This window comes from Labrus bergylta, chromosome 3 (genome assembly GCF_963930695.1).
Source record: "Labrus bergylta chromosome 3, fLabBer1.1, whole genome shotgun sequence".
Lineage (NCBI taxonomy): Eukaryota > Metazoa > Chordata > Actinopteri > Labriformes > Labridae > Labrus > Labrus bergylta.
In genome coordinates, this window is record NC_089197.1 from 24,495,594 (window position 1) to 24,617,489 (window position 121,896).

Below are 121,896 nucleotides of genomic sequence, written 5' to 3' on the forward strand. Positions count from 1 at the left end.
TTATGCATGGTAGTTTTTGCTGCTAGTGGGTGAAACACTTGCTCTACTTTGGCACTGATGTGCACTTCAATCTTTGTGTATTTTTCCCCCTATTTAGCCTAAAGGTAACATCGTATATTTACTCTCAACACCTTGGGGTGACACTGCTGTGCTTGCTGCCTGGAATTTAAGCCTTGCTCCATACCAAAGAGCTGCTCTACAGCCCTCTCAGACGCCGCCTGTGTCAATTTGTTTTCCCACAAGCAAAGTAAACACAACACTTGTTAAAGGACCCTCATTCACCATATATTTAAAAGGAATTCTGTCTCCACCCCACCTCATCCTCCCCCTTTAAGTAATGTTTTTTATCTTCTTATTTTACCCCCTTATCGTTCTCAGAATAAATATCCTTGAAATGTATCAAAGACGTGTCCACATTCAAGACATCTCAACCTCAAAATGGGAAACATCTTGAACAGAGCAGAGAAAAAAAGATCCCAAAACAAGACAAGTTACAATAATTCAAGGATACTGCCCCCTTATTTATAGGAGTCCCTGTTTCCCCAGTGCAGGGGGCCTAGTGGAGATCCGATCCAGGGATCTTGCTTTCTCCAAAGTAAGCTTGACAATCTGCAAATCAGAAATTAGCCTTAACAAGGCCAAGTTGAAACAAAAATGTGTTTTCCCCCCCTGTAATCTGATGTTGTATCGACCATGAGGCCGAGGTCAAGGTTCACTCAGCAACCATGTACTAAACTCGTCTACATTAACCAGTGAAAAGGCTAATCAGAGGTATATGATTTCACCTTCTTTACAGTTAACAGGACCGTTTGATGTTGGCAACCATGTAACATCTGCTTTTAAGTTGGATGGATTGTGGGAGCCCCATTCTTTTTTTTCTCCAAGAGTAGATCCTCCACAGTCTTCCAAGGTGAAAGTTATGAAAAACCTTTGTTCAGACCTACCGATGGAGCTTGGATTAAAAAAGAAAGAAAAAAAGAAGCAGAATAAGAAGGAAATGAAATAGGCATGTGAAATGATGTGGCTGAAATTTAGTGAAGGAAAAAGTATAACATGTTGCTTTATTCTGGATTGTATTAGCGTGATTCTGTCTTTCCTGTGAAGAATACAGCTTTTTATTGATTCCACTGTAAGATTAGAACATGCCAGGGAGATTTTCTTTAGATGCAATATTCTCATATCACTGGAGAATTTTGGCAAAAAATGATAATTGTTGCTGCTTTTGTTCTCAATTTTTTAAATTTGAAATTAGAGTCTTGAAAAGGGGGAATAAGCTCTTCTCATACTGTAACACTGTTTGGCTTGTGTGTGTTGAAACCAAACCCATTAATGTTTCAGGATAAAGAGTAATGTCAGGATTTTGTCCACAGACATGAAGATACCAGTATTAGCTCTGCAGTCTGACACAATGTGCCTGCAAAGGAGCTGAAGACAAAGACCAATGTTGCAGAAAAAAATATATTTTTAGCCGCATCTGGATCTATTTGGGAGTGGGCCATGCAGGGACCTCCACTGGTTGAGCAGCAAATGAGGAACAGAGGGCCGGAGCGATTGAACTGTCATTGGTAGAATTGTGATTTCCATCCTATCAGGGGCTCTGGCTGAGAGTCAGAGGCCTGCCTGGGTATCCATACAGCCTACAAAAACGATCTGTCTGGTACTAGTTAGAGCTGAGCTCGTACACTTACCTGAACATGAAATCAATCAGGCCAATTTTCTCAGACCTGCAGCAAAAAACGAGCTAAGTGATGATGACTACCAATTGGTCGCTGTGTCTATTTTACCAGAGTGTACAATCAAACAAAAAATGAGCCCACTGTAATGGAATATACTTTTTCATTTTTCTCTTTCATCATTGTAATACAAGCCCAACTTTGCTTTTCCCTTCCTTTACCTTGACCTACAATCACAAAATCAAAGTGGATATGTGAGGGCTTTAGGAAGAGAGACATTTTGCTTTCATTTCTTTGGGCCTCCTGAACTTACAGTTGAACTTTTAACATGTGTTGAGCGCTACATTGATGTTATTGAAATTGACACTGCTATGCTAAGAGGGAAGAGAGGGAGCAGCTGCGATTTCTCCATCATCAAACGTCCATGTTCTATGCACACTCTCACATGCACGACCTACTGAAAAAGTTCACAGTCCAAACTGACTGCCAGGAACGGAGCAGAAAAATCCAAAACAATCTTCTTCTTTTTTTTCTATTCTTAAAGAAGAGTAAATCTAACTGTCAGCTCAGCAAGGATTATTCCACCACGGCTGGCTCCCCAACTTCCCCATCGTAATCCACCCAAAAAACTCTTGGTGAAGCCTTTCAAAACAATTTATGCAAACAAACATCAAGCACAGCTATTTGTATTGGCACCACTTTGCAGTAAACCAGACTGAACCAGGACCAGATGGGACTGGGCCTTCTCTGTCTCCCTGCAGTGCAACACTAGAGGCAGCTCAGCAGACACGCTTGACGCAGAGCGATGTCTTCTGTAACGGAGAGTGTTTCAATATTTAGACCACTTATCATCACGTTTGCCACCTCTGAGCAAAGCTGTGTATATGTGTGGTTGATTGTCACAAGGACACATAAAACCGCTGGGTGAATTTTGCAGAATTCAGTTAAGTGTTGTCAATTCTTTACAAAAATGTGTACTTTTTTTTCCGGTATGTATCCTTAAAGTAGACCATCTACACTGTTGTGCTTGTCCTTCACATCTCATATGTAGCAAGCTCTCTGATCACTTCCTGCTCTACTGGAGTCTTGACCCTCCTGTAATGTTGAATTTATGCACGTAGATTATATAAAATGTTGAAAAGGAGTGGCTTGTAGCTCAAAGCTCTGCAGGATAAGATACAAGTTCCTCTGCCTTGAAAATCTGGCTTTACATGAGAGCAAAGATGCCGATACATATCATGACCTGTCTGGTGTTGACAGCGGTGGCTGTGCTGTGGCCGGTAATTGGACTGACAGTAATAGGAACTGTCTTTCTGCCTCCGCGAGCCCTAGAGAAGGGCTACAATGCTGCCGTGGATTTAGCAGCTGCAGTCAGATGGAAACCATGTAACTGCAATTTTCCTTTTCTTTCTTTTTTTCTTCTCCCTCCTCCGTTTGAACACTGACATGATCATTTATGAGCTGAGTGAATTTCATGACCCTCGGGCCCTTGAAACCTGGTCTACCGCCAACATGCGATTTCAGAAATACATGGTTGTCAATGAGCAAACGGGCCCTCCATTCGTCATCGCAGAGGAACTTGTTGTTTTGCAGATACATGTATTTACCCGACAGCAGCGTTTTAGCTGCTGCTGCTGCTGGCCCTCAGCCTTGAGGGAAACTTGGGTTTGAAGCCGGCATCCGTCTCGGCAAAGACCACACATACACAAACAGGGGGGCAGCCGGTACAGACTCCTTATTACCGAGGAGTGAAAATACATATTTGATCACATTCAGGTCCAAATTTGAACATTAATTCACAAGGAGACACAGATCTCTGCAAAGCCACCGCAGCCGCTCTGACACACCCAGAATAGACATGTACACACACCACTCGCCGGCAAGAACACACATAGACAAAGAGCCTAAGGCCCCGAGATGAAAGACGCACACATGGATCGACCCACAACCTACCCGTCCAAAAAAACACACACACGAACACACACATACATACATCTCCAGACACCCCGGGGAGAAAATAGACGCACATTCCTCCCACTTGTTCTGCATCTCTCTATCTCTCGCACACACCTTCACTCACACAGGCTGTGCGAGCCAGGCTTTCTCTCGATACGCAGTTATTTCCCAGAGTCACTGCCAGCACTCGCTCACTCGCTCAGTGACAAGCTACAAATCCCTGACACCACCACTGATGATAGCTTTACAGTAGAGCCTCAAGGGGACTCTGCCAGCCAGCTAGCACACACAAACAACACACACATGCCTCTCGTTCTCCCCGCTGTCTGTTTCCCCCTTTCTCTCTCTCTCTCTCTCCCAGGAGCCCCAGGGGCCTCTGGGATATGTGCCTCCCAACACAAAATGCCTAGGGTTTGTTTGAGTTAAACATCAGACTACAAGCAATCAAAGTGGCGAGGTTATAAAGGAAACACCAATTATGCCTGTCCATAAAAGTGGAGATTTGTGTTTCAATTGTGGAAAACAAAAGCCAATGGATATGTGTGTGATTATGTTCTTTTTAAAAATAAATACACATTGTCTATCTTTAATCAAAGCACACTGCAGCGCCGTGGCATGACTCGTACAGCATTCAAACTTTTAATTAATCACAACAGTTATCATCCAGTTCTTCTCTGCAGCAGATTGATTAATTAAGACAGACGTCATGATGTCATACTCACCCTATTTCTTTCTCTCTGTTTAAAGAAGCTTTAATGACTCCCTCCGCGTGCTGTCATTATTCTACAGGCCTGGAGATATTTGTTTTCGGTGTAAACCGACCACAGCCGTGACCATATCCGCCATTATTTCTCATTACAATATTTATTACTGTTCTTTCCATTTTGGATAATTTTGCTGTGTTATTAATGCTCATCATGGGGGGAAATTTGTGTGTATGCAGTGCATGTGTGCATGTGTAATAATTCCAGATCACAAGTGCCTTGGATTTATTGGCATATACCAATTTGGCTTTAATGAGATCACACACCTCCGGGTAGGTGCAGCTTCATCCCCTGCTCAGCTCGGGCTTTCTCCCTCTGTCTCTTCGTCTGTCTGCCCTTATTACCATTTCATACAACCCACACCCCCCCTCCACCCACCCCAACCCTTCCATTGCTGCCACCCCCCATCTGATGAAAAACCAGAAAGGCTTTGTGTGGTTCATTAAGTCAGCATAGGAAATGTATTAAGTAGGAGAATAGGGCTGTGAGCTATTGAGTGTTGACTTAACCTTTCCAGGTTTTTTTTTCTTTTTCCACCCAGTGATGCTTCTAATGGAGGATGCGTGCATAACTGCGTCTCATTAGTAACCACAGGGATCCGTTAGAACAAGATATACTGGAGGTTTCGACTTGCTTATTTTCAAATAACGTGACTGAATGTACTGTAGGGGGGAATGCTTTTGTCTGCTAGTGGTTAAATGTTATAGTACATGAGCAGTTATAAGTCAACTGGTTTGTCTACTATTTCCAGCTTTTACAGTTTGTTGCTGTCTGATTTAAGTTAAGTCTTGTTCAGTGCAATAAGTATTCTCAAGTTCAGCTGAAGCTTCATTCAGGCCTTAGCAGTCTGAGTTAATAACAAGCAGCTTCCTCAGTTGAAGACTATTTGGACGCTCTTTCACTCTGTGTTTTGATCTGTTTGTCTGAAGTGATTCTGTATTTAGGTGCATGCTTTCTTTCAACTATCTCAACTTTTTATCACCATTTTTATTGTATTTTTTTTTACATAAACAGACATACTGAATAGAGGAGCGTCTAAACCAAACAATATAGAAAATCATAGAACTACAAGACCGCAAAAGAAGAAAGAAAATGAAAAATGCCAGTTCACACAGTAGTAGTATCTAGACAAAAACATTGTTTTTCATGAGTTAAGCCACAGACTTTCCACATAACAAATAAAAGGCTGTCAAACTTAAACAAACTCCCTACTCGATCCCCACGGTGTGCATCTTATCTTTTTCATTTTGAGAAATTGCATGACCTCACAAATCAACCTGCCAAAAGAGAGTGGGCGGTCACTGTTCCAATTCAAAAGACTGAGACTCCTTGCCAGAAGGCTCGAGTAGGCCACGCTACTTCAGTTAGATTATTACAGAGTAAGATCCTTTGATAGTCCACCAAAAAGACCAATAAAAGAGCAGGTTCAATGGTCCCGCCTATGATCCCTGAGTATGCATCAAATATTGTAGACATTATCTTAACTTTTTGCTCACTTTCAAAATCAACAAGGAGACAAGAAAAGAAACCTTCTGTTCTCTCTTTTTTTTTTGAACACAGCCCAGACTTGATATACACTCTATCTGATTTAAAGCCAAATTGTGCATGTGATCAAGCACTTGGATTCCAACAGGACCCAGCACTTTAAGGATTACTACTACATCATCCTGCTGCTTAAAAAGTTGTTCTTTCTGATGCAATATTGTTTCCATATGATTCATATCAAATAATCCTTTTAAATGTCAAAGGAGGCAAACTTTGCTAAAGCAATTCTACTCACAAAGAAAAAAAACATCTGAGAAAGAGGACTCACTAATTGCCATTGTCAGCTATTTAGCTTCTAAAAAAACAAAACCTTGTTACAATGTGATCACTAAGTAATCCAGACAAAACACTGTAAGGAAAAAAAGTGTCTCACTGTGGGGTTGTCACACATTTTAGAGGGAAGGGCACTGTGGTCAGCCTGCCAGTACAATTAGTGCTCATTTGGGCCAGATTCTGGGAGATCTATGCTGACTGCTGGACATACATTATGCATGAGTCTGTCCATATGCACTTGGCCATCATGCATGCCCTTGTAGAAATGCATCGACCACCGGCATGCAATTACATTTAGCTTGTTTCAACCTTCTCTATGTGCACATTCTCCTATGAAATAAACTTTTAGGCAAGTTAGCAGCCTTCAGATAAACTCTTCTGGTACCTGTCATCAAGAGTTAATGAAATGTTTAGAATGTTAACCGTGCTTATCGTTTACTTCTTTGTTATTCCCTTTTAATTTGACTGGGTTAAAACTATGTATGACTTAATTTGGGGATCTTGAATTTTCAGATAAACTAGAGGATTAAGTGTTGGTAAGGGGCTGACAAAATTCTCCTACTTCTTAAGATCCATAAACAACTTAAAAACCCTCTGGATAATCTCAAATTACATGTTCACAAATCCGAAAACAGGGCTGTTTTTACTGTCCCTTGAGAAGAAATTGTTTTGGAGACACATTGTTTTGCTCATTCAGACATTTGAGCGCAAACAACAAATGACCAACAAATATTACAGTCCCTTTATTTTGTAACCCTTTGTCTTCACTTACTCTATTCCATGTTTTTTTCTGATATCACAATCATATATTTCTTTATCAAGGCGACATTCCCCTTTCATTTGAAGATAGAATGATTATTTATATTTTGTCAGGTTTTTTTTACTTAAAAAATGATGGGTGCAGATTCAGCCTGGCTAAGCCAAAGTGAGATGTAAAATAAAGAAGAAGAGGAAATTAAAACAACATATAAATTGGTCAATTAGAAGTTAAAGGTTTGTTTTATTCCAAGTATAACTTCACCGCTTTAAAGGATGATATAGTTTGGTAACTTGGGGAATAAAGCTTTATGTTGAAGATGTGTAGCTCATAGTTGCCTGTCAGCAGAAATCAGCAGAACCAAAGACTTTGTGTGTGAGAGAGTTTCTATTGCCTGTGTGTGTTTATTTCCCAGGATCTTTCCGGAGTCTGGACCATGACCAGAGGCTCTGTCCACTGCATCTCTGTGGACAATCTTTCGACGAGAGATCATCATCTCCTGCGCGCGGCTCTTTAGCGCCCCTCGGAGAGAAAGCCCATAATCGCAGACAAGTCTCTGAGGTAAGAAGAGCCATACATCAGAGATGAAGGGCAGGGCACCGGGAAATGTGGCACGAGGTATCTGTCGTGACAAGGGAAACTTTACACAGCCATAGAATCAGAAACAGGCAGATCATGTGACTCGGTGGGACTCCTCATCTCTGTCACTGTAAATAAAAATATTGTTTGTATAGGGGGAAGTTATACACCCCTCCCTCCCTTTCCCAGCTCAGCATCACGGGGGGGGGGGGGGGGGGGAGGGGGGGGGGTAGCTTGTTTATGTTTATGTGAGTGCGCGCGAGATGCTGATGCTTTAGCTGCTGATCTAATAAGGCTTAAAATTATTTCTCGTTTCATTCACTGTGAGGCAGCATCATTCCTTACCCATCTTTCAAGTGAGCATCATTCAATTAAAATGCAATTCTCGTCGCCCCCATCCACTGATATTTAATTAGACTGGAGAGCAGGGCTTCCACTGTCTTTTTTTATCCACAACAGCTCTTCGGATTTCACCTCTAAGGCATATTTTCACTCTGTTACTCGTTGGTTAAACAAGGGCATGTATCCATTTGTTAATTGATACAATTACGCATTACGCGTAATGGTCACGTAGGTCTCCAGGCGCGCATCAATCACTGGTCTATTGACCTGCCAAAAAGCCCTCTAACCGCTGCTGCTGGGACTACCCTTCTCTCTAATAGAGAAAGATAGAAACATCATCGTCATTAACTCCGGGATGGACCTCTGGCCACAGAGCCAGAGGCGAACAGAGGTCGGGATTAAAAAAGGGGAGGGAAAAAAAGTCAAAAAAAAAGTGTTGATTCCGTCAGATTTAACAGATTTAATTGTGACAGATTGCAAATACAAAAAAATATTTAAAAATACACAATTATAATAGAAAATAAATTAAAAAAACACTTTACATTTTTGTGAAGTAAATAAATATCGTAAATGAATACATGCCTGGTAAAGAAAAAAAAAAGATAACCTCTCCAATGAATGTATGTCAGCTATAACTCTTTGAAATATTTCTTCACTCTTTCTTTTTCCCTTATTCATTTAACCTCACAAAGTGTTTCCAAGCGTTGCCATGCTACAATTCAATAATGATGAACAATAAAAACAATTTCCCGAGCCTTTATCGCAGCAAATCGGTGAAGAATTCTATTACAAACGCTGTACAACACTGTGTACAGTGCACCTCAAGAAAAGCCTGCGTTGGACGTGATTGGCAAAGACATTATTCCATCCTTGGTACCCTGCCGTTCCGGGATTACAGTGACGTCACGCTGATACCCTTGCATGGATGAATGCTAAAGAACTATAGAGCCACAAATAATAGCACAAGCAGAGTCCATATCTTGCAAGTCTTACGTTATCCTTTAAGCCTCCTTCAGCTAACACAACAACACTTTTTTTGCACTTAATGACGCTTAATTTCATTTCTTATCGGGTCCTCGGGGGGGATTATTCATTCATATAAAACAATCTGCAGCTGGTGCCAGCCTAAAGTCTCCCTCCTATGAGTGAAGTCATCTATTATTGAGCGAAAGGCCGTGCGTGGAAATGTGTGGAAGACGGTGGATTTGAAGTAGAATTGGTTGCAATCGATCAAGGGTGAAGAATATTGCTGATGGTAACAAAAGAAGCAGCTATGTCTTTCTCGCAATTTGGATACCCTTACAATGCAACTTCACAGGTAAGAGGCTCTTTTTTATTTCTCTTAACTTTAGTGTACACACACATTCAAATAGCTTTTTTCATCTTGTACATTTTCTTCAATTCCGGTAAAGTCATAGCACTTTTCTATAGAAACATCCTGAATGAGTGAATGCTTTGGCGGTATTGACAGCTATTTTCGGGTGCTGCGTTTGTTGTTGATCCAAATATCGATATACACGCACCCGTGTCCAATTACACTGAATTATGAATGAACTCACGTGTTTTTCTGATGACAATAGAGATGAATGTCACCTATTGCTCACTATACGAGGTGTAATTGCACCGTGCTGCGTGCGGCTCTTACTTTCTCATCAAATAACTGAGACAAACAGAACGTTAGACACATTTCATCACCCTGGGAGATTTTGTAGACTTGATTAAAGTTGTTTATTTACATTTTGATAAGTTCATTTTGCGCCTAATGTCAAGTTCAGGGAAGTTCAAGTCGATCATGGGACAAAAGTTACTCATGGAAAAGTTGTCACCCAACTTCATTATTTTTCAAAGTTTGGCTGATTTGATATGATACCAAAAGCGTGTGCATTTAGATTATAGGGGAAATTCAGCTAACATTGAAAACTTCAGATTTTTCCCATCCCAAATTTAACTACAAATGTTAAAGCCGATGATGAACTGGAGGAGATCACTTGTACACACAGATAACGCACATCTCTTTCCATCTTCCACTAAAATACACCATATTGATCACAAATATATTGACATGCAGCATTTCATTCTCATTTTGATTTAAAAAATGAGAATAAAAGGATGTCAAGCTGGCTATTACACTTGATCACAGTGTGAGCTACTTTTTCTCGTTATCACAATCTTCTGTAGTGACTTACCTTAAATAAAGGCAGGTCACTCGCGAGGATAAAAACACGTGATTGATGAAAGTGAACCGATGTGAACAAAAACAAACGAAACACGCTCACACGTTCTTTCTTCGGGTTTAACATTCAGACTAAGCACACGATTGATCAACTAAACTTCGACTTCTATATGCAGTGCCGTCACTTCAGAGTTAGCATAGTCATCATCCAGATAAGAGCAGACACAGCCAATGACCATTTCTATCCACGGTTCTCTTCATGCAGTTTTTCGTGTCGGCAAACCCCAGTACGACTTGCTGCGATTCGATTTCCAGGTCGGTCTCTGACGGGACAGGCGGCTCCCAGACCGCCGCTGCCGCCGCCTCCTTCTGCTGTCCGTCCTACGAGAACCGACTCCTGGCGAGCAGCCGGACGGAGCTGAACGCAGCGCTGGGCATGTACAGCTCTCCATACGCAGCAGCGGCAGCAGCCAGCCAGAACTACGCCAACTACTTCCCCTACAGCACCGACCCATCCGCGATCTACTCCACTCTGGTGGGTTCATTTGATGCGTTAAACGTGGGGAGGGGGGCTCTCAACATGATCGATTAGATCAACGAGGTTTTGTTAATCAATTTTATCGGTCACTTCCATCATGATCTGAGCGGGCATGTCGCTTAATCCAGCATCCAGTCTGCACAAAGTCAGAAACCTGTCATACAGGATGAAGGGAAGTAGTGCAGAAGTTAGTTTAGCTTGTGACACTGAATTCAACTTATTATATAAAAATATATCTTCCTCTTTGAAAATGAAAAATAATATTGGAATGTTAAATATAACTCCACTGTCAGAATTCACCACTGTGGAAGAGTACGATTTTTGAGTGGATGAAGGACTAAATTACTTGTCAAACTAACATTTGGCAGTGTTACTAAAACTTTATTTCTTATTTCTATCTTATTCCAATACCTGATGTGAGCAAAAAAAAAGAAATCTCCATGTCAACATTACACTTGTTTAGAAAAAAAAACGTTTTTAAAAATGCAGGAAACCTAAAGAAAGAAAGTATTTCTTAAAATGATTATCCTATAAGAGTGTTTAACCTTTTCTAGTCAAGCAAACTGATGTGTTGAATGGGAATGATTTATTTGCTTGCATTACTCATGTTAAGAGTTATTCATTATTTTGAACAGCACAAAGACAAGTTAAGTCTGTTATATATAAGAATATTGTCAATATAAACTTTGAAAGGATGTCAGAATGTTGCATACTTAAAAGCACCTTATTGTCTTTTACAGAATCCACAGTACGACATCAAGGACAGCACAGGCACTTTACACTCTGGCATCACTCAAACGGCTGCGTATTACCCGTATGACCATTCACTGGGACAGTATCAGTATGACAGGTGAGTTCATTTCTCTACACTTTGTGTTATATGAGCAATGACATAGACGTTTTCCATCTCTGTACATTAAAAGCAGCCGTTCACAGGGGGAAATAGATAAAAGGTCAGAGTGTGACTCCATGCTTATACCTTCACTGATCTGTTTAATATTTCAAACAACGCAGGTGTCTGAGTGAATCGTAAATTAACTTCACTAACTCCCAACTGTCTGTGTTTCTCAATTTCCAGATACGGGACAGTAGATTTTAACAGCACAGCCAGAAGAAAGAACGCGACCCGTGAAACCACCAGCACCCTGAAAACATGGCTGTATGAGCACCGTAAGAACCCCTACCCCACCAAGGGCGAGAAGATCATGCTGGCCATCATCACCAAAATGACCCTCACCCAGGTGTCCACTTGGTTCGCCAACGCCAGGAGGAGGCTAAAGAAGGAGAACAAGATGACCTGGTCCCCAAAGAATAAGGCCGGCGATGACAGGAAGGATGACCTCAACAAGAGCGAACAGGACTGTGTCACCAAAGGTAAATCATTTGTGAGCTTTATGATGGCACTTCATTAGTGTCAGAGTTAGAATATGGTAATCAACACCAAATTTAGATAGAAACTGTTCCTTAAAGGTAAAAGCTAAAATAAAAGAAGTAGGTCCTGTGATAAAAAAAGTTTCCTGAAAGGTAAAAGTTCAAATAAAAGAAGTAGGTCCCATGAAAAAAACCTGTTTTTTTTAAACTTCATTTTTGTATATAGATTTAAACTGGGCAACATTATAATCAGCGTTTCCTAAAAACACTTTCTTCCATGCAGATTCTAGCGATTGCAAGGAGGAGAAGGATCTGCACCTGAGTGATCTGGACGATATGGACGAGGATGACTGTGATAAGCTGGACAGTGACTGTGAGAAGGCGGCAGCAGAAGAGCAGGAACTCCACAGGGCCATGGCTGTGTCTGCAAACCCACAAAAGAGAGACTGCAGCTCAGATTTGCACCTGAGTTTAACCAACAGTTTCCACACGTTTCCCTGCGCCATCAAAAGCATAACCGCCCTCCCTCCTCTCCCATCTGACTTCCTGGACCCGGTAGTGTCCAAGGCAGCCTCCTCGGCTGGCCTCACAGGAACAGTGTCCTTGTCCCACTTCGAGGCATCCGATAAGCCGAGGATTTGGTCTCTGGCTCGCACGGCGGCTTCTGGGGTCATACTGAGCCCTCAGCAGCAGAACTCTGAGCAGCTGAGGGCAGGAAACTCGAGCGGGGACTGCCAGCTTCAGAGCTCCAGGCTTAGTGGAGCTCCTGCTGGACAGTGTGGTGGCATCAGGGGCCTCCATGAATCTAGCAATGTGACCAACACTGAGAGCCCCTTTCCCGAGGGCTCGTCCTTGCACTCAAAGGTCTACGGCACAGGCAGCTATAGCCACAAAGACCTCCAACTCCACTGCTCATCCTATGCCGCACTCCCAGAAACATGCCAGTACTCTACTATTGAAGGTATGTCCTCCTATACATGCAACGTTTTACATATTTAAAGGATTTTACTGATCTTAAATCTCCCAGCTTAGAGGTTTTCTGTTGGTGACAGACTGATGTAGTGACAGGAAATATCATTGCCTAGCTGTATTGCAAAAAAAAAAAAAGAAAATCAAAGTGTTTTCAGACACAAAATAGGCTATTTTAAAGTCTCCCATCTTACATCTAAAGCAACTTTCTGTGTTTTTTTTTTTGTGTGTGGTGTGTTCAGGATTCTCTGGTGGCAAAGTAGAGACACAGCCATCTGACCTCAGTGAAGCCTGCGGGACCGTGCAGGATGACAAGGTCACTGCGTTCAGACCAGTGATGAAGAGGTGAAGCAGGTGAGGGTTTGCACTGAACTGGAAGAAATCAGTGAAGTTACCACACACACACACGCACACACACACACATATCCCAACACACAAACACATACACGAGACACAAAGTAACACCATACACCAACACTTACATGTGAACAAGGGCGATCGTATCAACCTTTATTCACTATTATTTTGTTAAATATGTGTGGCTAAATTGTATTTTATTGACCTATTGCGATTGCAAATTTGTACAACACTAAATGTACAAGTGAGTACTTATACGCAATAACAGCCATCAAAATACAAGTATTGATATTTCTATTGCAGTTAACACACATGAGCTATAAACCTTTATTTTATTTTTCTTAATTAAATACCTTTAAATGGCAGCTTAATCCTTCCTATTTGGGGCCTTTTTTTTAATTCTTCATGTCTTTTTTCTCCTAGATTGCTGCAGTCTGCACCACCATAAAAAAGGGACATGTTTTATGCACTTAAGGACACACTGGCCATGCAGTGGACTCTAAATGGGAGCTACCTGGCGCTGCTGCAGCAGTGGGAGCTGTGAAACTGAACGTGGCTATCATTTTGCACAACTTTGTTTCCTACAGTGTTAAAGACTTTATGCAAAAATTCTAGATGCAAAGGGATGAGGTTGGCCAAGATTTCAAAAAATAAAACGGCCAAATTTGTGTCAGGCAATCCTGTAGTGTTCAGCAACCCTATTTATTTTGTGTGTATTTATTATTATTTGGTTATGTTGTCTGTTCGTTGGTTATTTAATGTGTTTGATCTTCTTTACGTGGTTCGTTACATGTTGCTTTTTACTGTGGCTCTGTGTCATTTTGCCTGATGTAAAAGAGAAATTGTCGTTGACCATATAAGGAGTGGATCCTCCTGTGTTGCGCGTGGACCTGAACAGTTTTTTTTTTTGTTGTCATTGTGTTTCAGTGTAAGCTTCTTCCGTGTGTGTGTGTGTGTGTGTGTGTTTATTTTTTGCTATTCATGACATTTTTTCTAAGAATACACTTTTTTCCAAGAGCTCTCCTTTTTCTCTGTTTCGTGGTTATTTTTAGAGCCAATTAAAAGCTTTGCAGATGTGCATTTGATCAAAGTTTCTCATCTTGACTCGACACGGCGCTGATGGAGGGTCATAACTCACAGGAGGACGTGAGTGAAATCCACAAGTTGTGGAAGAAAGGGGACATCATCTCTCCATTGTCAGCGTCTAATCACAAGTGGCATCAAACACTTATGCCTCTGTTACTGTTCAGACCGAGCAACGAGGCAGAAACACAGGATGAATGCTGCTTTGTCCCCTGTGTAGCGAGCCGCTGCACTAACTTAACATTGTGTTCATTAAAAGGTCATTTGTAGGATCAAACCCGGCAGGGAAATTCACATGGTCCATCAAAGTCTCTTTGATTCGCTTGTTTTGCCCTTAGTCCATCTCATTAAAGGCTAACTTTGGTGAATCTTCTGCAGACATCTGTAATAAGATGATCACTGTACAGATGCCTCCTGACAGTCTGAAAACTTTTGATCCTCACATTTCTAACTTCTCAAATCAAATAGTTTAGTTGAAAACAATTTAAGGAGGCAGCTTGAACTAATTGCGGTTGGAATATTGATTTTGACGCACAATTCCGCTACACAATCCGCCGGACATATCAAGCTTCATAAATCCACCACATCTTGTTCCTTTACAAAGATTTTGAATTGCCAAAACAAAAGAGAGACAGGCTTTTACATGTACGTAATATCATTGTTATTGTTTTGTAATATTGCATTGAGTTATTTGCTCCTTCTTCTTCTTTTGTGTTTTATACTAGAGTCACTTATTATTACTAACGCCAGAGGATTTACTTCAACATCAGCACTGCAGGCTTTAAGATTTAAATTTTATTATTCAATACCTGCAAACAGTCAACAACCTCTCTTAAGTCATTTGAGGTCGTGTTATTGGGATTACGCTTGTAATAAAAGTCTTTTGCGCAATTCAGGCTCAGTCGAGAGGCGCCTGGTCCACTCTGTGCGTCCTTGGCCAAAGGCAGAGCTGTCCGTGATGCACGGAGCTGCTAAATCCGGTCAAATACACGACGAGGATGAGGAAGGTCAGAAATAATAACTTAGGCCTATTTAGATTTTTTTTTTTTTTTTTTTTTTACTGGTTCAATTTTATCCCCTCTTATTATCTGAGACCTAATAAAAGATTTGCGTGACACTGATGGCAGGAACGAAACACAAAACATGTTTTAATCTGGTTTATAAAATGCAAAATAAAACTGTTTTGAGAATCTTCACCTCTCATTTGATGCATTTCATTTTCATAAAAACTAAAAAAAAGGACACATATAGCTGGTAGCATCCTGGGCTGTTGATGACATATTTCTTTAATCAGAAAGGACCTATAGGAGAGTCAATGTGGTAATTTAGGAAGTGAAGCAAGTCCTAATAAAAGTAGTCCTTAATTATGAATAAAAATTATGTTTAGCTTAATATATTAAGGATAAAAGGTTCACTCCCCCTAAAATGAATCTAAATTCAAAGATTTTACTTATACAGATGCAGTAGCTGTCCGTCTGTTAATGACGCGCTGCTAACAGGGAGCCTCTCTCTTCCTCCTCCTCCTCCTCCTCCTCCTTCTCCTCAGCAGTAATCAGTCCTGACGCCTGACGAGCTGCTCTTTACATGAAAATATAGGGTATATGTGTGCATCAAATATTTACAACTAAATTTAATTAAATCTTCAGCTGTAAAGAAAAAAAAAACTGCCTTATGCTGTTGAAGGTAATGATGCATGCGCAATGGGATTAGCACCGTGGAGACGTGGGCTACCTGGGGGAAAGCAGAGATAATGGCCATGATGGGCTCATATAGCAGCTAACAGGTCAATTAGTCTGTCCCACACACAGCAGAGACAATCAAGACACACATCAGCAGCTGCCACACATTAGAAACTACACTAATGCTATTCACAGATACTATAATACAAGGAGACAACCAAGATTTACTCCGAAGTGAGGAAGGAGGGATAATAAATAGATTTCATTTGGGTGTTTTTGGTGTTGGAGGACACAGCAGGAGGGGGCAAACACAATACTTTTTTTGTTTGTCTGACATTCTTAATCTGAGGCGAGACATGAAATCTGTTGCAAAGTACAATGTTAGGGAATAATAATTTCCATAGGTAGCCTATATTATGCGCAACTTAATCTCCCTAATACACACCCTTCTCCTTGTAAATTACATTTTTGTGTTGGGGGGGGGGGCTCGATGATGGGTGCGCCTACAAGCCATGTTTGCATAATCCAAAACAGATTTTAGATAAGCTGTGACTGAGGCCCAGATATTCAAAAAAGAAAAGAAAAACAAGCTGTGATAAACATGAATCCTTAAAGAGGTTTGACATCTTTAATCTTTGAGTGTCTCCTGTATTCAATCAGAGGGTGTCTTTATACTCATATGTCTGTCATTAACAAACACCTCCAGAAGTGCACATTCAGTGGACCCCCCTCCTCCTCCTCTATTGTCAGGGGTCATTGCTCTTTTCTGGACTAAGTCGCTGCTACCATCCTCTGCTCTTTTCAAGTCAACAGGTCAGCCGACTGTCAGGAGTGGGGTACCATTGTATTGTAATCACAGAGGTGAAAAAATCTCAACATATGAAGTGTCGGTCTGCTATTTTTTTCAGTCTATCCCAAAAAGGTGGGACATTCAATGTTCAGAATAGCAGTAGTAAAAAGTAAAGATGAAGTATTGTAACTTATAGCTTTAAAATAAGTTTGAAGTTAACACGTTCTCTAACAAGTCATGTTAAAGTTTGTCTGTACATGCTCTCAGTTTTAAAATATATATATATATATATGTATATATATATATATATATATATGCAGAGGTAGTAAAGGGTTAATAGAAACTACAATCACACCTTTACTTGGGCAAGGAGTGATGTTCTAAGAATCTAGTCATGTAACCATCACCCTATTACAATACAAAATTAACAAATTCACAACACTCATCTTTTCTTTAGTAAAGGGACTTTTATGGACTGCAGAGAACTATTAGGCTTTATGTGTACATTCTAGAAATTCTGAGACAATTTCTTTGCCAGTACTGTAAAATCATTCATCTGAGTTTAATTTCACTTGAGCTGAAATGTCTGGGTGAAGTGCATGCAGTGATCCCAGTTATGTAGAGCTCCACGTGTTTCTTCCTTTTTCTTTTTTGCTCGACATCTTGAAGACATGTGTCGGCTTAATGCCAACATGTAACTGAAATATGAAATATACAGCACACTTAAAAATAATAGTGGGATTGAATAATCCCGTCCCTAATATGAGTCATAGGTAAGCCTGCCCTGTTTGAGTGACACTGAAGTGAAGCATATGAGCATGACATGGCCTTGTTTCAAACATTTGTTGTTTTTGTTGCTTTTACTCTTAACCATGGTCTTAAAGGCGCTGACACTGTTACAGTGGTATTTGGTAGGATATAATACTAAAGGTCAATGAGAGGTTAACCTCTGTCAGGAGCATCCATCACATGTGCACTTTACATCTAGGCCCCCTCTTAATGAGCATGTGCCTCTGATGTAGTATAATATGAATTATTCTGACACGATAGCGAGGGCCCCTTCATATAAATAGGAGCCATAACAACAACAACAACAACAACAACAACTCAAACAATAATTTGCCCTCTGGTCTGACTAAAGAAGCAGCATGGAGGTGCCATTTGATGTGTCCCACGCTGGGCAGCCCGGGCTCATAAAACAAAGTCTTTGTCGCAGTGGCTCAGGGTTCAGTTGAGGGGGACCATACACACACTTCATTACATTTTGTCAAAAGGCGCAATGAAATGTGTGTGGGACATTGTTTCTGTGCATGTCTCCCTCCATGGAATTTCTGATTGCCGATGTTGCTACAAGGTCTCCGCTAATGAGTTTTGTCAAAGACAATTATGGACTTGGTGGGATGGCCAGAGAGTGGATGAAAAGCTGGCTTTGTGTGGTTTAGGTAGATGTTGCATTGTGACCCCTGAGTCTTTCCATAACCCGTGTTTGACCTGAGCTGTTCGTGTCCGGAAGAATCCAGGCCTCTACTCCATCACCCGGGCTGTAGTCCAGGCGGAGTGATCTGCTCCAGCGCCTTTGCCCTCTCAGTTGTGTCCCTGACTAGATCCAGGCTGTAGCACAAATTGATGCTAGTGCTGCCATTTCCCAGGACCTTGATTCTTTTGTAGACCTTGATCTCTTTAGAGGGAATTGAGCCTTGAGTCTTCCCTAGTCTGTTAAATTGGAAATAATCAAGATTTCTAACCAAATGTTGAGTTTTTTTTAATCACCTCTCATCTCAATTGTTTCACTGTTCTATCATTAAAGACGTGGTTAGCCCCATACAAGTGATGATAAAACACTAAGGTAAGAGTCACCTGATAACATAGCATTACATCTGTGCTTTCATGATTTCTACTAATAAACAAATGATTCTCCCCCAGTGTCAATTACTAAGCTGCTAAACCAAAGGCAAGGTGAATCTCAATCTCAATCTTGGACCATCTGTAAATACTGACAAATGGTACTCAGAGGATAATATGAGCAAAGATCACTGTGTTTACTTTAAACACATACAGATGTAAGCAGGTCAATCCCTCTATAAAGGCTAAATAACAAGGATGCACAATGAAATAACTTCTTACAGAATGCCAGTACGAGAGCCGCTTTCATGTGCAGCCTGAGTGTGCTAAACTGTGTGCGCTCTTCTTCTTGTTATCTTGTTTTTGTCTTTTATGTTTGTCTGCTGGACTGGCAGTTTTCTTTTGGTGACCTTACACTGGTGTCACCAGTGTATACACACCAGAATAATCTTCTGTGTCATGCCCTTTGATAATCCCCTGCATCTCATTTTTAATCTCGCTCTCTCCTTCTGTTTTTCTTCCCCTTTATGTTGGGCATCTGTTGGCCTTTTATGCCTGCTGTTGAGTCTGAGTTTGACTTTAAAAGGCTTTATCGTGTCACAACATGAAAACAAAATAGGTGTAAATCCCAATTTTGACTGTGAAAGAAGAGGTAGGGTCATGTGACTAAATGATGGTGTCTTTTAGTTCATTATATGGCTGCACTGTCCCAAATTTGGATTGGTTGCGTCTAAGGTGCCTAATCAACGTCTTCAGCCTTATAAACACAATTTATGAAACATAAAGAAAAGTAAGTGAGTTGCTCTTAACACAGAGAAGCAATAACAGACTTTCACTTGTTCTTTATCATACACTGGTGGAGACCAACAATGAGCTAAAAGTAAAGCGAATATTGGACTAAGTAATAGAATCAACTGTTGCATCATGTCCAATTATCTTGGAAGTACAGTAGGTAACTTGATAGTTTGAGGCCATGGGGATGGTTGTGTAGTTGTGAATTCATTGTGTTTTTCTTGCCATTTAATGTTTAATTAAAGTGCAGCTTTAAACCAGCTTCAATCAAACTGTTTTAATTTCATGTTTGCTTACTTTGATGCAACTTGAACCTTAACTTGAAACTGAGTTGTTGCCAAATGTTAAACATGTAATTTGATAGACGTGTTATACAATATAGTGGATAAGTTAAGGACACCAAAGGCCAACCATAATGGGATTATGGGATATGTTTCTGTAAAGTAACACTAATAGAATTAGTAAAGGCACACTTAGAGAAACACTGGAAACATGTTGTACCCCCTGAAAAAAGTGATCTCACTTTATATGCTATTTCTATCAAGATTTTTGGATGAAAATATATGGGGTTTTTTTCTATCCTGAATCTTTATGTATATAAAAAAAGTCTCAATACATACACAATAACTGGTATTAACTTACACATTACATGTACATTCATCATACTCAAGCTCAAACTTTTGGCTTGGTTTGGTTTGGTTTGGTGAGATGAGCTGAACTAATATATTTGGATATTGCAATAACACAAAAACAAAAACAGTATAGGTAAATCTAAAAAGGAATAGATAAGAACCATAAAATAAAAATGAAATAGGAGGTATATACAGGTTGCACAACTCCTTACAAAGGAGAGGATGGAATAGTGCAATTTGATGAGGTATAGCATAAGGTTCAATATACGAGTTTCACAAGAGATTCAGGATGATTTGGAGAAACTCTGTGTCACATTAAGTTTATTTTTGTGAGGCTGTATGGGTGACACCCCTCGGAGCAGTTCATTGTGACTGCAGACAGCAACAATGTTCAGCAACAGTGCTCTGCAAAGCAGCAGCTGCACTATCAATTCTCCTCAATTTATGTCTCCAATTTCCTGAGTTCAGCCTGTGCCAACAGCGCCGCAGATTTGACAGATGAAGTCCAGCATGTGAAGCCAGCAGCTTGTCTCTCTTGGAGACTCCACACCTGTCTGTTTTTTCTCCCTTCTTCACAGATATGCGGCACAATGAGATGCTGTAGCAGCACCACCTATAATGAACAGCCACCTCCGTCTGAACACAGACTATTTCCACTACATTACTTTCATTGGCATCATGAGGGCAGGAGGAAAACTCACAGCGGGGCTGTGTAACAGTATGGTGTCGACAGCACTCTTCTCCACTGGGCTCTGCTTGGGGGCCTGCCTCTCTGTGTGAAGCTCCTGTGTAGGATTAGATACTGGTGAGCAAGTCAAATGGATGCTAGCTCTAATGGAGTTTCCACACCTGCCTGATGTCTACATCAGCTCTGCTTACTGTTACTCATGGCTCTCATGTATCACGCAGACACACCAAGGAATGTGGAGGCATTTCCAAGAACAGTATCTCCATGATTATGGAACCTATCATTAAAATGACAATGTTGACCTCAAAACCAAACACAGTCAAAGAGACTCAAAGTTGCAAAAGTGCTCTTTTAAGCAACCATGTAATGTAGAATAACTAAAGAAGACTCTTGGGGAATAATAAATGTAAGGTCTGCAAAGTGCCTTTTTTGCACTGTAAATCAAATTAAATCTGTTAAATGGATTATATGGGTGACCTGAAAGGTGCAAAATGGCTTGGTTTATCGCAAACAAACAGAATAAAGACTTGCATCAAGCAGCATCGATGCATAGGCCATACATTGACCCATAACAAGCAAGCTGCTGACAACAAGGCCTTGTTGTTCTGGTGGCATGCGAGTTGTGACGGTGCTTTCATACAGTGAGAGGCATCAAAGAGGGGCAGTTGAAACACGCTCCACATTCTATAGCAGAAAGGTAAACAGCTGAGGGGAGGAGGTAGAAGAGGAGGGGGGAGCAGAGGAGGGAGGTGACACACAGACCACACATTTTCAAAGTTCATCCTTAAACACAGCATGCTCATAAAAGCACGGGTCCCATTATTCACGGGTGGGATTTTTTCTTACAGCATGCAGGCAAACAGCCTGAACCCCCCGAGCTGTGTCAAATGATGGAGCATCATAATTACGCCCGTTTTATTGGCCATCTTATTCCAGCTATATGACTGATGCGGCTCCCAACCCCTAAGTGTTTCCATTTGCACTTTCATGTGGCAAAAACGAGCAGAGAAGCCATGGCTCGCCTGCCTTTCAAAGGTGGGCTGACAAATATTTATGGCCTGACGTGAAGTCACTTATAATCAGAGCTGGTGACCTGTTCCTGAGGAATCTGGTCGCAGCAACACGCTTATCTCCTCCATAATAAATGAGCCTTCAAAGGCCCTCACTGTGCTTGCATTATGCGATTGTCTAAAAATAATAACTGACACATTTTTTCAGAATCACTCATAATCAAGAAGCCAGAGGAGGCGGATGTTGATCCCTGCTGTTGCATGGCAGAAATAAATCAGTGTCCTCCCTCTACTGGTCAGAGGCCAAACTACAGGGGAGTGAATTACAAGCCCTCTGACTGCTGACTGTCTGCTGTAACGCCCCCAAGAAAAATGCAAACAAGGAGTCAGTGATTATAAAAAAAAACGAGTTTCAACATAAAAAAAAAATAAATGTCTTATTTTAGTTTTTGGATAACAACATCCTTAAGACATCAAGTTAGTTTCATGCGTCCTCTCAAAAACAAATTTGAATTGTGAAAAATTAGACCCACACACAGAAACAAAAAAGTATTTTGAATTTAAAAGGAACAAATTAAACATACACTGTAAATTATTGCATTACCTAGAATCACTCAACAGTAAAGAAGAAGTCCTAATCATTTTAAAATGTGTTGTAAATCCTCTAACTATTACTGTGGGCAGTTGAAATGGTGATGGATGACAAAGGAAGCCAAGAGGAGATCTGTTGATGAAGCATCATTAATAGAAATCACCTCAAACTTCCAGACTTTATGTCCAAGCCAAGATGTTCTGTAAACCTTTACTTTGGTTTAACGTTCTCACTATTGTTCGCGTCTCGAATCCAACATGAAGTTTTATGCAGTCTCATTAGAAGTCCAGATTTATGACACCTATATGTTCTTTTCCACTCTTTAACAGCCTGTAAGGCACTATGGGAGGGCTCCCTTAGTAAAAGCAGATATTTCCCTCCATATAAGGAGTTATGGGCAGAGTCTTCACTAAAAATGAAAGCCATAAATCACTTTCCTGCTGTGATTATGCCATTAACAGGAGCATGGTTTTGTCGTTTAGGTCATGCTAATAGTTTGGGCTTGAGGTTTTGTCCGTGGTGAAGGAGCCCGGAGCAAATGCATGTTCCCCTTTTGATAGTAAGAGGGAGGGTTGGCTGAGTTTGTCTTGGTGGTCTTGTGTTAATGCTTTAGCTTTTTTAGCCTCTTCACTGCGGACGTTATCTGCATCTGCTCTGGATTTTGTCTTTTCTTCAAACCCCCTGCTCATCAGTTGGAGTTTCTACATTGGGCCTGGTTGTGGTCTTCTAGAGACACCCCTCGACAAACTATTGAGGCATTTTTGCACTCTACAAAAGGCACCGGATGCCAGCAGAGTACATATTAAATTTGTTACTAATTTTAAACTTGGCATGATGGACCACGTAGCTGCCACTAGCTTGCTGCAAGCAGGCGGGTTCTGCCCCACTGCGACCACAACCACAATACAAACAAAGCATATGGAACAGCAGCTCCCACTGTACTACTGACAGTAAATGTTTAGAAAAGGAACTTTAAAAATAACCCAGTGTAATAGAATTAGTGGGAACGAGGCGCCTGGCAGCATGTTTTTCCCCACTCTTCTGACTCCTGTACCCGATTAAAATAATAGTTTGGGTAGCATAAGAAAACTAAAGAGAGGATGAGGCTGCTTTTGTGATTTTATGATCATTCCTGTGAGCTGCCTGTGGCTGGAAAAGGCCTCTTATACTTTATTCATGTTCAAAACCTTTCCTAGAGACACTTCAAATTATTCAGACTACAATAAAATAGCTAATTTAGCTACGTGCACGCTGTGGTGCAGCAGTGAATGCCTTTAAATCAGGTGTTCTGTACAGTTACATGAGGTAGGGAATAAAGCATTTAAGATAAAAAAAAAAGTATCAATTTATAAAAAAGTAAGAAAAGTAAAAATATTTACCCCTCACCATGCAGAATCATAACCATTGTCAGAATAATATACATTTTATTTTTGTATTAGAATTATTGCTATATTAATGTAACTTATATGCAAATGCTGGCCAACGTAAGCGGCTATTTAAACAGCCTAAGATTTAATTATATGCTACAAAATATTCTGTATAAATATTCTGAATATGGAAAAAAACAAAGCAAAGGGAGTGCAGTAAAAAGTTCTTTTTCGCCTCCAAAATACATGGGAAAGTAGCGTTGAATGTACGCTTTTATAGTACAAGTATGGGGTGAGATATACACCAGAGGGATGGGGACTTGCTTGATAGATATCATTTCCTTCCTCATACAGTAGCAGACATGTTAGCTGTAGCCATGGAGGTTCCAGTGGAGGTGTGAAATCACTCTTATTAGCACTTAATGCAGCTTCATGCTGATTTGGATCTGCAGCTTTTGCTGACAAGGTAGCAAAGTGGGTTTCATGTGTGTCTGTCTATTCTTTGTGTTTGATATTTTCTGGGTTCTTTCAGTGTTTTCCTCTTCCCTTCAGTCCATGCCTTTTGTCTAAGTGGCTATATTAAACAGGATGTTGTGTCTGGCCTCAGCTGCATCTGTCACCCATGGAACTGCAGTGACCTCTAGAGACAGCTCTCCCCACATACAGTGTGCAGGCAATCAGAGGGGTTTAGGCACAGATCAGGTAATGTGGAAGAGTGTGTGTGTGTGTGTGTGTGTGTGTGTGTGTGTGTGTGTGTGTGTGTGTGTGTGTGTGTGTGTGTGTGTGTGTGTGTGTGTGTGCGTGTGTGTGCATGCATGTGTGATCAGAGGCAAGTCAGAACAGCGGATTGCTCCAAGGCCAAGCATGAATGCATCGTTAAATGAATCTGCAGCGACAGACACAAACATAAGAGCAGAACCACACACGTACACGTACACGTACACGTACACACACACACACACACACACACACACACACACACACACACACACACACACACACACACACACACACACACACACACACACACACACACAGATGCAAATCACACTCTTAACATGAACACATGTCATTAAAAGTGCATTCCAGCACTCACACATTTAAACAAGCACAAACAGATGAGACACGGGGCCACCCTGCAGATCAGCATGATCAGCGTGTGAGCGGTGTCCTCTCTGATCTAATATGTTTAGCAAACATTCATTTATTCACCCCAATCAATAACACAACACACCAGGTGTTTATGATTCTGCCTCTGCACACTCAGTTCACGTGCAGTTCATCGAAACTTTAACACTGTTCTACCACCAAGCCCTTATCTCTTTTTCATACCAACAACATCTCTGTTTATCTCTCTTGATATCAATTCCTCTCATACACACCTAGATACACATCTAATTATCTGCATTGTTTAAACTTAAATTAAAACCAAGATATCTGGAGGCAAGTTGGTATAGGTTATCATGGACAAAAGACAATTCAGTATTATTTTCACATAATACATACAGTGTGTCTGCCTAAAGCAAGAAGTTCAAATTGTTAACATGCCACTGCATGAGGAGAGGGACCACATTTTAATATATGTATTTCAAGGTTTCTCTCAGCAAATAAAAAGGTTTTGATTCATAAGAAAATGGAATTATACTGAATTTCACCTCGCTTTTGATGCACAAAAGCACCACATAGAGAGAGAGAGAGAGGGTGTTACCTGTAGTTGCACTATGAAAGTAGAAGGACTCTAGCTTAATAAAAAAACATAATACCAAATCTTCAAACATGCTGAATGATTCGCCATGGAGCCTTTACACCCAAATTCCCAAGGTAGAAAATTATCCAGAATAAAATGTTCCAAAACATATCCAGGAATCAATATCAGATGCAGGCCTGCAGGAGTTTCATGTGAAGGGAAACGCGTGCTTGCTTTAACTCTCTACTTGGGAACGCAGAGAGTAGAGCTCAGTTATACTCCCTAGTGCAGTAAAGGTATTTTATATGGGTAGTTATTATTGTTATCATAATTATCCTTCTGCGTGTACCATAAAAGTGGATGATGGAGGATATATGGGTGGCTGAGGCTGTAAATAATGGTTGTGGTGGTTGGCTGTAAAGCTGTCCCCTCTCTTCTGTGGCAGAATAAATAACACGTGTGCACATGCTCAGTGCAGAATTACCCTCGTCTGAGATCTGCTTTGTTCTGGTACTTTGATGCTAACTAAGCAGAAGACATGTAGGCACATTTCCGATTGCTTAAAGTCAGATTTTTTTAACAGTGTCTAAGTGAACAGGAGGTGTGTGAATGCAGCAAAAAACTGACAGAAAAGTGCATGGATAGACAAATCGGAGGTGTCCATACTCCATATGTGTGTATGCATTTACAGTAAGGTATGTGCCTCCCATTAGCCATGTACAGTACAGGGGCTGATGCACAGATGCCCTGAGTGGTGCCATACGGCCGATGGCTCATTAGAGCTCAGATGGAAGACATGAATCAAAGGAGGAGAGGAGAGGAAACAATCAATCTGCCTAATGGGAATTCCCTGTGAGGAGCGTGGGCCAGCCGTCCCAGTGCAGCTGTAGCCATTTTTACATGTGACCTCCCAGCTTAAACCCACCAGAAATGTCCCTGTATGTTCATTGCCACCAACACTGGAGAACACAGGACGCACCAAAAAAGACACCAAAGTACCACAACAAGCTATTAGCGCCGGAGCCTCCCATAGAGTATGTGGGCAGCGTGTGGCTTCTAAAGCCTGGGAGAGCCTGCAGGATCCCGCACATGTGTCATCCATATCCTCCGTATGAGGGAATGACACCAGGCGTAATGTGAAGGGCTATCAAAAAAAAAAGCAGCCGAGACTGGATTTATAGCATGGAGGGCGCCTGTGTGCTGGAAGGCATTCAGAAACGGTGTGTTTACTGTCAGCGTGTGAGGTTGTGGCCAAGGTTAAGACATTATTGTTGTGGTGAGGGGTAACTAGCACTTCATGAGGTCAAGGTTAGGTTTCCTCCAATAGTTTACCTGAACTTTCTCCCCTCCCACTTTAGTCTTCAGACAGCTTTCATCAGCTTTGATCTGCTTCACTGGCTGATCTCCGCCTGCAGACGACTACTTATCTATTCAGCGTGGGATAGCCGGCAGCGCTTTAAGAATCGAGTTATGCTAAACAGAGGTTGATTTAAACCAGAGGTTGGCCTCTGACCTGGGCTTAGAGGATAATGTCCCAGGCAAGGAGAGCAAAGTCCTGTTACCGTCCATGAATCAGGCCCCCACCGACATTATTTCAAAATTGCTTAGTTGCATGGAACTCCCTTTAGTGCTGAACGGACTTTCATAAAATTGATTTTCTGAGTACACCCTTTTAGCAGCTATAAGCTTGAAATATGAACCCTTCATTGCTGAAAGCATTTCATTTTTTTGCCCCTGTGACTAATGATCCAGGGAAGAAGTGTGTTTGAAATTCTCCTCGGCAGCCATTTCCATAATTAAACACTGCTAATTATAGAGCTTTGGCTGGCTTTAAACAAACAGGCATGGTTGCCGAGCATGCTTTCACGCCTTCCATTTGGAAATTTATGCAAATTGTATCTGTATCATGTGTTTTCTTCGATGAAACTCGTAATGTTTAAACACATTGCTCATGCTAACAAAGATCAGAAAGTGATGTTGGGAGTAATGCAGAGGAGATACTGACAGGCCATTGGAGGGAAAAACCCTGAACAGGTGGGATATTTGGTACCATGAGGATCAAGCTTGCATTGCAAAAATATCAGATGATTGAATGTGTTCATACACATGTGTGTGTGTACATGAATATGCATTGCTTAATTTCCATGAGTGCCCTATGGTAGAAAAAGAGCCCCTGTCTTGGCCAACAAACACTTCTGCATTGTTGATTCCAGTGCTATGATACTGCTTGTCAATTTATCAGCCTTTGACAGCAAGCCACTAGAAACCATTATATCAGACAAATGAAAATTATATATGAAGATTAACATCAAGTCATTTGTTAGGGAGAAAATAACACTGCTTGGAAATAAACAGGGCACAGAGCTGAGAGCTATGCTGCCAGTAATTCACATATCAACAGCATTTAAATTATTAAAAAGATTGGAAATCATAATTGGCCATATATTTTTCCCATTCTTCTCCACACAAATGGCTCGCCTGGGGTACTTGACATTCACCAGTGGTTTGTAATGTAAATTACTGAACGTATTTTCTTCCATATCTTAACAGCACACAAGAGTGATTGACTACTGAATATAAGCAAGCTACAGGTGGGGGTCAATTATCATTTGAATAATCGAGCATCAGTGGCTGCCTGACTTTGGCTGTGAAGTGTGACACATTTTTATCTCTATGCATTTCAATGAAGTCAGACTGGTACATAAAAGGTTATCACCTAGGAAACATATTTGCCTAGCCGCAAGTTAAACAGGCAAGTGAGATCAGCATAGATATTCAATTTAACCAGTCAACCCTGACCTATAAATATTTTAACAAAACCCAATGAGGTTCTTGGATCGTTCTTTGATCCAATTCCATTTCAGCAGCAGGAGATACGAGGGAGGAGAGGGATGAAGGACGGGTGGGGGGGGGGGGGGGGGGGGGGGGGGGTTAGAGACAGAGAGAGAGGGGAGGGTATGAGAAAAAGAAAGTCAAGCGTATTGTAGCTTATCTGTTAAGTGAATTGTTGAATGCATCTGCCATCTTTTGCCCAAGGGACAAGTGCCGAGAGAGAGGGGAGAGAGGGGACAGATTTACACTACAGGGCACCGGTGGCTCCAAAGTTGAGGAGGAGTCGTAGACTAATCTATAGTTGTGAGCTGACAAATCTGGCCTGACATGATGCTCTGTAGCAGGGTAGACTCAGGAGATGGGCATTAATCACAGCGTGTGCTCAGCGCAGGCACAGGCACACTGGGGACACCTCAAAGTGAGCTGGAGGTTATACAGGCGAGGGGATTAATCAATACAGTCCCATAATAACAGCCGACTGCCAGCACTTAAAACCCCACTGGTACTGAGGCACAACGCATCCAACCCAGCCGACTCACTCAGAGACTCACTAACAGATACATGGAAGCGGAAGCTGTCACGCACTGTGTGTTTCCCATTCAAGGCTGTGTAAAAGGCCGGAACAGGTAGACACCTTGGGCAAAAGGGAGGCACAGATTATAATACAAATGTCCTGTCTTTTGTAAGAGAGAGATGAGTATAGGCTGAGAAAACAAAAGTAAACCTGTAAACTGACTGCTACTGCCTTAATAATTTTTCTCTTTGTCATGAATAGAAATAAAGCTGGTCAGGAAGAAATAACTGATTTATCTCAGTGAGGAGGGCATTCAGGACTCAAGAGTGGGGCTACCAGGTCAGAGATACAGGACAGCACAACTCAGATTAACAGTCTGCAGAACAGATTCTTCCCAAGAGCCTCCATTACACCTCCCTGCAAACACACGCCTTCAGAGAGCTGCTGAGAATTGACTGTAAATGATGCACTTTGTTTGCACTTTACATTGGACAATAATCTGCCCGATGGATGATGTGATTATGCACTATAAATCTGCTTCTGATGCATCATTTAAATTTATATATTTATTTTAACACACATTATCATCATTTATTATTGCTGTTTTGTCACAGTTTTATCAGGATATTGCTTTAAGCCACTTTGTTTCGTTCTAATTTAGCCTTTAAGGTTATGTTTTTATGTATGTGATGCTGTTTGCCTGAAAAGTCACAAAACCAAATTTTGACTATACCTACAATGACAATAAGGGTCCTATACCTTGAATCTGTCAATGTCAATAAAGTCATACTGATATAATAATATAATAATGCATCAAACAGTAGACCCTTTTGAGGCAGAATGTGAGATAACTGTAGTAACCGGTGAGCAAAGAGAAACTAGCTCAAATGTTCTGTCAATGGCCAGCGCCGCCCAGCCCCTCCCTCTTTGTAGAAGCCTGCCACCCACAGAGACCTCAAATCAGCAACCCCCCCAAACCCCCGACAGCAGATCTGTCCACCCTCCCGCCTCCCTCACTTCATACAGTCAGCCAGGGCTGGTTTAGCAGGAAGCAGACAGTGTAGCAGGAGGTGAAAACTCCAGCTATTTGTCAACGTGGCGCCCGTGTCAAAATGTCAGGCACGGGGACATTCCCCGTGCAGCTGGGCTGTTAGCTAAGGAGACAGGCCGTATGGTCGGAGCAGGAGCATGCTGCCACTAAGCAGTCAAACTGCCTGAGACCAGCAATCAAGAAGCTCCTTCCCTCGCTCACCCTCCCTCTGTATCTATCACAATTGCTCCACGCACTACTCCTATCCATCTGCGGCGTTTTCCCCCCTGACTCTCTCAATCTCTAGGCCCGTTCATGCTCACTCAGTCATCTTCACTTTCTCAATTTTAACATCTAAATCTTTCCATCCTGCACATTTTCCTCCTGTTCATAATTCATCAACTGATCTATCTGCCCTTCTTTATCATTCCCTTAACCAAAATGGAATCAGAAATAGCTTTTTAATATTCACATTTCACAATCAGACTTTTGGATTGTATCTCTTCAGTGTTGTATTATTGTTAGAGTTTTGAACGTCCAACGGATGTTGGAGAAAATCAGGGTGAGAAAAACAGCTGCCAGAGGACTTGCCAGATTCTGGGTAAACAAGAATTATGTCTAGCTTGGTATTGTGTTGCCGAAATATTTTTCTTAAAAATGGGGAAATCTGTTGCTTGTAGCAGCTTGATAGTCTGTCAAAAACAACTTTTCTGGTTAAAATATTTTCTATCCAAGCAGTAAACATCTTACTGTTTGCTCAAAGAGCCAACATGTGTTAAGTCATCGTCCATCAAACGGGCTAAGACGCACTCACCCCGGAGAGTTCCAATCCCAGAAGATTAAGCGCTAAAATAACAATAACAGAAAATCAAATCAAGCAACATATGACATGTGAAAAAACAACATTAACTGTATTCATGAGCCACAAATTCAATGCTCTATCTTTTCTTAAGCTCCTTTGACTTGGAATTTACCAGGAGAGGGTTGGGGATTTACTGTGTCAAAATGCAAACAGGGTATTTATGGGTCAAACACAGCCTAGCTGGCTTTATGGCAGATTATGCCTTTTTTACCAGAGGAAACACAAATTCAGTTTGATAGCGCTTTGAGAACATTTTATAGCATTTAATACTGATTCTTATTAGGTCATATAGTTAGAGTTGTACACGATTTAGACAAGGCAGGGGGAGGGGAGGGTTGGCTGGTCTTTCATGACAATTTCACAACGTTGTAATTGTTTGTGTGGATATGTATGTGTATTGTCTCTTCTGGGCCTTCCCTTCCTCCTCCTTTCTGTCCATTTTGTTTTTTCCTATGTTAACAGCCCTCTCAGAGTCCATCTGGTACCTTTGCTCCCCTTCAGAACGAGGGCCGGTGGAATTCCCAGGCCTAATTAATGAGCAGACACTCACAGACGGCCAAAGACTCACATGTCTGTCTTTGTGCACAACCTTGCCTCAGGAGGCCCTTTATTGAAAAGGGAAATAAATTAGATCAACTGGACAGAATGTACCAGCAAACAGCATGAGGTGTCACACAGTCTTTTGACCAACACAGGTTTTTGGAAGGTAATACAATGCTCTTAGACTGAAGCTGATTTTGTTTAATGTTTTGTGATGGTTGTTAAAAGTTGAACTATTTTCATTTCAATAGGAGCAAGGTATATGTATTTCATTCTTCAAATATGAAATAGCCTTAAAAGGTCAGTTTGTGCATGATTCCGTTATTGCAGTTAACTCACAAGTTAAAGGGGAGGAGCTTCAATTGTTTCTATTTCTGCAAAGTGTGGACAAAGTGGTACCTTTTCTTTCCTGTTTGTATCCTGTAAGTGTTGATTTGAACAACAAAAAAAATCTCATCCCTGTTACTTTTAAAAGTCAAGTGTATAACCAAGAATATTTGCTATGGACAATTCAAATAAAAGTCTATTGCTGTTATTTTCACTTCATCTGCCACCGACCTACCCAGCGATGGAAGTTTCAGGCATTAGATATATCTATATAGAATTAGCCAACCATTATGCTGATGGTCTTGTTTGCTAATAAAGAACTGACAGCTCTATGCCTCTTGGAACAATTACTGTAATTCTGGTGTAGCCAGCGCTTCAAAGTGATTTCCAGCCATTTTTTGGTTCATTGGTTCATTTCGTGGAGTAGCACCCATTCATCTGTTTCTGGTAGGTCTCAGTAACACTGAACATAGTAAGTTACGTAGAGACTGCACTCTAGCTTACCTCAATGTATGAACCCAGCAAGAAACTGTTTTTCTAGTGATTTAATTAAATAGAACAGATTGTAAATTTGCTGAAATATTAACATCATCATGATGCAGATGAGTATAAATGAAACTTAGTCAGGTCTGAGAGTAGAAGAAAACTGTCATCATTTCTGATACATTCTGGATGGAACAGATAGGTAGCTGCACATGCATGCAGACGTCTGTTTATACAGCTAAATCAGTAATCCTCAGATTAACACTGATGGGAGCGACTGTTTTTCTTCCCTACGTCAAAGCCTGCTGATCGTCAATATTAGCTGGACTACAAATGTACTACAAACGGAAACCAGAACACTTCTCAGACCAAGGTCTAGTCGGGCCTGTACGGATTCTACATCCGAATCTTTAAATAGATGGTTTGCCCTTCAACATGCCAAAGACAAACCTTCACTTCATATCCAATAGGTGTGTTATAGATGTAAGTTGGACTGTGTTTATCTGTTCAAGTGTGTAAGCCTGGAAATTCTTTATATATTCTATTTCATATGTTTGTATGTTCCTACATACAACTGAAAAAATATATCTGAGAGTGGTAGAAAGGCAGCATGAGGGCCACAGTAGCCTCCAGGCCACCCAGTCAGCCATGCCGGGATCAAATCATATTATCAATGTTTAACTTTCTCCCTCGCTCTTCCCAAGTCCCAAACTACTCCTGGAGAGCGCACAAGACAAAAAAAGACCCGCCAAAGAGAGACACTGGCAAAGTGAAATCGAACAAGAAATGATTCGATTGAAGATACTTGTCTATTTCTTGTCTCCTTTTGAGTTGTGACATTATCAGTCATGTGGGACATCAATCATGCAGTGAGTTAATGACACTTCCAGCCCATGAATCTTGCAGCTCCTTTCCCCAAGACTCACCATGGCATGCTGGGGCTGTTCCTGCTCAGCAGCTGCTGGAGCGAGGCAGTGCTGGAGCCCAGGCGGTTTTGCCAGCTCTGGTACTTTGATCTCAGCTTGTGGAACAGATAGCTGTGTGGCTGGGCCGGGACTCTGGATGCTGTGCTGCATGATTTCGCATACACAGTGGCTCTGATCCCACAGGCCCTCATATCCTGTTCCTTACACCTGGGAACCTGCATGTGACCAAAAACTTCCATTGAAATACACAGTATTTATACAAACTTTCAAGAAGCTTTTATTTTGCCTTTATTCTGCTTTGACTCTATGTTTTTAATTTCTGATTTTGACAAGAAAGAGTCTTTTACTTGACGTCATGACAAAATGAAAGGTCAGTGAGTGAAATGTTTCATGTCCTAGCATCCCCGAAGAGACAAAATGTAAGATTCTTTGTGAAATAATGTCATTTTTAGATACGGCTTGTATTTAAAATAAGTTTTGAACTAAAAGAACTCCTGCTAACTGACTGACAGTTTAATTTTGCTTTATTTGACATATTATCCAATCATTGTATGTAAAACCAGCTCTTGATCATTTTATAGCTATGCCCTGCATTCCTTTAAACCATTTGAAATACAGTTTAAATACAAAAAATGTGTCACAATCTGACTTAATTTAACCCCATTAACCACCATATATCTATATTAATTAGGGATTTTTTTTCATGGTTTTGTTATAAACTTTACAGCCATACTTCCCATCTTTTTTGGTTCCAGAGGAACCACAATTCAGGAACAGCCTGCTCCATTCACACTCCCTGGGCAGCTCCACTGACATACTTTCCCTGCTAATGGGGCCACCTGCAGGTCTGAGCGGGGCCCCGTCAGGACAGTGTCAGAGGGGAATGCAGACAGAGCAGGCAGTGAGGTAGGCGGGTGGTAGTGCTGGGCATCTGTGACTGGCATCAGCATAAGAGGTCTTTCATTTCCCTCTGTTCTGCTGACTGCCACGGGCACACACACAGAGCCGGGCACGGGTACAGGCTAGGGCACCAACACATGTCAGGAAATACTTTCTCTGTGATCTGAGAGAGCACAGCCAAACTTATGCTCCCCAGACATTTGAACTGCAATGTAGAATTTGCGGAGATCGCACAAGTGGAAAAGGATCATACAGAAATTTTAGGGTGAGTGCGCTTATATTACACCTAAACAATTTATTAGAAAAAAAAAACCCACAACGTTTCGGTCCCTCTGGACTTTTGTCAAGTGCGCTCTGAGAGGTCTGGTTTGGCCTAGAGTAATGTGAATGCAGGCCAGCATAGGACTGGGGAGGGAGGACAATCGTGCTTCAGCATGGTGGGGCAACTGGGCCTATAGTGTAAGTGCGCCCACATTATGGACAAAGTGCCAAGTGCCTAACGTTAGTTGTGTTTGTTAGTTAACTGATGTAATTTTTTCCCTTACATACAATACAATACAACATGAGGTTTCCCTCTGAAGCAGCTTAAAATAAATCTCTTATTTTACACACTTTTTAGTGATTTAGTTTAGTTGCAGTTAAGTCATATTTAGCACTGAGTCATTTAACTGGTATATTTTTTTTGAATGAACAACTCAACCAATCAGGCTTACAATGCAGAATTCTGAGTTTTCTCACCGAGTATGAAAGCTGTATTTTAAAGCATAGGATAAGACGATGATTCTGTGTTCCTGACTACAGACAGCTCAGACGATAATTGTGCATTCATTTATGTATTTAAAGCAGTAATTACAAAAACAAAGCTCATAGTAGGAAACATTGGACAACAGTGATAAAAAGGCCATTCAATTAAAGTCTGGGAGTGTCTGCTACCTAGGGTGTAATTTCCTTAAACACCATCCTTGGCAGTTAAAGACGGGTGCTAAAGAGAAAACACCATGCAGTCCTGACACACTAGGCCCTGCCTGGAGGCGTCTGTGCAAATTTATGGGTGTACTTTGCTCATTACACCAGAGAATATTCAGTCTGTTAAAACAAACCTATAATTTTCTGGGCCCCTGAAGTCCATAAGTCTATTCATATCATCTGCAGCTCAGCCTGTTGTTAATTTCAAACAAGAATACCTCCACAGTACATCAGTAAGTTTGTGATCTTCGAGCTATTCATGTATTACAGCTGCGTGTATGTAGTACTAATCACACAATTGTAGTATATTATAGTATTCTTTCTTGGTATTTGCAATTCATATGAACATAACGGTATATGGAATCTTTTGAATCCACAATCTAATCTTTAGTCTAAAATCAAAATGTTCTCTATACATCTGTTTTAACTGATGAACTGACCTGGCTAAATATAGGGTCAATAGAAATTTAAAAAGATAATGAGTGTGAAGTTTTGGTCTTTCTTTAACAAAGTAGGTAATGCCTGGCATGATAAGGTTGACTGACGACACAAGATTTAATTTAATATTCTCTATTTCTGTTCCACAGATCACTCTTACATTTTATTTATTCAAACTTTCACTACATGTATCCACATTTGTATTCTTCATTTCATTTTTTTATTTATTTCATACATGCAAACTTATTTTCATGTTTTTCATCCATTCCATATGCTCACTCCCATGGATTATACAAATGCCCAGACTATTAGTATTTCAATGTCTTCGCAGCAATAACTTACTTTAAAAAATATCTCATCTAAGAGCCAAAACTTCTTGTCAATTGGCCGTTGCATACTTGCACACAACTTTACAGTTCAGCAAACACTCCATTACTGACGGCAGAAACCTGACCCTCCTTTCAGAACAAAGTGAAAAACTCAGGCCGAGTTAAGAGAGAATCAAAAGGAGAACGATTTAGAAATTCAAGGGGATCAGATGGTAGCTTTATTAGAAGCTGAAGCCGCAGGGCCAACTGGAATGAAAGCCTGGTTTGTGCTGGGCCTAACCGGCCAGGTCAGGCGAGACACCCAGTGAGAGAGAGTACTCAGGCCTGGAGGAGCCTTCACACCGTCAACCAAATCCTCAGGGGTCATCCCACCCTCTTTCTTTAGCATACCACTGCACTTATGTCTTTCTCAACAGGTACAGTGAGCAGGGGGGCAGCCGGGTAACCCAACGCTGATGGGATCACTCAGCCTTTCTGCAGGCAGAGTGGTAATTTTTTGTCCTCATCATGTTAGAACAGTTGCCTGTGAGGAGGCAAGCTTTTAAGTGAATGGGCTAAATGAATGGGAAAAAGCAATGCCCTGAGCAGCGCATGCAGGTGACGACAATTCAGGTCAAAGATAATCTCGCGTCTTGCAGGGGTGTGTGGAACAAATCCAATTTTTGCAACAGGGACAGAAAGTAAAGCAGGCCAAAGAGGATATCATTCATAATTACAAGGCTTAGCAAAAGCCAATGCTCTCCCACAGAGAAGTGCAACAATGGCCTTAATTACATTTTTTCCCCCTCCAACCCCACCTCAAAGTAAAACCATGTATGACAAATTTGGCATTGAGATTCCAGCTCATGGCTACCCTCTGCGCCAATTTCACTTTTTTGCTTGTTGCCAAGACAAATCATATTAACACGATACTAAAGAATACTAAAACCTTTTGGCTACACACCAGCTCACTGGTGCCAGTATACTTCATTAAGGTGAAAAATGCTTTTAGGAAACCTTTTCTCAGTTCCAATTATAAATAAGTTCCTTCATTGAGCCTCCCATCATGGGTGGGCTAGCAGCCCAGGGGCCACTGCCGTGCAGACAACTGATCACTAGCCTGAATAGAGAGCAAGCCCAGGGAGCCAGCTCAAGTAACTGCTTTGTTAGTGAATAAATGTCGCCAGCAACAAAGTTTACAAAGGGCCATTTGTCAACATGTTTATGCAATAAAGGTTTATTACTATGGAGACGAAAGCCAAGAAAAAAAAAGTGTCTGTGGCCATCAGGGAGAGGAAGGTAGCCTGTTCTGACATAACACTCAATAGCCTTGGTGGCGACTGGCTAATAGTGCTTGGATTGAAGAGCACAAAAGACTCAGTGCTTGATCCAATGTGAATGTGTAAGGTGAGACGCCTGGAGCTTCTTAGTCCTACAATACAGGAGACTCTTACATATTCCCGCCAAAGTCCTCTGTCTCAGCCTGCTGTAATTACTCATAAAAACAAAACTCTCCCTGAGTGGCCTCCTCTAATTAAATCTAACTGAAACACCTTATTTAATCTGGCAGTGCTCACGATGTTCAGCCTCCTTATAGAGCCCAAGGGTATGGACAGGCAAATAAAAACACATCAGTTTAGTCATACATTTCATTATCTAAGATTCCACTTATCTGGTTAAGAAGCAAGCTCAGATCTGGACAACCTGCATGTTTTGCACGCTTGCAAAGAAGCAACCTACTGAGACTGAAGTGGAGAAGTAATGTTCCAAGTTTTGCAAACAAATACGATGAGTAGGTTATTTCAGATTGAAGTGGACAGGAGGACTCAAATCAACCTAAATAAATTGGAGCGCATTTCATTATTTGACTGGAAACACTTAAATTAAACAGATTGTGACATCTCAGAAATGTTGCCTTCTGGGAGTTTTCGTACAGTACCTCTGTCAAAGTTAAATAAAAGACTCCCTTATGAATGTAATTTGTCTTCAATAGGCCCTTACATGGTATGAAAGTAAAAAAAAGCATGACAGAGAACTGTTCAACAAATGAAATGTATTTATAGTTGACTGAATGTTGAGAAAAAAATGGGTACAGTCATTTCTCATGTTCTTGTGTTTCCACTTTTCCAAAATGGTTCAGCAAAACACTTAAAAAAGACAAGCAGCAGGAGAGGAGCTGTGTGTTTCAAACTGTTCTATTCATGTTCTCATTCGATGATAAGAGCTGCTGAGTGTTGAGATCCACTGACTACCTATTAGGACCTTTTCTTCTTCAGCTGTCCCACTGAAATTGCCCAAGACAGGTCCATGAATGAAGGAACTGTTCAAACAGGGCAACGAAAGGCAGTCCACTCCCCCCTTCCCACTCCATCATTCAGTGACCCCTCAACAGGACACACCACACCAATCAGCAGAGAGGCCTTTAGAAAATCACCCTACCTGTCCCAGGCGATCCGGTCGGTTAGCGGACCCCTCCCTGAGATGCAGGGCTGGGGTAACTGGAGGAAAGAGAGGCCATTAATCTTCCTTCCATTCACTTTCTGACACCTGAACCGGACCCTCTTAGGAGCGTCACAACACATTCTGCTCTGGTCTCAACAAGATCTGGTCAGGGCGACCTTCTGAGAACCAACACTGCTATCTCCAAACACATGTATGAACACACACAAGTACCATGTAAAAAACCCAAATACTTGAGAAACTGACGCACAAACATGCACTTTTCTAAGCTCACAAACAGGAAACCATGTGAGACTGACAGTGACAGTGAGCTGATCCCTTCCCCTCATCTCTCCCACAAACACATCTCTCCCAGACAATTTCTTTCATTGTAGTCTGACACCAAACAGAAGTGAGTTGAGGGGTTTTAGAGATGATTTTCTGCACTCAGTGCAGAGGCAGAGCCTTAAAGATTCTCTTGAGGATGGGGGGGTTTGCCTAAATGCATATTTGTTTGAACACACACAGGTGCACTCACACCCAGATGTGATTTCTGTGTTACTGACATAAAAATGATGTTTGTCACTGAAACCCCTGATACTGATGCCTCCTCATGAACCGGGTGGATGATGCGATGACGTTAAGTTCAGAGGATGCCAATGATGCGCAGTGATACGACAGCTTACAGCTGTGATACCTGTTTAGACAAACCGTCTGACAACAAGACGTGTCACTAAGCAAGGCTTTAGCACAGCCGATTCCCTCATAACAAGATGCGGATTTGCTTGTCTTAGAAGCGTGGAGACTCGTCTGGAAGCCTCTCTTATGATGGTTAGTGCTAAGCCACAATGTTTACACAGCCCCTCTGGGCTATTTCACTTTCCAGCACCAAAATAGCAGTCATCTCCCAAATCTTCCTGTGAGAGGAGAAAGTCTCAATGATGAGGATAAGAGGAGAAAGGGACAAGACAAGCTTGGGGATTAGAGGCCTCTAAACTCCTGCACACTCCAGCGTCTGGTTCTGTGCACTGAGCTGTCTTGACGGGGTGGGGGTGTGTATAGCATATGAGGAGGTTAGCTGGGGCCATGGAGTGCTGCGCAGCGGGGATTAGGAGGCGTGTGGCCCCCTTCACTTTTAATCAAACCCCTCCAATCAGGTCAGATTACAATGGGATAAGCAGCCCCAGCACATTGTGTGGTTATTACTATTCTCTTGACAGGTCCTCCTTGCAACTAGAAGGACTCAATTAAGAGAACGTAAATATTTTTCATAACTACTCTGAACTACAAGTTGTTTCGCCAGAAAAAAAAGACAATGTTTCTACGGAGACTTCATTTTGCATGATTTTTCCATCAGTTTAGAGAACCTGTCTTAAGTCCTTTGCTCTTTTTGTTGAATGGAGTCCCTCAGGGCAATTGCTCTGTTCTTTAATGCTGACCCTGTATCGCCCTTTTGATGACATTTATAATAACTTTGTATCAGGTTGGTCATTCACAACTTTTTCTTATATGCTGTTCATAAAAACAAATAAAAAAAAGGTTCTGGAGATGTTCACTGAAAGCTTCATTCGGTAAATAAAATAAAATTGTATAACGTCTTTGATGAGTGCAGCTTCTGGTTTGATTCACGCAGACTTCATTAAAGATCCACGTCAGGCAGATCACAGCAGGGTTTTGTCACAGCTGACTGTTTTACTAGTTGTTTCAACTCTGCAGAGCTTTTCTGAAGAGTTAGGTAAACAGTGTTAACAAGGTAGAGGTTTTCATGGTCTGACTGAACAAAAGCCAGAGATGAGGCATTTAGCCTGCTCTACCATGCAGCACGATCTCTATCCTTAATCTGGGAGTCAGGCTGCATACCTTCTGATTCCTCTGTTACAACATGGAGAGAAGAGTGGTCCGTGGAACTTCAAAGCATGCAGGGAGACACACATGGCTGCTAATTTTTCAGCCTGGGCATATGTGGCGGAGAGCTCGGATTTGAGGCTCTCCTCTCACTTCAAAGCCTGGCGCCTTAAAAGGTCTGGCTGTGTTTTGACGTGGATCTGCAGAGGTGAATGAGAATCAAGCACCCGCTGCAGACCCTTCAGAAGTCAGGCTCACTCTGTTTAACCCCCCCCCCCCCCCCCCCTCCTCGATTCTCCCTGTGCACACACTCTCTCCTCCCTGCCTTGACAAAGAGAAGAAAAAAAAACAAGAAAATTCAATAATGCCTTTGAGAGGCAGGATTACCTGAGGAGACGCCTGCGCTGCTACGCCGCGAGTGAAATCTCATGTGCCCTCCTCTCCGTCTGCTCTCACCACACCCCTCCCTCTCTTTTCACTCCTCTCTACCTTCACCGTAAAACTTGGCTAAAGACAGCCCTCAAAAAGCACATCAAAACTCTCCTTTGATGTCATGGCAGGCAATTAACCCCTAGAGTCCAGAATTACAGATTGCTGGGGATGTGACACATTTTGGATGGGTTGGGTGGCAAGTGTGCCTGTGCCTGCTTAGCGGGGTGAGAGATTTAGGGTGGGTGGGTGCATTGTTTGTTTGTTATAAAGCGGGCTACTTCTTTAATGAATTGATGCCGTGGCAGATTTGAGACAACCCATTTCTGTCAGTTTGAAAAGTAAAGTAGGGTAAACCTCTAGAGAAAGGGCTAGCTTCACCGGAGGAAGTGTTTGCACTCCATTATTTGTACTCCTGCTCACTTCTGATGAACAATGCTGCATTACAGAGGAAACAAAGGAGCCAGGCTCCTTGCGAATTATAATTAAGTCGTGGGTGCAGCCAAACAATGATGAGGTCTATCCCAATTGCAACTATGTTTTTGTGTCACTCGCTCCTCTTGTTTTGCTTTGCATAAAATAATAATTAGGGTTGGGTTGGAGCAGCAACAGTGGATGTGGATGGCAGATAAATCCCTGTGCTCCCTAGACTGGTGTAGGTGATGAAGTACAAAATATGTCACTGGGTATTAACACACATTTCAAACCAGGTGCAGGTTTGTCTAAACGATTTACAAAATGACTATTTTGGAGACTTGTCCTTTGCAGGGCAAGTGAGTAACAAGTCAAGGCAAATCATGCAATGACACTTTTGTAGAGGTGTGACAAGCACTACACAATGTGACAAGAACAGCCAAGTGTGAGCCCAGTCATCATGTGTACAGTGACTGGTGACCCCTGGAAACACAAGCTGTCTGTCTGATAGAGTGCTGTGGCTGTTTCTGTCCAAAACTGACATTAAACACATCACATCACCTGAGACATTTAGTCACTGCAGTCTTCACGGCAGAATAAACTGCTTCTGTTAAAGCTGAAATTTGACTGATAGACACATAGATTCACACACTAAAACACTGCTTTACTGTCATGCCTTTAGAAACTAGTCTTTGTATGTGTGTGTGAATGTATGTCTGGTCTTTAGCAGGAATAGGTCAGGGGACTATAAGACGTGCAAGGCCGTTTTATATGAATGCGTTTTAAACTTTAGATTTGTCTAAAGGAAGTCATCTGTATTTTGTTTTTATTGTTTGTGTATGATTGTATCTTCTTTAAAGCACATTGCGTTTTGCTTTTGTATGAAATGTGCTCTACAAATTGAATTTGAGCATGGACCTAATACAGCTTTCCCCATCAGTATGGTTGATGGCTTGCACCCTCTTGCACCTGCTAGCTTAGAAGTAAATGATTCTGTCAATGTCCTCAAAAAGGTTTCACATACGAGGCCTCCGAGTGGTTTACTGTGCTCTGACAGCCACTCAAACCCACATTACTAAAGTTCAAACAGCCAGCACTCTGATCTCAACAATAATCACGTATATCAACATACATCCTTTTTCTCACCAAGCCTTTTTATCCTACCAGATACATGCACACGCTTCTGATCTCCTCAAGACATTGTTTTTACCGAGGGCTTTTGCGCCGCCCTCCCCTGGCAGACAGTGAGATTACACAGTGATTATAAGCAACTCAATATTGTATGACAGCCTTCTCCACGTGAGGGACTTACAATCATGTTTCATTAATTCAGCTTGAATGAAGCCTCATTTCAAGCATAGAGGAGCTTAAGATTTATGTGAAATTAATAACATAACAGATGTCTTCAGAATATCCGATCTCTGGTATAAATAAGGAAATTAAGGGAAATTCATTAATAACTAAATAAAAACTTTAGACATGCAGACAATAAGGCTTACAGGGGTGGCACCTATTAGCTGAAGAGCTCTTGGCTGACATCATGTATTGTGAGCTACCAGAGGGGGTGTCAAGTGACAGATTTGTATCAAATGGCCTTATTTAACACTGCCTCTCGGCTTTAATACTAGCAAGCCATAGCAAGCATCGTTTTGGTTATTTCAATAGGACATAATCACCAGGGGATCTTGTGGAAACATGGTATGCATCAGAGCTTTTTTTAATTTTTATGAGTTGCCATTACTTCTCATCTAGTCTTTTCTTCTGTAACAAAATGCATCTGTGTTTTGAAAATGTCTCATGCACTTTGTTCAAGCTCTGGGAGCCCTACACAAGATAGCCTCAGGCCAGAATCGCTGTACTCCCTTTCCCTTTTGTATGCACTGTCTCTCTGCATAGACTAAGTATGGGGACAAGAGCTTCACAGCCTCCTGTCTTGCATGTTGCTGCCCTCCCCAGGTACTCCACCAGCGCAGCTCAAACATAGGCAGCGGGGAGACAGCGTTTCTCGCTTCAAAGAGGGGAAAAAGATAAATCATTCAGGTTGGGCTTTTGTTCCAATATGCCACGGAGCTGCGATCACAATCCCTTTTTCCACTCTCTTTGTTTTAGAAAGTAAAGCGTCTGGATGTGACAGTGAATCTGACTTCCTCTGCAGGTTGTTTATGCAGCTCAATCACTATAATTCTTCAAATTTGAAATGACACTTCTGACGTGCTTGCTTTGTGGAAAGTGGAGCTGTGAGATCATGTTGTGCAAAGACTGCTGGCCTATTGTCATTTAAAACGCAAACATGTATATTACAAAACACATTCAAATATAGAGAATTATATATGCTGCAAATAGACTATTTGAATCTGTTAAATAAAGGCAATAGATTGACTTACAATAAGTGCAAGCGTTAAGATGAAATGTGATTAAAATATGATTAAAAGGAGCTGAACTGACAGACTGACAATGATCACAGTTACTTTTGAAGCTATTCTAGCTGACACAGATATTGATTCACTCTGTAATTAGTTTAATCACATTTATTCAGCTCCTCTAAGTCAGATGAAACATGAATTCAACTTTTTGTTCTCCTTGCTGTAGAGGGCCTGTATTTATTCATGCTCTCAGTCATTGATATGAGCCCCGAACAGAACTTCCATCTACTTCAGCCTGCCATGGAGCCTGGTTCAGTCGTTTAAAGGAATACAATGCAAACAGAAAAAACAATAAAGGGAAATCTGAGTTATTAAATTGGATATTGCGGTAATGCATAATCTAACTTCATCTCAATGGATCTGATGGAAATTCTTTGTTTAGCCAGAGAGAGCTGAGGCACTCTAATAATTGAAAAACCAATTCAGATTTATATGAGAGCTGAGTCTATGCAAAAAGTGGGCGGATGGAAGAATGAGGTGTAGGGGTGCATTTATCTTTATAACATTATTATTTTTTCCTTCATTTCCAGGATAACAATTGTCTGCTGTATAATAGGATCAAAGTGAGTTTGCTAATAATGTCTGAAGAAGAAGGGGATTACAGTGTGTCAGTCAAACCCTTTCTAATGGTGTCTAATTCAGGCTGAACTCTGCAACCCTTTGCATCGCTCGCTTTGCTTTACACATCAATCGGCACATTGGCCCTCTGGCTCCTGCCGAGAACACAGTGGGGCAGAATAAAACATGGCATTGTGCTAAACTGTCTTTAATCTACTCACTGTTCGGGCTAATGTTCAGTGTTTTGGTTTTTTAATAACATTCAGGCAACATCCAGTACAACTTTTAACACTAATTGTGCATTCATGCTAGATGGAAGTCAAACGGAGAAAACGTATCATAAAATAACCATTCTTCATGCTGGTATAATTCAGATTTTTCTGTGATTGACACCCAGACACTGCAGGTCACAGAGGTGAGTTGGGAGATTCAGGGCAGGTGGTGGGGGGTTGAGTGTGCATCAATTTGACATGGTGTTAATTTACTAATAAATACAGAATGGGGGGGGGTGAAAAGGGGGGGGGGGCGGGGGGGGACCAGAAGACGAACAGTGCTCCTGCTCATGGCCCCATGGGGTGATCTGAGGAGAGACGTGGCGGCCAGAAGCTCTGGCCACATGCCAGCGCTAACTGTACATCACCCGCTCCTCCCCGCCGAGAGAACATCCATCTCCCTCCTCTGGCCTGACACTCCGTTTATTCACACATTCATTTGTCATGTCCCCAATCAGCTGGATGAATAGAAATGCTGTGACCATGATGGATGGAGATTGTAATTAAGTCGAAATAAAAAAAGAAAGAGATCTAAACTTGAGGGGCTATACTCCCTTTTTATTTACTCTATCTTTTTTAAAAGTGGAACCCCCTCATCTGTTTGGACTTAACAGTCACTGTCAGTTAGCTGTAGGTCATCTGACAGCACAGAGAGTGGGAGAGAGAGAGAGAGAGAGAGAGAGAGAGAGAGAGAGAGAGAGAGAGAGAGAGAGAGAGAGAGAGAATCTAGAGTGGGGGTTAGCTCAAGTAACTCTGGACCCAGGACGCTTTTGTTTGTTTGTTTGGCGTGTTTAAAACAAAGAGCGCATGGCATTGAGAATTCCATCTGAAGGAACTCCCCTCAGAGATTAGTTATTCAAAGGCATGCAAATGACATTGCCATGTGCTGGTTTACAAGGGGGTTGTGTTCATTTTGGATCTGCTTAATTGCTTCATTTCTAAAATAACTTCTCTGTTGTTTACCAGCACAATACAGATAAAGGCTGTGAACAGGAGTGCAGTGGTTCATTTGATGCAGTTTTTTTTTTTTTTGCATTGTGTGTGTATAATACAGTGTGATTATTGGAAATTCAGAGGGTGCTTTTTAAAATACAGTATAATGAGTAAGGTTCTTTTGACGGCAATATTGGAAGCATAACAAATAAATAAGTAGAAATAAATAATCACAAACATATCTCTTCATTCAGATTAAAAAGTTGTGCCATCCATCATTAAGTGCATTCACTGCTAGGCATTAAAGATAGTATAAAAGAAAAGTACATTTAAAAAATGTATTTTCTGTTGACAAATATGTTTTGTTTTTTTATTGTGCTTTTATTGAATGTTTTAAAAGAATGAATATACACTCTATTTAGTTTCCAAGGAAAAAAGGATAAAATGTATTTCTAGTAGTCTGTCTACAACATTCTACTCCATGCAAGCAACCAAAATGATTTGTTATTAATTTATAGATAGTGTTAAAACATGAGACTAGATGAATTTTGCTGAAGTTAAAGCCATTACAGCAGCTGCTAAAGTTAAGATAGTTACTTTAAACAGGATAAGTATTAGGATGAATTCCATCAGAAGATGTAGCCTATAGTTCCTCATTTAGTTATGTGGGAATAGCTCAGTGTACAATCAAAATATCTGCTCTATAAAATATGCTTATTTTATTTTACACGCAAAAAATAAATGATTTAATGTATTTTTTTAGGCTGGCTGAGGCTATTCCACTTGCTAGCTATCACTGGATTTAGTTCTCGCGCTTCCATTGTGTTGTTGCCGCGTCTTTGTGGCAGATAGCAAAATATGCAATAGGTAATATAGCCCAGAGAAAATAGATTGGTGGAAGAGCAAGACTTTTAGGTGGAATTGTGCTGTTTAGTTTTATATTGCATCTTTAAAAAAAGCTTCAACCACAGGTATTATACACTTATACAGGAGTTTTGTACAGTAAACATCCCAGGAAGTCATATTCATTTGAAAATGTATAATAATAAAACGGAGTCACTGTCTTGCCTCGGTAGAGCATTGCTGTCAGTTAACTACAAAATAAGAAAAAAAATCATGCTCTATGTAATGTAAAGAACGAGAGCGTCTGAATGAGTGTCATTATGCATGACATAACACAATAGAGTGAGTGAGAGTCAGTGGACATAATCCAGAGGAGGAAGCCCAGCAGCATTTGTGTCCTACAGAGTTAATCACCTGGGTTGGGTGCAGAAAGGCTGGATTGAATTCCAAGAAAGCAGAGTATCTGTTGGAGTAAGCCATGCATGACATGCCTGCACTCCTTTCAAACATGCGACGCCGAAAGGGGCCCCAGCATTTTCAAAATCATTGAAAAGAATCACTTACTGTAAATGCAACAGAGGCAGTCAAGCATGTAATGCACGACATATCTTAGCATTTCAGTTTGGGGAGCCTAAAGCAACATTTGGGCTATCTATTGTGATTTTCTGCAAGGAAGCCAACATTACTTAAACTAATACCCATAATGTATAGCACATACATCCCCTCAACAAGCTGGATACATTTCTAATGCATCCTTTTTGAAAGACTGATATCAACCACCGAAGTGTATAATAAAACAAATTTAAACAGCTTAAGACTGCATCGTAATTTATTTAGTTTCGTACAATCAAACCAGGTCAAGTGCTGAAAGAATTTAACAGGAAATAAATGAAAATAATGCCACTGTAGTAGAGAGCCATGGCTTATGTAAAATAAGTATTTTTGCTTTCACACTAGTCCCCAGTCTAGTGTGAGGGCAGTGGCTATTGGATTGCTGTCCTCAACTAAGCCTTTCAAAATAACCCCAATATTGCCCAAATATTCTTATTATGTACATCACATAACCTGCTTTACTTCCAATCAGCCCCAGAAGACTTACTTCAGCTTTTTATCAGCAGCGACATGCCTAATCCCATGTTGAACGGAATAACACATAATAAAAAGGAAAAAAAAAACATCATGTGGTAGTCAAGTCCTAAGTCTCTTTTCCGTGTCTGCCCTGAGTGGACAAGCAATGTTATTTATTGTGAAACAAGGCGGGGACAAGGATCAGAGCTCCTCTTTGGGCATCGTCTGAGGACTGAACCACTGTTTTCACATCATATCCCAGTGTATACAAGCTGTAAAACCACGCTGGTATGGCCTAGGCTCTTTATTAACACTTGTATATCGGCCTTCTTCCTGATCAGACATACTCACATATATTGATCGCTACACATTTTGTGACATTGTTCCCACTGCTAAAACAGCAACCTTGAAGAAATAAGGGGTAATACAAAAGAGGATTGCCTGTGTTGTGGAATGACACCCACCCACCATCCTCACCCCTTTCCCCTGTTCCTCAGTACTGTGTGTGCTTATGCTGGCTGTTCTCGTTTGAGGGACATTGCTTGATCATTCATTATTAACTCGCGTCTGTCAAACCAAACAATGAATAGACTGCTCAAAATTGATGACTATATAGAAGTGCATATGAGCAAAAAGGCTTTCATTTAGTGCCCTACTCTCCATGTAAGAGGTGACAGCCATGATGGATATGACACTATACACCAAATTTATCTTGGAAATGGAATAATTATGCACTTAATGCATGGCTGGTGGTCTGCATTTATACTGATAGCTAACAGGGAAGGCAGCAGGATAAGCAGAGGTGGTTGGACAGTCAAATCCCCAAGGCTTTATAGCCTTGGGCCTCATTGGAAATCTTTAACTACAGGAAAATGTGTTTTCTTTGGTCAAGGTTAAGATTCAAGTCTACATAAGCCAAGTGACACTGACAGTGTCGTCTCCACAGGGACGATCCACTCATTGCAAGGTGACCTTAGAACAGCTAATGGTGACTAATACTCCTGTAGAGAGAAAGCTAAGGGTCATAACAAGCCACACCACTTACAGGACAGCGATACAGAGACAACGACGAACAGGATCAATACCCTACATTACAGATTCGCCCATTTTTCTTTGTTCCTCTCAACAAAATCACACGTGCAGATACATAATGTAGAAATAATGCAGATTTCAATTCCAATCTCCTGTGAAGGCAGAACACAAACACCTGGCATGTAAATGCACACTGTTTCAAGAGAACGACTTTCCATTACAAGTTCTCAGTTTGGCTGTTGTTCAGGGAACTGAACAAACAGCTTTACATGCAGCGCTGCCTTTATAATTGAATGTGCATTTCCCAGACATCAAAATGATCTGAATGCTGTGGCGGAGGCCTCTCTTCATTTTACCTCAGCCGAACTTCAGACAGGGTTTCTCTTCTTCTACCACAGAGGGAGGATGGAGTCCCTCAGTAGTGTCGCTGAGTGTTTTGTGTTACACTAGACAAATAATTCGTCACTCTCAGAGGCGCGAATGTATTTTACAGGTATCCGTCATCCAAGTGTCAATCCTGCTGGCAGATTTCACACCCCACTGGCACCACCGCACCTCTGCCTGCTTTCTTCCTGATTGCATAAATACTCCCAGTGACACAGTGGACTGCATCCAATTCCACACCCGCTCAGACATCTCGGGCTGCACATGCACAAGTGGGGGGAAGGTCCTTTCATCTTTAAGACTGGCCCTCAACTCCTAAACTTGTGTTGTTTTTGTTTAAAAATACTTGTTTACACAAGTGATGCAGTACATCACCATAATAATAAGCTACGACTAGAAATGGGTCATTAGGGAAAAGGGTCATCAGAGTTCCTAATAGCACATATTAGCTAAATACTCTGTCTCCACACCTCTAAGACAGCTACTCTTTGATTAAAGTAATTGGGGTTATTAGCCATGCATTTCCTAAATAATATATTCCCAGAGGCTAAGCATGATTACACTGTTGTGCAGAGGCCCACAAATCCACCCTGGCGCTGAGCTTTGTACAACAAATGTAACAATGCTAAATTCCAGGTACAGGATGATGAACAGCAACTGAATGGGAAAAGGATTCCGATCCATCTGTCGTTCCTATTCATTTCTGTTCTTGTGGTTTTAGAAATATGCGGTGTTGGTGCTCTACTGTGGCTTTGATCAGCTAAAAGAGACAATGGCCCTCTCCTCAACCGCGTGGCACGAGGGTTTACCTGCTGCTAAGTCAAGTATCACAACCAGGGACCGAGCACCTTAAAGAGGCTTTAACCCTCCCCTGGATCAGGCTGACATGATTCATGTGGGCTAGGTGTGGATTTGTGTTCCTGCTATGGCACAGCGTCTTTCATGTCAAGCTGTTTATGAGAATATGGAGATGGGTTTTGCGTGCTTGCGGGTGTTCCTTAAAGCAGCGATACGACCTCAGGCTGGGCTTGATCCCTGACGAGTCAGAATCTACCTCTCGATGAATCTCTTGTAGCACACTTAATACCCATAAGAACATGGTGCACGAGTCCCCTCATCTTGGTAACAGAAAGGAATTTGAGAGCAGATTAATATTAGGAACAGTAATATTCCCCCGGCGGCATCTGCATTCGCCAGGGATTACAGGGCTCTGGGGTGATTACCGGCAGGGGAAGAGGGGTTACAAGTCCAAAAAACTTTTCATCTTCACCCAGGGCACAAGAGCACACACAGGGAAAGACATAAAAACACAGAGGCCTAATAAAAGACTGTTTGGTGATGGTGTATGTCCTCTTTAATTTGTGTATAGCTATGTTCATCACATAAATATTATAATAATATATTCTTTAGATGGGCACTATACATTACAATGCATGGATATAATTTTCAAATAAATAATAGTTATTGTCATATTCTACCTTCAATTTATTTCAAAACCAATGCAATATTTTTGCAACACTGCAAGTAGACGTATATTATCAAATTTACTGCATTACATTGGGTCAAGCCTGTGCTGAATTCTGTCATGAAGCCTTTCATTTTTCGTACAATTCATCAAATGAATTTTGCTGCAACAGCTAATCGTTACAGCAGCCACTTTCTTTGATTATTTAATCTTTTTATCCCCTCTGATGTGTAAGAGAACTATTGGTTTACTGAATTAAGAAAATAAGTATACAAGGAGAATGTAAGCAAAGCTAATCTCCCATAGGACGGCATTAGAGATCCCTCAGGGCTCCGTGTCCGGCACACAGTAGATATCAGTTTTCTTTAAGGCATGAGGACCTGCCAGGTTTGAAGGCCTGTTCACTCTAAGCCTCATTATTTCCCTCACCACTGGGCTGACGCCAGGACACACGTGCAAAGCAAGCCAAGGAAATCGCCTTCAGAACTTATCTTATGACAGAAGACTCAGCAATTTCCTCCGCACCTTTCGCGTGAGGATAATGCACAGTCCACTTTAGGCATGTGCAACCAATAAGCAAGACTAATGAAGGCCAGGCTGTGCAGCCAAAGGGGGGCTGACACAGGTCTCTTATGTCTGAAATTATCCAGAGGAAAGTAGTCGGACAGTCTATTATGCTGCTAGGTGGTGGCGTGAAAGAAAAGAAACAACACTGTTTCCATTTAGAGTTAAGTCGGTACCACAGTGCGCCAGAGGTTGCACACATTTGTGAGGGCAAACCAGCAGGATATTTCCCTTCCTTAGACTATAATGTTGACTTTGTAGATTCCACAAGGTCTCAGGGATTGAGTAGAGGAAGGAAGGCGAGGGGTACTGCAGTACGCCGCCATGCAGAGTCTGAGTTTGTCAGCAGCTCATAAGCCTGAAGTTCAAAGAGCAATCTGATAGAAAAGCTGTCTTGGCAGTGGTTTCCTCCTGTGTGTTTGCCAGCAGACTGCTTCCGTCAGGCTGCACCCAGTAGTCATCAATTAGAAAACTGAAGGGTGCCATCCGCACATGAGCACAGCCACTATTTGTGTTTGAGTTGAGCAGACAGCTTTGCTGAAAAGATATCAGACCTACAATAATACTAGACTAATAAACAACCATGCCACATGATGTATATGGTCAAAAAAGGCTTGCTGTATTTTAGGACTTAAACATCACAACAGTTCTAAAAGTAGAATATGATGAGTGAGCTGCAATACAAATAAAATGTAGATTTGTTGAGTACTTCTGGATTAGCAAATTAAAGAATATAAGAACTACATGATTTTCTGAATACATACACAAGTTGGAAGTGTTAAACTTGATAAGATAAAGTGTACTTGTGTTCTGAAGAAAGCTGGGTTGAATCAAATAAATATAAGTATAATAATATATAATAATATAAATAAATAACTTTCAGGCTTTTTTTCTGTAATTGTATTTGTTTAACAGAAAACAAATTAGCAAATAAACTAATCTCTTTCTTTTAAAATCTGAAATAATAGAATATCAAAGGAAAAAAAGTTTGAAGGGGAAAAGTGCTAGTTGTTAGGGAGCTTGGTTTTCTTGCCAAACAATTGGCTACTTTTGTATCAGCCAAAGAGTTACAAAATTATTGTCTATCCCAGATTTGCTATGAATTTTTAAATTCAATTTGCTTGGTCTCTCACTTGAGACATAAGTTTTATAAGCCTTGGATGCAAATTAAATTGGCAGTGATCAAAACATTTGAATGAGTGCTTATCTAACTCTGGTGTCTTTTGGCTTCTTTGGGTTTCTAGCCCAAAATTTTAAAGCTGTGATTTATTCTAACCACTTGCATTTGAATACTATTAGGCCAAGGCAAGATGGTGTTTAATTAAAAAAAAAAAAAAAAAAGAAACACTACAATGTACAATACCTCCCAAGCTCCAACGTAACAGAGGAACAAAGTTCATGTGTACACAACACAGCTCAAAGAACTGTTTGTACTACCCCCAAATGTCCGGAGAACATAATTTACATACAGCAGGTTTAGAAGGTCCACTATAGCTGAATATAATTATGACATTGACAACAAGATTAAAAAAGACATGAAAACATTATTAAAGACATAAATCCAATAGATAGGCACCACTTTTTTCAACATGCCAAAGAGCCCAGCCAAGATTTATCCCCGTTTCACTTGTCATTAATTGCTTTTGAAAATTAAAACGATTCTCAAGTCTGCAACAGCAGCATGTGATAAATTAAACAAAAAATGTCAAATGATCCTTGTACTTAACCTTAATTTAATTTAAAGCTTTTTTTTTTAGAAAACATCCTGCTTCATAATGCTTGAAATATATCTTGAATGCAATAATGCGTAGGATGAATTACTTTGCGAACTGCAGACGCCTGGAGAGTGACCTGTGACAATTCCATACCGCACCTCTTCAGAGCTGAAGGAATTCATTTTCTTTTGTCACTGTATGTCTTAATCACCATGTTTCACTGTGACTGAGAGGTCACTGTGGCTACTCACATTCCAAGAACAGGACTTTAAATGGGTTTCACTGCCACAGAGTTATATTCCTTTATGAGAAGTAAGCAGGACCGTCTGTCTGTATTACCAAATACAGACAGACATCTTGATCAAAACAGCACCAGTAACAGTTCACTGTCTAACCTGTTTTAGGGAACAGCCCATTATTAGTTTAGACAGGGTTTTTGAGGGTACAGAGATGATGATCAATATCACACTGAATATAACGTTTACAATATGTCACGGTGTGTCAGAAAGCTGCCGATGTGAAAGATTGACTAGATTCATTTTTAGGACATTTAATAGCAGACCATCTGTTTCAGCTCTTTATCTTTTATAATCCCCTGATCTTTGGTTGATAAGTTTCATACCTGTAATGAGATACAGATTTCAAATATGCTAGATTTTCCAAAGACCTTGCATTTTACAGATGTTGTTAGCTGACGGAATAACACCAAATAAGATATCGCTTTGTATTTTGTCAGACACAAAGAAAAACATGACTAAAATACAGAAAAGAGCAGCTGTGTTGCAGGTTATTTAAAATGAAAATAGTTTTGTAGATTGAGATGTGATGGTGAGTGTTGGTAGCAGTAAGAGGACTAATTTAAGTGCATGAGCAGGGATGCTTGTAAAAATCAATACCCCATTGCATTTGCATTGCTTTGATCATGTACAGCAGGACTGGGAAATTAAGCTATACAGATTCAGCCTGACAGGCCAGACATGAACACTTATTTGCAATCTGTGTGTGTATCCAATCGTCCTGTCTAACGCCTAAGTAAAGACAAGGAATGTACACGAGTGAATTTTGGAGGGCGCATGTAAGAGAGTGCTATAACAGGCCGGACAGCCTGCTAGGTGAGCGTAGTCTCTGTAATTCATTGTCTGACTTCAATCAAAGTATATAAAGAGCTGTACATGCTGCCATTTTGCTGCCAATCATCGGATCTTTGTAGCTGAAAAAGGATAGAATTTGGGTCGACAGTGACCATAATGGAGGACAACTTTTGCCCATTGTCTCTCCACACAAACGGGCCCCCTGTAATCCAGACATAGGTCATTCTGCACTGCACACTTATCCAAGGACACAAAGTCCTGTTTCATACATCATTGATATTCACAGTGCTCTACATATGACTTCTCTGGTCATGGTCTGCCCCCTTTTGATAGCCTTAACACACACACACACATGCACATAAACCTATAATAGGAAATAAATCAGGTCTCAATATGGCCCAGTTGAGGAAATCTCTGTCCCTGATACATTACGATGATATGAAATCTAATGTTGTGGATTATGCTTTGATATCAGCTCTTGCTTACTATTGCGTGTTAGGAAAAAAAAAAAAAAAAACACCTGCCCTCTATCCCAATAGGATCAGCGGATTAATCTTGGTAAGACGTAACACACACAGATGGTCAGACAGAAAAAAAATTAGAAAAATATGCAATATGAATACATTTGTCTTGCGTAATATCAAATATAATTCATCTATCACAGAGGTAATAGCTTGATGCATTGGTGTGCTTAGCAAAGAGACAAAGTTAATTTCTTTATAGGCCAAATATTCCTACCGAGATCCTTGGTAATACAAATCATTCTACGGGGAATATTATATAAATTAAATATAAGCCATCTATCTGGTTTGCATAGCAAGAGGGCTACCATGTGCACTGATTCATTTCTAGTCACAATTCAATCCTGCAAACACAATGCACTCAGGAAGATATGTTACCTCCTGCCAGGTGGATTAAATATTTGAAATCACAATACATTTACTGTTGTCAAAAATTAAACAGGATATTAGTTATCTTTAGCTACTTCTTATAGGATAAAGTAAAAGACTGTGTTTCATGAGTGTTATCCATCACACGTCTGACTTTGTTGTTTATTAGGATGAAGACAGAAAGTTGATATGGTAATTTGGAACAGCACGATCACTGCTCCCCAATGGCCAGTGGGCCTCAGCTTCCCGACAAAGGTCTTTTTCAATATCCTGCAAACATGGATGCTGGCGCGCACGCCATCCGGTACTTAACACACAGGGGGGCCTATGAGGCTGCAGACACGACGCTACAAGACTCAGATCACAGGTGGCGGCAATAAGAGGAGGCACGGCTTCCATGGCCTGAACACTGGCTCATACATCTGCACACCTCTGCTTCCACGTTACATAACAAAGATGTTTTCATGCAGCATAATAGACTCTGGACTCATGGTTAAAGGAGCCATAATGCTAGGAGTGTGAAATCAGTGAGACAACCAACTTTTAGATTTAAAAATATATACTGAATTCAAATTGTTTTAGATTAATGTAATAACACAAAATAATAACAACATCAGCAGCAGGTGTCACAATGACTTAACCCTTTGGCACAGGCAATACACTGATCTGTACAGATCTTTGGGTATGTTTAATGATTGTGTCTCCAATCAACCTTTCAAAGATGTTAAAAATACTGTCTGCTTTGAGAGCAGCACAAATAATCATCCTCACCGTAATACTAACAAGGACAATAATCACATCGCACATACATACAACACTCACACACACACATATGACACATTCACACTCGCTTATGAAGAAGATAAGAGCTATTTCAAAATTATTTTGGAAACCATTAGAAATGTCACACACAGAAACATACTGACACTTCAAGTTATGGCGTATGTGCACATTGCACATCGCAATATGTAATTGCAAATAGTAGATTTTTAATTATATGATGCAAGCCTAAAGTGAAGAAAGATTCATGTTTATTGTCCTAAAAGAAATGCATGCAACTTGAGCTGATCTTTCTGCTTGAGTAAGAGCTCCAAACAAGTTAAGCCTTGTTGTCAGATGTCAAAAAAAGTGTGTGTAGTGAGTTTTCAGATATCTGAAGGGTACTTGAGAAAAGCGGTAACTCTACTCCCCTTTACCAACAGGGTGACCAGGGGTCAAAACAGAAAAAAAGAGAAAGCTTGATTGAATCATGCTCCCTCAGCTTCAGAGGTGACATCGAGCTTGTTATTGACAAGGAATAGGAAATTCACTTTTGTGCGGAAATTGTGACAGTGGGCCCAAACCATATGACCTGTTGAGCTTGAAAGGTATTACTGTTATCTTCCATGAAGCAGGATCGATAAGGTGACTGTGGGGATTTGTTTGAGCCACTTCACCTATGACTTATGTTCAAATTCAGGGGTGAGGAAGTAAAGAAAGAATTAAGTCCAGCTGTTGAAATTGGCTGTTTAAGGTAGTAGAATTTAAAGTAATTAAACTCCTCACGTTAGTCTGTTTAAGTGCACTAACCAGATAAGAGCTGCATGCTTACATTTAAAAAAATAATGGCTTCATGACAAGTTGTTCAAGACCTCTGCCTGATTGATTGTGCTGCAAACTGATGATTATATTACATGTACAAATACTACTCTTGTTTGATAAGGCCACTAAATGATAATGAAATAGGACGTTTTCAAGCTGCAGAGCCAGGAAGGAAGGAAGTTGCCAGGCCCGGTTGCTTTTAATGAGTGAAAGGAGATGATACTGAGTCTGATTTCCCAAAGGGCATCTGTTGTTTTTGAAATACTATTCTCATTCTCTTTTAATGGACGATTACTTATCTTCTGATGTTTTTTCATTCCTAATTACGCTCCAAGGAGGGGAAAAAAAAAAATCACCATTAGTATAAGAAATTGGTGTTAATGAATGAACTGAGGTGGGACCCTCAGATTATAAGACAAACTATTTTAGGAACATTTTTTCCCAGTGAAGGTTGAACATGGAGGTAAAGTAATAATTATTGTAGGGTTTACTAATTCATAAGCTTAAAAGCAGCCAGCAGAAAGACAGACGTTTCCTAAGCCGACACGTGCAAACAGCATAACAGCTAATCTGCAGCACAGCTTCCAGAAGTGTCTGGAACACCACACAGACGCCAGATTTCAACACTCCTTTCTCTCACTTGCATCATGCACTATTTCTTCTTCTTCATCCAACAATCCAGGTAGCAATGTTCCTGACTTATCAAGGCTATCCTTTTACTGTTTTACGACCAAATCAGATCACTGGTGAAAAATTCATCCTAAAGTGTCAGCACGCAATAGCCATGGCAATCCAAAAGATACCATTGTAAATATTTTAGAATTACTTAAAGTAATCAAAGGAAGACATTCATATTTAATCTGTGTGTCCGCGTACCTCAAGGTATCTTTGAGAGGAACTTGTTTTTGATGTGTGAAAGGCATGAATATTTAAACTTTCTTAAAAGATCAAACTAAAAGGCCAATAATGTCTCAATGAGGAACTAAACCATTAAAATAAGACGTTTAGCCAGCTTTACTCAGCTGTTACAACTAACATGCATAGCTCACAAACCTGAGAGTCTAGAGGGTATTTGTGTGTTAATCGTGCCACATTAGCATGTTTAATGGAGTGAAAAATCTCAGATAATGTCGTTTCACAAACATTGTTTGAAAAAAGGAACCCAGAGTTAGATGTCTAATCTACCCAATATTTGAAAAAGGCTTATTTGAAAAACAGAGCAATACTGGACGAGAAAAGAGAAAGAGAAACATACTGTTGGTACAGAGTACAAACTGTGAAGTGCTGTAGCAGGGTCAGCCCTCCCCTCTGTTGCTCGTTTCCATCTGCTGTTGCCAGCCTCTGCCACAGAGTGGTGCCGACGCCGCTGTCTTGGAGTGAGGCAGGGCCAGCCCCGTGTCCTATAAACACACACAAATCATTTACATGCTGTACTCATCAAAGGCAACTCTTCCTCATCTCCGCCGAGATTTGCCGCTGATCTGAGCTTCCAATATTGCATCTCAGAGTGTTGCGGCTAACCTTTGCAACTGCCAAGAATGTGATTAATTTTTTAAATACAGCTGTTGACCTATTATTGAGCTGGAGAGGAGCCACGAGAGACACTCATCTCTTCTCCTCCGTATAATGGAATGCATTATTGCATCAGTGTTTACAAGGCGCGCTAAAAGAGAAACAGAATGAGCGAGAAAGCATTAAATAAAGCAATTCAGCTAATGTCGCTTTGGGCCTTGTGCACACACAAAATGTCAATCAAAAACTCTCACTTCTTTGATTCATTGCAGTTTGCTCTGGCAGTTGCATCGGGGAGAAGAGTGGTGACACAATGTGGAACAATAATTACCCTGCTGTGTTAAAGTCCTCCAGTGTCTTGGTGCATTCATAAATAAAATATGTTGAAGATAATGGATTTATGTTCAATAATTCATCATCCGAATGTTTCAAACCGAGTGATATAATATGTGTCACAGTGTTCTGTAACACAGTGCTTAGCCAAATTAAGTTATCTTGAAACAGATTTATTGACAGGGCGGTTGCTGCATTCATTCACTCAGCAACCATTGCTTAATTACTCCTGCATTGCATATAAAACAAACAATGCCAATAGACTGATTCTAAACCACTCAGTGTCAGTATTAACTACACACACAGGCTAACTGTGTATTCGACACACATTATCCCCTAAAGCACTGAGAGCAGCTCGGAGTTGGACTGATAGGAGAGGAGCGCGCAGAGCGGCAGTGGGACTCTCATATTTGTCATTCATGACCTTGGTGCTAGCCAGCCATACGGGCAGTTTGGTTTGATGACCCATCAGAGAATCTGTCTGGGTACTTGCAAGAGCCAGTGAGGGAAGAGAGGGGTGACATCCAGAGCTACGGTCTGTTCAGCTGGACTGGGGTCAGTCAGTGCTTCTGAAGATGCAGAGCCAGCTGGAAAGCCATGATACAACTGGCCTTTATGTCCAGGATGTCCCATTCCCAGTTGCAAGAGGGGGCCATATAGCTGGCATGCTGGGGGAGCCCCTCATCCTCATAATTAATGACATGAGTTTGAAGGGTGTCAGAACAGAGCAAGCATATTGCAGCATTGCATTAAGTTGCATGCATATTTAATGTAGAGATACTTTAATTTACTTAAACTGAAAAAAATTGTCAGTAATGAAGTATATCAATATTTACTGTTAAAGTAAAAATTAGATCTGCTGGTGTAAGGTTGAATATAACCAATGCTTGTGTTTAAATCTAAGCAATAAACAAAATAAATGGAAGAGATGCACATGTAATCAACAGTAACAACACATGCTTGTTCAAAAGCAGCATTTCATCAAAACAAACAAACACATAGCAAGGTTCTTCCGTCTGGCTGATGCTTAAACATTCAAGGGAGGCAAAAAATAAAACAATTTACATGCAAATCAAAGCTTATCTGCGCAATCTCTTTATGCCACTTTCCCCTGCAAAATTGCATTCTTATGCACAAAGGCATTCAATTACTGTAGCTGTGGTTCAACTTTTCACATCTCAGCGTTTTCTATATTTGGAGAGGCAGGCCCATGTACATTTAATAGGTAGCCATTCTGTTCGCCAGCTCTGATAGAGATGCACTGCAAGTGTGTCAGTTGGAGGAGATGGCGGCATGTATCAGTGCATGAAATAAAGCTCCTGCTCCAAAGTGACAGGCCCTGGATATTGTTGGCAAATGGATGTTAAATTCATTCTGCAACCACCAACAGCAACCCCCCTGCTATGAAAAATTAACTGTATCCTGGCTAAAGGGAGGGGAAATAGCTTTGCTAGATAGACCACAAAATCCTGTTTGTGAGTTATCCATCTGTCAGATGTCTTTGCAAAAAAAGTCCTATAGCTTCCTCTATTAAAGAGCCATAATGGATTACTGTGAACAGCATATGAGGAAGGAAACAAAGAGATGTCAAAGAGAGTTAGAGTAAATCCTAAATCTCTTGGTGAAGAAGGCAGACTCTACGGGTCTCAGAGCACACAGAGATGTAAAGCATGTGTTAGCCACCAGAGGGTAGCAATGCTTATGGCTCTTTGCTGTACCAACTGTTTCTGTACAGTCAGTGTCAATTTGATCTCTTGTTCAGAAGGTGTGGGTCAATCAATAGTTATTTGAATGTCTGCCTAATATTCCTGACTAGTTTCCCTGAACACTCAGACTCTGATTGGTCCATGATCTGTTCTATGGTTTTATGAAGGACACCAGAGAGACCTCACTCTTTAAGGTAAGGAGGTAAGGTACAGTGTGAAAAACAAACAACCAATCGATACATTAAAAAATGCTTAAAAATCTTTTAATAAAAATATTATAATGGATGGTAAAGAACTAACATTAGTCCAGAAAACGTCTTTATACAGCAAAGAAAACGGTCTACTAATAAAAATGGTGAAATAAATATTGAAAAACAAACTAAAAATAACACATATAGGCCTACAAGTTTAGTTTAACAAATGAGCACAACACCCATGTTCATATTTTTTTTCTTGTTCATAATGTGTTTCTTGTTCATAATGTACTTTCATTTTAAAATTGTACTGCTTCTGATTCATTGAAATGAGGAGATTTCAAGACATCATTCTGCAGTGTTTGAAATGACATATAGTGACATAAATAGTAACCTATCATAACAAATCATATCTATAGAAGAAATTGACCTGCCTAATGTTACAAAAGCTAAAAGAAAAAATAAGTGTGTTGCAGGTTTTACTTCAATATAATTGAGGTGATTTTCTACATCTCACCACCAGATGTCAATATATCACTTTAAATAACATTTAGCCTGCTGGGTTTCTCTACTGGCAAATACAAACTGGTGTCACATTTACATCAACAGATAATACTTCTGTGTCTTCTTAATTAAAGGAGTGATGAAAGAATGATGAAAATATTACTTTGTCCCTTTCATTTTGTAGAAAATCCAATAGGAAAAGAAAGAGTTGCACCAAGTCTGGGAAATTCTTTCACCTATATGTCATGTGAGCATGTTTTAGGACAAGATGATGAGAAACTGCTGGGAGAAGGTTTTCCCTGATGTGAATTAAATCCTAACAAAGTCATTTGTAAACAGTCCTAAGCAGCCATTTAAAAGACAAGTCTGCGTTTTACTTCCAGTCGGAGGAAACAAGGCACATTTGGAGAAAACATGTGTTTGCAACCAAATCTGTTATTATGAATTAATATGAAGTAACTCATTGCGCAAAGCTCTATGGGGATTGTTAATAAAATGTGCTAAAATTGTATAAACAATGTTTATTACTTACTGCTAGGCTTACAGAAAAAACAAGATTCAGTCCAGTACAGCCTATAGGCCTAAATGAATTGTGTGTTTCTGAATGTACAATGCCAGCCCAATTAAAGCTCCTATGAGGAGTTTTTAACCATGTATTAGCCTAATGTTAAAAGGACCAGGAAGACATTTTTCATCAGTACACACAACACCACCATAGGGGGCGCCAAACTCAAGAAAAAAACATGCTTCTCACAGGACCTTCAATTCTGCATGGTTAGCCTATTGAACAACTCAAAACACAAAACAACAAACAACTGACATTTAAATAAGATTAACCACAGAAAGCAAGTGCAAATTCGAAAAGTAGACTAGGCTACATTTTTCATGGAAACAGCAAAACACAACTCCTTCTAGGTAGCTGAAATAGGCAATGTTTTTCCATTCATATTTTATCAACATAATTAGACTTCATGGGTGAGGGTTGGGGGTTCAAGGGAGATTTTCACGTCTGTGAGCTTCATGAAGTCATTTACTGCATGCACCATTCTAGCCCACATCTTAAATCCACCCTCTTTATCAATTAAAAAAACAATCTCGATAATAGTTTGAATGTTTGGGTAATGATGAGATGATAACTTTTTTATTGAGCCTAAGCCTCCTCCTCCCCTCATATTTCCCAACCTGGAGACTGCGCAGACCGCTGTGGGGAAAAAAAGTGCCTGTGCAAGCAAAACGGGGAAAGTTCATAGAGCCGAGGTGCAGGATGTCCCGTTAAGGAGAAAAAAAATCCTGCAGAGGAGCAGTGGCAACAAAAGTAGACGGACTGAACGACTGCAACCCAGAGCGAACGGCATTCACAGCACATAGCTTGTTGTTAAACTTGGAAATATGGGCTTTCCGACGATATTTAGTTTTCGTCGGAATGTGCTCAAAGTGTTTGTGTTTCAGTTCATCGCATTACAAGCTGTATATGCTGCCCCTTCGCCTATAATCAGGTTTCCAGGAGACGATACTACCCCCAAAACAGACAAAGAAGTTGCTCTGGTAAGTTTTATTGGCTGTTTTTTTTTTTCTAAAACTCTGTAATTGGCCCTCCCAGCTGTGAATGTATTGTTAAGAAAGCATAAGTGTTTGGGAATATCCATTTTTTTTACATTATTAATTAATGTATGTGTATGTGTTTATTTCCTTCCATTAGCACTATCTGAACAAGTTTTATGGATGCCCACAAGACAGATGTAACCTCATGGTGCTCAAGGACACCTTGAAAAAAATGCAAAAGTTCTTCTCTCTGCAAGAAACTGGAGAGATTGATGCCAAAACTGTGGATATCATGAAAAAGCCCCGCTGTGGTGTGCCAGATGTGGCCAACTACAACTTCTTCCACAGAAGACCAATGTGGCAGAAGAAAGACATTACTTACAGGTCAGAAAGTTATCATTACCTAAACTTTGTCTCAAGTGGCATTAAATTGTCCTGCAATGAAAATGCAGAGAATTTAATAATGGGAGTGGGTCCGATTCATACCAACTGTACAGCAACTCAAATAATGACATAATGGAAGTATTTGACCAGAATGACCAGATAAAGAGACAACCACAACAGAGTTAAGTATTTGGAGTTGTGTTCCACAAACATCTTCATATTATATGTTGAGTGCAGATCACAGAAAGGTGAACAAAACTTGACCCCACCCAACTACTGCTCATAAATCTAACCTAACCACAAGCATTGACAAATAGTACACTGAATATTACTGAATCAGTATCTACCAGTTTGACTGTAAATCCCAAAGCAGCCTTAAATGAGTAGACAAAAGTATAAATACGAAGCCTCAGACATGGACGTCAGCTTGGCCCTGTCTGACCCCCCCCCCCCCCCCCCCCCCCCAACTTCCAGTCCACCCCACCCCCATCCTCACAGTCACTACTGCACGCCTGTAACTTGTGTCCTGCTTACACCAGCATTCCTGCGCCCTATGTGTCAGGTCCTTTGTTTTTCTTCTTTTTGAGGTTTACAACAATGTGAAATTGGACTTTTTTTTATATCAGTGGTTTTGTGTGCGTTGGCAGACTTTGAGCCAAAGACAATAACAACCAGGTTTTTTTTTTTTTTTTTAAGAAATGACAGTGTTGGTTAGTCATGTAACAATGTTTGAACCTTATTCAAAGAACATTTCCAGTATGTGATTCTCTCTGTTTAGTTGGATTTTACCACAAACTGAAGAATGTTAAAAAATCGAATGATAACACAAACCTTTTAATTATCATAAGTTTGCTTTTTCCCTGAGATTGTTTGTTTGAGAATGAAAACTGACTCCCTGATTACCCTGTAGAATCCTTGGATATACTCCTGATCTGGATGAGGAGGTCATAAACGATGCTTTCTTCAGAGCCTTCAAAGTTTGGAGTGATGTCACCCCACTCTCATTCACCCGCCTCATGGATGGAGAGGCAGACATCATGATCAATTTTGGTCGCAATGGTATGTCATGTAGAATATATGGACAGCAAACAGTGTAAAGACAGCTTTAACATTTCAAGATGATCTCTATATTTTTGGGCTGAATCAGCAGCTTTATCATAAGACTCTAAGGATTCGTATGACATAGAATTAAAATGTCATCAATTTTAAATAGAAAAATGGGCCTTAAAAACCCTGCTGAACTACTATAGTAGTGCCAGCTTTTATATTAACTTGCCTAGATAGGGCTTAAAAATAGTATTGCTGGTTTAAATTGGTTTTATTCTCTCCAGTAGAATTATTCAAACATTCTAGTTACTATGATAACGTTAAGTTGCCTTCCTCTTCAAAGATGATGAATAAAACCAAAGTTAGGCAACAGTTGAACAGAAGTTCACTGCCTTGTTTAAGGTTTAAGGAGCAACAAGCCACATGTTATTACAGTGACTGTTATTCCTGAAAAGCTATGTTTATCTATGAAACAGTAATTGGCATGGGTATTTCCCGTTCCTCAAACTAAATCAGCTATGTGATATTTACTCACAGTGTCATAATATTTTTTCTAGTCATAGCTGACCCTGTTGAGAAATAATCTGATAATAACAGAGCAACACAGACATAAAGCAGCCCCCTTCAGAAGGTGCGAGACTTTACTTTCAAAAGCACAAATAGTCGTGAATATTTTGATTTTTTTTGTTAAGTGCAAACTTTTTTTATTCACATTTTTGTTGTTTTCTGTCGAGCACAGAGCATGGAGATGGTTACCCGTTTGACGGCAAAGATGGCCTCTTGGCTCATGCCTTTGCTCCAGGCCCAGGGATAGGGGGAGACTCCCATTTTGATGATGATGAGCAGTGGACGCTGGGAGACGGCCAAGGTAATCGTGATACTTTGCTTTTAAAAAGCAATAATGCTCAGTGTTATGGCTCAAATATTTGTTACGGAAAGCTTTTGTGATTTATGTATAAATAATATACAATTGTATCAACCTGTCTGAAAGGTGCCAATTGATCAAATTTTGCATTTCCATATCTAGTCCTATAAATCAAAACAGTTGTATGTACAACTTCAGGTCATGGTAAGATAATGAATAAAGTGATGAGCTAAACGCGTCCAACCCATACAAAGTTTGACATGGAAAAATTGTTGTACTTTCCAATATTTTGATTTTCTAAACTTTGTCTGAGCTTTCTGGCATCGACATGACAAACCTGAGCCATCTGGAAGCTTAATAATATGAACTAACTCTCTTTCAAACAGATTGACCCAGAAAGTTTCCTACAACATATGATCTCTCAAAATTCATTATCTGTGCAGAAGTAATCTATAAACCCATTGTCCCATTATCACGACTTAGAGAAGTACCACAACACTTGGGATGAGTTTTCATTCCCTTTCCCAAGTTTATGCCATTTGCTGTAATTGGCACGTGTCTCACTTACGAAATGCTGACCAAAGTGAGAGCATGCTTTTAAAATGCTTTTCTGTAATCTATCAGGCCATTGGTTTATATTTAGTTCTACACAAAGTATACTTGCAGGAACCTTCAAGGTTGGGCAGTGTATCACATTGAACATTATGACACCTTTTCATTGGTTTGGGGGAAACAGATGACAGAGATATGATGTATAAAGGGTTTGCAGTGGACATTTGTAAATATGGTCTTAATTTTTTAACAGTGGTGAAGGTGAAGTTTGGCAACGCTGATGGAGAGTTCTGTAAATTCCCCTTCCTGTTCATGGGCACCGAATACAACAGCTGTACGTCTCAGGGCCGTGATGACGGCTTCCTGTGGTGCTCAACCAGCTACAACTTTGATGATGATGGCAAATATGGCTTCTGCCCCCATGAATGTAAGTTGGTCCTGTGTTTTCTGCTCCAGTGGCTTTTTAATAGAAAGACTATAATTAGAACTCTGTGGCCCAGATCTGACCTCAGTGTCATTGATGTCAGGTCACTAATGCCATGCCCTACTTGCATGTTACTGAACTGAAACAAAAGCCGTTCTGCACCATACGGGGAAATTAAACTTTATATGAGATTGTTACTAAATTTAAATGTGTTCTGCTGATTTTGGAAACATGGAAAGTAGGTTGTACGGTATGCCAGGAAAGTGTTGTTCTTTGTTTGAAGTGAATTATGGAATATTTATTTTCCAACTCATTGCCCCACTTTAGAAAACTGTGCTTTGTTTAACATCTTGTTTATCTGTGTTATGTTGTTGTCTATGGTTCGAACATGATCACATGCCTTCACTATGTAGTGCCAAGGTAAACATGTACTTATGTAGTTGTTTTCAAAATGAGAACACATTGTTTATGCTGGAGCCTCCCATTCTATTACATGTTTTTCAAATGGAAGAAATGCAACCTTTTTTTTTGCTGAATTCAAATATTCTCTCTAAGACCTTTATCTTAGAAAGTTTGAGGGGTTAAAAGTCAAAGTTTCTGACACTAACAAAAAAAGGAATGTTGGCTCATTTTAGTCAAGACGTAAATGTTTATGTACTGTTCTTGGTTTTGCTTTTAAACTATTTAATGTGATGATTTCTTTTTCAGTGTTATTCACTCTGGGTGGAAACGGAGATGGTGCTGCATGTAAATTCCCCTTCAACTTCCAAGGAGAAATGTACGACTCATGCACCACTTCAGGCAGAGACGATGGCTATCGCTGGTGTGCCACCACTGAGGACTACGACCGCGACAAGAGCTTCGGGTTCTGCCCTGAAACTGGTTAGATTTGTCATCTACTGTCTCATAAGATGAGAACTACCAAGTGTTTTTAGTAAATACTGCATGTCCATATCTGTTGTGCAGAAGTCTTCAAATGGCTTCATACTACAGTGCGTTTTACTGCCTGTGTTTATTTTGCAGTGCAGTGCATTGTGCCCTGCCTGCTGCGTGCTGGTTTACAGGAATGCTCCAGCTGAGCTTTTCAGTCGTACTCGCAGTCTGCTGAAAGGCTGTGAAAGTATTTTAATGTGCAGTGGCAGGGCTGATTTTCCATTCTGTCAGTGGAACTGGTTTTAGTGGAGGTAGTGTGGTAGTGGAGAGAGGGGTAGACACATAGAGAGGTACGACTACCAGAGGTTTCATCTGGTTCAGATTGATAAGGAATGTAGCTTTGTTGTGAGCTTCTGCTAAAAAGGAAATTACACTTTTTTTTTTCCTTTGTGAAAGTAACTCTTTGAAAGAAAATCAATTTGGGCGGGTGCTTTTAGGGATTAGTGCCCTGTGGATTTGTTACTGATGTTGTTTGTGTTGTGCCAGAGTATTCATGATCAGAGTATTCATGATGCTGATTTCAACATCTTCTGTACTCACTTCACAACTTAATACAAACCAAACTGCTCTGAAGACACATTTTGGCATATGAATAAGTTCATGAGGAGTTAAATGAACTAATATGACTGCACATCTTAGTGTTATAGTTTTACCTTTTGTTGTTCCCTGCAGCCATGTCCACAGTGGGAGGAAACGCAGAGGGCAGCCCCTGTGCCTTCCCCTTCACCTTCTTGGGAGACACCTACGATGCCTGCACCTCATCGGGACGCAGCGACGGCAAGATGTGGTGCGCTTCCACCAAGAGCTACGATGATGACCGCAAATGGGGTTTCTGTCCTGACCAAGGTTGGAATAGTGTTTGTGGGCCGTTCATGCTATAGATTTGGAGGGGGATTTACCACAACAGACAAATAATCAGTGCAAGATCATTTGCCAGTCCCAATAAATATTATTTCTAATTGATATGTCGCAGTATAGCACTTAATGAAGTACCATCACGAGTAGATTGTAGCTAACAACTGAAAGACCTTTGTCCACTCCCATTTGAGTATCAGTATCTTATAAAGGAGAATCCAAAGTGTAGTTTCTTAATGTTGTTGCTTTCTTCCAGGCTACAGTCTGTTCTTGGTGGCTGCCCATGAGTTTGGTCATGCCCTTGGCTTGGAGCACTCTCAAGACCCCGGGGCACTGATGGCCCCCATTTACACTTACACCAAAGACTTCAGACTCTCCCAGGACGACGTTAAAGGCATCCAGGAGCTCTACGGTGAGAAAAATGTCACATGTGGCTAGTTTCCATAACAGGGATTCAAATTAAATCCCTAACAAAAAAACAACAACATTGTTTTAATTCGAAACTATGAACGATTATTTTAGAGTCTTGTGACTCCCTCAAGGATGAAATCTTTTGACAGATCTTTTCAAACTCTTTCCTGTAACAGGTGTGTCAACTGACCAGCCATTGACTCCAACCCAGGGCCCAGTGACTCCGATGGACATCTGTAAAGAGCCGGTTATCTTTGATGCTGTAGCACAGATCAGAGGAGAGACCTTCTTCTTTAAGGACAGGTAATGAATTCAAATCAGGCATGAAAGTTCTATTATTGTTTATACCAGAAGTAGAATTTAGCTAATGTACAGTACATAATAAATACATCCATCAAGGTTTGTTGTTAATTTCGGTGAGGTATAATATTTTCGTTAGCTCTCTTGATTCGATAATGAAAAAAGTGAAATGCATGCTGGGATGTGTTGAAACTCACAGTCATTCCCTGACTCTGAAGCTGGGAAATCTGTGCTTTATGGGAAGATACAAAGAAAATAACTAACTACAAAAGAAAATAACTAACTACAAATGTTTGATGTCATAATCATTTCTTTTAAACATCAAACAGATTGTCATGGACTTTATTGTCATTTACTCTGTCTCATATTTCAGTCTTGTTCCCCGATAAGATAGTCATTTAAATGCTTGTTTGCATGATGTGACAATTAGCAAGAGGTAAAAACAAACAACTCTTCACTCATGCAGTGACAGCAAAACTAGTCATCAGTCCCAAACACAGCCTACCATCCTCTCCTCCACTGGCGCCAGTGAATCTAAAGTCTCGTAAGCTTACTGTGTCTACTGGCTGACCCTGTGCAGAAGAGGAGTTTTCGTGAAAGGCTGTGGTTTCAACAGCCGTCTTTGTGAGTCAGTGTGTTTTCCTGTAGAAAGATGGACATTTTCATTACAGCAGCTGAAGTTGGTTACAGGCAAATTCTTTTGAGTCACTTTGAACAAACAATAAAATGGTTTAAAAAGATTGTCCTTGTTAGTTATGATCAGTTAAACATTTCTCGCTGTTCTGAAAAATAGACTACTTACTTTTTACAGAGCTGTATATCCATCACGGCCATTTTTGGAAAAAGTGTCCAAAGCAAACAGGCCAGCATACCTATGCACGAAAGAGTGTAGTCTTTCAGTTAGCCTGCTATTCCTCTCAGGAGACCTTGAGTTACAGAGTTAGACTCTTTGAGAAACATGCCACAACCCTGCTCACAAGTTCTGATTTAAAAAAGAGCTTCTTTTTTTTCTGCTCTTTGTGGTTCTCTGCAACACATTTGCAATGATAGGCAGAGCAACTCAGACACACTGTGGCCTGTTTTGAGGAATTTTAGCAGGGTGAAGCTTTCCTCTTTGCCTCTTCAGTTAGGAAGCAAGACACTGCAGAGGAGAAAATTGTATTATTGGAACATTTAAAAATCGTGGCATAGAGAAAAAATGACTTAAAATTCAAGATTTCTTGGCATTGAAAGGCCGTTTACATTCTGTTTATGCTATGCTCAACCAGTGTGTTTGTTGCCTATATTTATTAACTGTACAAGGCTGTAGGAGACTGAGAATAGAGTATTTGAAAGGCATTGAAGTGAACATACATCATACAGCACATTAGTATCAGCGTGGCTCTGTTGTTCTGAAAGGCTGAAAAAGTCGCCTGCCGTTCATGAGCTTAAGTGCTCAAAAACAAAACATGTTCCATACTGCTTCAGATAAAAATCAGAGCTAATACTCACTTGACTCTCCCCCTTGCAAAAGTTGGATTCCCCCTTTTTCAACTGAGTCAGCATATTTATGATGTAGGACAGATCTTGACAATGAGTAATGCTTGTAAAACTCGCCGAGCTCAACAGAAAACTGTGTCAGTCTGTCTGGAGGCTTAAGAAGAAGGCAATTATATTCTGTCTCATAGAAACAGTTTGGCTCGTTTTCTGACTAGATCTTTTGCTAGCAACCTAACTAGTGCTTGTATGCTAGCATATAACCATTACAGACTTTTTGAAAATATTCAGTATTAACTCTCAAATTTCATGCTTCAGTCCAGGCTGATTTGACCGAAGGTTAGAGTGATAACTGTAGTCGTGGTTTAATACTTCATAAGCTCTTTGTAGAAATACAACAGGAGAGTAACTTGTTTTTATCTCTTTCTGAAATAGACTGTGACTATCTTGAACTGTAGACACACATTTTATGAGCCTTTGTGGTAGGTAGTAAACGCTGTGACAAATGCATCTCATTTCTAGTGGCTGATTTCCATGAAAGACGGCCTCTGTTTTAACGTGGGAAACTTTCTGTTAGCATAGTAAATTATTATAGCTCCTCCAACTGTGTGAAGAAAGTGAACTAACAGCCAACAAAAACAACCACATTACTGTTTCCAATATCTAAATTTTAACATATTGGGTGACTTGTGCAGCTCAATGGGACGCTACTTTATATAAAAATAGGTTTAACGTTTAAAGCAAAATAGCTCATAGTACTTAAACCTGTTTTACAGCCAGTTGGCCTCTTTTTAGACCATTGACAGCATAATTCACATTCCTCATTTGATTTTCTAAATGTCATTTGAGACAAAAAATCCATTAAAGTAAACATCCCAGCTGCTGCTTTTTTGTTAGAATTACATAAGTGTTGTATTGCACTGCATTACAGACCTTAAACATCAGTCTCTAATACCACACAACTATGAAATAGCCTCAGGAACAGCAAATACAGAATTATGAATTATCTTCTTGAAAGAAGTCTCAGCAATGGCTTGGGATATATATCCTTTTAGTCTGTCTTCTTAGCCAGCTACTAGAGCATAGAAAGTGTATATATATTGTTGGTTTTAATTAAGTGGTAATGGGGTCAGGCCCTCAGGAAGACTGCTTAAATAATGCATCATGATGTTTCTCTGGTCAAATAAACACTTTAATGTGTGTATGTGTGTTTGTCTGTACGTCAGTAAACTGTCTTCATTTTATCATTACTTATTGTTGCAATTGGTACATCTTTTTCGGTTTAAAAAATAGGTCAGTGGAAAAGAGTTTGGGAAGCTGCTGTTGTTGTGCAGCTGTGTGTTGGAAATCCGGGCAAGATAGGTCTTGTTCCATTGGCGTCGGCAACCTTAGCTCAACGAGAACCAGATGCTCATGAATCAGGCCATTGTGGCTGGCTCGGCCAGTGGAGCACTTGCACTAAAACTAAATCCTCGCACACATACAGAAACACACACACATGCACACTCGCACACAAACACACTTCCCCCACCTCCTGATTATCCCCCTCTGCCCCTCTTTCACTCTCACTCTCATTTCATCCCCAGCTCATCAAGCTTACGATTGCTCACCACTCACTCTCTTTCTGCCAGGTTCCTGTTCAGGTCAGTAAACTTCAGAAGCAAACCCAATGGCCCAATGCTAGTGGCCACCTACTGGCCAGATCTCCCTGCCAAGATAGACGCCGTCTATGAAAACCCAGTGGAGGAAAAGACCGTGTTCTTCTCAGGTATGCTGACTGAATAAAGAAAAAGAAAAGAAAAATTATTTAGATCTTTCTGACTTGTGATGTCATAATGAGCAGTGTTGGGCAAGTTACTGAAAATGAGTAACAACTAGTTAGTACTATCAAAAATTGACTGAGGAACTGCATTATAAATGTTCTGCAACTAAATTAATTACTCAGGAGGTTAACTGTAGTGTTAGCTTTTTCCAGAGCTGGGCACACATGCGGAAATCCATTGAACGTTAATGCACCAGCGTGATTTTCTTTTATTAATTTACAATGTGGACGATAATTTTACAAATGATCATCGGATTATTAACTTCTGGTAAATTTTGGTTACTTGATTCACTTTCGCTAACTCAAGTCAGCTGACCTCATTTGCTCCTGACTCTCCGAAAATACCGGGTAGTTATCTCTTTTGTCAACTGACACATCTGTATGATGTGTGATGCCAGTCATGGAGGGGGAAAGAAAGTCTTGTTTCTACTCAGGCTCTCATTGGTTATAGCAGCCTTGCAACAGTATCTTTATGGATTACATTTTTTTCTGAATTTGGATTGTGGGGAATCTTGACGATGCAGTAGGACCATTTGAAAAAAAGAAAAAAAAAGTAAGAGTACAGTAGACTGTTAGACGGTAAGAAAAATTAATCAGTAAGACCTGTTTGTATATAAGTCATCTGACAGATGCATAGATTGTGGCTGCTATGTTGGTTGGATGTTGAAATGGTCAAATCACAAGAATCACAGCTTTCACGCTATGCATAGCGTGAGTGATAGCCTACACACAGAACATCGTTTAAATAACTGATAACAGGAATAATACACTTACTTTGGCGTTTACTAAGTAATCAGGGTCTCTTAACTAGAATCTATTAACATTGCAAAATGCTCTTTTTGTTAGTGTTTTTGTAATACTGGCCAATGTTAAAGTTAGTTTTAACATCTGTTAATCATTAACTGAATTAGCATTTCACCTAAAACTCACCACTTTTCTTGTTGTTTAACTTGAGCAGGGAAAATCATGTTGAAAATTTCCAAGACAGATACAGGAGATCATGCCAAAATGTTCATCAGCCTGTGTGTGTTTACTGCACGCAAGGTTCTTTCTCCAAGGATGCCTAGGTGCTGTTGTTAGCATAACCTCAGCCTCTGAAATAATGTCAACAAACTTTAATCTCATGTATCTTATGTAGCGGAAAAAATACTAAGGGACTGGCAGGAGAAACTCTGGATAAAGTCTGAATGAACTTTTCGGCTGTTTGCGTTCACACATGCAATTCCTCCTGAGAATATCAGGAGTTTATCAGGAGTTTATCAGGAGTTTATCAGGAGTAACGCTGTACTACCAACGCTGCATTTGAGCCAGGCACCCTGTTGATATCATCCGTGAACTGTGATCAGATAAACAGACAGCTCCCCTTTCATGAACAATGAAAGGGAGTCTTCACTCTTTTACCATCTGGATGTCTCATTTTAACATTCAAGACTTCACTGCAAACTGAAACATTAGGAGAAGCAGGAATGTTGGCTGAGCACTTTTGTGTGCGGTACAAACTCTTGGGACGGTTGAAATAATCTGCCAGGTAATTAGTGGTTTATGATGCGTTCTTTGCATTTTACGAATATGACGACCTTCCTGAACACTAATGAAATTTACAGGACATATTTGTCAGTTTGGTAGACTTTAACAGCAGCACTGGTTTGGCTATTGAATGGTTAAAGATGATCTCACATCGATGTGGAAATCTATGTGGTTAAAATATTTTTGGGGAAAATAGACTAAAACCTCGATTAAACAATCCTGTGTTAAAACAATTACGCTTTATCATTTAAACATGTGTTTTCAGTGTTATTGAAGCCATGATTCCACACTTTTTAACTATCATATATTTGTCCTCCCAGGCAACGAGATGTGGGTCTACAAAGCTGATGAGCTGGAGAGAGGATATCCCAAGAGGCTCTCCAGCCTTGAGCTTCCCACCGACCTACAGCAAGTCGATGCTGCCTTCAGCTTCAACAAGAACAGGAAGACTTACTTGTTTTCTGGGGACCAATTCTGGAGGTGAATATGAGCAGAGTGTTTTTAACCTCATCACCTCTTATGTGTGGTACTGAGTTACGTCTGGACCTAATTAGTGTTTGCCCTGCAACCCATAATTGCTGTTAGCCCTTGCACAATGAAATAATGTGATGTGCAGGGGGACTCATTGAAGGGTTAATCTTACTCTGTGTACAGATTCGATGAAGAAAAGAAGAGAATGGACCCTGGCTTCCCCAAACTTATTGCTGATTCCTGGAATGGCATCCCAGACAGCATAGACTCTGCCTTCAGTCTCAATGGAATTGGTAATACATCTTTCTTTTAAAGAAGTTGGTGCTTGGAGGCTCAGTGTGATTTAAAGGAAGGAATGTGTCCATGATGATAACAGCACAAGTTAACATTGAAGGACCTACAAATAAAAGGGCCTCAATGGAGGTATTTCAGGATGCTTCTAAGATACGAAATCTAAAAAATATTAACAGAAAGAAGTTTCAATAGTAAATAAACCATACGTTTTAGTACTGATTTCCAAAGCAAAATAGCAAAAGACCTGCTTAGCCTACAACTTCATATTAGTCTTAAGAAGATTGAAGGGATAAATGGATTTCTAACAGTAATATAATATAATATAGTACAGGGTAAGGTCTTTTACCTGCTTGTTTGTAAAGTGCCTTGAGTTAACATTTGTTATGAACTGGTGCTATACATATAAAGGTGGTTGTGGTTCTCTGTGTTCTAGTTTAGTGTTTTACAACTGGCCTTCCTTTTGGTTATGTTAGGCTCTATCAGTGAGCCTGGCAGTATGCCTCTGTCAATAAAGCTTCTCATATACCACCCAGCAAGCAGCGAGGCCGTTACGCCAGAAATGAACAATTTAGAGGAACTGACTGTTCAGAGAAAATAAGAAATAAGACAGGCCAAAGGGAGTAGTTGTGCAATTAGGGAGTATCTGTGGTCTAATGTTAATGGAAGACAGAGGGAGAGTTGCTTAACAGTTAGCTTCTTTAATGTACTGTTAGTGAATACCTTATGTTAAATGTACTTGTTGGTGAGCCAAGCATTTCAACAAGAGTGGAACACATACATACATACATGGTGAGAATTTATTTTATTTTTTGTACTCAAGGTTACTTCCATTCATGCTGTCGTCCTCAAACCTTTGGCCCTGATGCTAAGGGTGCAATTCAAACTTTTTTGTCCATGGCAGGCAAGCAGGGATTTTTCCATTACTGCCCTCCTAACATACACAAATTACTGTAGTCAAAACATAACCGTTTTTCCACACAGTGAACAAACATATTTATGTTAAGGAAGTCTGTGGCGCTCTACAGAGGTTCCTCTGTATGCTTCCTGATTAGCATGATTCACAAAGAGGCTATCGTTGACTACAGCAGATCCTGATTAAATGTTAGAATCGTCTTCACGTTGATTGTACCTGTTTTATAAATGTTATTACTTGTTTTAGACATTGTTATTTTAAAAAAACAAATACAACTGTTAACAAAGGTTATCTTGTGCTTGTCTTTTCTCAGATTACAGCTACTTCTTCAAAGGTAACCACTATTTCAAACTGGAAGACAGCAGCTTGAAGATTGTCAAATTGGGAGAAATCACAAAGGACTGGCTCGGTTGTTGAGCATTTTCAAAATGTTTCGCAACTCGCTTTTTCCTGCAATCACATCTGGCCTCTTGAGGACATTGCCATAGTACCAAACACAACTCTTGGTTTCACCCTGGCAACTCTGCACACACCTGTGAGCGATGTGTCCCTTTCAGCCTGAATAACTCGCCTCCAGCTTTGTAGAAAGGAACTTCGGGACTTTATACACAGGCTAAATATAGGCAACTGGATATTTGCTATTTTACTGTGTGATGTCGACTGTCATTTGTTAGGCTCAAGCAGATTTTTTTTTTTTTTTTTAAATGTATGCCCCATTTTATGTTTGATAGTTCTTTGATTTGTTTTTTTAAAACTCAGACATCAGGTATGTCAACACTGCATTGAACGCAGTGCTTTACTGTGCTGTGAGATATTGCTGTTTTATGCACACTTTATTTTTAAAGGCTGTTTTAAACCACATGAGTAATTCACGTTGGTTTAGAATTACTTTTTTTTGTCCATTGTACTAAGTGCAGTTTTATAAATGTATCATTTTTGATTAAGTAATTTTGTGATTGTTGTGCAATACATTTGAAAAAATGAATTTGCACAATGCATTTGACCGAAAATGGTGCTTTAGAGATTGCTTTTTGCATAGAGTCCTAAATATAATATTTTATATTCATGCCTTCTGGATGTCAGAAAGTAGTATTTGCAGGCACTCATTATTCTTCATTTGGTTAGCACTTCATATAGGACTATAGACTACAAGGGGAATGGCTCAATATGGAGACCACATTATTTTCCTGGCAGCTCCATGTTGGATTTCCCTTCACTTTTGGTACAGAAGGATTTAAGGCACAGGTTGCCTCTAGAGGCTATATTGGTTTGCTGCATGATGGAGTCATGACAAGAGTACCACAGTAGTATTGTTTGATAATTCCTTTTTTTATATTCTGTTTTCTCTCTTGGGTTCTAACAATGCATTAAATGTACTGTGTTGTTTTTAATGCTTGAGCACTTTGTTACTGTCATCAATAAAGATGGTCAATATAGATTATTTTTGGGGTCTTTGCCTTTGATTTAAGAGGACAGCTAAATGTAATGTGGGGAGAGAGAGTGGAACCTGCAACCAGTGCAGTGAGGACTTCAGCCCACTCTACCAAATGAGACAGATTTGCCCCAAAGATGGATGAATCTGGACTGCTGATGAATACTTTCAAATAGTATTCATGTGGACAACTCATGACACAGTTATAGGCCTGTGAATTCAGCAACCAAACACAAGCTGTGGAAGAGATTTTCACAACATAAGTTGAATTAGCAATAACAATGTTTAAAATAATCTTGCAGGTAGAATCCTTGGATTCAAAATGATATACAAGTCAAAGAAATTATGAATTACCAACACAGCGTAAGCCTACTTCAACCAGAGGTTAAAATTATGCTTAAAGCAAACAAATGGCCCTGTAAGTGTCATATGAAGCCTATATATTCTTCAATAATGTAGTCTGGTGCTTTAATGTGTTCACATCTCTTAATTCTGTAGCTGACAGCTCACGAGCAAGGTTAACATTTTGTTTCTATTCCTTGGTAGTTCTATAACACTGCAATATATTTATGAGCTTGCCATATGTTTTCATGGAAAATCAGATTCTGGTCTGCTAATAGCTGTGAAGTAGTTACAGTGGATGAAAAAACTACAGTAATTCATCTTAAAATCAAGTAGAAGTGTGAAGAAGTGAATTCATCTAGCTCAAATATGTCCATTCTCTACTTCTTGGGTAAATTTCCAAAGGAAACTGCGCCCTCATGTGGACATTTTCACGAGTATGTATACAGCTTACATCCTTAAACAGCCTTGGAAATTGAATCACTGCAGATCTGCAACTTGTGCATTATTTCCAGTATCTTTAGGTTTATGTTTAGCACAGATTGATACAATGGCTGAGATGTAGGCTGGCCTAATCACATTTTCAAAAAAAACAAAATATAGGCTTGTAGTCAGTGAGAGAAGCCCAGCTGCAACATCAGCTTGTCCTTCCGTTTGTAAACAAACAGATCTAACGGTGTAATAGCGCAGTGCAAAATGTTCTAACAAAGGGTTCACAGAGAAAGTATGAAAAATCCTCCTGCAGGCTTCAAGATGAACACTGTGGTCGGAATTGAACCCTGCGGTGACCACGTTTGGAGGCGGAGCCTGAAAAACGCCAGTCAGGAACCGCTCGAGCTTGGAGTTCCTGGCCGCTCGTGTAATCGTCTGAAAATGGTGAAACGAAATGAGAAAGCAGGGTGCCTGTTGCGGAAGTGAGATGATAACATAACGGAGCCTCGACCAAAAATAATCTCCCTGTTTGCTCTGTCACCGGACTGCGATGCCGCCACAGCGAGTATTCCCCCTGCCGAGGCAACAATCCCTGCTGCTGCCTGCGGTCATCAACCCGTTTGTTCAAGACACCAAACTCACCAAAGCCGCTGTGATCAAAGTGAGTATGCTGTGTGGCTACAGTCGTCATATAATGGCAAGCTTTGAGGAAGAACGCTGTTTATGGTCATCGCTTTCGGCCACACGGCTCACACACGGGCAGTGATGTGAGATTACACTCACACACAGGCTGCTGCTGTGTTACCACGGCCTGTATAATAATCTCCTGCACTGAGGCTTTCGCAATCGGCTTGCAAAGCCTCGTTATGTGCAACAGAAACAATGAGATCCGTTATGTGCTTTTCTAGAAAGCCTCCCAAAGATGTGGATTTGCAGACTCGTGTGTGTGGCCTGTGTTGCCGCTGTGAGAAGCGTCAACGACAAAGGGTGTAGTTCTGACAGCAGATTTGACCCTTTACGGTAAAGGCCTGTTTCTCACTGTGTGTGTGTGCGTGTGTGTGTGTGTGTGTGTGTGTGTGTGTGTGTGTACCCTTTTCCATGCAGTGTGTCCTCCTGGGAATCTTCCTGGTCCCGGTTCGAGCCATCCTGATTTCCCTGGTTCTCATGGTGACATGGCCAGTGTCTGTTATCATAACCTTCAAGCATCCTCTGAAAGGAGCTGTGGAGCCAATGAGAGGATGGAGACGGTAATCAGGACACAAACACTATCCCTTGCATCATCTATGTATCTTTATACACACAAAACTAACAGGAACAATGCAGGAAGTCAGCAGTGACATTGTTTTTTTCACTTCCTTAGCATATGAAAGGAAAAACACTGTTACCATCATGTAAACGCTGGCGAAGGAACACATAGAGATTGAACTCAAATGTCAGGGGATTCACTGGACTAACACACAGAGTTTCTCTAAAGCCAGAAGCAGTGCGCTTCCTGGTTTCTTAAACTTGTCAGTAAAACACAGCAAAGGCAGCACAATCTCAATATAATGGGTCTTGACGTGACTTAAACGTGCAGAAGCATGCTCTGCAGCTGAATCATCCGTCTCTTGATCATATCTGCACCACAAGCTTTACTTAAGCTCAGTTCTCAGGAAAGGAACAGTCACTGGTATAAGCAGACTTTATAAAAGGAAATATAATGATTTATCTCTTAAATACCCCAAACCAATATATCAGCCAATGGTTACTATTATCATCATGCAAACGAATGGCTAGGCAATGCTGTTATAATCAATGCATTATACATTTTCATTATATGCTCATTTGTTGATTAAATGTAGAATATTGTATTGTTGGACTGTGTTTTTACCTCTGAGGAGCAGACAGTACAGCAAAGTAAACTACCCATATGTGTAAATACTAACAGCTGCTACACAGTTGTACTGATAACAGGATAAGTCCTGTTACATTGGACCATGGCTCTTATATGTATGACCATATATGGTGCTGGTGATGAAAATCGGAGCTTATCTATTAAGCCATTTCAAGGTCAACCCTTTTACTGATTTGCTGTGAACAGGCCCAGATATTCTCATGGTGGTTAAAGCAAGGACACTTTGGACAAGATAAGTTAGTAGTTAACGTTTCACAGTTTGAGTTAGTCCTCTTCATCTTAAATGACAATTACAAACTCTGATAAATGGTGTTGGGGATGTTTGTATTGTTGATTCGAATGAGTCCCTGTTAAGGCTTGTACAGCAGGTCACATTGAGATAAAACACTTAACTTTCCTGGCGCTGATGGCCTAGCGGTTAGGTCATGCCCCATGTTAAGAGGCAACAGTCACCAAATTTGGGAGCCCAGGTTCAAGTCCGACCTGAGGCTCCTTTTTCCACTGTCTCACTCTACTGAGCTCAAAAGTTGTGTACTTGTAGTTTGCTTTAACAACTGGGGCTTTAAGACGAGTATACTTGAATGGTGTTGGAGAAGTTGTAAAAAAAAAAAAAAGGACTGGTAATGGAACATGTGTTCCTCTTTGTTGATGCGTGCCTTTTTTTTTTTTCAGAAGTCAATATTTAAGTGATAATAACTAGATAAGCTGTTTTACATATGACGTTTTTGATATTTTGTGATTGTGCAGGGAGCTGCCTCATCTCAAAACGACATTATGCTGCTCCAGTTTTGTGTCTCATTGAGCCAAAGGGCTGATGCTGATTGAAATATATCGAGTTTTTTTACACTCTTGACTTTTAAGAGTTACACATCAACATTCAAAATGTTATCACGCACAGAACTATGACTATATATATGACTATGACACTTCTGTCTTGACTTTGGGGAAGTAGCTGATTAAGTTAAACTGATTTTTATCTTCATGGGGGGCAGGAAAGTGGTGAGAGAATGGTGCAACTCTTCCTGTTTAACGTTTCCACTTTGCACTCACACAACTGCACGTCTGATATCGCTTAGACTTTTACAGGAAGAGACACACAGACTTTCACATGTGTATGACCACTTACCTCCTCTATAAATATTATGCCAGTAAATAGCCGGTGTTTCGCGGCCGATGATGATGCTCGTTTGTGTACGTACGAGCACGCGAGGGAGAGCGAGCAGCAGGTTACTGGTGCAGTTCGCCAAACGGCCATGCTGTATCGCTACAAACGCAGTATTTGCAGTTTGTTGCATATAGCCCCTTTTAAATAGTGAGTTCTTGTAAATCAATCATGTAATCATCTGTAACATTCTGGTTTTCTCCAGGTTCATGTGTCGGCGAGTGATGGCTGCCTTGGGGAGGGCTTACTACTTCTGCATGGGTTTCAGAGTGGTGATTAAGGGCAAGCAGGTCAACAGCAGTGAGGCGCCCATCCTGGCCGTGGCCCCCCACTCCACTTTTTTTGATGGCATTGTGTGTATTGTTGCTGGCCTGCCCTCCACCGTCTCTCGTGTAGAAAACCTGGCTACACCCATCTTTGGCAGTAAGACACATTCTGTTTGCTCAATTATATGCTGCAGGCTTTAGGGGAGTATGTGTCAATGTGAGCTTTCCTGTTCCTCTACGTCGAGTGTGTGGGTGGGTGTGTGTGTGGGTGTGTGGGTGTGTGTGAGCTTGTGAAAACACTGATAAGTGTGAAACATGTTTTTCATTTTGTTTATGTGCCATATGGTGACACCACAGGGCTGGTTTAATGTATAACTGCTGTTTAATAATGTTCCTGTCAGTTCCTGTTTGTATTTAATGAAATGGCCCTACCCTGTTTGATTGTTTATTACTAATAAACCTAAGCAATAGCTCCAAGGACGTCACATGAAATAATCAGAGGGAAATATGACAAAAAAAAAAGTACTTTCTCTTTTAGGGTTGTGAGGTAATGTGTGTGTGTGTTTTCCCACTCTGTAGGGTTTGTGCGCTGTCTTCAGCCTGTGCTGGTGTCCAGGAAGGACCCAGACTCCAGGAAGAATACAATCCAAGAGATCGACAGCAGAGCCAAGTCAGGGGGCAACTGGCCTCAGGTCAGTCACAACAGCATCAACAACAAAAACAAGCTGAAACTACCTCATACTTTACTGGTATCAGCACAGGTTACAGATCAAACTCAATGCTCGTCAGCTTAGAAAAGCTCAGGAGCTCAGGATGGTAGTTTGGTTTCAAGTGAAGTAATTGTATTCATAGTTTAATTACTTAACCATATCAAAGAGTGAGCTAACATGCACATACCATTGGAATAAATACATGTTGGATTGTATAATTCAATGTTTATTTAACCTTTGTATGCATCAGAATCATAACATTGTATTAACCATACAAAAATGACACAGCATGTCTTTGTTGTTTTTATTCACTCACAATGCTTTGTTCTTCAGGTCCTCATATTTCCAGAGGGAACGTGTACAAATCGTTCATGTCTAATAACTTTCAAACAAGGTGAGATATTTCAAATTTGATGTCATGTGGTTTTAAGAGCTTTTGGTATGCACCAAAACATGTCAAATACAATGAAAAATAAATTGACTATGATTTAGCTTATGTTCAAAAGCTGGTTTTCAGGGAGATGCATGAATGAGTTTGATTTTTCCTCAGCATACATTTGTTCACTGTGACACATTTTGTTCTGGTGCTTCCTATCTCTAGGTGCCTTTATCCCAGGGGTCCCTGTGCAGCCTATACTTATGAGGTATCCCAATAAACTGGTGAGTGACTGATGGAACAATTATTTGATACATTTCACCTCAAATGAGATGAGAGATGAGATGAGATTCAACTTTATTGTCATTACACATATACAAGTATAGAGTAACGAAATGAGGTTTGGCATCTCACCAGAAGTGCAAATTAGCAGAAAGTGCAAGAGTCTGTGCTATGTACAGTAATTGAGTGCAAGAGTCTGGGCTATGTATCTGTGCTATAATCTTCACAGAGGACATGCTGTTCACTACTAGACTCAGAAGACAGTTAATATGTAGATGGAAACAAAGATAAAATGCATCCAATTGGGGAAGAGAACGCGCACTTACAGCATTAAATCATTTCTTTAATAAAGCAAAAAATGTATGGAGTTATCAGTTACTGCCCATCTGCATATCTTTAAGGTCTTGTTTATAGCCTCTCGTGCTGTTGGCTGTACTAAATTGTAAAACTAAATTATAATCCATCACAAAAGAAAGCTTTATGTCATACTGTAACTATGAGATGAACTGTATCACGTAACCTGATTTATATACCTTTTTTCTTCCCAGTTCTAACTTTTAATGAAGGTTTTTCTTGTCGAATATTTTCCCCCTTTCAGGACACAGTGTCTTGGACTTGGCAGGGTTTCGGCGCGTAAGTATTCTGTATACAGCGGTTTATCTGAAAAGGTTTCTCATGTTTCATTAATGCTTTTGTGAAAGTGGTGTCTGCTGCTTCTTTTTCAAAGTCAATACACACCATTAGGACATAAAAGAGCCTCGTTGTTGCTTCATATTTCTAAAACTGTTGCTACTGTTGGATCAACATATTTAACTGACTGTTCTGCTTGTGTTGTGTGTAGGATGAAACTGCTACTTTTGACTCTGTGCCAGCTGTACACCACTGTAGAGATAGAGGTAAAGGAACTTCTCCAAGCCTACATCTATATATATATAATGGCAAAGAAATGTTTCATCTTTTCATTTTCTTCTAGGTATTCATAATGATCAATACACGTGTAAAAAAACAAAACAAAAAAAAAACATGAAGAATCAAAAATTAAGCATTTTCATGTCATTCATCCTCATTCATAATTTGTTTTATGTGCAACTTATAGTGAAATCCAACGACAGACAGCGTGTCATATCGGGGAACATGATTATTTTAGCTGTGCAGGAGGGGTCAGTGCCACTCTGCTGTTATGTTGTAGCAAAGACAACTAAGTGGTAAACATTTGCAACTATGTCATTTTTCCTTCTTTTTTTTTTTTTTTTACAGTTCTTGCCACCACATATCCCCACAGAGGAGGAGAAGAAAACCCCTTCTCTGTTTGCTAGCAGAGTGCGAGACTCTATGGCCCAGTAAGAGTTCATCTGTCTTAATTCATCATGGCGTTCTACAGTGCACGACTTAAGCATGCAGTACAATAAACTATGAATTAGAAGCAGAAGTATACATGCCACTAAAAAAACCAAATACAATTATCACGCATGTACATGTATGTTAATGAAAGAACATAATAGCTGGTGAGTCTTGGTGTATATTGAGTTTACTATGATGGTGAAAATTTGAATTCAGCAGAGAGAACATATGCCCGCATACTTGGGAAAATACCACAAAATGTTTTGACACACATTGTGAGTAAATATAAACTTTTTGTGACACTCAAAGTGTGTGCGCTTCTCATCTCTCTGCTGTTTTGTGTATTGATGTGATGTGCATATGAATAGCCCTCTTTTTCGTTCATTTTTTTTTCCCTGTGAATTTGAATTCAACCAATATTGAATAGCTTTATTGTATAGCTGGTCTGGTTTGTGCACTCCTTTTATCTGTGGTATCTCTGCATTTCCGCCTGGCCTTGTCCTTCCATCTCTTCACAGTTATACTTAACTGTGTACTGGGTATGCAAACTGTCTGCTTTCAGAGCTTTGGGAGTGCCAGTGACAGATCACACGTATGAGGACTGTCGTCTGATGATTTCAGCTGGCGAGCTGACGCTGCCCATGGAGGCAGGCCTGGTTGAGTTCACCAAAATAAGCCGGAAACTCAAGTAAGCACATTTCACTTCCAAACAGTTTTGGCATTACCAGGCAGTGACATTAAACGGTGCTAAATGTGTCTCTTTGTCCCCTGCTCCCTCAGTATGAAGTGGGACAACTTGAGGAAGGAGCTAGAGGGCTTCTCAGCTATGGCCTGCTCATGTAAAGGAGGGCGGATCACTATCGAGGAGTTTGCCAGATTCCTGAAGCTATCCATCAGCCCGGCACTTGAGGAGCTGTTTGCACTGTTTGACAGAGTGAGAGACAAGCTAATCAAATATGAACTTTTTGTATAGCCAGAACGACTTTAACAACTGAACAGTAAGGATTGGCTCTGACTCACATAGAAGGAAAAGCTCTACACATGTATTAGTAGAGAACAGAATGTGAAACCCTCTTATAATTAAATTTATAGAATATTTCAATCCTATAATGGCAGCTTGATTTAAGTTTACCAGCTTAGAGGATTTCATAGTGCCAGCTAGAATTTTTTTTTACAGCCTTAGGAAGGAAAATGATCCAAGCAGTTTGGCCTCCTTCCCTGGTATGTGAACCAGAGGTTTGAGTAGGAGTGGCCTAAAAGCAGAAAAACAACGACCAACATTTAATTCAGAGTGTCTCTTTTCATTAGAAAATACACATCTCTACTGTATACAGTACAGTACCATAAAGAATTACACCCTGTATACATCAGCGTCATCATATTACAGTCCAAGTTTCCCATACTCTGTATTGTTGTCGCTTTGACCCCCGTCTAGAACGGAGATGGCACCATAGACTTCAGAGAGTATGTCATTGGTTTGACCATCCTGTGTCGACCAGCTAACACTGAAGAGGTTCTTCTAATGGCTTTCAGGGTAAGATTCATATCCCGACATTGCTGTGCTTCTTATAGGGTATGAAAAAAAAGACACAGTATTGTGTACTGAATATAAATAATCACAGTAGAAATATTTGTAATCCTGTATCTACAACTTTTACTGTATGATGTGGTCTTTTTATTTTTATAAACTATACATTTTGTGTATGTATGAATATTTATATTACAATGGAAAAAAGAGCTGGATGCAAGAAGAAACACGATGTCAGCTCAATGGCTCTGCCTGCAGTTGATAGTAGAGCCCAGCAGACAGAAGCCGAGCTGGAGGAGGAACAGAGGCAGCCTTCAGAGAGGCTTGGATAATGTCAACGTAACAATCTGTGTCTGTTGAGAAAATATGGAGTCACTTTGCCGGCCATAAGGACAAATGTGATTTTGTACAAACCGTTCTTTTGTTTATTTAATGTTGCTGGAATGTTATTTTTGTCCAATTTAGCATCAGCAAAAACATTTTATAGCATTTTCTTTTTCGACCCACCTACACATTTTCACACTTTGCATGTTTAGGAAAAATAAAAGTTATCGAAACATTTGTTAAGTGAACTGTATATTACTCTGTCTCTGCAGCTGTTCGATATAGACGAGGATGAGAAGATCACTCGAGAGGAGTTCACTGCCCTGCTGCGCTCAGCTCTGGGTGTGTCAGATCTCAACATGGTTAAACTCTTCAAGGAGATTGATGCTGATGGCTCCGGTTTCATCACCTTCAGTGAGTACTTTGAAAACAAACATCAAATGCCAGGCTAGGTTTTAGTGTTTTTGTATCTGCTTTAGTTTCCAACCAGGTTGTATTTCACAATGTTGCTTCCTTTACTCTTAGCTACACTTTGGTGAATAATCTTCTCTGTGTTTTGTCAGATGAATTTCAAGCCTTTGCCATGACGCACCCGGAGTATGCCAAACTCTTCACCACCTATCTTGAGCTTCAGAGATACCAGGCCATTCAGGAGGCATGTCCAGGTGATCTCCAACTGTCCGGTCAGACCAGTTCAGAAGAAAATCAGGAAGACAGCACCTCTGACAAAAAAGATGACTGATATTGAGGGCGACTGTGAACCTCGCTGAGAGACTGAACTCTTATCTGAGAGGGGAAAATGCAAATGTGTTATCAGCCCTCCAACGAATGAATATAAGCAAAATCAAGTCACGTGTCACTGCGGAGCCATGTTATAGGTTGTGTGCTTGCCTTTTTAAAGACGTTTTTTAGAGTGCTGCCATTACATTTTAGTGCCTTATAGATTTTAAAGAAATCTTCCCCGAGCTACTGCACAAGACATGTAGTTTTTTCATCCTTACATTTTTTTTGTGTGTGAATGTTGATGTGTCCGCACAAAAAAACAAACAAAACAAAAAAACAAATGAAAAGCTAATCATATGATTAATATATGTCTGAACTCACATGCACGCTCAGTGTTTTAACTGTATGAACCCTACAATGTTTAGATTTCTAATGTTAGTGACAGTGTGTTTATGATGGATTCAATACTTTCTTCACATTATTGTTGACTGCCTCACCATGTTTCTGCCTTTTCATCCATCCCTCTCTTTGCCCTGAGCTTACCCTTGCTTGGACTGAAATGAACATAGCTTTGTGTGTCTCTTATTGTCTTTGTGAACCTTTGTATATGACTGAAAAAAAAAAAATGCCAAACACACATCTCTTTAAATATAAGCAAACACTCCTTGTGCTTCTGTGTTGCCGTATAATTAGTGTACAGTGTACTTTATTAAGATCTGTCAATCTGGCAACCCACAGATGTTCTGTATAAAAACTATGTCCATGAAGAGCGTACACGCTAGCACATTAGTTTTTTCTCTCCCCCCCCCCAGCGCTCAGGGACACAGACCTTGTAAGACGGCTGTATAATTAGCCAGAGGTTTGCTTTGCATGTGTATCTATTTGCATTTTTACTGAAGCCTGTTGTTGCTGAGACAGCAGAGTGTCTGCACAGTTTTAAGTTTACTAAAGCAAATGAACCACTGAAAATAGGGCAATTTGTGAGCAAAAAGCCAACAGTGCTGCTTCACAACATTGTATTCCAGCGGGGTGTACTTTTAGATTAACTAGCAGTGCTGTTATTATTTTACCATGTGCTTTGCAATTATGTGATTTTCTTTTTCTATTTTTGTTAACACTGCAAAAATTTGCTTTGGAAAATAAAACAACACAATTTTAACTCTTGCATGTGTTATTAGATGCACTAGTATGTAAATTATTAACAACTTTCAAAGAGATTTTTTTCTAATGAGGTGACTATTGGCTTAAATCTAATTCTCAAAACCTCCACAAGAGGGCAGCACTTACCTGTTACTTTTCCACTGTGTGTTTATGTGCTAGTTGTAAATTCCAGCTTGATTTGCATTACTTTTTTCATGTCGGCCTTTACAACCTAGGGCTACACAACCAAGAGGTTTATGTTTTTATCAGATTAGACAGACATCCAAATTTAAGGTGGATTCTGATGTTGTTGAGGAATTAGTTTTTTTATTTTTCCTTATTGGTTTTAGGACTGATGCTGAACATGAAATAACTTTAAATTAATCACAAGAGCTCAACACATATTTAAATTAATACAAATGTCACATTTTATCATGTACAAACACCAGCTCTAAAAGAAAAGATTGTATACATATAGATAATTTGTTGTCTTAATACTTTCATGGCAGCAGGAAAATGATACGTGTTTTTTTGTAAAAAAAAAAGTATTGGCATTATCTTTAAAGATTGCTGTGCTAAAAATGTTCCATTATTTTGCACTTCAGACAACTGTGTGGGTTTGATCATTTTTCTTTTATGTGAACCATCTTGTTTTCATTGATAATAATTCTGAAAGTCTTCCATTCTGTATCTTGAGTGTGTGTTAATAAAGATACAGATCCTGAAAAAATCCTCGCAATGTGAATGTTTGTCTTTGTTCTAACACGTTTTTATCTGTGATTTTTCTCTGAATATCATTAGTGTAGAACTGAAGTACATACACATGCTTCTTAACATTTTAATAGTCCCACAAATAAGTGATTCATCAGCTTATTGGTAATAGGGGTTGCTTTGAAGATAAATTCATTCTGAAGTAATCAATTCCCCCTCTGATCTGGAAGTTCAAATGTAACATGACCCAAGGTATTCCATTCTGAATACAACTTAGGTGAATGTGCTCACATACTAACAGACAGTCAGTGAGACACAAGAATCGCAGGCTCCTTGTACACAGAGGGGGCTGAAATAAATGATTGAGAGTGGGACGCTTCATTAAATGCCCGCTGTTAGACAAACTGTGATTACCAGCTGTTATTTCCACCTTCAATTTGTTTTAACCTTTTCAAACGTACAGAGGCTCATTTCATTTTAATCAAAATTGATGAGATGGCATGGAATCAATTAAATCACATTGTTTCCGCGCTTGCAATGCGACTCCTTCCCTACCCACAGCTCTGGCTTTCCTATCTGGTCCCACACCCCTCCATCCTCCCTCTTTAGTCTGCATGGCTGTTGTATATTGCATCCATTTCAGGCCTGCCTGCGGGCTGATCCTGTCGCAGTAGATTGCAGGAGATATGTGTTGCTAATCGAATTTTGTCTCCTTGGGACCTGAGTGAGTGAGCAGCCTCTGTTTGTGGACCCGAGCTGGACACAGGCCTTGCACGGATGGGGGACTCACCATGCCGGACTTCAAGGAAAGGTCAGGAGTGACAGGCCTCGCTGTTAAACTAATGTGACACTACTCGTTGCCTCCGTTTAACCAGGTGGGCAAAATCAGGACGAGTCCCAGCTGAGTTCCAAGTCGGCCATGTTTTAGTTCTTTTTCTAATTAAAGGTTATTTCACCTTAAGTACATTTCAGACAGCTTGCCTTTTGGAGGAGAAACGCTGTTTACATTGAGACACATCTCCTTATATGTTATTGCTGAAAGACAAGATCCCAACTACTGATGTTATAAAAACAAGTTTTCCATCTTGTAAAACAGTCTATACAGACTTTACCTTAGCAGCCACTTCACCTGCATGCCAGCAACACACACAAAAAAGACTGATTGTCAGTGCAATCATTCAACAGAGGTGGATAGTAATTGTTTCTTTGCAGCAAGGATATTTCATAAATGTTATGCAAGAGGAAGAATTCAATGCTATTTTGGCCCCATGCTTCTATAGAATAGATCTTCCTGCTTATAACAACAGGATACCTGTGTGTGTATATACTGTGGTGACCCCTCCTTTGTCCTGAATGACAAATATAGATGTATGGCTCCAAACATTCAGAGCAGTCTGCTTTAAGGTTAGAAAAGTGCTGAAACGAGGACTTAAACAAGGACTTTAATAATTAAGGTAGAGGCATAGTACCTTAATATTCATAGTATAATGCCTTAGTAATAATTAGGTATTATGTAAAATGTAAAATGATGCTAACATTGACCAAAGAATTCAAACACAAGATACTAAGCTCTTACACCTATTGTTCAGATATTGTATTATACTGTTTAAAGTTCCTTGACAGTAAGATATATGTCGAAGCTTACACTATACCTGTTAGGTAATTAAATTAACTCAGATATTTCCAACAGTTATCAAAGCCAGAGAAATCCTTTATTTTATAGTCGTAATGGGACGCCTCTTGTCGTGGCGGCCGCCATGACAGACACAACATGTTTATCGTTGTCATGGAAACACCGGGTGTTAAGTCAAAGACAGCTACATAAGGAAGCAGGAACTGCTACTGAAAGCTGCATTATAGTGCTGTATGTGCTGCTGTCATAACTTAATGTAAATCATACTTGGATGCATTAGCTCGTCTATAAACATATTCTTTTCCTCAGGTGAATTTCGGCCGTTTGTCTTGACTTTACATTCGTTCGTTTTCATTGAAGGTGAAGTGGCGAAGATCACTTCCTTGATTCCAAAACCCGCCTCGAAGTCATCTTTTGTTATTTTTTTGACAGAGAGCCCACTGACGGTGGAATTAATAAAAAATTTTCACACTAAGACACCAACCAAGATAAATTATTTGTATGTGCGAAGCTACTTGGCAATAAACCAGGTTTAGATTCTTATGCTTTGTTTACAAAAATGTGCCTTTAATTTGGCAAAACATTCATTTGAAAGACCTAGATTTGTCCGCTGTGCTGATCAGATATGTCTTCTTATCAACTGCTCAGTGAAAAAAACATAACTTTACTAAGAAATAGATGTTAGGAGGAGTGCTGATTTTTTTACACATTCATGATCACACACGTACAGACGGACATGTCTTGCACCACCTTTGACTCCTGAAGGCTCAGGCCTGGCAAGCCGTCTCCTCCAGCTCCTCGGGGAGTTCCTCCAAACCTCATTGTTATGTTTCCTTATCGCACCAGATGACACCTTGTTGATTTTGTCTCTGCTATTATTCTCTCAGGAAAGTGATTGTTCTTCATTTCCTGTGTGAGGGTTTATAGGAACAGTCAAGGTCCGGGTTAGGGCAAGGTTTTAGGGAACCGAATAAACCATCATTGGTCCGACGTCAGCATCTGCACCACAGGTTTGTTTCCTTCTTCAGTGTTTTCGCAGTTTCAGATTTGTGTGTTTGATTTAGCTCCAGATGGTTATTTGGATGATGGGCAACAACTTTTCCAAAGAAACATTCAAGGATAGGTCAGAGTAAGATTGGAGTATAAACAATCCCACACCTTTGTTGGACAGTCCCACGGAGGAGTCCTTTTTTTCACAAACTAAACTCATTCCTCGACATAGCGGGAGACAATAGAACATACTGTAACCTACATTTTCTCTTTTTTTAATAATTCTTGGTACAAAGGGACAGAAAGTATTATGCCTTGCAGTGTTTATATTTTTACAGCTTCACATCTTACGTAACAGTTATAGAGGACGAAATAGAAAATGTTAATATTGGATAAAAGTCTGGGTCTATTCTTTAGTCAGGATCCTACTTTGAAACTTTAAATCCCCCCCCCCCGATTCAAGCACTCTTACAGTTCAAACAGAAATCATGCCAATCGTCCTGCTGTCAAACCTCCCCTTTTAGTGCCCCCTAATTTTATCCACCATTCAAACTCCACTTTGTTTACCACCTATTGTGTTCCTTATTCACTAGTTGCTCTGGGACCAAAAGGCTGTGAACCACAAAAAGATAAAGTCTTTGATATATAGATAAAGGAGACTGCCAAGATAACAGAATTGTATTTTAAGCTTTTGGAGGACAATGGAATCACATACAAAGTAAGAGGTGAAGTGCTACAGAGTTCATTTTTACTGAACCTTTTGCTGTTGGATATACACCAAATTTCCCAGATGTGCTGTGAAAAGCTATACGTTTGACGCTATGACTTAACCACAGTGCTTTTTTTTCCCCCTCACTGAATGTATACAACATGTAGGGAAAAAGACTTAACATTGCTGAGGTGCTTAAAATCTTTGCAGACACTTGTCAAGCCCACAGTTTACAGCTTAAAGACACTCATCTTTTTGAAGGGCTGGGAGAGGTTTAAAGCCCAGTCCAGAGTTTTAATGAAGTCCAGAACAAAACAAACTCCCCTCAAAGCTAATACCATGACCTGGCCTTTATGTGGCTATTGCTTTAAGTTGAAAGAATGACAAAACAAGAAATGCACATATTATTCAGAAGGTACTTCTGTCAAAATGTTGCTTTTTTTAATGAAATCCCAAAGAGTACTACAGTATAATTCACAATGTAACCGTAAAGGCGTGTTGTACAACCCATCATAAGCGCTTTGTTGTGATTTATAGTTGACACTTATGGCAGAGTTAGTAGGCTTTACTCAGCCTGAAACCGTGAGGTCACATAAATACTCATAGAAGGTGGGTGAAAGGTTACGATGCAGTGTGTATGTGTGTGCAAGTGTGTGTGTGCAGCGTGTGTATGTATATGTCAGTCGGGGTGATTGCTGGTTTAAATGACGATAGTGAATTAGGTAATGCAGGGCATGTTTGCAAATAGTTAGAAAAGGACGGATTGGAACAGTATTTGTTTTGACCCTAAATGCATGGGTTGTTATACTCAAGAGGCTCATAATGTGACTGCTGAGAGGCTGTGTCTTGACCATTAGCCTCCAATGCTGAGGTCCCCCAGGTTAGAGCCCGAACATTAAGAAAGGCACGGGAGGTCTCAAGAAATGTACACTGGGAGCCAGGACGATAGAGGTAAAAATGTGAAGAATGATATCATTTTGCCTCAAGCACTCCTCTAAGTCTCTAGGGGTAAAATAAAAAAAATATGGGTAAGGATTCAGGTTCAGTTGAAATAGTTATTTTATTTCCTTCAACTGTTACCAACAATTTGCACCCGCTTTGCATCTGTTCTGAAGCCCCTCATGAGGGGACTTTTCCTTTAAACTATGATTTATATTCAGAAATACGCTCCCAATCATACACCGTCATGATGTACAAACGCAACATTGTGTCATTCTTGGCTTCAGATATATCTGAAAATACCAAATTCAATGCAAAAGAATAGAAGTAATTCCAGATAGAACAACAGTAATAACACATGATCCTTCCTTGTTACCTGTTCCTTTGCTTTACCATCACTGCAGTTATTCAATCATCAAAGACAAAATGCCCCAAACCAGCCATATTAGGCTTTTATAAAACAAGCTCTGGGGAGCAAAAAGGACATTCATTGACTTTAATGGGATGAACTGATCAACCATATCTAATAGAAATCATTGCCACTGGCAAAAGCTGCTGTACAATTGAATTACAAATAGAACACAATGCTTTTATGGCTTCTTAGAAAACTGTAATTCAATCTGTTCGATACAGAGAAGAAACAGATAAAGTCCAAATTCAAACATTAAAAAGTTTAGTTGTCTTTATAATCCAAGTACTTATACGAAGAGGTATTAATCTCGTCTTCTTTAAATTATGAAATCCAAACTTCAGTCAGATAAAAAAATAAGACAAATTGTCTTTTTAAAATACTCTTGATCTTCATCAATATACAAACACACCAATAGCTATTTACATTGAAGTTCTCCAAACAGAACACCACATTTAAAGGAAAGTAAGGCTTCCTTATGTTTCACTTGTGCATTCATCTGAAAAGAGGGGATCCAGACTTATGATAGCGCTGACAAGTCAAATGCTCGAGTTTATGGGAACCTGAGCTCAGCAAAATAAATAAAGAAAAACATCATGCCAAGTTGACATCAAACTGGAGAGAAAGTGTTCAATTATAAAATATCACGTGGAAGAGAGAGAGGAAACCGATTTAAGAGCTCACATATTATATCGACTGTGCTGGAGAAGGCAAGTCTCATAGTTCCTTCAGAATGGGCAGTCTTCCCTCAGACGCATCTGGACAACAGCAGCATCGGGTCATGGCGAGGTGTTTATAGCTTCACCAAATACGGAGGAAAACTCATTGCGCTGTAGACCTATGGTGCCTTTGTAGCGGTGACTTATTCATATACTCATTAATCTTCTTCTTTATAGGTAATAGGTATGTTTAAAGTAATTGTTAGATTGACTCGACTGTTAACCACACTACGCTCCGTGCGCGCGCGGTGACGCAGAGGGGAAGAGTCTTTTACTTTGATGCTTGAGTTTGTTGAGCATCAAGCTTCAGTTACAGTATTTTATACTAATGCTGTACTGAGTGACATAAGTAGCAAACAGCAACAACGTATTTCTGTTATACGCTGAACAATGTCACCTATTCACGCTGGCACTCGTAACCTGCATTGATCGCTGTGCGTAACTGAACTGACACTTTACGCATTAACACCAAACCTCTCTAAACTCTGTTTTTGTCTCCTCTCTAGCCCATGTACGCGAAGGTTTCAGCTGTAGTTTCGGGGGAGAACACTCGTCTGTCCGGGTTTTGTCGGCGGAATTGGTGCCCTGATCCAAGCGCGCCGATTCAGACCAGCGGCTCCGCCAGAACCCGCAGGGGGCCGTGAGAGCACTGGTCCAGCCTGGGCTTCGTACGCATCGCAGAGAAGATGAATATCCAGGTCCTGCCGGAACACAAGCTCTCGTCGGTGGCCCCGCTGAAACAGTGCAATGTGGAGAAAAAAGAGGTGGAACTGATACTGGTGAAGGATCAGAATGGCGTCCAGTACACAAGTTCCTCCATCATTCCAACCCCCGGTAACCATGCAGGTCTTCCCGGATCCGAGGACGAGCGAGAAACTTGGGGCAAGAAAATAGACTTTCTCCTGTCGGTGATTGGCTTCGCCGTGGACCTGGCCAATGTTTGGAGATTCCCTTACTTGTGCTACAAGAACGGAGGGGGTGAGTAGTCTAAATATTATACAGTATTCCAAATTGAGTATACAACTGATCCTTGATAATTTAGAAGAGGTCAAACAAGTTATCACTGCGTCGCCACGGGCAGGTAAAGTGTCGTGGGACAGTAAGATAGAAATGCAGGACGTCACTGAGCCTAGCAGGGATATTAAACCGCAAAGAGGGAGTATCAAAAGCAAGCGTGTACTATTTTCTTCAATAATGTACGGTGTGTTGTTGTTTTTTCATTTAGGGGTCAAGTACTAATGAGTGTCTGTTTTTCCAATCCAAATGTCTGGTCTAGTAAATACTGCGGATAAGATTTAGATTTTGGAGGGGAAATTTGCCTCCCCCTCTTTTTAATAGTCCCAAGTGCATTAATAGAGAAGTGCATATCACCTTCAGATATACCTCCTTACATTAACGCAAGCACATGAAACATACAACAAATTTATGATCAGTTAGCTTTTCATTTCACATTTTAAGAAGTGATAGTGTTCAAGGTGAACGCAAACAGCCACCTTTAACCATATCTAAACTTGGGGATGTGTAACGTACTTTTCCCTTTAAAGAACAAATGTATCACACTGTTATCTTAAAACTCTGTAAATCCACTCATTAAATGAGAACATGTTTATGCATCAAGAGTGAGGATTAAGTCTGGTTTGATAAAGGTGTTGACATGCAAACATCCACTGTAGCACTTTATAATGTTAAAGGATTCATAAATATTTTTAAGCACCATGTGATCGGAATATATGCTTTATTATGTTTGAAATAAATATGTTGTTTTTTATTCAGGGTTTAACAAAACCAAGAGAAAACGTCCAGTTCTCCAAGTGTCTGAGCTCAGGTTTTCATACTGTATATGAATACAAGAGTAACATGTTTTGGACTTGCACTGTTTTCAAAATAACTGACCACTGAGGCTGCACTGTAGTGTGAGGGACATGTACAATGGATTTCTTTAAACAAAGTGTTTTACTTTCAACTCACATGACAACAGAGTGCTCACCAGAAGGTGTGCCCTGTCCTCTGTGTGCCTGCAAGTCCATTCACATGCTGAAAATCAACATGTTGTGCTCAGGAGAGGCCACAAAGGGTCAACTCCACCACTGGCCTGTCAATCATAATCGCCCCAAGCAGAATGTATTCATTACTGTAGATAATGTGTCATTTGTGATGGACAATGTCAAGAACAATTGAATTATGAGAAGTAATTTCCGTGTTGGTGTTTGTGCTACTGTGGCACAGCATGAGAATAGCTGCGAGCCTTACTGCTTGTACGTCACGGCGTGTTGTTAATCCAACAATCTCAAGACCCCCTACCAACACTTTCCTTTCCTTGTCCAAAATTTTGTTGTGTCCTGCACTTAATTTCCGTACGAGTAGCCATCGTGCTTTTACTGTAGGCAAAAATTCATGATTCACAAGGAGGAAAAAGTTGAAATATCTTCCTAAAGTTGCATGAAATCTACATATTTCTCCTCTCAGGTGCCTTTTTGATCCCCTACATTCTGTTCCTGGTCATTGCGGGGATGCCATTGTTCTATATGGAACTCGCCTTGGGACAGTACAATAGGGAGGGGGCAGCTACAGTGTGGAAAATATGCCCCGTCTTTAAAGGTGAGCCGTTACACACATGCAAAAGCACACGTCTGTTTAACTCAGCCTTTCCCTAGCCCCCCCTAACTGTGCTACTAACTGCTCAGTCATGCCCTTTTTTTGCTTCACTTCAGTGTCTTGCCCTTTTATTTCATGTCCTTTCCTCAGAAGTTCATAAGTGTCACTTGTAACTAAGCTCTTTGTCACATCCCCTTCGTCACTGTTTCACCTCTCTGAACGTTTTGATCTCTCTCCGCTTGTACTTTCAACCTTTCACCCCCGTCAGTGTATCTGCAAATGTCGATTTACAAATGCTGAAGTCAAACCTAACCGAGCTCGTGTCCATGGCATGCTGTGGAAAACAGTTGGGTTCTATATAATTACTTCACTAAATTCCAGTGATCAGAAACAAAACAGGAAAACCTCAAATGAAAGAGAACCTAATGTACTGTGAAAGAGAAAGCTTGGAGCGCACTTTAAAACTTGAATAACAGATTTATATTGTGATAACTTGTAAAGCTCAAACTTTCATTGAGTTTTTTTTATTTGGAAATTATAACAATGAAAAGATTTTTAAAAGTAACCGTTTGCTCTGTTGAATCGACATCAGTCACTGCCTTCGTTGGCGTCACTGCGGAGGAGGGTTTGTGTTTTTTTTCCTGCCTAGAATGAGCAGGTGATGGCTTTACGACTCTTATCGCGCATAGTCTTCACATTCCAGTGGAAGCAAAACAACTCATCCCTTTTTCTTGTAAAAAAAAAAAAAAAAAGGGCATTGAATGTTTAGCACTATTACTCACATCTGGAGTGGTTTGGCAAAATAATGATTTGAATACCTCTTAACACACTGCTGATGGAAATCGATGGTTGGATCTAAGGCTGAATAGAATTGTTTATATCATTAGTAATTCAATGAATTGTACAGACGTTAAAAAAGAATTATGCAACTGTTGAAATGACATTGCTTTCAAATGACTGTCACTACTTCCAAAATGTACCTGCTATGCATGTTTTTTTATTTGATTAACTTGGTAAAGGCTTCAATGCACATTTGTTGTTCTAATAAATATGAAAAATATTTAATGTTATCACACATCATAAAGCAAATGTAATCAATTTTTTTTGTATCTACACATGTCATCAATATATAAGTGCAGCAGGTTTTAATGTTTTGGAAACATTTCCCTGAATGCAACCTATATCCTTAGAAAACCAACAACCCTGTTGGATAGTGTATATTAAGTGAATTTGCGATGTGCTGACATTCCATTCAGAAGTGAAGAGAAACTATTGTCGAGCAGATACTGTTCCATGTAACATACAAACACTTTGTGTTACAAACGTGTAGCACAATGTGAGATTAAAACATCCTTTTGTACTTTCTCACTCATTTCTTGGTGTTCCTTAGGTGTGGGCTACACTGTGATCGTCATAGCCCTGTACGTTGGCTTCTACTACAATGTAATCATTGCCTGGTCCCTGTACTACCTGTTCTCCTCAATGACCAAAGAGCTGCCTTGGCTCAAATGTGGCAACAGCTGGAACAGTGAGAACTGCACCGACCCCAAAGCCATCAACGGATCAGTCCTTGGCAATGGAACGTCTTACGCCAAGTACAAGATAACCCCGGCAGCAGAGTTCTATGAGTGAGTGATTTCTGAAATTCTTTATCCGTTATTGACCTGTGAAGACCATTGCATGTCTTATATTTGGTGTATAGGGTTACACAAGTTCAAGATTCGAAACTGTATGTTATTGTTTACCATCAGAAAAGATATCCCAGTTTACAAAACTCTTGATGAGGGATGTGCGCATTTAGTTGACTAAAGGGTTAAACTTTTGGCCTTTAATGCCATTCAAATGTTATGTTCAAACTGCAATGCAGCCATCCATCACTTGACAGGGCTGTAGCCACAGACTGGCTGTAGCTTTGGTTAATGGGCCTGCAGTCCCCGCTCTACAACCCCGATGTAAACAAGCACAGTGAATGGATCATCTCCGCCGTTTGGAAATATTTTGGTCTAGAAAATGGAGATAAAGTTGTTTCTAGGTTGTGTCAGGTTAAATTGGCATATCTACAGGAGCAATATGTAACCACATTTAGCACGGGCATGTGGATGTCAGTAAAACAGTATTTAAATTTCGGTTTTAACGACTAGGAAATTAGTCGGCTTGGAACCTCCCTACTGTTGATTTAATAAATAGTTATAAAGACCCTTGAGACAATGATTTCAAATGACAAATAACCACCTTAATACAATTCAAAACAAATAACCAAACTAATAGTTTCAAACACTTCTTTTGACCTTTGAGAAGAAAATACATACTGGAACCACTTCACAGTAACCAAACTTTTCCAAGTTTTAAAGCCTCTTCAAATGTGGCCTCAAAGTATAAAAATATATATCTTATAAGTTAATTGTCTCATTAAGCATCCACTAAAATCAATTAAATTAAATCTTTAGAAAATATTGTTCAAAATCAGCTCATTTTGCTGTTTACAGTCTCTGGAGACAGAATCGACAGGCTCTATAGAATGTTTCATCTCTCTGGTGTAACAAAACTATGGTGGTGTCTGGTGTTGCATGGGACTGTCAGCGTAGTGCATCCCTGAAAAGTATTTTCTAGCCTTTTCACGCTTGCATAAAACTCCTTAAAATATCCAAAAATGTTTCAGAGCTGCATGTGTGAAAGCAAAATGCAGAGTTTTTCCACTTTATTAGGACTTCTACCTGCATGTCCCCTCGTAAAAAATAGACACGAAGTCAAGATGAACTGAATAGTGAACGCAGCAGGTAATAATCAGGACATTTCAGCGAGTAGGTGGGGGCAATGAATTTCTTATTCTATGACCGCTGCCCAAGCGGTTCAATCTTAGGGCACGTAATGCAGCTGCAGCATACTCTTTTCTGCTTGCTAACATTTTCTGTTGCACACTTTTGTTTGTATAAATGCTATGTGTACTTGGACACATTTATTGTATACAGGCAGAAACTGTGATCATAGTGTTGGACTATGTTGCTTTCTGTGCCATTTTGAAATAGTTCTAATAACCACTCGGTGACTTCCACATTGTCCTTCTGAAGTCATGTCTTGCCTCCTAGAAACTAAAGTCCAATATTTACTATTAACAACTGCTAAGTGAATTGTAACATTGTAACACCGCTGACCCCACAATATATAGTTAGAATGCAGTGGTTGGTTAGCGGTCTTAGGGGGCTTGAAAAGGAACACAATATTCCATACATCACAACTAAAAAAGGATCCGATTTAAGTCCCAACAACAAATTATCCACCAACAAAAAAAAAAAAAAATTTCAACAAGTAACAAACAGTTACACTGCTGTTGAATATCTGCTGCTCTAATGCAACTCTCTGTCTGAACAAGAATACAAGTCAGACTCTGTGCTGAGGTCATTAAATCTAATCCCCAATCAAGATCAATATTAAATGTCAAAACGCAGTTATTTCAATCACTGTAACATGGATTGATGCTACCACTTGAATGTATTGATTTATTCTTTTTTTCACAATTGTGCAAAGATCAACGCTTTAGCCTGCATGTTAAAGTAGCCACTGTTTTCACATGACCATCAATGTTCTTCGTCTTTGTTTTGTTTTTTCCACTTAATGACACAATATGGCTGAGTCGGTATATTGAGTGCAGTCCACTCAACATACTGTCACATGAAAGGGATGCTTTCTCATGTTGGACTTATTTTCAAACTACTCTAGTATTCTACATAAATATGCATTACAAAACAACAGCTATTCATGCATAGAGGTTGACACAAGTCATGCAACATGAGTCAATGCACGCCAAAAACACTTGCACCTTTAAAAAGGTGTTTACATGAAAAGTTCAAATGCATACTTTGAACTACATGAAAAAACTCCATCTGTTTATACTTCAAAGACAGCCGGTTCTTCCCGAGCTTCTGTGAAGACTGACTGTGCAGCCCAGAGGAAGTCTGTGAGAAGACTTGGGGACACATACTAAGCCACACAGAATACATTCAGGCACATAATTGGGCTTGTTAAAAGTTCCACTCTCATTCTGCTGCACTACAACGACTTTGTTTAATCAGCATCCCTGGATATCTTTGAACTTCCAGGAACCCGTCAAACTTGATATATTAAGAGAAGGTAAACAGTTTGACTTAGCATGAGGAGGTCAGCATTGACTTAAAAGCTTATGCCTTGTGAGTTACTACAGACTTTAAATGGTTGATGCAATGTCAGTCAAAGAGTATATGTGGTTCATAAATCCGAAAGCAGACACTCCTAAGAAAAAGACCACTTCAAGTGCATGGACAGGCTGACAACAATAAAGTGCTTCAAGACAGATCTTGCTAAGGGTTAGGCTCTGTAGGGGACAATAAATCCTCCTGCTTACAGCTAGCTTTGAGCGCAGGAGCAATGCCAAGGCACAGCATGAGAGAGTGAGACCAACTGAGTCAACAATTCTCTTGTACCACCTCTTACACCCACAACACTCTTGAGCCATACTGTCTTCATCTAAAGCCAGAACTAAACAGTCAAAAATCTAACTTAAATTAAACATTAATCAGTGCCTTTGTGTTTGCTAAGTAGGGGTTTAGACTCACTGACTAACACTGTGTTCACGATAACTATTAAGCCTATCATTTGGATCTAATTATTAAGACATACAGCACTCCAGGTTTCTCATGATTGCTATGTGACAATAAGATGTTAAATCTTGGAGATAAAGAGAAATAAGTCCGTTTGTTCACTTTGATTGCACCTGCGCTGTTAACAAGCAACTGCAAGTTGCTTTGTGATTTTGGAGGACAGTTGAACAGAGATTTGAGAGAAGTGATGACTTTTATTGCTGTTATTGAATCTTCAGGATCGTAAATTTAAAGAACATGGGACACAAACGTTATATAGAAAACAGCTGCTCATGTACGCATCCAGCAGACTCGTAATGGAAGTCTTATTTTTGGCCGCCCAAAAATGGGCTCTTCAGCTGCATTTTGTTCACCCGCTTGTCTGTTAAGTTTGTCATGTATTTACAGATGAACTAGTCAGATAAACATTTGGTTTATCAAAAGTTTTATTTAAATCTGAAAACAGTGCTGTACTGTATGTGACTGACTCATACAGCTGATTTGCAGGAATTAAACAAAGAAATAAAGAGCTAACCAATGTAAAAAATGATACAACTATAGTATGAGAAATTAGCTAATGGGATAATACATACAAAGAATATTTTAAAATAAACAAACCCATCACTATATATCATGGTGTATAGACATAAGATACATTTTTACACCTTCTTGTTTGGATTACAAGTTTATCAACTTAAGATCCTGTCAATCCTATCAAAAATAAATTGTATGTTACTGTAACTTCTGCAAAAGGTGACAACTAAAATCAAAAGATTATTTCAGGGGAACTTTCTGATGTTGTTTTACAATCACATACAGACAATTATAAAATAACTCCAGTGAGTTTTCAATAATTTTACATGTGACAGTAGAGTGAAAGGGATTTTGTGAATGCAAACAAAAAAAAAAAATTCTGCCAAAAGACTGACTGCAAAATAGATGTGTGCCTTTTTCTGTGGTTATTGCTGTCTGTAATATAAGTAATAAATTCATGCAGATGAGACAGGTTTTCAAAGAGTTCTTAAGCTGCCAGTAAGCCTCATTATGTGTGCATGTTTGATGGAAAAACAGTTGGAAACACCTTCCTTTCTTTCCTTGCCAACTCCAGAATGGAGTGTTGTATTAGACAATTTGTGTAACCTTGAAGACAATGACGTGCACTTCCTATTCCAGCAGCAGTTGGCCAGTAATGAGCAGGGAGGGAACTTCTTTCAAGTTTCTTATGAATCATTGTTTCAACAAAGATTCATGTGACCAGTGAAATCAGGTGCAACACTATACATGTAATACAAGAGAGTCTGTCTGAACATGTGTGCTTCAATATTACATTTTCAAATGGCTATCACAAGGCTCCTGTGTTTTCAACCTGCCTTCAAAGGTTGACCATAAGCAGCTATAAAACTCCTTTGTCAGTCAACATTGTACCAATAAGTTCTTTTAGAGCAAAGCATGCCCCTTCATATAAAATAAAAGTGTCAAATTTAGAGTAACAATTACACAATTCAATAAAAAAAAAAAAAAAAATCCTTACTGGGCCTCAAGAATGTAATGTGTTAACAATTGTATGTTTTAATTTGTGTTAACAATAAAAAAACTCAATCTCTTAAAACATGGGCTTTTTGTGCAAGTCCCCTCCTTCAGAAAACTATCAGCCAAATAGACATAATGTTAATCCAATTCTGTTACAAACTGTTAACTTTGCAAGAAAATAGAGACGTTTTTCATTAAAGGTTGATGTCCAGACTATATGCATTGCCTCAATGCATAAATGTTATACTAATTTATTCAACTGTAGGTGCACATTTTAACATAAGTGTAAAATAAAGTACCCATTTTACAAAATGACAAAAAAAAAAAAAAAAAAAAAAACTTACTTCATGTTTAGATCCAGCCTGAAACAACCACATCTGATTTAATGATGATGATAACTAGACTTGATAAAAAGCTCTTATTCAAACTAAATTATGTCATTAAACAGAGATTTCATTTCATTCTTATTGTAACTTATTTGTGTAATGAATGACTTTTAAAATAAGGTGTAATGAAGCTGTTTTTGTATAGTAACTCAGGGCTTTAGTCCTCTTTCATTGATGTTTACTTTGGATGTTGCTTACAGAACTTGAAACTGAACATGCACGCTATATACATACCATAGTGTGCCAGCCTCAAATATACAAAGACCAGCTGAAGGCAACATTGAGTGTTAGAAATCCACATAACCAGCTTACTGAGTGAAGATAAGAGTGAATGTGTTTAGAGTAACTGGGCCAAAGGGAGCTGGATTGATGTTATAGTGGGCATTTACTGGCACTACACTATTAATGCTATCAGATGAACAAGGAGGCCTTGGGGCATTACAACATAACACCAACACAAGGACTTCATTTCACGAGCGCAGACTAAATTTCTCTCTCCAAACAAACTGATGTCTTCACACTGCTATCTGCCTCCCAAAAGACTTTATAGCTTTGAATATATTATCAGCCAAAGATAAGTAATTGCTAAAGATGAGTTTCACAGATCCTCTAGTCTCTGAGGATTGCGTTTCTGAACATATTTCAGTTTGCGTGTTCCCAGAGATTTTCGTGTCAGGCAGTTGTGTAAGCAACCTGGGTATCAGATCAAATCCGGTACTTTTGTTTATCAAACATAACATAACATGCCAAGTTAATTGGATTTTTCTTTCAGAAAGAGACACTGTGTTTAGGTCATCAATGATGTGCATCTGTTATAAAGCTGCAGGCAGCGAACTCTTACAAGAAATGACTTTCTATTGTCATTTTCAACAACACTGTTCAGCCCCATACTGTATGCAGTTCAAGGAGAATGTCAACAAACGTGTATAATGGTATCATACACTAAATACAAATGAAGAAACAAGTAAAGTGATAATTAAAAAAAAGGGTTAAAGTTTTTCCTTATCAGTGTATTGTAGATTGGTAAAAAAGGTAAACAAATTTAGCATTCAATGGTTTATGCTGCCCTCTATTGGGAAATCGTCAATGCAGGAAAACTATTTAAAACATAGTTAAATACTGAAGCAATAACCAGAATTTTGAGCAAAAGGCAACCTTGAAAGAAATTATGACCCTAATATGAACTACAAATATGGTTGACGAAAAATTGTCCAGAACCTTAGAACTAGGAACCGTGCATTTCATTTAATTTCTCTGATTTAGACTCCCAGATATTTGAATCTGCTTACTCCCCCACAATTATCATTAGTGGTGCAACAGATCACAGTTGACCCGTGCACTTTAAGGATCATGTTCCATGTTTCAGAATGAATGTGATCTATGTATAAAGTGGAAAATGTTTTATCATGGAGTGAAATTAATTTACTACAAGCTAACCCCTTTGTAGAGTCTCAGTGACAAGAAAGCAGCATTTAAGTAGTGTGTGTAGGCACCATGAAGATCAGCTGTACAAATATGACAGTCCAGTATTTTTTAAAATGTAATATTATATTATGAGTTTTGCGCAAACTTTCACAGAAAACGGTCACATAAGTATGGCTACTTGGTATTTTAACAGTGCTTCAACTCCTCTCACTCTCATTGTGTCTACATTTATCATGTTAGTATCAGCTGGTGGTTGCTTTTGGCAGCATTAGTAACTTAAGGTTTATAACATTATCCCACAGTCGGCTGTAGTCTGTTGAATATAGCAATATTCAACAGACTACAGCAGACTGTGAGATACAAACTCTGTTAAACAGGGCCGTGTTCAATGCAGAAACTGAATATACAGTCCCTAAATGCACACTCCCTGTTGGTTGTTTGGTCTTACAGCAAACAAAGCTCTGTTCAGGAGCAGCCAGTGCAAAGACGTAGCATTTAAAAGAGGTACTGCAGTCTTCTATTGTATTTTGGGGAACACTAGACTTAGCAGATGTGATGTGAGACAAGGCCTGGGTCATTTCGTTTTTGCCCATTTGACCGTCAACTTGCTAGGACAACATAATGTCCTGGACAATTATGTACATAGCCATTATTTCAGCACTATTCATATGAATGCACTCTCTGTGGAACACCAGGAGGAAATGTCTTCAAATTTGGCAGCAAGACCACTTGGACTCGCTCATGAAACAGATTGGACCCTGCTGGTCAAAGGTCAATGTCAATGGGATGTTAAGCCCAAACTATTCTTGTGAACAAAAACTCTGGTATAGGTCATTTTTAAAATCTGGTTTGTTTTAAAAAAAAATTATCTTTAAAAAAGAACAACATCATTAACGGTCAACCAGTGGAGAAAATCCTCTCACTTTACTATTGTATACCTTTAAATTATGTTAGCTGGATTCAGAAAAAAGGGTCTACTGGCAAACAGAATCTGTAGAAAAACATACAGAAAGAGAAAGACTTGCTCAGATTCTTGTCCGTCGTGTAAATCATTATTGTTTAATATAGACCTACTTCTGCAGTTTTATTGAAGGAACCTTCACGGACTGTCCGGTTACACTATGATTATGTAGGAAATACTAATTGACTTTAACTGCAACTTAACTGACTGGTGGGACCACACAAAAAGCAGTTATTCTGCTGTATGCCTTGAAATAGGCTCACCCTTTGTTTGTGAAAAAAAAAAAAAAACACTCAAAAAGTTTCAATACCATTTGGTTATCCATTTTAATTGAAAACCTGAGGTCTGAAGCAAGTTTATTGTAGCCAGGATATACCAACTGCATTCCTGCTAAACAGTCACACAATGGTGGTTATCAACTTGGTAATTACAACATGGTAGCAAAGATGAAGAATTAATCACACCGCCTGTATACAAGCAACAATGAGATGGAGAAGTGTAGGTCATCAAATACCAATGCTTTCTTCAAATCCTTTAGTTGTGTCAGATTCATAAAGTATCCCTTTAATGCAGTATTTAGTTTGGCATGAATGGAGAACATTGGCCTCTTGGGTGACTGACATTTTTGTGATTCTTTCACCTTTCCCAAAACCAACACTCCAAACTGACCGTCTTAGTCTTTGTAGTTATTGAGTGAGTCATTTCTGTAGGTGTCTCATGCAGATGCGGAGCGCTTCTTTTTGCCTCCATGTGACACTGAGGGCTGGGGATAGTTGTTTAAAGTTCTTGGTATACTTTTGATAGAGCAATTTAAGCCTTCTTTTCTTAGTCATCATGCTATCACATATCCTGAGAAAATGTGTTTATCATATCTTAATTTCCTAAAAATATGCAAAGAAAAGTAGGTAAGCATAGTTATCTCTTACCATAGCCTCACTAATGAAGTTAGTTTTCAGCTATGGTCCTCTTTAAATGTGATGGATAGTATTTGTTATGCTTAAAATGCCCACTACATAGTGGATAGTACACAACCCAAATCTTCTGCTTATTTCCCAAAACTCTGAATGATCTCACAGCTGGAAACAATATTTAGATAGAGAAGAAAGAGACACCATTTGCCTTTCTTTGTTTCATTTGGTAACAATTACACCTTTGAATGCTCACCTTGATCTGACAGTGTTTGGCGTGAGGAGACATGGCTGACGATATCAAAGCAATACCAAGAGACTTCTTTGACGGGTTCAAAGCACTTTGAGTAGTTGCAAGAGAGAGAGAGACATATGTTATCATTTAATTTGAAAGCAGTCAACAATGACATATACAGCATTCATTTTATAAAATAAAAATAATGGAATAAGCATCTTTATCTCTCAGAGATTGACACTTAAATCCATATTAGTGTCAAAACAAACTTTGAATTCATTCATGAATCATGTAACTTAAGACTTTTGCCAATGACTAACTGGGGTTAAACAAGATGGATTCAGACGGGAGATGTTAAAAGAACGTGCTGTAATACAAGACATCTCTTTTACATGTCCTAAAAGAGAATCTATCCAACACTGAATTGCACATCGTCACTTCAGGCACATACAGTGAGGGTTGTTTGGTTTAGACTCATCCAGATGCAATACAATCTGGGTGTTCCCATTTAACCAAAAACATCTTTCAACATTGCCAATGCCCGAGAAAATTACTGATGCCTTGTTCAACATTGATGGTCATAATAGTGTTGTGTATTTCACATGTGTTACTACTAAGACAAATAATGTTGGTTTATTCTGCAGACGGGGTGTGCTACATCTCTATGAGAGTAAGGGTATCCAGGACCTGGGACTACCACGCTGGGAGTTATCCTTGTGCCTTGTCGTGGTGGTCTTCATCCTCTACTTCAGCCTCTGGAAAGGTGTCAAGTCCTCAGGGAAGGTAAAAAAAACTGGACCACTACGGACACACAAAAAATATTTGATCCTCAATTTTTTCTACAATCTGAAATACAAGTCATTTCATGACAACGATAATATCTGTAAAAAACTTTATTTTGGTTATCCAGTTTAACCGTGCAAAATGTTGTTTATAACTGCCTCTTCAGAAGAATGAATTGATTCAATATCATCGTGATGTTCTCTTTCCCCTGTTTGTTCTGTGTTTGTATACAGGTGGTGTACATCACAGCTACCATGCCCTATGTGGTCCTTTTTGTTTTGCTGATTAGAGGTGTTACTCTACCAGGGTCCATGGATGGCATAAGGGCCTACTTACACATTGATTTCAATCGGCTCAACAATCTAGAGGTTAGAGACAGTGCTTGTTAGTCAAATGCATCCAAGGGTGTTGGAGAGATATTGAATGGGTTGCCATTGGTTGACTTGTGAAGAAAGTCTAAATACTCATGTATTTTATATGAAATCTGAGGTTTTAATGCCCAAAACCCATTTAGTTTAGACTTCTAGTTTTGTATTAGTCCATTCACTTATATACTGTAACATATATATGACTTATATTCATTACAATTCATTTCCCATTTACTCTGTGTGACATTTGCAACAATGTCTAAGTTGATTCAGAGAGCCTATTTTCTATTTGACAATCATGCTCTGAGATTTAAAGTCTGAAATCCAACTGGTGGCTCCAATACCAGTATATCAATGAATGGACTACACATTTATTGCAGATAACATCTTCCACTGAGTGAGCTGATGATTGGTGTAAGGATTGAGAAAAAGTTTCACTTTTTGCATGCTTAATGAAAATTGCACCTAAATAATAAAAGCAGCCATTATATTACAGTCAGTCGTCAAGTGCAATTTGATCCTTGAAGAATTTATTTTCCATAAATCAAAGCTTTCTTGTTTGTCTTTTTCTTTGCCACAGGTGTGGATTGATGCTGCAACACAGATATTCTACTCACTGGGAGCAGGTTTTGGTGTGCTCATTGCATTTGCCAGTTATAACAAATTTGACAACAACTGTTACAGGTAAGAGCTTAGTTACCCAGTATAGCTGATTTTTTGATAGTCCAAACAAGCCCACAGCAACATAACATCCTGCTGTCTTTAAGTAGCCAGTTTTTTTCAGCGTGTAACCGGATCCCCAAGCAGCAAGGGTGATGCTAATCTGTCCAGCTGAACCCAATGGCCAGGTGTTTGCAGGACAGATAAAGTACAGGCCAGGAAGGATTTCCAGATAATAGCCTAGGGCTGTATGTTGACTGGAGTGTCAAAGGCCTGCTCTTCTTCAGTAAGAGCACACAAGGTTTTGAGTTTGGCTTATCTTTCTCTACATAAATAAATTGCAGTGGTGCTGTTTGAGGCACATCTCGGCAGAACAGTAAATAAAGGCCATCTTCACCCCGCAGACTGGCACTAAACTCAATCTGACTGATAATTATTATTCTCCTAAATTCTTGGTTATTTAAAAATAAGGTAAAATATATAGTGAAGTTTCATCACAGAGGCTTGCAATATAAGTTAGTGCCGTTTAAGTGTTGTAAGAATTGTACTCCTCTTATACCGTCTTCCCTTATATCTTCCTCCTTGCTCAACCCTAAACGGGGCGTCATGCCTTCCTCCTCTTTCATGTCTCATTCAGACATGCGTGTGGACTGCTGCTGGCAGGTGGGATTTGCATTATATCCATAGTGGCCAATGACCAAATCTTAAGGGGAAAGGCAGCAGCATGGTAATGTGAGAAAAACAAGCATCAAACCCAGACTTTTGTTTTTAAATGCCTTCACAGATGGAGGAAATCTGCTAAAGGTACAGGGCAATGCTTGAAAAGCACTGTATCCTATGCACACAGGAAAATATAACTTACATAACTGCCAGAGCAGTCAGAAGTGTGCAAGATGAAAATGCAGCATTTGGGCTATTCTTACCATTCTTCATTTTTTGTCTCACAAGACAGTCCTTGGGCCTTTATCTCACATTAAAAAAGCTTAATATTATCTATGTTACCTTTTTTTGAAGTCTGACTTTTCTAGTGCAGCATGCTAGTTATGAACAGATCAAACTTCCTGCCAGTAGCAGACAACAAGAACATCTAATAAACCTGAAATCCCTCTCAGAAAAAGTATTTGGCTGACTGATCAACCCAAAGAAAACTTGGGCTGTTAAATTATTAAAAACATTCAATCAAAGACACCTGGCTTTCTTCATAAAATGTTTGTGTTGTGTGTTTTCTGTCTCCAGGGATGCTCTCTTGACCAGCACTGTGAACTGCGTCACCAGTTTTTTCTCAGGGTTTGCCATCTTTTCTGTGCTCGGATACATGGCCTACAAACATGGTGTCAAAATAGAAGATGTTGCAACAGAGGGTAATATATGGACACAAGTATAAAGAATAATTTTAAAGGTGCACTTTTAGGCCTTAATTGAAAGTTACATATTTAATGTGTGCATGTTTCTTTGTGTGTGTGCAGGGGCAGGTTTGGTGTTCATCATCTATCCTGAGGCCATTTCTACACTGCCTGGCTCAAGATTTTGGGCCATTGTGTTCTTCATCATGTTGCTGACTCTGGGCATTGATAGCTCGGTAAGATGCAAAGGCCACTGTGGCCACTCTAAATGAATTCACTTCTTATGAGAAGTATTTTCAGCTGATGGAAAGGAAAGAGACAGCTCTGCTAAAACATACTAATAATATGCACAAGACATATGTAAGCATTTAAAAGAATTAGTGAGTAGATTACATATGAAAGTACAAGGCCCTGTTCAGAGGTGAATATTACAAATTACACAGTGCTTACAAAATTATCTTTACATTTTATATGACTCAAACTAAAAAAAGGTTAAGTCTTTTTTCATTGGAAGAAAGTTCTTCATCCTAAAGAATTTCTAGTTTTCCCTTTTTTGACACAATGCCACCTTTTCTTTTCATATAAATAACAAACCGGATGAAGTGAATGTCCAAACAGAGTTTGAGATTACAATGATATCTGTGTTTCTTGCTGAATGGCTTGGCTGCGTTGCCAATTAAAGCTGACCTTTTTTAAAAGAACATGTTTATGAAATGCTCAATGGCATCAATTTGATTTTTGAATAACAGTGCTGGCTTTTCCTCGAATAGTACCAATTATCTTTAAATGATATGAGCTGACTTTTGTCAATTAAGTGAAAATGTCAAAATGTAAAACTGTACCCATTAAACTGTACAGTAACAAATTAAGACTAAACACATGTTGTATATTGCATTTTTAGTCACTGTTAATAGGAGTTATTTTAAGTTTAGGGGATGCAATGTTCGTAGAAACCCCTTCTGCATCTGAACTTTTATTAAGGGAGGACGACAAGTTCCTCCATTTTTGTTATTGATATTAGAGCAAGACATTTGTCCTATTACAGTAGCATGAACATTAACTTTAATCAAATACATACATCATGTTTTGAAAGTGTCACTATTACCAATGATCACATGCACTTCTACGTGAAGCATTCAAGGATCTAATCTTGCTAAACACCGTCAGCAAACTGTACTAAACTCAATTTAATTATCGAGTTGCAGAGAAGGCAAATCTGCATTACCCATTACATTACTCAATACTTTGGATTGGTAGAGATTTCTGACTCCCATCTCTCTTTCATTGTGTCCACCAGATGGGAGGAATGGAGGCAGTTATCACAGGTCTGACGGATGACTTTAAGATCCTCAAAAGACACAGGAAGCTCTTCACCTTTGCCACGGCTTTTGGAACCTTCCTGGTTGCCTTGCTCTGCGTTACCAATGTCAGTATCATTTATTCCACACAATTACACTCAGTATTGACAAAATTTCAGAGTCCCACTTTTAACAAAATGCCTATTTTTTCCACGCTTTGTTTTACTCCTGGAAGATTTTAATTGTATTAGTTTAAACCATTCAAAAATACTGCACAAATAATTTAAACTACAGACTTGGTGGTCTCAGCAAAAATATTGTTTGAGTTTAAATGTGGTGAAAAACTATGTATGGCCAGTAATGTCAAACCTTAATAAACGAGACATGACACTGTACGTCACTGCTGCCAAGAAGAAAGTATCTAAAGCCTTTTTCACATATGCACTCCGAATAATATCTAGATATAAACAGGAGGACTTCTCCAGAGATTCTCCCGAACTAGTCGTTCACATATGCTCCTCACAGCGGGGGACTATTCCTGTCGGGGGGGTGGGGGGGAGAATTTCCTGAGGTAAGACGTGATGTAAATAAACAACGCAGAAGTAGCGGAGAAGAGAGGAGAACAACATACTGACCAACAGAAAACATAATGCAGCTGTTTAATTACGTGCACGGAGATCGTAGTGGTCGCGTGCAGACACTTTATATGTATATAAACGTCATTCTCTTTTCATTGGCTCACCTCGAGTTGAAATCTCCGGAGTATATGCTGCTGCGTTCAGACATCAGCTCACTCGGATTTTCTGCGGATAAAATAGGGGTCTGGCTGGAGAAACTCCGGGTAAAGTTTGCGCGAAAAATGCCGCTGTTTGCGTTCACACACAGCCTAAAGAACCTCTGGGTAGCCAAATCTCCAGAGTTTTTCCAAGAGATTTCCGTATGTGTGAAAATGGTTTAAGTCTGATGATGTCAATGTCACAGAACTCATTCTAAGAACTCATCAACAAAGCCATGGCATCTATCTCTGACAACTATTTAAGCATTGATCACATAGGAAGCAAAGCAAATGAGAAACATCCTCTACTGTCCCAATTCATTCACATGGTATCAGCACGAAGGGGGAAACCCTTGCTGATTACAGAAATACAGACTTTGGAGTCAGAAAAGTATTATGTTAGTGATTCACATGGTTCCTCCCCTTAATCAAATCACTGAGGAAGTGAATGATGTCTTTGATGATGTCTTTCCCATGAGAGATCCATGGTACAATAAACAGATTGCACAACTCAGGAATGAAATTAAAGATTGATTGTAAAAAGTTCTAGTACACAAAGGATCAAGGCAGTCAACATAGTCCATAAAAAAATCAAAACAAGCATACAGTATACATTACAATAGCCAAGAGACCACTGTTTGTTAACAGCTCACCGGTGTCCATGTATCTCCAAGGGTTAAAAGTTATATCACACACTTAAACCCCCTGTTTTTTCTCTGTAGGGTGGTATCTACGTGCTGACCCTGTTGGATAAGTATGCAGCTGGGACTTCCATACTATTTGGTGTGTTGATTGAGGCGATTGGAGTGTCGTGGTTTTATGGTATGACATTTTACTGAAATTCTGCCTTCAAAAAATATTTTTTCTTAACATACTGGTCATTTTCTAGAGAAAGTTAAAAAAAAAAAAAAAAAACATATCAAGTTCTCTATTCCCATCTTCTTGCAATAATCATTAAAAAAAAAAAATCATGCTCACTACAGGTGTTGACCGCTTCAGCGAAGATATCGAGAGAATGATGGGCTTTAAGCCTGGTCTCTATTGGAGGCTGTGCTGGAAATTTGTCAGCCCAGTTTTTCTGTTGGTAAGTGCAATAAATCACAATGAACTAGTTTAGTTGGGCTGGTTTTCTAGACAGGGTAAATATGTAAACCCAGCCATAAGGCAAGAATAAATCAGCCACATGCTTACAGGCTGTATAAAAAAAAAATGTATCATTCAGGCCAGCATGAGGTAAAAAAGTTTGTTTACATGTTTGTGATAAAACTAAGTTAGCCAGCAGACTAAGATCTAACTTTGAATCTAAATTGCAGTTCAGTAAGCATCCAAAGCTGAAGTTATTAAATAGATGCAATAAGTTGTTTGACGCAAGGAAAAGCGATTACTCACTCCCTTACTACATGTCCCCAGTTTTTATCATGGCAAGGTTCTTCAGGCCCATACCAAGAGTAATCAGGAAGGATTATAAAGAACCTTACAGAGCCTCCATTTATTACAAGAGGTTGAAAAAAACCTGCATGGTGGGCAAGTTAAGACAAACAAACATTTTGGTATCAAATTAGACTCTGACTCAAAATTCTCCAGGTCTTGTGTTTTTTGGCCCATCCATAAGCCCCCCCTGGACTATCAACAGACGTTCTCAGTCAAAATTTTATAATCTATTTATTTTTAAGTCACATTTACTTGAAAGCTGAGTTCAGATGCTGATGGGTTTCTTTTGTGTCTGTATGAGATGCCAAGGGCCATGACAAGGCAGATGCAGTTGATGCCAATGAGAACTGGCTAGTAGCATGCCACTCTGAACTCAAAGAGCACCATGTCTTCTTGTATGCAATAATGTCCATGCAAGGGTGTGGATAGCTAGGTGCTCCCCTAATACAAAAGGCCTAATATGAAAGCCCTGGACAACAGTAGAGGGTTGTATAACGAAGGGCAGCAATGTGGAAGAATTTGTCAATTCACATTGAAAATGCAAAATCAAATTATCATATGTAAAGTACCCCAATTAAAAGTGCCTGTAGTCTGAAAGCTACACATGCTTGTCAGAATTGCCAAGAAAGTGCTAAATGTGTCCACTGTTATGTGCTTGTTATGTAGATGACACTATTGTAGCAATGATATTCTTCTTTCTCAAATCTTGTTCTTGAAATATTTTTGGCTTACACTCTTATTATTAAGTAGTAGACTTTGTACATTACTAATACATGTAGATGTAACACATCTTAACTTTCTTTTGCCTTCTCATCCCCTTTCTCAATTACAGTTTGTTGTTATAGCCAGTACTTTAACATCATCACGCCTGAAGTATGATGAGTACGTCTTCCCTTATTGGGCAAACATAGTTGGCTGGGGTATTGCCATGTCCTCCATGCTGTTTGTACCTTGCTACGCCATTTATAAATTCATCAGTGTACCGGGAACATTTAAAGAGGTCAGTATGAAAGCATGTTTGTCTCCAAAAGGTCCTTGTAAGCTGCTTTATAATCACAGTTTTTATCTAACTAGTGTGATAGTGGATGATGATACTAAGTAATATTGGAAAAACAATACTGAATGACAGGTATAAGTAATATGTGAAGAGTTTCCTATTGAGATTAAAAAAAAAAAAAAAAAAAGGATATTGGTGATTCACACAGTACTTGGGCCGTACTGTGCCTAAGCACGCTTCAACCCTAAAGTCTAGTTCGTTTGGCCAGTGTGACCGCTCTGTATCGTCCTTGGCTTTGGTACACTTCGGAGAGGTGTGCTTCGGCATGGTACACTTCATGCACGAGCACGTGGGTACACAACCCTGACAGCCTTCATTATGGAGAAATCCAGAGTTTCATGGCTGTATCTGACTAACATGACACAATATAAGACACAAAGTAGCTGTCATGTTCTCTGTGTTGTTCTCCGATGTGCAGGCGTCTGCGTGGACTTGGCCGCGCGTCTATTTTATTTATGGCTATGTCTGATTAAAATGGCTTAAAATAAGCTGTAAAGTCAGTAAAGTAGCTGTGTTTTTCTCTGATGTGCAGACGCGGACTTGACTGCGCGTCTCTTTTTCCCTCGCTCTCTCGTCCACCTGTTTGTAAACTGAGCAGGCGTCATAATAACAAAGCGTGCGTGTCTTGTATTACGACGTTATGTACAAGAGGTAATCGTCTTTTAGGCACGGTTAGTCCTGGCCAGTATGATGCAGGACTAATGGCGCAGCGGGGGGGGAATCGTGCTTGAGTACAGCATGGTACAGATGGCCAGTGTGACGTGCCCTTATTAAAGACATACAGTATGTTCCCCTTCAAAAAGAAAACAGACAGCAACAAACTGATTCAAGAGTCAACTGTCCTCTCTGAACTTGATAACACTGGTACAATGAGAACATTCTCAGATAAAATAGTTGCTTCAAAACATTGAGAGTTTATGATTGTAATCATCAAAGCACCAGACAGTTTCTTTCTCCCCCCCATAGCCATGTAAGCTTCACTCTCCTATTACAGTTACCACATCCCATTGGCATTTGCCATTGGCACTCAAGGTTTAATATTTTTTCTGAAGCTCTAAGGACCCATATTATCCTTCATAGTATCCAGAATAAACCTGGGGTTATCATATGGACTCCTTACAGGTTCCAAAAAACACAAGTATTAAGTCAGAGATAAAGATCATGACTGTTTTCCTAATGTGAAGTAATACATGGACTCATTGGGCCCTGCATGTTTGTTCAGACTGCAGGTAAAAAAGATTTGTTTCAGAAGTTTACTTTTAAAACACATCACATTTTGGTCCAGAGACCCATCTTTGTGTTTCGCTGTGGTAATTGCAGAGGGAGCAATAACAACATATGCTCACGATGCTCTTTTCAACAAGTACAGAAGTACAAATACGGAGCCATCATCTCACACTCAAAACTACTGTGTGTCAGGTTTCAGTGCTCCATTGCACCAGACATACTCAGGGACAGTGCAGGCTGTTCTTTACAGCAGCTGTGATACACTTTCCTCACTGTGGATTTGAGTTTGTCTGTGTTTTGCATTGCATGGGATATCAAAAGCACATTTAAATATAATTTGAGGAGTCATACCATCTGGACTGACTGAAACCAGGTCAAAGAAATTTGATTGGAAATCACACATCCTTTAATTTTTCTCTATCCAAACTTTTTAAAATCAGCTTGGATACAATCAAAATTATGAAAAAAAGTCCTATGTGAGCTGATGAGGAAAGTAACTCTTTAAAATGACTAGAAATACAAATAAAACTTTAAAAAAGTATTGAGACAGCTAAAAAAGGCAAATTATGTTTATTGTATGCGGTCTTCAATGATGCACGAAGTTTTGAAGTGGTTGAAATGATTTTTTGTAATTTATTTTTCTTGCAGAGGATAGCCTATTGCATCACACCAGAACATGAACATCATTTGGTGGCTGAAGGAAACATACGGCAATTCAAAGTAAGGCCAAAAGTTTTGCTTTTCTGATAGTTATTATTCAAAGTGTTTAAACTGCTGCACAAATAGAGAAAAAAGACAGATTAGACATTTGGGTGTTGGTCTTTAAAAAAGGAGACGCCTGCAAAAATAACTACTTAAATGAGATAAAATGCATTTTGATAATCAACAAACCATGACTGCTTATGTTTTACAGCTAAAGCATTGGCTGGCCATATGACAAACACACAGAATTCCCTCATCTATCCTTGCGTCTGGTGTTTGGAGATCCTGTGTTCCACCAGTGGTCGGACAGAAAGCAAGAAAAACAGACTCCAACTCCACCATCATCCTTCCCCCTCTCCCTTTATCAACTATGGCCTTTGTTGACAAAAGTAGCTTTAAGCACTTTGATTTCAAAGTAAAGCCTGTTAACATTTCAATGTCATTCTACAATTTCAGATGGTAAAGGAGGGGCAACACTTGGGATAAAACTGTACTGTTATTTGCCATTAGGCATCATTATGGTTTCTTGAATGTCTGTGATGTAACCATTATCTTCTGCAAAAGACAGAAACTAAACTTAAAACCAAAAACAACCCAATTTCACTGTGTGCTACTTAACTTTGGACCCAAATATTTACATTTTTTAAACTTCATTTCGGCCAGGGGTTATTAGTTATTATGTTACTACTGTATAAAAATGGCCTGTTCTGTTGACAGAGTAGCTTATCTGTGTCAGTGCCTTATCAAGCAAGACACTTCATGCTTCTCACAGTCCTTACAGGAAGAAACAAAATAAACTGTGTTGACTCAGGAACCCACTTAATCCAACCACAGTTTGTGGATGGCAATCTCTGGATTTGACTCTGCCCTTTGATATTCAAGTCAAAGAGCTGAAGGTCAACAGTGCATCCAGGTCAAGCTTGCAACAAGAGGAACAGACCAGTTATTATGTTTTTGTGTCACATCCAGTTACAGAAAAAGGGAATAGCACATTTTTTCCTCTATGAAGCTTTAGAACTGCTTCATTCACCTCTTAAGCTTTAAAAAGGCCAGGGTCACCACCAGGACTTCATTTGAAAGATAGACTCAGGCTTATCAGTATGGCCGTCTAACTGAAGATGAAAATTTCAGCAAAACAATTGCAAAACTTAACTGTTACAGAGAGTTTTTGTATTATTGTTGCTGGACTTTTTCTTTACATATTTTTATCTTAGGGGTTGAGGGAATATGTGGCTTATTCTAAAAAAAAAAAAAAAAAACGAAACGAAAGTGTGTTTGTTTGGCTGGGTGTGCGTGTGTTTATTGGTATTTTGTTGCCAACTATGTAGTGAGTTGTTGGTGTAGAGTTCATGAAGGAGTGACATGGAGCGACAACTGTCAAATGTATGCTTACAAATTTTGTGATTTCATTTGAAACATATCTTGTCATGGTCCACTTTATATCACTTTAGAAGTGCCAATATGTTCCTTTAGGAATGTTTTTGATTATCTTTTTATATTGCTTTTGTTATTTATTGGAATTAAGTTTATTTTAAACCTTGAATCAAACAGACCCTTGCTGAAAGGAATAAAGCCACACAAAAATACAGATATATGTGGAATAGTAAAATATATAAATATATTCTTTTGTTACAACTAATCTTGTATTTATCAAATAGTTTATAACAAAACGTGAATGTAAAGTATTTTAAGCGTAACTGTCCACAGTCATAGCATGATGTTTGATGTATAGCTAAGAGAAACTATTAAGATTAAATATTCCTCAGTGTAACCCAGGCTCCTTCGTCACATCTATGTGGAAAAAGACACTCCAGCTTGGACTATGTTCATGAAAATTCTATGTACAATACCAACGTCCTGTTGAGCGTGAGTGACCGCTATCCATGAAGAAGTCTCAAGTAATCAAAGTATGATAATAAAGATTTTCTTCTATACACACACTTGAAGACTATTTGCTCTCACTTTCTGTCATATTTGAGAAACGTTTAAGTGTTGGACCCTCTAACCGCATCGTTCAGTTTTACAGCTGACTGAAGCCTTACCATAATGGTTGATGGTATACCCATTCCTATGATAAATAGGAAGCTAAGCAAAGCAACAGTGTCAACTGAAGATACAAACTAAATTGATTGTCAACAATCTTAAAAAGGTAATAAGACTGTTTTTTAAAGATACAATCATTCCAAATGATAAAAAGTGTAAATGGACTGGATCTTCTTCGCCCCATTGTAGTATTAGACCACTCCAGTTTTTTTTGTTTTTTTTAACACGTAGCACAAATTAATTCAAGGCCACATATCAGCTAATTATTTACACAGTCATACATTTCAGAACTATGGCTTTGGAAGCTATTTTGGGTTCAGTATCTCTCACAAAGAAACTTCTGTATGTATACAGGAGAGTGAGGGTAACAATCTTCCAATTTTTAAACTGAAGAGCAACCTGCACAATCGTGTGCGACAATCAATCTGCTTAAAGATTGTCTTACTCGAGCCACAGTGTCCCCAAGTAAGATGGAACTGAAGCTTCATGACAAGACTCCACAGGATCCATCTGCTGCACATTCTGTCTGTGCCATGCACTCCGGAGATGATCTCACCCTAACAAGTCAATGCTGCGGTCAGTCTCCGGTGCATACCAGAAGCACCACTCCACTCTGCTATGTTCCGAATACGCTCCAATTATATTTACACTTCAAGCAACAGAGCAGATGACCCAAACAGGAAGTCAGACATGGGAACGCATCACTCTAATACCATTACATCAAAACAGGCAAGAAACAAACAGCAAATCAACATGTAAGACAAAGCAACATGTTGTTTGCACGTTGTTCTCTTTATTCCCATGTTGTGAACCCAAGTCCAGCAGCCCATTGCCGCGTTCAGCTGAGTTACGCTTCAGAAACAAACCGAGTGAGATATGGCAAGTGTCATCCAATGGAACAAAACCTTAGCGGGGACTAAGCGCTGCGCACACGGCTCTTGACGAGTCTGCCATGAGAGAGAAACGTCTGCTAACACTGCTCTCTAAAAATTCAATGATAAAAACGTATTGCTTATTGTTATCCTTTACTCTTTGTTTAGGATGATCATTGCCATACATGATTATGATACATAAGTCATCAACACCAGGTCAAGCTGGCATGCCCTTTAGTATAACGGAATATCGAGTGAAACATTTCAAAATAGTTGTGTAGTTGGAGCATCTTTATTAAACTTATTGCTTATGAATATTTCAAAAGAGCAGAAACACAAAAAATAAACTTAAGGGCTGAGACAAGCCGCTTAGTGTGTTAGGACAGGTGCAAGTTTGTGTGCACAAACAAAACCTTATATAACATAACCTAAAATTAGGGACTATCTTCAGTTTTTCAATCCATCACAGTGATCTGTAAAGAAGTGTTTGGCTAAGTATACAGCTACAGACTACAGCAAACTGTAGGATAACGTTAAGCTCAAAAGTGGGAACAGTCAAACAAAAATTTTACTTCAATAACCGTAATCCATTAACAGAAACTTTCACTTAGTAGTTGATCAGTTAATTACATTAATGATTAACTGAACTTATCCCAGCATAATCGAAAAACAATAATATCAGCTTTTAGCATGACAAATGAGTGTTGTTCTTAAGAGGCCATGGTGACTTAGATAACTATTAAAATTACAATCAATCTGTATTGAAAATCTACAAATAGACACTTTTCCAAAACAACAAAACAGTCTTCATTCTAGCAGCACTCCGGAAGTGCTGGGCCACTCTCTGTACTCAAGAGTTGCAAATTGATTTGTTTAAAGTTCACCAAAAATATGAGCGCGTTTAATGAACATGTTCAGGCACAGCACTGCAACATGGATAAGCCCCGCACTTGTTGGGAATACACAGGGACATTGCTCAGGACAACAAACCATAAATTAAGTATTTTGGGCCTTTCTAGGAGTGGCGGGAGCTGGGTGTTGGGGGATGGGCCGCCCCTTCAAAAAGATGGTAGTTGAAACTAATATTATTTTATTACTCAGATTTATTACTCAGACAGGACACACTCACACAATTATCTTTGGTCATAATGCACATGTAACAGGCAGATGAAACTTTTCTATATTAAAGCCAGTCGTCATGTCTTGTTAGCTGATTTTTAAAGAGAAACTTGTGACCAGTTTGAAGAGTACTGTTTCACTGGTCTCTCTCACCTCATTTCAAACCCCTGATGGATTTCAATTTCAGCCAGTCGCAGATCTAGCAATAAAGTGAAGAATGTTGAATTTGGCAGATGAAGGACAGCTCACTTTTGAAACATAATAACACCAACAGTTATTGGAGTTTTTATAAAGCTTTTTCATTAAATGCTGGGCCGTTTACTGTAACAAAAATAACGTGGAGTCTTTCAGAGTATTTTTAGCATAGTAATCAGTGTTTCCCCTACCATTATATTGGGGGGAGCTTCAAGTGTTTGTGTCGTTGTGTCGCTGTGTCGTCGTGTCGTCGTGTCGGCTTGTCCCCACCCACCACGCTGTAAACGTAGGGGAAACACTGGTCATGAAGGGACCAGGTCAGCTAAATCAATTATATTAGCAAGTTGGAAATAACATCATTTCCCAAGGTGAAAACATAGCATGTTCTTCTTTAGAAGAAATGTATTTGATAACACATACAGCTGATAAGCACTCTACTTTTTCTGCCTTTGATGTGTTGTGTTGAAGGGCTTGAATTATCCTCCTTTCCTTCTCAATGTTTTAAGATCTTCTTTAATGCCTCAAAAAAGGTCAAAACACAAACTTTTATCAGATTTGCTAATAAAAGTCAAGCTGGACCACAATAGACTGCATCTTTATTGGCAGCTCTGTGCAGCACTAATGTGATTTGGGCACAGGACAGCCATTTTCTAATGCACCTCTTCAAACTGAGGACATCTATACTCTTAATCCAATTGCAAGGGAATAATCCATGTGACTGTGCACTAAATCTTTCTGTAGTTTTCAGAATCACTTCATCGATATGCCAACACAAAGAGAGCGGCAAAGGAGCTACTGTGGAAGTGTTAATTTGATCATACTTTGAGGTTTTCCACTGAAGTTTTTCTCCTTGAAGCTGCAGAAAAGGAAAACTATATGCTTATGAAGTTTTTTTATGGAATCAGATCAGCTGTTCCTGTCAATATCTGATGGGGCCCAAGGAGATCTATCTACATGCGCATTACACCTCTCCACATCTGTGTACAGTACAGACATCATCCCTGATTTGTTGACGACTGGTGTTTGGTTACAGAGAATGAAAGACGTCAGTGTCTCACTGGTGCATAAAATGTTCCATTGTTTTACTTGGAAATGTGAAGAAATCTCAGTGAGGGATGATCTTTTCCACCATGATGTCCAACTGTGACAACAACAATGTTTCAAGACTTGAGGTTTAATAAAAACATTTGCTGGTTGCATGTGACTGTTTTTCCATTTTGATTGATGTGATACCCAGGAATGCTTTTTTCCTCCCTCGTTTCCTAATTATTTCAACAATTTAATCAGCATATAGTTAACCAAGGGTTGAGTTAACATGCATTGCTACTGGTCAGTTCTGCATGATGTCTAATATATCCTACAGTTTAAGGTGTGAGACCAATCAAGTCTGTGAAGGCTTGGCATTTTATAACAACATGGCTAACTTTGATAATTTGCAACCACAGAAAAGCTATGGGCAAGGCAATAAAGGCTGGCATTCCTCACAGGCAGGAAACTCCTATTCTCCCACGGGTAAACTATGATGCATTTCCTTTTTGTTTCTTGGGCCACCCCTACAACTGTGAATACCACAAAGAACCTGGACTAGGTCCAAATGGTCTTCACAAGAAGCAGAGAACTGTAAAGGCCTTGTGATTATTTAATCCACAAGTCTGTTTAACCACATTAGCAAAGGTTTCAGTACAAGGTAGCGTCTGTTTTTTGTCTCAGACAAACATGAATCCATTGAATGATTAATTGGCCATAGCTTCCATGAACTCCTGGTAAATATATCTGACCTCAAACAAAAAGCATGCATACCATTTATTCAAAGATGTAACTGTTGAAGGAATAAACTGTATAAATGATTTGTTTAAGAATTCTCTGTTCCCCTCTTACTATGTCATATTAACAGTATGTATAAAGGACCATTTTTATCTGAGTCACACTTGAAAAGCATTTACTTAAAGTAAGGTTTCAAATGATTTAGAAACCTATTAGTAAATCATCTATTGTTCCCTGAAAGACACCAGTATTATGACTGAAACACCCACTGCTTGCATCCATGTCCACATTTACACAGCTGCAGAAGCTTATTCTGTGTCCACACACGCACAATATTCCATCGCAGACCTCAAACATCTGATATGAATCCCACTGGGATAGTTAACATGAGGTCCACTTTCAAAAATAGACACAGAGAGGATCTTAGAAAGACCAGGAGATGGCTTGTCACTTTTGTGGTAAATGTTGGGATATGAGTCAGCACATACAGACCAACAGTTCTGTTAAGTCAATATCACACTCTAGATAGGTTTCTTCATTTAACAATGTTTTGTGACATTTTCAGCATGTCATTGATTTACATATAGTCCAACATTCATTTGATTGATGTTAAGCATCCCTTCTTTTTTTCTCTCACTTGCTCTCATTGTTCAGCTTCTTTCATCTATTATATAACTTCAAAATAGACTTAAAGTGATTAATTCTGAAGATGGCCAGTAAATATTCATAAATCTTCCTCACCATTGAGCAATTAATTGGCAATCTACAGCAGGTCTTACAAATATTCCCAGAGAATGTATACAAATGACTCCAAGGACATTTGTGCTAATTCAATCATTGGAAACTTGCACATATCATTGAGATTCAGTTCTGCATATGCACCCATGCATATCTCTTAAACATCATAAAGAACAGTTCCACAGTTATCTGCTTTGCCTTGACATTGAAAATAGTAAAAAAAAAGTAAATCCGTTCAGAAGCAGATACTGGGCTTGTATTTAAAAAAAATGAAGTGCAGAGAGGAAAAGTTTGAAAATAAATTACAATTGTTTTATTTTACACATGGGCATTGTCAAACTTTGTTAAAAAGGGGATGTCATCAAGGACTTACAAGGAGAGTAATAGCTTTCTGTGTGTGAAATGACTGTTTGTGTTATTTAATCTTTAGCGTAATTGTTCTATGTTTAACATTTCATAATCATGATCTCAATTTCAATCAAAATAATCATAATTGTGATTTTTGTCATACGTCTCAGCATTTTATATATATAGGACACATCAGTTTATAGGATGCAGCCTACTCTTTGGCCGAAAAAAATAGGTCTTTACTCACTGGGGGCGCCAGTAGCCCAGTGGTTAGTGCATGTACAAAGCCTATAGCCCAAGCGGGGGACTTTATCCACTGTCCTATCTCTTCTAAAGGCATACAAATCGGAAACTCTAAAGCTTCACCAGGACATGTCCATGGAGTCAACTGTGTCTATTGTGTGGGCTTTTTAAGCTGCACAGTGTGGAAATAGTTTACATGGTGCCAACTTCAGGTTTCTGAGAACAACTGCACTTTCAACATTGCTGTTATCGTTTCCCATCAGACAACATGCATCTGTTGACAAGCAGAACTGGGGGGGGGGGTTGTGAGAAACAAACTTCCATCTTACATTACTACAGTGGTTATGTATTGAATTGCTGCTCTTACTCACTGTGATTTTTTTTTCATAAAGAAAGACATGGGATAGACACTATTCCCATAGGTGAAAGTTGTTGTACTACTAGATCGACTTTGAAGACACTATTTTAGGTGGAAAATATTGTTGCTTGAACCTGTTTTTTTATGACCTCTATTAGCAGAACCATAGAAAAATTGCATTCTTCTTTATGAAAAACTTTATGGTAAGACTTTAGTCAATAGATTACTTCAAGTCATGACAAACTGTTATGTAACCTGTCA

General features: G+C 39.7%; 4 protein-coding genes across 6 annotated transcripts; all 4 read left to right on the forward strand.

The window, feature by feature from the left end:
* The first annotated feature begins 8,126 nt into the window (after positions 1 to 8,126).
* Positions 8,127 to 15,549, forward strand: irx6a (iroquois homeobox 6a). 2 transcript variants are annotated; one of them, XM_065953004.1, is made up of 7 exons: positions 8,127 to 9,207; positions 10,378 to 10,597; positions 11,341 to 11,450; positions 11,679 to 11,974; positions 12,255 to 12,932; positions 13,183 to 13,294; positions 13,721 to 15,549. In XM_065953004.1, the coding sequence occupies exons 1-6, from the start codon at positions 9,194 to 9,196 to the stop codon at positions 13,287 to 13,289; spliced, it is 1,425 nt and encodes a 474-aa protein (XP_065809076.1). In that variant the 5' UTR covers positions 8,127 to 9,193; the 3' UTR covers positions 13,290 to 13,294; positions 13,721 to 15,549. The 2 variants fall into 2 exon arrangements, with proteins under 2 accessions (XP_065809076.1, XP_020509164.2); XM_020653508.3 differs by having other exon boundaries at positions 10,328 to 10,597; positions 13,721 to 15,548.
* Positions 15,550 to 61,003: 45,454 nt separating this feature from the next.
* On the forward strand, positions 61,004 to 75,037 carry mmp2 (matrix metallopeptidase 2). Its single transcript, XM_020635889.2, has 13 exons — positions 61,004 to 61,325; positions 61,480 to 61,706; positions 62,617 to 62,765; positions 63,493 to 63,621; positions 64,424 to 64,597; positions 65,303 to 65,476; positions 66,200 to 66,373; positions 66,639 to 66,794; positions 66,970 to 67,096; positions 70,201 to 70,337; positions 72,239 to 72,398; positions 72,573 to 72,682; positions 73,910 to 75,037. The coding sequence occupies exons 1-13, from the start codon at positions 61,170 to 61,172 to the stop codon at positions 74,011 to 74,013; spliced, it is 1,977 nt and encodes a 658-aa protein (XP_020491545.1). The 5' UTR covers positions 61,004 to 61,169; the 3' UTR covers positions 74,014 to 75,037.
* Positions 75,038 to 76,168: 1,131 nt separating this feature from the next.
* lpcat2 (lysophosphatidylcholine acyltransferase 2) lies at positions 76,169 to 85,567 on the forward strand. Its single transcript, XM_020636251.3, has 14 exons — positions 76,169 to 76,463; positions 76,907 to 77,049; positions 79,064 to 79,281; positions 79,704 to 79,816; positions 80,168 to 80,228; positions 80,436 to 80,494; positions 81,091 to 81,125; positions 81,334 to 81,388; positions 81,750 to 81,832; positions 82,396 to 82,521; positions 82,614 to 82,767; positions 83,269 to 83,367; positions 83,958 to 84,099; positions 84,249 to 85,567. The coding sequence occupies exons 1-14, from the start codon at positions 76,353 to 76,355 to the stop codon at positions 84,425 to 84,427; spliced, it is 1,578 nt and encodes a 525-aa protein (XP_020491907.1). The 5' UTR covers positions 76,169 to 76,352; the 3' UTR covers positions 84,428 to 85,567.
* A 5,899-nt stretch (positions 85,568 to 91,466) lies between these two features.
* On the forward strand, positions 91,467 to 115,895 carry slc6a2 (solute carrier family 6 member 2). 2 transcript variants are annotated; one of them, XM_020636007.3, is made up of 15 exons: positions 91,467 to 91,728; positions 92,165 to 92,636; positions 94,125 to 94,256; positions 95,644 to 95,881; positions 104,956 to 105,094; positions 105,328 to 105,462; positions 106,043 to 106,146; positions 107,359 to 107,483; positions 107,589 to 107,701; positions 108,763 to 108,891; positions 110,261 to 110,360; positions 110,522 to 110,622; positions 111,802 to 111,969; positions 113,902 to 113,973; positions 114,167 to 115,895. In XM_020636007.3, the coding sequence occupies exons 2-15, from the start codon at positions 92,345 to 92,347 to the stop codon at positions 114,188 to 114,190; spliced, it is 1,872 nt and encodes a 623-aa protein (XP_020491663.1). In that variant the 5' UTR covers positions 91,467 to 91,728; positions 92,165 to 92,344; the 3' UTR covers positions 114,191 to 115,895. The 2 variants fall into 2 exon arrangements, with proteins under 2 accessions (XP_020491663.1, XP_020491722.1); XM_020636066.3 differs by having other exon boundaries at positions 91,639 to 91,796.
* The last annotated feature ends 6,001 nt before the right edge of the window (positions 115,896 to 121,896 follow it).

Coding starts and splice junctions, on each gene's coding strand:
- slc6a2 (XM_020636007.3), top strand. CDS start 92,345: ATGAATATCCAGGTCCTGCCGGAACACAAGCTCTCGTCGGTGGCCCCG. Junction 105,095..105,327: donor GTGTCAAGTCCTCAGGGAAG/GTAAAAAAAACT, acceptor GTTTGTATACAG/GTGGTGTACATCACAGCTAC. Junction 111,970..113,901: donor TACCGGGAACATTTAAAGAG/GTCAGTATGAAA, acceptor TTTTTCTTGCAG/AGGATAGCCTATTGCATCAC.
- lpcat2 (XM_020636251.3), top strand. CDS start 76,353: ATGCCGCCACAGCGAGTATTCCCCCTGCCGAGGCAACAATCCCTGCTG. Junction 81,833..82,395: donor GTGCGAGACTCTATGGCCCA/GTAAGAGTTCAT, acceptor GTCTGCTTTCAG/AGCTTTGGGAGTGCCAGTGA. Junction 82,768..83,268: donor TGTTTGCACTGTTTGACAGA/GTGAGAGACAAG, acceptor ACCCCCGTCTAG/AACGGAGATGGCACCATAGA.
- irx6a (XM_020653508.3), top strand. CDS start 9,142: ATGGTAACAAAAGAAGCAGCTATGTCTTTCTCGCAATTTGGATACCCT. Junction 9,208..10,327: donor CTTACAATGCAACTTCACAG/GTAAGAGGCTCT, acceptor CTCTTCATGCAG/TTTTTCGTGTCGGCAAACCC. Junction 12,933..13,182: donor CCAGTACTCTACTATTGAAG/GTATGTCCTCCT, acceptor TGGTGTGTTCAG/GATTCTCTGGTGGCAAAGTA.
- mmp2 (XM_020635889.2), top strand. CDS start 61,170: ATGGGCTTTCCGACGATATTTAGTTTTCGTCGGAATGTGCTCAAAGTG. Junction 62,766..63,492: donor GATCAATTTTGGTCGCAATG/GTATGTCATGTA, acceptor TGTCGAGCACAG/AGCATGGAGATGGTTACCCG. Junction 66,795..66,969: donor AGGCATCCAGGAGCTCTACG/GTGAGAAAAATG, acceptor TTCCTGTAACAG/GTGTGTCAACTGACCAGCCA.